The 135,660-nt window shown below is 37.8% G+C and overlaps 18 protein-coding genes, 6 long non-coding RNA genes and 2 other non-coding genes across 40 annotated transcripts; 7 read left to right on the plus strand and 19 right to left on the minus strand.

Moving 5' to 3' along the window:
* Positions 1-1,047: 1,047 nt before the first annotated feature.
* Positions 1,048-9,889, minus strand: LOC103439884 (cyclic nucleotide-gated ion channel 1-like). Of its 4 annotated transcripts, none has more exons than XM_008378518.4 (10): positions 9,691-9,889; positions 8,145-8,231; positions 7,501-7,566; positions 7,279-7,383; positions 6,386-6,884; positions 6,088-6,285; positions 2,582-2,886; positions 2,371-2,482; positions 1,972-2,250; positions 1,048-1,865 (listed from the first exon to the last, which is right to left on the minus strand). In XM_008378518.4, the coding sequence occupies exons 4-10, from the start codon at positions 7,320-7,322 to the stop codon at positions 1,359-1,361; spliced, it is 1,944 nt and encodes a 647-aa protein (XP_008376740.1). In that variant the 5' UTR covers positions 7,323-7,383; positions 7,501-7,566; positions 8,145-8,231; positions 9,691-9,889; the 3' UTR covers positions 1,048-1,358. The 4 variants fall into 4 exon arrangements, with proteins under 4 accessions (XP_008376740.1, XP_008376741.1, XP_070681106.1 ...); XM_008378519.4 differs by having other exon boundaries at positions 7,501-7,624; XM_070825005.1 differs by having other exon boundaries at positions 7,501-7,579; positions 9,691-9,882.
* A 6,049-nt stretch (positions 9,890-15,938) lies between these two features.
* LOC103439896 (protein ABIL2-like) lies at positions 15,939-19,791 on the plus strand. The gene is made up of 11 exons (XM_070825024.1): positions 15,939-16,369; positions 17,161-17,300; positions 17,525-17,607; positions 17,711-17,861; positions 18,266-18,365; positions 18,499-18,591; positions 18,697-18,739; positions 18,824-18,912; positions 19,006-19,151; positions 19,264-19,468; positions 19,693-19,791. Exons 2-10 carry the CDS (start codon positions 17,193-17,195, stop codon positions 19,432-19,434), a joined length of 984 nt encoding a protein of 327 aa, XP_070681125.1. The 5' UTR covers positions 15,939-16,369; positions 17,161-17,192; the 3' UTR covers positions 19,435-19,468; positions 19,693-19,791.
* Positions 19,349-21,742, minus strand: LOC103439895 (EKC/KEOPS complex subunit PCC1). The gene is made up of 5 exons (XM_008378536.4): positions 21,524-21,742; positions 20,447-20,519; positions 20,298-20,353; positions 20,087-20,197; positions 19,349-19,894 (listed from the first exon to the last, which is right to left on the minus strand). The coding sequence occupies exons 1-5, from the start codon at positions 21,583-21,585 to the stop codon at positions 19,822-19,824; spliced, it is 375 nt and encodes a 124-aa protein (XP_008376758.2). The 5' UTR covers positions 21,586-21,742; the 3' UTR covers positions 19,349-19,821.
* A 128-nt stretch (positions 21,743-21,870) lies between these two features.
* Positions 21,871-25,262, plus strand: LOC103439893 (uncharacterized). Its single transcript, XR_530046.4, has 3 exons — positions 21,871-22,036; positions 22,417-22,630; positions 24,580-25,262. It is a non-coding gene; the product is annotated as an uncharacterized lncRNA (long non-coding RNA).
* On the minus strand, positions 22,964-26,396 carry LOC103439894 (uncharacterized). Its single transcript, XM_008378535.4, has 10 exons — positions 26,168-26,396; positions 25,836-26,037; positions 25,054-25,136; positions 24,855-24,955; positions 24,622-24,717; positions 24,438-24,491; positions 24,162-24,310; positions 23,807-23,924; positions 23,612-23,699; positions 22,964-23,477 (listed from the first exon to the last, which is right to left on the minus strand). Exons 1-10 carry the CDS (start codon positions 26,286-26,288, stop codon positions 23,281-23,283), a joined length of 1,209 nt encoding a protein of 402 aa, XP_008376757.1. The 5' UTR covers positions 26,289-26,396; the 3' UTR covers positions 22,964-23,280.
* Positions 26,397-28,799: 2,403 nt separating this feature from the next.
* Positions 28,800-31,876, minus strand: LOC103439891 (uncharacterized). 4 transcript variants are annotated; one of them, XM_008378533.4, is made up of 3 exons: positions 31,727-31,876; positions 30,003-30,894; positions 28,800-29,422 (listed from the first exon to the last, which is right to left on the minus strand). In XM_008378533.4, exons 2-3 carry the CDS (start codon positions 30,881-30,883, stop codon positions 28,996-28,998), a joined length of 1,308 nt encoding a protein of 435 aa, XP_008376755.1. In that variant the 5' UTR covers positions 30,884-30,894; positions 31,727-31,876; the 3' UTR covers positions 28,800-28,995. The 4 variants fall into 4 exon arrangements, with proteins under 4 accessions (XP_008376755.1, XP_070681109.1, XP_008376756.1 ...); XM_070825008.1 differs by having other exon boundaries at positions 28,800-29,419; positions 31,727-31,874; XM_008378534.4 differs by having other exon boundaries at positions 28,800-29,419; positions 31,691-31,871.
* Positions 31,877-33,215: 1,339 nt separating this feature from the next.
* LOC103439890 (uncharacterized) lies at positions 33,216-42,315 on the minus strand. Of its 6 annotated transcripts, none has more exons than XM_008378530.4 (7): positions 42,155-42,315; positions 41,708-41,923; positions 41,030-41,289; positions 40,767-40,897; positions 34,136-34,271; positions 33,592-33,923; positions 33,216-33,499 (listed from the first exon to the last, which is right to left on the minus strand). In XM_008378530.4, the coding sequence occupies exons 3-6, from the start codon at positions 41,113-41,115 to the stop codon at positions 33,677-33,679; spliced, it is 600 nt and encodes a 199-aa protein (XP_008376752.1). In that variant the 5' UTR covers positions 41,116-41,289; positions 41,708-41,923; positions 42,155-42,315; the 3' UTR covers positions 33,216-33,499; positions 33,592-33,676. The 6 variants fall into 6 exon arrangements, with proteins under 6 accessions (XP_008376752.1, XP_070681129.1, XP_028962064.1 ...); XM_070825028.1 differs by having other exon boundaries at positions 33,592-33,933; XM_029106231.2 differs by having other exon boundaries at positions 40,767-41,289.
* A 746-nt stretch (positions 42,316-43,061) lies between these two features.
* On the minus strand, positions 43,062-44,990 carry LOC103439889 (uncharacterized). The gene is made up of 6 exons (XM_008378528.4): positions 44,704-44,990; positions 44,370-44,543; positions 44,143-44,277; positions 43,926-44,045; positions 43,503-43,607; positions 43,062-43,418 (listed from the first exon to the last, which is right to left on the minus strand). The coding sequence occupies exons 2-6, from the start codon at positions 44,520-44,522 to the stop codon at positions 43,254-43,256; spliced, it is 678 nt and encodes a 225-aa protein (XP_008376750.1). The 5' UTR covers positions 44,523-44,543; positions 44,704-44,990; the 3' UTR covers positions 43,062-43,253.
* A 3,110-nt stretch (positions 44,991-48,100) lies between these two features.
* On the minus strand, positions 48,101-52,885 carry LOC103439888 (RNA-binding KH domain-containing protein RCF3-like). The gene is made up of 8 exons (XM_008378527.4): positions 51,715-52,885; positions 50,722-51,198; positions 50,251-50,499; positions 49,324-49,578; positions 49,129-49,208; positions 48,838-48,946; positions 48,614-48,740; positions 48,101-48,488 (listed from the first exon to the last, which is right to left on the minus strand). Exons 1-8 carry the CDS (start codon positions 52,402-52,404, stop codon positions 48,469-48,471), a joined length of 2,007 nt encoding a protein of 668 aa, XP_008376749.2. The 5' UTR covers positions 52,405-52,885; the 3' UTR covers positions 48,101-48,468.
* A 3,431-nt stretch (positions 52,886-56,316) lies between these two features.
* Positions 56,317-56,859, plus strand: LOC139197489 (uncharacterized). The gene is made up of 3 exons (XR_011582941.1): positions 56,317-56,454; positions 56,567-56,623; positions 56,725-56,859. It is a non-coding gene; the product is annotated as an uncharacterized lncRNA (long non-coding RNA).
* Positions 56,860-58,330: 1,471 nt separating this feature from the next.
* On the plus strand, positions 58,331-61,712 carry LOC103439887 (protein phosphatase 2C 57-like). The gene is made up of 11 exons (XM_008378526.4): positions 58,331-58,787; positions 59,384-59,512; positions 59,804-59,906; positions 60,027-60,137; positions 60,249-60,328; positions 60,464-60,517; positions 60,768-60,884; positions 60,972-61,026; positions 61,137-61,169; positions 61,275-61,321; positions 61,410-61,712. The coding sequence occupies exons 1-11, from the start codon at positions 58,477-58,479 to the stop codon at positions 61,534-61,536; spliced, it is 1,167 nt and encodes a 388-aa protein (XP_008376748.2). The 5' UTR covers positions 58,331-58,476; the 3' UTR covers positions 61,537-61,712.
* Positions 61,713-65,458: 3,746 nt separating this feature from the next.
* LOC139197491 (uncharacterized) lies at positions 65,459-65,926 on the plus strand. The gene is made up of 2 exons (XR_011582942.1): positions 65,459-65,536; positions 65,624-65,926. It is a non-coding gene; the product is annotated as an uncharacterized lncRNA (long non-coding RNA).
* Positions 65,927-66,728: 802 nt separating this feature from the next.
* On the minus strand, positions 66,729-68,039 carry LOC103439886 (uncharacterized). Its single transcript, XM_008378525.4, has 3 exons — positions 67,434-68,039; positions 67,211-67,266; positions 66,729-67,084 (listed from the first exon to the last, which is right to left on the minus strand). The coding sequence occupies exons 1-3, from the start codon at positions 67,510-67,512 to the stop codon at positions 66,959-66,961; spliced, it is 261 nt and encodes an 86-aa protein (XP_008376747.1). The 5' UTR covers positions 67,513-68,039; the 3' UTR covers positions 66,729-66,958.
* Positions 68,040-72,454: 4,415 nt separating this feature from the next.
* LOC103439902 (importin subunit beta-1-like) lies at positions 72,455-77,389 on the minus strand. 2 transcript variants are annotated; one of them, XM_008378543.4, is made up of 3 exons: positions 77,080-77,389; positions 73,801-76,221; positions 72,455-73,701 (listed from the first exon to the last, which is right to left on the minus strand). In XM_008378543.4, the coding sequence occupies exons 2-3, from the start codon at positions 76,206-76,208 to the stop codon at positions 73,503-73,505; spliced, it is 2,607 nt and encodes an 868-aa protein (XP_008376765.1). In that variant the 5' UTR covers positions 76,209-76,221; positions 77,080-77,389; the 3' UTR covers positions 72,455-73,502. The 2 variants fall into 2 exon arrangements, with proteins under 2 accessions (XP_008376765.1, XP_008376766.1); XM_008378544.4 differs by having other exon boundaries at positions 77,103-77,281.
* A 2,215-nt stretch (positions 77,390-79,604) lies between these two features.
* On the minus strand, positions 79,605-81,728 carry LOC103439901 (uncharacterized). Its single transcript, XM_008378542.3, has 6 exons — positions 81,161-81,728; positions 80,751-80,853; positions 80,596-80,661; positions 80,320-80,475; positions 80,094-80,190; positions 79,605-80,006 (listed from the first exon to the last, which is right to left on the minus strand). Exons 1-6 carry the CDS (start codon positions 81,687-81,689, stop codon positions 79,878-79,880), a joined length of 1,080 nt encoding a protein of 359 aa, XP_008376764.1. The 5' UTR covers positions 81,690-81,728; the 3' UTR covers positions 79,605-79,877.
* A 433-nt stretch (positions 81,729-82,161) lies between these two features.
* On the minus strand, positions 82,162-85,352 carry LOC103439900 (acyl-CoA-binding domain-containing protein 1-like). 2 transcript variants are annotated; one of them, XM_070825010.1, is made up of 6 exons: positions 84,549-85,352; positions 84,175-84,280; positions 83,955-84,055; positions 83,733-83,824; positions 82,804-82,901; positions 82,162-82,689 (listed from the first exon to the last, which is right to left on the minus strand). In XM_070825010.1, the coding sequence occupies exons 1-6, from the start codon at positions 85,043-85,045 to the stop codon at positions 82,510-82,512; spliced, it is 1,074 nt and encodes a 357-aa protein (XP_070681111.1). In that variant the 5' UTR covers positions 85,046-85,352; the 3' UTR covers positions 82,162-82,509. The 2 variants fall into 2 exon arrangements, with proteins under 2 accessions (XP_070681111.1, XP_008376761.3); XM_008378539.4 differs by having other exon boundaries at positions 83,955-84,058.
* A 752-nt stretch (positions 85,353-86,104) lies between these two features.
* LOC103439899 (glucan endo-1,3-beta-glucosidase) lies at positions 86,105-88,330 on the minus strand. Its single transcript, XM_008378538.4, has 4 exons — positions 88,173-88,330; positions 87,033-88,009; positions 86,615-86,936; positions 86,105-86,315 (listed from the first exon to the last, which is right to left on the minus strand). The coding sequence occupies exons 1-4, from the start codon at positions 88,246-88,248 to the stop codon at positions 86,293-86,295; spliced, it is 1,398 nt and encodes a 465-aa protein (XP_008376760.1). The 5' UTR covers positions 88,249-88,330; the 3' UTR covers positions 86,105-86,292.
* A 6,879-nt stretch (positions 88,331-95,209) lies between these two features.
* Positions 95,210-97,223, minus strand: LOC139197486 (uncharacterized). Its single transcript, XR_011582928.1, has 2 exons — positions 96,227-97,223; positions 95,210-95,560 (listed from the first exon to the last, which is right to left on the minus strand). It is a non-coding gene; the product is annotated as an uncharacterized lncRNA (long non-coding RNA).
* MIR828A (microRNA MIR828a) lies at positions 96,327-96,468 on the minus strand. Its single transcript, NR_120978.1, has one exon. It is a non-coding gene; the product is annotated as a microRNA MIR828a (primary transcript).
* Positions 97,224-98,881: 1,658 nt separating the features above from the next.
* Positions 98,882-99,761, minus strand: LOC139197487 (uncharacterized). Its single transcript, XR_011582929.1, has 2 exons — positions 99,661-99,761; positions 98,882-99,399 (listed from the first exon to the last, which is right to left on the minus strand). It is a non-coding gene; the product is annotated as an uncharacterized lncRNA (long non-coding RNA).
* A 567-nt stretch (positions 99,762-100,328) lies between these two features.
* LOC103439903 (thylakoid lumenal 17.4 kDa protein, chloroplastic-like) lies at positions 100,329-102,995 on the minus strand. Its single transcript, XM_008378545.4, has 4 exons — positions 102,830-102,995; positions 102,096-102,223; positions 100,860-101,106; positions 100,329-100,766 (listed from the first exon to the last, which is right to left on the minus strand). The coding sequence occupies exons 1-4, from the start codon at positions 102,939-102,941 to the stop codon at positions 100,543-100,545; spliced, it is 711 nt and encodes a 236-aa protein (XP_008376767.1). The 5' UTR covers positions 102,942-102,995; the 3' UTR covers positions 100,329-100,542.
* A 2,100-nt stretch (positions 102,996-105,095) lies between these two features.
* On the plus strand, positions 105,096-105,982 carry LOC103439904 (uncharacterized). The gene has a single exon (XM_008378546.4). The coding sequence runs from the start codon at positions 105,300-105,302 to the stop codon at positions 105,606-105,608; it is 309 nt and encodes a 102-aa protein (XP_008376768.1). The 5' UTR covers positions 105,096-105,299; the 3' UTR covers positions 105,609-105,982.
* Positions 105,983-108,118: 2,136 nt separating this feature from the next.
* Positions 108,119-113,034, minus strand: LOC103439905 (uncharacterized). 2 transcript variants are annotated; one of them, XR_011582943.1, is made up of 10 exons: positions 112,893-113,034; positions 112,646-112,780; positions 110,988-112,263; positions 110,783-110,873; positions 110,512-110,669; positions 110,363-110,414; positions 110,092-110,171; positions 109,897-109,990; positions 108,843-109,714; positions 108,119-108,715 (listed from the first exon to the last, which is right to left on the minus strand). XR_011582943.1 is itself a non-coding variant. In XM_008378547.4 (9 exons), the coding sequence occupies exons 3-9, from the start codon at positions 112,146-112,148 to the stop codon at positions 109,179-109,181; spliced, it is 2,172 nt and encodes a 723-aa protein (XP_008376769.1). In that variant the 5' UTR covers positions 112,149-112,263; positions 112,646-112,780; positions 112,893-113,034; the 3' UTR covers positions 108,119-109,178. The 2 variants fall into 2 exon arrangements, 1 of the variants encoding a protein (XP_008376769.1); XM_008378547.4 differs by having other exon boundaries at positions 108,119-109,714.
* Positions 113,035-122,861: 9,827 nt separating this feature from the next.
* On the minus strand, positions 122,862-122,933 carry TRNAW-CCA (transfer RNA tryptophan (anticodon CCA)). The gene has a single exon. It is a non-coding gene; the product is annotated as a tRNA-Trp (tRNA).
* A 1,723-nt stretch (positions 122,934-124,656) lies between these two features.
* Positions 124,657-125,422, minus strand: LOC103439906 (uncharacterized). The gene is made up of 3 exons (XR_530048.4): positions 125,272-125,422; positions 125,052-125,200; positions 124,657-124,864 (listed from the first exon to the last, which is right to left on the minus strand). It is a non-coding gene; the product is annotated as an uncharacterized lncRNA (long non-coding RNA).
* A 2,075-nt stretch (positions 125,423-127,497) lies between these two features.
* On the plus strand, positions 127,498-130,641 carry LOC103439908 (uncharacterized). The gene is made up of 8 exons (XM_008378548.4): positions 127,498-127,987; positions 128,158-128,289; positions 128,456-128,579; positions 128,689-129,131; positions 129,238-129,314; positions 129,417-129,552; positions 130,073-130,276; positions 130,432-130,641. The coding sequence occupies exons 1-8, from the start codon at positions 127,556-127,558 to the stop codon at positions 130,489-130,491; spliced, it is 1,608 nt and encodes a 535-aa protein (XP_008376770.1). The 5' UTR covers positions 127,498-127,555; the 3' UTR covers positions 130,492-130,641.
* The last annotated feature ends 5,019 nt before the right edge of the window (positions 130,642-135,660 follow it).

Genomic DNA, 135,660 nt, shown 5'->3' on the forward strand with positions numbered 1-135,660 from the left:
AAAGAGGAACAAATTTTGAGTTTTAAAGATAAAGTAGTGATTTTTGGGTCACATGGAGCAAAATGAGATCAAAATAAAATTTCATAAGGCGTAGATAAAAAAATAGGAACTTTAACGAAAAGCTCCCGGTACCGTTCACTTTAACGAAAAACTATATTTTCACACTAAAAAGTCAATCATGATACTATTTACTTTACCCTTTATTTTGTTCTTATCATTAAAACTCAAAGTTTTCAAACCATTTTCATTAGTTTTCATAAAAATAAGCCAAAAAAATATTGAGGGATCAATTGACTTAATTTACAATCACAAAATCACAAAAGGCTTCTTGGTTTTTCCTCTTCTTTTGGGGTTGAGCTAGCTCTAGCTGTCTTTTACAATTTTAAATTAAAGCATTTATAATTCATGTTCAGTGTTCTAAAAAACGCCCTAGGCGCTGGGCGCCTAGCAACCGAGGTGTTTTTGGGCAAATCGGGCGGAAAAATCGGGTTGGGCCTAGGCGGGCTAGGCGGTCCTAGGCGGTCCTAGGAGGTTTTTTTTTTATTTATTTTTTATTAATTGTGTGTTTTTTTTTTTTTTTTTGGTTTCATGGTGGTATACTTATGGAAATGGTGTATCTAATTTGCAAATGATGGATTTACTACAAGTTCATCCAATACTTATGGAAATAGTGTACCTAATTTGCATTTTATCATTATTTTATTATCCATACAAGTATAGTTTTTTTTAGGTGTCAATATGCACTTATTTACAAGATATACAAGAAATTTACCTAAATCCGCCTAGCCGCCTAGCCGCTAGGCGTTAGCCCGCCGCCCGACTAGTGCCTAGCATTTTTTAGAACCTTGTTCATGTTGCAGTGTAGCCAAAAACATATATGAAACGAATTGACAACAGAATTACACACAACAAAATTGCGCCCATCAGAATGAAAATGATGAAACATAAACAAAACTATCGACTTTTCTACGGCATCTGAGACTATTGGATATGTACCCGATTTTAACCGCAAAATTTTTAGTTAAAAATACAAAAATTAAGATTTGATTGTTAAAAAAATTGAAATATCATATACTCTGAAGTACCATAACAAAGAATAATTTGCATGTCATTACATAACATCGATGTCGATGATGTTGATCATAAATTCGGCCAATTAAAAATTGAAAATAAAAAATTTGAAATCCTTTGGATTCTCGCAGAATATGGGATTGGGGTTTATCGACTATTTCATCGTATGAAATAGAAGAAGTCTAGGTTTTAAAAACCATCAATAAAACACTTGCAGTTGACTTGATTACTTAAACCATCTTTGACAAAACATATATCTAACATCAAGCACTCTCTGTATGTAAGGTTTAGAGCGTTCTACGACTAATGTCATCCCATATTTCAGCCGAGGACAGGGGCGGACGTCGTTGCGGCCTTCTAAAGAAACGACGAACGGTAGAGACTGCCACCTCTTCAGGATTGTTACAGTTGTGCAAGTCCCAATATGTTTTGCATCTGGAGACAACGGTTTCCAAGTCCTTGGCCATGAGCACAAATGCTTCCACTTTTGTCTGACTTTTGACATGTTTGCTGGAGACTGGAAGTTCGTTGAAACAGTCTGATGCCCAATCGAGAAGCTCTTCCCCATAAATGTAACCTTTCCCGACGCGCTTGATGGCCATTGATGAGACTCCTTGCCCAACTTGATTATCACTCGACCCGTAGGTCCACACTGTTCCTTGGATAATGAACATCATGCAATCGAGTGGATCTCCCATTCGAAAAACGAAGCTGGTCTCACCGTACGTCACTGGCTTCAGACAGTCGCACATCAACGTCAACACTTTTTCATTCATGCCTTTAAGCCTATTTACCTGCACACATGCGCGCGCATGGACATACATATATCATCAGAACAACATTGCAGTGAAAATGGATGCAATTAATAGATGGAGAGAGATGGAGTTTTGAAGAACATACTTTCTTAAGTGTACCCATGAAAAGATGGCGTTTAACAGTTCTTTTGGTTTGCCAGGGAAGAATAAGGAATGGCTTGTGGACATCAGCATCTTTGTCTTTTTTCAATATTTTTTCTATGCTATCCATGATCTCTTTCTTGACATCATCGGGGAATTTATTGTCGGATATCCACCTTCGTACATCTAGCATCCTCATCCGAATCTTCTGTTTCGTCTCCTCTTCTTCCTCCGCTTTTTGTCTCCTCTCCTCTGTTTTTGTAGCTTCCATCTGCATATAAGTCTGTCACGCCACAAATCAAACAATTACTTAATATACTCGAAGAATGATCTCCGCGGCCACAAACTCCTGAACATGAGAAATTGGTGAAAGTTGAAGTACAGCGAGATTCAGTATAACAACCTGCACGTTTCCAATGAAATATAAAAACAGAAGCAAGCCAACGACCGAAATGAGAATCGCAAACAAGTTTTCCCACACGTACGTACTTGTTGTCAGATTCGTCCCAAAATTACTACAAAATAATAGACAATGTTGCCCAATTAGATAACCCAAAATTTATATCCGTTACATATTTTTTTTAAATTGTTGATTGTCAATGGATACATCGTACCTTAGATTTCGCAAGCCCCACCAGAAAGAGTAAAATAACTTCCTTCCGAACTGTATGTGGTCTACGTTATGATTCTGAAGGGAATCTAGAAATATTCCAAAATTAAATTGGGGTAAGACACCATCTGGAGTATCTAACGGGCAATGCTCGTTTAGAAATGCTATGTTTCTTGAATTAGTAGTTTGATGCCCACAGTAGAAAGTATTCATACACCCAACAGGATCTGGACTATGTTTTGCACAGGCATTGTACCAGCATAATGTCTCTTGTTGAATAGAAAAGAAATACCAAAAAGCTCCAAGTATCTACAAAAGCAACAAATTCATAAGCAAATGATTTATCAACTAAGGAATATGTAATGTTTACGGAAAAATTGTGCAGGGCAATGCTATGAGTTTCTATGTGAACCAAATCGAACAAACAAATCTTGTAATAATTGAAGACGGAAGTAGGTTTAAGCGTACATATAATTTGAAACGCGCATACAAAATCGAACGTTAGTCAAACATTTCTAAAAGAAAGCTTCATCTGACATTAGTGAGTACATAACATTAAGCTTTGATAAAAGGAGTATGATTCTCTCCTTTTTTTTTTTTTCTTTCCTCCCCTCCTATTTGAACGTTTACGGTTAAGTCACGTCAACATCTTATATTACTTTTTTATAGAAAGAGAAAGACAAAATAGAGAATGTGAGAAAAAGGGATGGAAAGAGGAGGATAAATAATCCTAGTCCTTGATAAAAAGAACTTCTCTACACTTTTTCTTAACAAAAAACAACCTAATAACTTTGTTTAATAAAAATGGCTTGAACTTTAATGAAAAGGCAAAATTTGAGAGCTTTAATGAAAAAAGGTTTTTTCAAATTTTTTTCTTAAAGTCAATTTCAACTCATGGCCTAAAACCTATAATTCCCTTTCTATTCTCCCCCCAATCCATTCCAACCTAAGTTCTAATTTGGACCTAAAATATAAAACCTAAAAAAAAGCCAGATTTAGGCCAAGATTAGTGGTGGAGCCCGTCCCCACATGGGTGTGTCTCCCACTTGTTTGACAATAAAATTGAGCCCAACGGCTCTTTTGGTTGATTAACGGCTCACATTTCAATGTGTTGTTGGTTATCCGACGGTCCACATTTAATTTAATTAATACTTTTATTTTATATTTATAAATTTATTGAATCCAACGACTGAGATCTAATATGATCAAATCTAACGGTAAAAAAAAAGATCTAACGGCCCAAATTTAAATTCAATGGTTAAAATAATTATAAAAAAAATATTTGACTCAAAATTCACCCAAAAACTCTATAAATACCTATATATTTGTTGAAACATCCACACAAAACTCACATTTCTCCTATAATTCTTCCAATTTTTCTTTCTACCATCTTCCAAAACCATGTGTTTGCTCATGTGTCTTGTGTTTATATATCTCTATCATGTGTTTCATATTCTTCTATAGTGTTTCATGTGTCAGTTTAGTGATTTTTCAATGTTTATCAGAATTTAAATATTTTCAGATTAAAATGTTCATAAAATTAATTTAGCATAATCTACATAATTTTTTTTAAAATAGTTAATTAAAAAAAAAAGCCTAAATTCATTATTCTTCCATCACCATCATTACTCTATCTCATCTTTCACCTATCACCATCACCTCTCTCTCCTCTTTCACCTATCACCATCATCATCTCTCTCATCTTTCACCCATTACCATCATCATCTCTCTCTTTTCTTTCTCATGGCACTTCTTCCTCCTCTCCTCTCCTCTCCGGGGAATTTTTTATTTTTTTTTGTTATGTATAAAGTTTAAAAATTTATCATCTTTTGAAGACATAATAATATGAATTATTTATCACATACCAAAATTATTACCGACATATTTTTAATAAAAACACTGAATAAGTTTTATTAATAAGAAATATTGTTTTTTTTTTAAATAATAAATTTCTAGATAGAAAATAATGATCACAATCATGGTCACTATTTCTAAAAAATGATTACTATTTCTAGAAACAGTGGTTACCCTTTCTAGATAGTGGTTGTTATTTCCAGAAATGGTGTCACTATTTCTAAAAACAATCGTCACCATTTTTAGACAGCAATGCTGGGTTTGAGGGGAGCAAACTGTGTGGTCGCACAGGACCCCTAAAGGTAGACCTGGCATTCTTGTCGTTTTCGTGACATACCTGATATCTTAACAGGTCATGTCGTGTAACACTTGTTAAAGTAAAATGGTAATATAATCTGACCGAAAATCGACCCATTAATATTATTAGGTAATATGACCCGACCCGTTAAAGAAAATATATGTTAAATCAATAAATAATAAATAATAAAAAACATAATTTGACAAAAAAAAATGGAAACATAATACTAAATTAGTATATGCATAACATACTGCCACATAAATATTATTTCAAAACATGAAGAAAAAAAAAACATTTGTCTTTCAAGTATTATATACTAAAAAATAAGTCTAATGAAAAAACATTAGTACATTACTACAAAATACCAAATATTCAAAGATATGCAAAACGAAGCAAGTTGAGCTTCAAGGTTGAGGATTTAAAGTTTTGAAACATTAGTACATTACTACAAAATACCAAACATTCAATGATATTTGAAAACTGATAATTAGCATGAGTTTTAAAGTTTGTTTCACTTTTAGTTATTGCTTTCTAACATTTTGTAAAAAAAATAAAATTTGGAGGAATATCTTGAAGACCCTTTTTATAAATTTTGCACAGGACTTCCAAAATCTCAAAGACAGCTCTGCTAGACAGTGACACTATTTTTAGAAATCTTAAATTCTAAACCCTATATCCTATATAGTGACATTATTTCTGAAACCGGTGTCATTTTTTTTAGAACTAATGGTTATCATTACTGGACAGTGGCACTATTTCTATATAAAAAATTAAGAAACAGAAGAAAGAAGCATTCCAGATTCTTAAATCTGAATTGGCTGTGGATCCCGAAAAGAAGCCTCATTTTGATGCGGATGTGGGTATCAGTTAAAAAAGAAAAATTGACACCGAAGCTAATGGGTTTCGCGTTTTGAAAAGAAGGAAAATGGACGAGAGATGCTGAGCTTATAAAATTAAAGGGGGTCAACCCAATGTCCTAATCTCAATCTTTTTCAATGATGTCCTTTAACTAATAGAGAAATGCTAAGCATATTACCTCAAAAGTAAGACTTTTTATGGATTCTTTGACACCTAATATTTTTAGTGTAATGTTTTATAATGTTAGAACGAAAATTAATGTTAAACTATAAGATAATAGAAAGTATACGAAGAGTTTCACTTTGAAATAGCATTCTTAGTATTTCTTTAACTAATATGCCTGAAGAATGCTTTTATTGGTTTATTTGTCTTTTAACTAATAACAACTTTTTTTTAATATTATATTAAACTTTTGTCATTTTCATTAAATAAAGTTATAAGAAAGCTTTTGGTTAAAATTTTGAAGCCTTTAATGAAATGATAATTGAAGCGAAACTTACATGGCTGGCAAGAATGTAGAGAAAAAAATTGTATAGACCTTTAAACCAAGTTCCAACAACCTCTCGAAGCTTCTTGGACGACTGGTGAACTCGATATATCCTTGGTAGATATTGACCAAAAATGAAGGCATTCAGAAGCTTTTTATGTTCCACATATTCAGCGCCTCTCATGTTGTAAAATGTAACTACTATTAGCAGCTTTAGAAAAGAAATAAAAAGAAGTTAGAAATCCACTAATTACAGCTAGCTGGTTAAGAATAGCTACACAAAAAAAAAATTAGAGTTTAATATCTCTTACTTGTGGGACCGGAAGAAGAGCGAGAAAATCATTTATGTAGGAGAAGTATAACCATGACATCTTCTGAGCTATTTTCTTGCCAACTTTAGTCAACGCTTTTCCTTTTGATTTCCCATACAAATTTCCTTCAATTTGCTGGGTACTTGAGGCCACAGTACTTGTGGTATTTGCAGCCACATTAGCCCCAAACTTTTTGTGCATTTGAAATGTAACGCTTTTGTGAACTTTACAAATAAAAGGCACAGCGAAAATGATATCCGTGAGTGATCGCAACACAAGAATAGTAGTGCTCAGCTTTTTGTCCATTTGAAGACACTTGTTATCTTGATCAATGATTAAAATGTACAAGAACAGAGGATCTAGTGAGACGGCTAACACACAGGAAATAACCATTATCTTACTCCATATGTAAAGGAATTTCCTCCTCTGTTCACTTTTTCGCATTTTTAGGACATATAATACCTTTCTAATCAATACATTCCAATGTCCTGCATCAGATCTTGAAACGACACAAAAAGAACAAATTGCACCCATCAGAATCATGAAGAAAAATAAAAGGATAGGCATATGAGAGTTCACGAGCATTCTTTAGTGTGAAGCATACATAAGGGCAGTGTGACGATGTAGAAGGATGTGCATATGAGAGTTCATGAGGAAAATAGGCAGACAGATGAAATGCAGAAAGTTAAATGCTCAGCATTTGAAAGCATAAGGTGACATTGAATATGTGAAGGTTGTGCATGGATCATAATCACAAGTTACAGCCCTATGATCGATGAAGTATTTTGGCCAGCCAAAGGCAGTAAGGATATGAGTCCCAGTGTTTGATACAAAAATATATTTGAAAAAATTACAGACAAAAAATTGCAGTCGTAATGTAAAGAAGTACTAACCCCTCTTCTAGGCGCTCCACATCTGAAGCTCTTCCGTAAACCATAACCACTCAATTGAGTTTATGACACTCCGTGATGATCAGTAATTCAGTATTCCCTTCTAGCCTGACAGCAAAAAGAAATTGTGAGAGAGAGAGAGAGAGAGAGAGAGAGAGAGAGAGAGAGAGAGAGAGAGAGAGAGGAGGGAGAGTTTAGCTACATGGAAGCTTACAGCGATGATACCTGAATGGCTAAGTTTAGTAGCATTCTCTGCAGCAAGTGGCAGAAACCGAAGTTTGGTAGCCTTCTCTGCAGCAAATAGCTAGTTGTTTCATGCAGATGATGATGTTATCGATGTAGAAAATCCCTTTTCGAAAACAAATCAAAGTTCTTCTTATTAGCTAGTTGTGTCAAATGGATTACAAGTATTGTTTTTAAGTGTTAAAATAAAGGACTAAATGTGTTGCAAGCATTGTGTGTAGATTTCAAATGGATTACAAGTATTGTATCTAATTTCAATTTTGAACATAATGGAGAATTTACACAATTTTCTTTCAGTGTGCTCAAATGTGCAAAAAATAAATATATCAGATCATTTGAGACATGATTAAAAAAGAGAAGATTACATATGCAAAGAAGTAAAAACACCACAGTAGTTTTTCAAACATTCACATTTAAATAGACCAATTCAAATTGTCCTCAATTCGAAGCCTAGACAAAATTCAACTGAAAAGATGTCATATTGTTGGTCATGCTTCTTATTTGGTTGTCAATGTGTTGTGACAAAAACACCGAATCAAAAGAGCAAACTAAGTAATTAGGTAGTTGTTCAAGTGAATCATAAGTGCACAAAATTAAAAGTTAAAACTTTCCCAACAGTGGCATACCTCTATATGAATTTGGATTACACAATAACCAGAAGTCGAATCTCCTTTTGTATACAAACTAACAACAGTACTGATATTATTGTTTTCCTGGCAGCAGAAACAAAGGGAAGCTTTAAAATGTGTTGAATTAGAACTAGGCATTTGAGCCAAAAAAGTTATTGAGATCGGCATAACTTCTCACTTTGGTCCCTGAGATTTGAAATCGATAGAAATGGTCCTTGAGTTTTCTCACCGTCAATCATTTTGTCCTTCCGTAAAAAACCTATCTTAAATAAGAACCAAAATGACAAAAATACCCTCAGTTTAATAAACAATGGGCCAAAAGTAATAAACAACAAGGGTATTTTTGTCATTTTATCATTATTGAGAAGAGATTGTTCACAGAATGACCAAAATGGTTGACGGTGGAAGGGACCAGTTCTATCGATTTTCAATTTCAATGACCAAAGTAAAGAGTTATGTCAATTCCAAAAACTATTTTAGCTCAAAAGCTGTAGAATTACTTCAAATATATTTAAAATTGCATTAGCAGTGAAACTAGAACATCATAAATATTAGGCCTAATCGGATAAATAGTCCCCGTGGTCGTAAGGTATTCGGATGATAGCCCCTGTGGTAAAAAAATTCGGATTTAAACCCCTATGGTCTAAATCTGTTAGGATTTATGCCCTTCTGTTAAATAATGCTGACGTGGCTGCCACATATATGCCACGTGGCTGCCAAATGTCTGCCACGTGGCAAAAATAATAATTTTTAATTTTTTTTTTAAAAAACCTGAATTTTTACAACAAAAAAAAACCCAGATCTGCAAGAAGAAGAAGAAGAAGAAGGAAAAGGGAGAGGGAGGAGGGTCGCGCGGGGAGAGGGCTCCGGCGAGGGGGGGAGCTGGTCTCCGGCGGGAAGAAGAAGAAGAAGAAGAAGAAGAAGAAGAAGAAGAAGAAGAAGAAGAAGAAGAAGAAGAAGAAGAAGAAGAAGAAGAAGAAGAAGAAGAAGAAGGAAGAGGAGGGAGAGGGAGGAGTCGTGCGGGGAGACCGGCGGGAAGAAGAAGAAGAAGGAAGAAGGAGAGGAAGGAGGGTCGCGCGGGGAGAGGGCTCTGGCGGGAAGAAGAAGAAGAAGAAGTCCGGCGGGGGGGGGGGGGGGGAACGGGCAGAGGGCGGGGGGAGCTTCTGGGTTTTTTTTTTTTTTGTAAAAATTCAGGTTTTAAAAAAAAAATTAAAAATTATTATTTTTGCCACGTAGCATATATGTGGCAGCCACGTCAACATTATTTAACAGAAGGGCATAAATCCTAACAGACTTAGACCACAGGGGTTTAAATCCGAATTTTATACCACATGAGCTATCATCCGAATACTTATCCGATTAGGCCTAAATATTATATTATAGTAGACCAATGCGACAACAAAGTTTTTTTAAATGCCTCGCACTGGCATTGAGACTCAACTTCAATACTTGAAACTTCATTTAAACTTGTAAAGACAAAAACTTAATCAATTAAATACAAATATTCAAACATTGACAAATAAAACACATTGAGAGGAATTACCTTATCAATATCCCAAATCAATGATGGGTTCTGACACCTAAATGGGCAACCGAATCGGACCAAACCCTTTGTCATGTCATTAGAAATTTGAATTTAGAAGATCAAATAACAAATTGCAGAGAGTACTCCGATCATTAAAAATTGGCATGCATGAAGGATACCTCAAATTGAGAAGCTTGAATTTGATATCACGAAGAATAGAAATGCAGCTAGATATAAGTATATATACTGCATGAACCGGCCAGATTCCAATTCTAACTCCTCAAGTTTTCTAATAAAGTGAAGAAAATAATCTTTTGATACCTTGCTGCACAAAGAAATTTTTGGTTGTCAATGTGTTGTGACAATAACACATTATTAATTAAAAGAGCAAATAAGTAAGGGTAAATTACACAAAACTACCTTAATTATTGGTATCACGACACTTTCATACCTCATTTTTTAAAATTGACAATGTCATACCTCATCTTACGAATTTGTGTCAATGTCAGATCTCCGTCAGTTTTTCTGTTAAATGCTGACGTGGCCAGAGAGAGGACCCACTCACTAATCCAACTGGATTAAAAAATAATTAAATATATTTTTAATAATTAAATATTCAAAAATTAAAAAACTAAAAAACTAAAAAAAAATAAAAAATGGCCCAAGGGATCTGGCCTTCCCTTCCACTCGCAACACCAACCCTTTCCCCCACCCGCACCAACCTTCTTCTTCTCTTCGACAACCACCAAAACCCAGAAACCTTCTTCCACCCATCCCCACAACCTTCCCCAACCCACCCCCATCCCCCACCTCTTCCCTTCCCCTACTTCTTCCCGTCCTTTTCGAACCCAAACCTAACCCTAATTCCCCATTTTCAAACAGAAGCCCTCGACCCCATCGCTCTGATTCTCTCACAGAACCCTAACCCTAACCCTTAGCACCGTATTGTCACAAGTTCCTAGGCAAGCTCCATCAGCTACACTCTTTGCGATCGTGCTATGGCTAAAAGGACGCCGTTGTTGGGCGCTCCGTAGCCTAGCAAGTTGTGGAAAGGGGTTTTTGCAGTGGCTGGAATCATGACCACGCTCGTCACTTATGGCATTCTCCAGGTCCCTAATTCCCTCACATTTCTCTAATTCTTCGAATCGATCTCCGTTATCGTGGCGGAAATGTTGAATCTTTTACTTCGATTTCTTGCAGGAGAAGATCATGAGAGTGCCATACGACGACGACAAGGCGTTTTTCAAGTACTCGCTTTTCCTCGTCTTTTGCAACCGCATCATGACATCAGCGGTCTCCGCCGAAGTTTTGTGGGCCAGAAAGAAGGCTTTGGATCCTGTTGCTCCGATTTAGGGTTTGGGTTCGAAAGGGACGGGAAGAGGTAGGGGAAGGGAAAAGGTGGGGGATGAGGGTGGGTAGGGGAAGGTTGGGGGGACAGGTGGAGAAAGGTTTCTGGGTTTTGGTGGCTGTCGAAGAGAAGAAGAAGGTTGGTGCGGGTGGAGGAAAAGGTTAGTGCTGCGGGTGGAAGGGAAGGCCGGATCCCTTAGGCCATTTTTATTTTTTTTTATATTTTTATATTTTTTATTTTTAAATATTTTATTATTTTTTTAATCCAGTTGGATTAGTGAGTGGGTCCTCTCTTTGGCCACATCAGCATTTAACAGAAAAAGTAACAGAAAAACTGACGGATGTCTGACATTGGCACAAATTCGTAAGATGAGGTATGCCATTGTCAATTTTAAAAGATGAGGTATGAAAGTGTTATGACACCAATAGTTGAGTTAGTTTTGTGTAATTTACCCAATAAGTAATTATGCAGCTGTTCACGTGAATCATATGTGCACAAAATTAGAAGTTGAACTTTTCCAACAATAACATACATGTATACGAATTTGGATTACACTGTAACCAGTAATCTAATCCCCTTTTGTATACAAACCAACAACAGTATTGATATTATTGTTTTCTTGGCAGCAGAAACAAAGAGCAACTTTAAAACATGTTTTCCTGCATGCATCAAGTTTTTTTATTTACTCCATTCAAATTCAATTGGGAAAACATATCTTAATTTTAAGAATATTTAATAAATATGTCACAATACCAAATAAACAGATGATACAATCTCAATCTTAGGACTACTTTGGGGAGTTAATCAAACTTAAACAACATTTAGCGACACGTGAGACTCCAAATTATGCCTGAATAACCTTATTTTAACATAGTAGTTTAATTCAATTAACCAATAATTAAAGTTAAAGAATAAACTTAAAAATAATAAATTATTGAGGAGGCTATATTTAGCCTATTCGGTTAGAGATAGTATATGAATATGACCTGACATTGTTCATTTAAAAATAATTTTTTACAGAGCTATATTTCTGGATAAGGCTATATTTAACCCCTTCAGTTGGAGATGACCTAAACCAACCAAATTCCAATTTCAACTCCTTAAGTTTTCTAACAAAGTAAAGCTCAAGATACCAAAACTTTCTTTGGATAGCAAAGTATCAAAAGCTTCTATTCTTCACTCATAAAAGCGTTCAAATTCTCCACCAAAAAAAGGCTCAAACTTCCTTCGATTGATGTCATAATTTTAGTCTCAAGCTTTTTTTTGTTTTAAAATTTTTACCCAACATTTAGTTTATAAAGTGCATTTCCTGTAATTGAAGTTTTCACTTACTTTCACAATAATGATGGCAAATTGAAATCCCTCTATGGTCAGAGGAGGCTGAAATATCTATATGAGTCTTTTCGGCCTCCAAAAAGAGTGAATAACAGTGATTTGCCACAGTACTTCCCATTTTCTTAAAAAAAATAAAAATTTGAAATCCTCTATGACAAAGTTTTATTTAAGTTAAGCCAAAAACCAAAAACAAAAGCATTTAAAAATTAAACAAAAATGGAGATGCTGGAGGATTCAACATAGTTATTTCTCGATATCACACCCATTTTTACTTCTCACACACCCTTATAATTTTCGACCATCAAATCGGATGAAATGAAAAAGATCAATGGACAGAAATTAATAAGGGGTGTGTGAGAAGTAAAAAGGGATGTGTGGATAGCACACCCCAAAAGAAAAAAACTTCTCATTGGGAATAGAGTAATGCTAGATAAACTAAATGATGTGTCACTAATAAAAAAAATAGGGTAATGCTAAGGAGATCAAATTTTTAAGGGTAATGCTAGGGAAACTAAATTTGTAAACTAAATGAAATGGAAGTTGTTGATTGAATTATTACTTAAGCATTAATTAACACGCTCATTTCATATTAGTGACACATTATTTAGTTTCCAAATTTAGTCTCCCTAGTATTACCCAATTTTTAAACCAAATTTGCGAACTAAATGATATGTCACTAATAGGAAATAAGCACGTTAATTAACACTAAGTAATAATTTAATCATCAATAATCATGTCATATACTCTAAAAAATAAACACGTTAGTCAACATCAACACTTAAGTAATAATTCAATGATCAATTTTCATGTCACTTGTCTTACAAAATTTAGTTTTCCTAATATTACTCGGTAGAGTATAATATATCAAACTAACAAAAGTAAACACCTCATATATAGAGGCAAATGAAAATGGAGTTCACCTTCAATCCGAACCTCCCAAGCAACTGTCGACGACACACCAAGAATCCCCCTAACCGAAGCGATAGACATATTTGGCACGCGTGACATACAGAAAGAAACAGGTTTTTCAATCAACCTCTACAATGTGACCCTCGCAAATTTGTCAGTTATTGTCATGCCCTTTCTAAACTTTTCAACTTTACATCCAGCAAGAACATACAGCAGCACATGCGGCGGCAGACATAGTACCTCCTCTTCATGATCGAGGACGAGTACTTTGCCGAGACCAACCACCATATTTGTTGACTTTTGAGTGCTGCTAGGACTGGACGACTATCATTGTTTGCTTTGCTTTCGTCTTCTCACTTCATCTCGTTCAGCTCTGCATCTGTCTTTCCTTTTTCTTTTCTACGTTGGGCCCGTCGTTGTCCCTTTGAAAAAAAAGGTAACAAGCTGTTAACTTAGGGGCCTTTTTTAAAATGGGCGTAAATATAAAAGAGCCTAAACCCAAACAGTTCAAAAATGACCCCATTTTTAAAACGATCCACAATTACTTAATGGTCCAAGCCTTGCTAGATGACTAGGTTTCCACACGCACCAAAAGATGTAAGAATTGAAGAGAACTCAGAACACAAAACCTCGAGTGTAAAGATAAGACAACGGACAAGACTTTTGAGTTAGCGTTTGGGCTTAGGGTTTAAGTTTTTTTTGAGTTAACGGATAAGATTCTTGAGCTGAATGATAAATATACATATTCTTGAGCTGAATGATTAACAATCGGATGTGAAAATCCTATCCCAAAACCAAATCATGTTATGTACTTATGCTTATTTATTAGTCTTTTGATTTTGCTCAACCCACCCAACTCAATTGCCACCAATCACGCCACTGATCAGACTATAAATTATTCACCAAAAATAAAAGTATAAAGCTGAAACTACAAGTCCACAACTCCAAAAGCCCCGAAAGGTTTATGGGTTGAAAAAGAAAAAGAAAAAAAAGTAGCAAACGAGGTATTCAATAGGATCCACATAGCTATCTACTCCAAATCAATCAACACCTTTTCAACGGTGGTGGGTCACCCTGAACCTTAAGCAACAAATAAACCTGCATGCTTTGTAGGGTGAGAATTTGAACCCGTAAGAAATGCGAGGAGAGACACTTATGCGCTTTGATTAACTAACTTAACACACATATGTATAGAGTCCGAAAGTTGAAAATGATGTTATGATGGGGTCTCTGCTTCTTCTTCTACTTGTCCTCGGTGACCTTGTTTAATGAGGCATGATGAGTGCCTCCAGGTCATGTATTTGGGCTTTTACCAACAACATGTGTGCGTGGTCATTGACATGTGCTTTTCAACACCCACATTTTTTTGTCATCTTATGTTTTTGGCACAATATTTTATAATGTTAGTACGAGAATTGATGTTAAACTGTGAGATAACAAATGATCTATAAAGACTCCGGCTATTGAAAGAGTCTCCGTGGCATTTCTCATGTGTGTTATATTATATGTGTAGTAGTATAGGCACTAGTATAACTCGGGAGAACTTCTGACTGTATACCAGCAGCTTTCCTTGCCTTACAAAATCAATTACAAGGCCTTCAGCGGGCCTAGCAGCGTACCATTTCCCTCCCAATCGAGAAACTTCCCTAAAATCGAATTTTATTGGAACAATCTTTTAAGTTAATTACGCATGACTACCAATTGAGAAACTTTCTTAAAATCAGATTTTCTTGGAACGGTATTTTAAGTTTATTACGTATGCCACGCAAGAAAAATAAAATTATGCTACAATTCATTTAAAATATTGTTACAGTGACGTTTCCGTAATGTCAACAAGAAAGATTAAACCTATCAAACTTGTCTAGAAAAAGGTTAGGGTTTTTTATGGAGAAATTTCCACGAAGTCCAAAATATTCAAAGACTCAGTTTCAAATCATTTTATGACAAGAGGTGGAACCCATGAACCCCTTTCCCTCCACCATCACCACCACCACAAGTGGAAGTGGGAAACCCAACAAAATAGGCTCATCTCCTCCATCTCAAGAACAAGAAGTGGAAGAAAAAACAACACCGCAATTTCCAATTTTTGGATGTGGTCCACTGTTTGTGTTATAGAAAGTGGGCCCTCACCTTATCGATAAAAAGCTAAGGTTATATTTTTGCTCACCATTATAAATTATGATGTATGTTTACTATACACCTCATCTTCTGATACGTGTCCTTTCAATTAACTATGGTTAATTTTTTTTCAAAATTAGTGAAGGACATTTATTATTAAAGTTAATCATAGTTAGTTGAAAAGACACATATCATATGCTGAGATGTATGATGAGCATACACCATAATTAAGATGGGAGTATTTTTGCTTACCACCATTTAGTGTGGTGTATACTCACAATCCTATTAATTACCGTTAGATGAGTTTGAATTTCGAGATTCGTGTAGTGGATAAGCACAAATTTAAAAATTCAAACTCATCTAACAGTGATAAATATGATGCTGAGCAAAAATGCACTCCCAAAAGATAAATGAAAATAAAACACTAACTAACAAGAAGGTAGGACCCACAAAGTCGCTAATGAGTCAAGATAAATAAAATTTTTAGTGTATCAGAAACATAACCTGTTACACCAAACGTTATAATATAAGTAATTGAATTATTTTTAAAGTTTACAATCACTTTAGTTAAATCAGTCCAACAGCGTTCTTGCTACCAAAAGGAGAGACTTCTGCTCATTAAAAAATCAAAACTGCCTCAGAATCGCCGCCTACACAGACATGCTAGTCTTGATGGATGTCCCTCCACGCTCTCCCTCCTCTCCCCCTTTCTCTCTCTGCTGTATTTTTTAGTCTTCAAGTAGAATCTCCAAAACCATAGAGAAGAGCTGTCGTTTTCTTTTGGATTAGTCAAATCTTGTACCAAACCGAAACGGTCCACTTTCAAACGAGCTCCCTATTTATGTCCTTCTTCTTCCTCGCCATTTAGGTTTCATACACTCCACAAGTTTCAAACTTTGAATTCGAATCAGTCGGCTTCTGGATTTTTGCCTTCTGGGTAGTTCTACTTTCAGCTCCAGAAGAACTTGCACTGAAAAAAGTTACCAGGTTAGTGATTCCTTTCAAAAACTTACCCAATTGGAATTTTTGTTACTGTGTTCAAGAGACAGAAGAAAGGTGAGAACTTTCAGCTGAGATAATGCCCAACTGCACAAGTGTACTGTAATTTTTTATCATTTGCAAAATTACCTTCTGTAACAGAGAAAAGGGTGATGAATTTGACAATGTTTGATGCTTTTTAGGATCGGTAGGCCACTATTTCTATCTAATTTTCATATTCTTTTGTGTTTCAGAATTACCCATTTGAATTTAAAAACAAAATAGCCTGAAAACCCAGAATTATCTCAACAATTAAGGAGAGGGAGCTGAAATTTGACAGCTAAATGAGCTTTAAAGTGTTGTGAAATGTTTAGTATATATTGTTGTGATTTTCTTGTCTGAAATGGTTGATGAGATGAGGCAAAGCACTAAGCTTTTATGTTGTTGAATTTCTTATTCCCATTATACTTTTTATCACTGGTAGGACTATTCTCTAATTAAATTAGTTGATTGGGGTATTTTATTAATTAATTGTTTAAGGAGAGGCTCCTCTCTTTCTTGCAAAGGCACAAACCTGGTGATTTTATTTGATTCTAAAATTTTTGAAGTTGGAATGGAGTTTTCATTGGTGCATAACCTAACTCTTCCTCCCTCCCTCCTTCCCCCCCTCTCTCTCAGAGTTTCTTTCTCTTTGGAAGGATTTGGTTTAGCTTAATTTTCGATATTTGGTGGATTTCAGGGGCTGAGTTGTGCATATACCACACTGTAACTTCAAATGTTCTTATCTTGATTGTTTGCAGCATAAGGATATCTTGGTTCACTTTCAAAGCTTATGCTTGTGGGAACGATGCCTACCTCTACAATGCCCATCCCACGGGTAGCATCTAATTTTGATGAGGTTTCTATGCATCAGAGCTTGCTTTTCTCTGATAGTCTCAAGGTCTTCTTTTGCTTAAATATTACTGTTTTATGTTGTTTTTAGTTTTGCCAGTTGAGTGAAACGAAATCGTTTGGGCTTTTATTATCTTCCCAAAATACTCTTTGGTTTTCCGTATACCTCATTTATAAATATCAGAATTCGGGAGATGTTAGCTTGTTATACTGCAAAAATCCCTTGCAACTGAAGTTGTGTGATTTTCTTTGTGCATTGCATTATTTTTTCAGGATTTGAAGAATTTGAGAAGACAATTGTACTCAGCAGCAGAGTACTTTGAACTGTCATACACAAATGATGACCAGAAACAAATGCAAGTTGTTCGGGTTCCTTGCAGTCAGGGTTTTGTAATGCTAATTCTTTCTATCCTTAGTATCTTTTTTTTTTAATTATACAAAAATCCTCTTGTTGTGCAGAGTGGTAGAAACATTGAAAGATTATGCCATTAAAGCTCTCGTGAATACGGTGGATCATTTGGGTTCTGTTACATATAAGGTTAACGATCTCTTTGATGAAAAGGTGGATGAAGTTTCTGGCACAGAGTTTCGGGTATCTTGCATTGAACAGGTAAGGTAACGGTTGAATTAATGAATTTGTCAACATATGGTAGACATTTATGATTCAGGTTTAATTTTAGAAAGAAATCTTGAACAAGCTTGTCTGATATGTGGTTCTGTTTGAAATGATCGGTGGAAAATGCCTTTTGGGGTCTGTGGTATAAGATAATAAGTCTCCTATGTAGGTTCGTAGGTCAGTTTTCAAAAGTTTTACATGATAATCGTCAGTCAGGAAATCAATTTTTTCGCATCACCTTTTTAAACCATTGTTCCGTAGGTTGATTTGATGGAATTCTGGTGCTACAGAAAGAGTAGTCATTCCTTTTAGGAAAGCCTAAGTCGACTCTTTTCAATTCAATCCGTTAATTTCTAGCTATATTTTTCAGTCCCAATACTCTTTTATGTTTCTTTTAGAGGATAAGGACATGTCAAGAATACATCGATCATGAGGGTCTTTCTCAACAGTCGTCGATTATAGATACTCCTAAATACCACAAGCGGTACATCTTTCCAGGCAAGTACACACCCATCCTCTCAATTTACTTTTTCATACTATACAACACATTTTATATGACTAATTTTTTTTTTTTTTGGAAATACGGAGATATAAATGAACGAAAATTCTCACAACTTAAAATCACTTTCAGTTAGTGAGACCATGCACGGAGGCAGCAGAACTAAATCCAAATACCAAGAATGCAACCTAGATGATGAAGACGAATGGCATCAATTTCGGAATGGTAGGATGCTCTATCTCCCAATCTCCCATCTTGTTTCAGTACGTGTGACTAAGCATGAGTTTAACATATTCTGGTTCTTGTTATAATCTGATTCGATTCCTAAAGCTGTTCGCGCTACAATTAGAGAGACCCCACCATCTACTGTCAGGTAAATATTACTGCCGTATCTTTGCTTGAACCAAGGTGGTGACCCAATTTCCTTTCTCATTAACGATAGTCATGTTTTATGCAGCAAAGGGCGTTCTCCGTCTCCTTCTCCACAACCTCCCCGGCGACCTGGAGTTTTTTCGTTTACGTCTACCATGCCCAAAAAAGAATTAGGTGAGCATGAACCTTGGAATTGTGATATTGACACTGTTGTAGTGAATTGAATATTGATAATCTGGTTTTTGATGATGTTTACTATCAAATCAGACAAGCGAACAGTTTCACCTCATCGATTTCCACTTTTACGGTCTGGATCTCTTGCAAGGAGGCCAACGACCCCAAACAAAAGTCGGTCAACTACCCCGAACTCAAGTAGGCCGACAACTCCAAATCCTGCTAATGCCAGACGACGGGTGAGTGTAAGACTAGGACTACTTTTACAATGTTTACCGAGTGTCAGTTCTTCTGAAATTACGGTTCCCTTTGATGTGATAATCGTAAACTGAGATGTTTATGTATATACAGTACCCTTCGGAGCCTCGGAAGTCAGCTTCAATGCGATTACCTGCTGAAAGAGATAATGGCAGAGAGGTTGAACAATACCCCAGCAAAAGTAAACGGCTACTCAAGGCCTTGCTTAGCCGGCGAAAGTCGAAGAAAGATGACATGTTATACACTTACTTGGATGAATACTAGAAATTGCGAATGGACATTGGAAGCAGAAAATACTGCTTCCAGCTTTCGCTTTCGTACTAGTTTGGTACTGAGGTGCTTTTATAAAAAGTGGGTATAAAAAAAAGCTGAGCTCAAAAAAGTGTTTGGTAAACGCTTAAAAACAGCTTATTTTCACAGTTTTAGGTGAAAAAACTGAAAACGTGAAGCAGCAAAAATGAGTTTATTCTCACAGCACAGCAGAATCAGTTTTTTTTTCAAAGCACAGCAATACCCAACCAGCCTTTCGTTTGATTACCTTTTCCTTTCTATAAAGCAATGTGTGTTTTCATATTTATACACTGTACGGTGTATATATCAATATTACTTCCCATTTCAGAAGTTTGCTTGGCAAGAGACCATTCGAAGCTATTATGTCGAGAGGAAATACATTGTCGTTTGATTGCGCCTTCGAAAATCGCCAAATCTGTCCGAAACTTCATAATCAATCATACATTGTAGGATTTTGCAGCATAATGCATTCAATCTACGGATTGTAAATCCAACGATGCATAAATCGCATTGAAATGTTGCGTAGAGGATATCGCTGAATGCTATAGGTCGTATGCTAAGTAATCAAACTACAATTCATGCTTTGAATCCTTTCATTGAAAAACTAGCAAAGCTAACCGCTCACAGTTCCAATCCATTTCCAAATTCTTCAATTGTTTTCGTGGCGAGTGTCAACGCATCTAACAAAGCGCTGTATGATGCTCGAAGAAATCTCGCCTCAACAGCCTCAAAGTGCCTGTACATAAGAATAAAAACCACCACAGGTTCAGTTGTAGCAGATTTACTGAGTTTGATAAAAGTTCAGAAAATTAATTTTATCGAACGGAAATGCTTACACGGAAAGCTTGCAGTTGGAAACTGACATCTGCCTTTTCACCTTGTCTGGTTGCAACTGCAGTAACATATGGAATCAGATACGAAAACAATCAAACCGATATGAAGTTATGAACTGAGCAAAACATAGTTTTAACATATGAAGCATCACCTCCTTATCAACAGCTAATGTTGCATAGACAATGGAAGCACTTTCCTCGGACTCAAAATCTACCTCCAAGTCACTGCACATAGAATTTCATTTTCTTAATGACAATGTTCCTACTGTGCGGGTTAAGGAATTCGCAGAGGCAGATAGATTCCAAACGATGAAAATGAATCCATGATCTCTGCTTCCCAGAGAAACAGCCCTCGTAAAACGTTTACCAGGCTACCCAACTGTACGCACTCCCATAGTCATTGATGCATAGTTTTCCCCTTACAGTTTTCCAATTCAAGTTGTTCCAAAAAATATCTAGAGTAATCTCAAAATCCATGCACAATGTTTTTGAACAGGGTTTGCCTCAGCATATCTGGATCTACCTACCTCACCAACAGCCCTAGAACTACTCCCTAACATAGCTTAAAACCTCATCAGCTCCTATGAATAGCTCCAACCAAAATTGGAAAAACTAACACTGAAGCGAAAATATAGCAGCAATTCATCTTTTACAAAAAAATTTGAGATGTATTTCACACTCTGAATGATGAACATCGGTTATTGCATGTATTGTATATTGCAACGAACGAGATGAGTTCGGTTTTAACACGAAAGAGTAAGCTACAGCATATACACACAAGATTAAGACAACAACAAGGGGGAGCACACAGTACAGAAATCCAATGAAAATACCATAAAACCAACCATATAAGCTACACATACATAAACCCAGAAGCAAAATTATCGAAAAGAAACTAGGAACTCGAAAATCAGAGACTATAAACTGCAATTCGTTCAAACAGATTCTCAAGAAAGCAAATTCATGAGGAATATGCATAGAGATAGAGCTTTTTACAAATCGAAGCAAACCCATATAAAAAAATCAACTAAAGATCTTTACTTTTCGGTTCCTGAGGGATTGAAAGAGGAAAATAATCAAAACCCAGAAAAAATCCAGGTGAAACTGTTGACTTTAATCACAAAAGTAAACAGATTTCAACAGAAAAACATGGTGAGAAAAATAGACATTGGTATATAAGAGAGGAAGGAGGGAGAGAGAGAGAGAGAGAGAGAGAGAGAGAGAGAGACCAGCTAAACTCCCACTGGGTTTGGGCATCTGCCATTGTCATGTCAGAAGCTGCTGCAGCCATGGTTCTGTGGAGCTGAGAAGTTGGAGACGATGAGCTGGGCGTCTCACTGGGGTTTATTGGGTTCTAGTCTTCTAGACTAACAAAACGCTGCGTTTCCGGAAAAACAAAACGAAACGACGTAGAAGAGGAGGGTTTCGTTTTTAGTTTTAAACTGACGGAAGTACCCCTACTTCTTGTGGTGGGAGAAAGGTACGGAAACTGGGTTTTTGGGGTTTTAGACGCGAAAGGCATGTATTGCGTATATTCCAGCGGTATATCAGCCATGCTACCATCCAATAAACTCCCACTGCTTTAGAGATGGCATCTTATTCAGCACAACAATAGCATCTCTCTCTCTCTCCCTCTCTCTCTCTCCCTCTCTCTCTCTCTCTCCTACCTTCCTTTCACTCATTTTTGACACCTTCTCATCCAAGCAAACAACAAAATTTTCTCAGATGCATGCAAGGACAAGGTACGTTATCTCTATAACACCATCATTTGGTTTAACGACATTCAGTATTCAATTTGTAAGAGGTCTTAAATTCAAATTTATGAACGACGGTTATTGATTCTAAAGACGTATGTATCTCAGGTAAGATGATATGTTTGTTTGAGGTAAATTAACCAGCACTTGATGCTGCTGCATGTATATCCTATGAATATCATTGCTGTTATACGTATACAATGTAAGATTTTGATAAAACATAACTATTATTTCAATAGTGACCATATGAATTAAGTTGATAAGAGTTTTGTAACGATAGGTTATATGAAACATTCAAAACAATAATGTAGAGGATTTATATTGTGGGTAATTATGAGTTATTTAGAGATCTATTGTATTCCTAATAGGTGGATATGAAGAGGCCGCGATCGGAACGAACCACTTCAGGGACAGGAGCGGGATCCGGAGCTACCGGGCGACGAGGATCACAACTGCAGATGGCCCTGCTTTCCAAATTCACGCTTAAAAGTGTGCTAAGCCCCATTGAAAGCATAAGCATACAGTTTTGCGAGAGTAGAAAACTATCTTTATTTCCAGTCATCATGTCTTCTTCATTCTCAGGTACGTGTCTATTACTATTGTGTTAGTATTGACTCTAGTTAATTGTGATTCTATGTGTTAGTTGATAATTTAATTCCCCAAATTACCCTTCCGCGTGAGTATAACTTGTGTGAAACAAATTCATCGTCACGCACATTATAATTGCTTGTTCAAACTCCTTTTGATTCATTCAGTCCCGAAGTCTTGTATTTTCATCCCTTGATTTTCATTTGATTTATTCAATCCTAAAGTCGTAAGACTATAGAAAGAGGCAGGAGTGCAAAGATAAAAAAGGGGAGTGCGAAAATCTCTTCCCTTTCATTTTCTTCAAATTACTAAAAAATAAATAAAAAATAAATAAAATTGAACAGTTGAAATTATATAGTAACAGTTGAAACAATCTGTAAAGACTTGTTTGTCTTCAGTACAAATGGATCAAATTATTTTCATATGTTGCAAGTGAATTGAGGATTGGGATCTGCCTAAATATTGGCCCTTGTGATCTCTCTCCGTTCGTGCCTCCGATTGCAACATGTCTGTCATTTCTTGTTAATAAATCCCGGTTTCCGGGAAGAACACATCATACAGCATTCACCAACGCCGATAGAATGAAAAATCGATGAACCCCAGTTGAGCAAAACATGGGGGGATCTTCGATGATCAGCAGCAGCTTATGTGATGGCATGTCCAACTCTTGCTGGTTTTATGGTTCTGAAGGCTCTCCTTGCATTCTCAAATGCCAATGTAAAGAGGCCAAAGAGGTATAAGAGGAAAAGATGTAGCTTTTCGAATACACTGCACATGAACGATACAATTCTCCCTTCTCCGGTACTAGTTCTGATAAGCGAAATTCTTGTAACTATCCACGCTGCACAAGACACTATATATTAGCACGTAATCACAGATTATATTGACATCTATACAGCAGGCATGCTGCCATTTGGTCCATGGTCTTATACAAAAATAGAGAAGGAACATTTCGTTTAGGTTAAATTTGCTCACCCGAACTTTTTTCAGGCAAATTTGTCCAATCGTGTGGCTCAGTCTTTGCTTCCGTTGCCTTGATCAGCTCCATAAGAGCTTTGTTTACCTGATATGTAGTACAAATTAACATAAGATTTCCTTCCGTCAAGCTTCATTGAATCTTATAACGGATGTTTCCATATAATCTCATAACTAATGACAAGCAAAATATACCTCTTCAGTCCTCTCGTGACTCACTAGATGCCCTCCGGGAAGATCTACCATTTTCGCAACAGGATGCAGCTTCTCTGCCAGTCTCCTTGCGTAATATATTTGAGCAATGACATCATGCCTGTCAATTTAATTAATGTCATGATGGTTCTTTGAAGAAATGTGATGTAATGAGATGGAAAATCAAAATTGACAAATTTCACACAAAAACTTGATTTTCGGAGATGATTTGTTTGAGAGTCGGAAATGTACATATGAACCGGTGCCTTTCTGTAGGCACACAAATTCCATTCCTACTATATACAACACAGGAAAAAATAGGACATCTGAGATGCACTGCATAGTATGTTGACTGCACCTGCCATGGATGACTGAAACGAGAAATCCTGCTGAGCGGATCAATTCAATCTCCATTCGCATCATTTTATGCGTCCAGCATGCATTTACTTGGCCCTCAAAACCATGGTTAGACTGCATCCCGGTTGCTGATATACCTTTTACATATTCCTGGAGATAGGTTCCAGATCAGAACTTGGATGTTGTACTACAAATTGTATCAAAGCTCAACCATTGCTAGCAATAATGAAACGAAAATCAAAGTAATTCAATAAGTAGTTCCTTTCGGATTTCTTACTTGATACAAAATTTCCCTTCTCGTTTTGGATCCGACATATTCCTCAAGATATCCCTGCACATTAACACAGTGAAAGTGTGAGAGAGTTGTTCTTCTTTACACAATTCCTAACCGATTTTTCTTTCGCTGATTGTTGATGCAGAGTTAAAAGATAGCAAAACGACAGATCAAGAGCATTGTTAACCTTCGAGTAGTGAGTGTCCAAGTCTACAGCCGCCCTTTGCTCAGGAGTCTTTGCCCTTAAAAAACGGACAGCAATGGATATTGTTTGCCGGTCAAGCTGAAAAATATTGAACATATCAGTGACAACCAACTTCAACTGTAACCTGAAGTACAGTTTCTAGTTCATGGGGAGTGGGAACAACGTTAAAGGTAAATTTTATACAACAATGACATGTTATGTACAAAGCTACAAACCCTTGGTAAACATTCGAAACCTCCTCCGGTCACATTAAGCAAAGCCAACGACAGAATTCTACTGGGCACCATTGCTGCTAATTTGCAAGCTATCATAGCTCCTGTCGCCGTAGTAAAATTCAGTCAGTGCCAAAAGCAAGTATTAACTTAAAACTACTGAATTTCAACGAGCCTCAGTGAAAAGAAAGTAGTAACTCACCCATAGAATGCCCGAAGACATGGGATTCTCTCCAGCCCAAGTGATCCATCAATGCAATTGCATCCTTTGCCATTGTTCTTGTTCTGCAACAAAAAGAAAAATTGACATCATCAGTTCAGCTTCTGATTCCCATATTTTCGGGAAATACACACAAGTAAAACTTTTTACAAATCTTCAATAACAAATCGAACTTTTGCCGAAGTTGGCTAGAGCAGTGTGCCCCATCCTCTGCACCCTAATTTGAATCTCCCCTCCGTAGTTTACTAAATTTGATGTACTTAACCTATCGTTTTTCAAAAGAAAAATTAAAATAATCGAACTTTTGCCAACGTTGGCTAGAGCAGTGAGCTCCATCCTCTGCACCCTAATTTGAATCTCCCCTCCGTAGTTTACATAAACTTGATGTACTTATCCTATCTTTGTCAAAAGAAAAATTAAAATAATCGAACTTTTTTCGCTAAATTGCACTCAACAAACAACAAATGACTACTCCAATGAAAGATGTAAATTTGAGATTCCAATAAACTTTCTCTTTTTTATTGGCGGGATCCACCACCAAAGATGTAAAAGAATATATATTTAAATTTTTATTTTTATTTCTATTTTTCGGCCAAAATTTATATTTCATCTTTCAATTGAAGTATTTTCCGGCCAACTAAAAATGCAAAATACACATTTCAATATATTTTTCTGCTAAAAGTTGGCATCGGAGGATGCAAAATGCTTTGAAATTAGCTTGAGCTGAAAAAAATTGACTTTTTCAACAAGTGATGAAAACTCACGTATATTCTGATTTTTTGGTGGGGATGGAGCTCCGACCCATGCCCCGGTTATCGAAGGCGCACACCTCGATGCCAACGCCGCTAAAACCAGCCTCATTGTCGGAGCAATCGGCGGCTGCCGCCCTCTGGTCATCATTGGGGATAACGGTCCCCGTCAGGCCCTGTATCTGTGGACCCCACGAGTCGTGCGTCCCCGCCAATCCTGTGCATCCATTGCAAAATCCATCAACAACCCAGAAAATTCCGGCCAGAATCCAGTTCGTCAAAAATATTTTAAAAATTAAAATCCGATCAGAAAAAGAAAAAAAAAATGAATCTTCGAGATGAGCGACCTATGATGAGGAGGACCTTGGTAGGTCCGCGGCCGTACGTTCGGTAGAAGATTTTGATTCCGGCGTTGAGCTTGGCGTCCGCCGCGGCATTCTGCGGCGACGCGACCTCGCAAAACGGCATCGTAATGGGGACGGAAGAGCAAGATAGAATTTCAGAGAGAGAGAGAGAGAGAGAGAGAGAGAGGAGCAGTCTGCGTTTTGTTCAGCTAGCTTGTTGGATGTGGCCGCGTCCTCATAGGATGCGGTTGGCGGGAACACGTGGCGGATAATCAGCGGTTGTTTCGGTGTGTGGGGAATAGTTCGCTGTGCCGAATCGGGTCAAAATCGACAATCTCATCCAACGAGAAGAGAATGGGAAGCATCTAGCATGTAATGTAATAGTTCATTTAATTTAGCAGATTTTAACGAAAAATTTCAAGTACTGTTCATTTTAATGAAAAATCACATTTTTACATTAAAATTTTAATTTTGATACACTTTACTCTTTATTTTGTCTTTATCGTTAAAATTCAAAATTTTCAAGTCATTTTCATTATTTTTCCTTTTAATTTATGCTTAATTACACATATGCCCCTAAAACTCAATTCGTTAAACTCTCTAAACTCGAACGATAAGGAGTAAAGTGAGAAGCAATTTGAGTTATTAAAAAGTTGACGGTTAATGAGACTTGAATTGAGTTTCAAAGATTTAAGTATAATTAATCTAATTCATTAATTGTTATATTTCTTTTGGCACATAGGCATTGTTCAGATTGTTCACATTTTTTCGGTAGAGTAATAACGTTAGTGGATTACACAATTAATTGTTAGAAGAAAAATATGAGTGCGGTTCAAATTCGCAAAGCATAATTATTTTTTTCATCAATGCAGTAATGAGCTTAGGTCCAATTGTGACTTGAATCCACTTGTCAACGAATCATAATTAAATTAATATTTTTTTCGCCCACATATGATTAATTGTTGTTGTAAAGAACAATTCGTGGGGTTCGTTGTCACTTTCTTTTGACAATTTTGTTCGTCTTTTTGATGGGCTCGTTTAATCCGTCGATCTCGGTAATCAAACGTGTAATTAAACCCTAAAAATAAAAAACGTCGAGGAGCAAAAGTAATTAGCCGAATTGTCAACACACATATTCTAGAAGTTTGACTTTACTTGGTTCAGCTATTAAATGTACCCTTTTTTCAAAGGTAAATTTTGCTAACGGTCTGGGCAGGTGGTGGCAGTTCGAAGAAAACTTTGTGAGGACCTTTGAGGATCACACAATGGTATAGGAAAGATCACAATGAATGTCGATTGTGCAAATGCCAGACAACAGAAGCTTTGAACTAAGAAGAAAATATAATTTCAGACGAATATGAATACATGGAAGACCATCATGACTTTGCTACTCTTGAACCTTGGTTCAAACAAAGAAGAAAAACTTTCTCCCCATTTTTCATGTGACCGACTCCACATTCTTCTTTTTCTTTTTTGTAATTGTTGTCCAATCAAATTATGCCACCTAACATTTTAATTAATAAAGGGATAATATATAACTTCTTTTTACACCATATGTTTGACATCGTTATTTCTTTCAAAATTCACTATAAATTCATAAGACATCTTAAAAATATTTTGTAAAGTATTATGAACACATAAACACTTAAAATTTCACCTTATAACATCAAATTCACTAAAATACTAAAGCAAAAATTTGTATGTTATATGTTAAATAACCTAATTAAAATAATATACCCATATTATCAAATACAAGTATGTTTTTATTTTTATTTTTAATAAGCACTTATTTATTTGATATATAATAAATTTACTTAAACCCTCTAAGGCTCCATCTAGGCGCAAATGGGTAGGTTCCAGGCCATCGCCTGATTAGAGCCTAACATATATTGATTAGCACCACCTGATGTTAGAATCCTAAATCAGGCACTGTCGGTCTAGTCGGAGCCTTCCGTAGAGCAAAGGAACAGTGTTTGGCTTGTCTGTTTGTTTTGAATGGGTGTCATTTTTGGATAACAAGTGGTTGGATTGGATGGAAAATCATGGCAGGTTAAAAAGTAGTTGATGCAACGTTGGATGGTCAGTTTGAGCGTCGGATAGCGATAAGGTCGGCTGTCGGTCATCGTTCCTGTCCAACAAAATAATATCCCACATTTATCATGTGGAAAGGAAGATTTGGTGGTTAGTGGTTACGTGTGCGTAGTATATTGCATGCTTAAGTTCTGGATAATTACATGTTATGTACAAAAAATACATGTTCTTATACTTACAAACGGAACCTTGAATGCAAGGGAGAATGTTTTTATCGAACAATGAACTAAGCTACAAATCCCTTATTGTATTTACAAGATTATCAAATCTAAAAACAAATTGAATCGTACTTAAGACGTTCCGTATACAAACCTCTTCAAACATGACTAATTGCCATCCAATAAAGGGAAACCATGGGCCATTTTCTTCTCCAATATGAGTTTTGCTCACGTCCCGAACGAATTCAAGAACATATTTAATGAAATTCTGACCGTCAGTAGGAATGGTTGACCCATATCAATTGAATTTTAGAAAAATACTCATACAAATTACTATTTGTTTCTACCATACCATCTAGTATTGTCATTGTTACGAATAAAGTTGCATTGTAATGCGGATTAATTTAATATAGATTAATATAGATCAATCTACAATAGTATCATCATATTCCTTTTCTATACTTAATAGCATGGCGATACATTTATACAAAACTTCTCCTCCGCGCGCATGCAATGGAGACGTAGACAGTCAAGTGAAATCCAATCCACGAAATAAGAGGCAAGCAAAGCACGAAGAATAGTTTAAACGGTTGGAAACAACCACCCCATTGTCCATCCGAGGAGCAAACCCGCCCCGGCAAGACCCAATCCCACCGCGAATGCAACAACGCCCGTGTTAATTTCGTAGCTTCGTCTGCTGCCCCGTTTTCCGGCCCTGCGCTGGCCCTTCTTCATGTGCCTGCCTCTGTAAGGGGACCATGGTGGGTCTTTGTTGTCGAGCTGCAGGCAGAAGTTCTCGAGCTGCAGCAATTGCAACCACTGCTTGTAAGCAAGGAGTTGTGAGGCCTGCTTGAAAAACAGAGTGATTATGTGCTCCTTCTCTGTATAGGCTTGCTTTGCGGCTTTCTCTGCGTTCCTCGCTCGCGTTTGAGAGTGACACAAAGCTTCCAATAGCTCGGCTTTTGTTCGTTCGTCTTCTACATCGTTTTGGGTTTCAACCTCATCCCTGCTGAAACAGATTTACCAATTGAGATCACTGAATTTCCAAATGTTACTAAATGAATGAAAAGCATCATGAATGAAAAATATCAAGGCTCGCGGAGATAAATAAGGAAGGGAAGTGATTTTCGCACTCCCCTTTTCTCCCCGTGCCCTCCTCCTTTTTCTCTAGCCTTTAGATCGAATAAATCAAAGAATCAAGTAACATAAACAACGGGATGACAGCAGAAGGAGATAACGGGAGTGTGAAAACCACCACCCAGAAAGAAACATGGCATATTACTCTACTTATGGGGGAAACAGGCAGACATTTGTAATGAACCGATAATCGAGCATAATTTCGCTAAGTTAACACCTTCGTCCCTTTTCCTTCTCCTCAATCTAGAGCTTCAGTTGATGAAATCTCCACACACACAGGAAAAATATGATAACATGAAGGAAGCTAATAGACCATTTGCACGTTGATCCTCGACCTGCATGAAACTTAAGACATAAAGTTCTTTCGTTGTTTTTGAAATTTATTTTTGCTGCATGAATACCAGATGATAGTGGCCAGCTGCCAAAATAACTATAAGGTAAAAGATACAAACCTTCTAGGACTGCCTGACTCATGTGTTGAGTAAGTTGAAGTAAAGCTCGCCCATGTATAAGTGTCCATATTGGAGAAACCCATTTCAGCCATCTGATCCATAGCTGAATTAGGATCGAAAGCTGAGGGGCCCTTCCTACGATGCTTAATCTGTGGCCGCGGGAGATCACAATTCTCGATATGTTCAAGTGACTTCTGAGCAACCAAGGAAGACAACTCATCTTGACCTGCAGAGCGCCACCATGGTTCATTTTTCTGGGTTCCCACCCACTGGGATTCCAAACTGGAAGACATTTTCTTGGGTTCCCCAGAGCTCAAGCAGTTCGAAGAATCCAATTTCATGAGATGATCATCTGAGTACCTAAACTCGCCCGGGTCCTTTTTCTTAGGAACTTGTGGATCATTCCCAATTCCAGCCTTGCGCTCATGCATTCCCTTATTCTGGTCACTTCTTGTATGAGTGACACAAACCTCGAGCGGCTGCTCCACAAAAGAATTAGCACTATTCTTTATGTCATTTTGAGTACTCAAAACCCCGTTGCACTGATAATAGTCGCTTATAATGGGAGTTCTATGAACAAATCCGGAATTCAAAACTTCAAGTTCAGCTTCCAGAACTTTTAGCTGTTCGTAAGTAAACTCCTCCTGAGGCCCACAGTTGGGTTCCAGGTTCAACCACCACTTGGTGTTGGGTGCTAGTTCAGGACTTGGGTTACAAGGCATGCAATCTGGTTTGATGTTCTCAGGTGCAATATCAGATTCTGCTTTCGAGGAAGATGACGACGGGTAGGAAGAAAATCTTGGAGCGCTCCTCGCGTCTTCTTGGACAAAACAACAGTTTGCTCTACAATGGCATGCAGTCTGTGCTCCTGCTTCTGCCATACCTTGTCTATCTGTAATCAATTTTACAACGAAAAAGTACACTCGGTGAGGCAGGAATTTGAGCTTTTAATTTGTCTAACGCAGAAAGGCAGGAACATATAAAGCAGAAACAAAGACGCAAATTCAGACGATCTTACATAGAGGTGCAACAAAATTAGCAATACAACCTCATAGAGACACGGAGGACACAAATGATTGATGCTTTTGACATAATTTCAAGACTCAAACTAGTAGTACAACTACAAGTAAAACCAAAACAAACATCAAGTCAATTATATTCCGTGTTTTAACTTTTAACTGGAAATCTAAGCACTCGTGGTCGTGGGCATGGCAACATTGGCTAGAGCCTAGAGGCTATGCACCTTAATTCGAGTCCCCCTACCGCAATTTAGATTAGTTTAAAGTAGAATATCGCTCGTAAAAATTAGGAATCTAAAATCAAACCAGATGCTTTTCGTTACAGTAAACAATATCAGGAGCTTTTCGTTAAAGTTCCATTATATAATTGCATAATCTACGATAATTTAGTACACACACTGAAGACCTAATCAAAATTGACATATACCAAGCTAGTTCATGCTAATATATTCTGTAAGTGGAAATTGGTCTCGGATTCATACAGAAACGCCAATTTTTTTATAAAAAGATAGAAAATTTACACAAACAGAGCAAAACCCAACTCAAATCACTCCACAAAATTGAAAAAAAATCAAACAGCAACTAGAAAATCCCAGTAAAAAAACCACAGATTGAGCAATAAAGCATTGAACTTTCATCTGAAAACTTTGAAAACAAAGAGAAAAATACCTTAAAAAGGAGATGGGAATACAGGGTTTGACATACGTTTTCTGAGATCCGGAAAAGAAGATGCAGACGACAGAGAGACCTCCTCCACCTCCTTTCTTGCGTCCTACATCACCGTCGCTTGCTTGCTAGCTATAATATTGCAAGTCGGTAATATCCGTTTACAACTTGTGTACAAATAAATACCAGACTTTGAGACTTTGCGATTTCTTTTTGTGCTGAATGGAGTAGTACGTTGTACTGAAGAGGGTTGTACCGCGATGTGGAAAATGTACCAGGTCCTAATTTTGGTGGGAAATTACACGTTCGTTGCCTCGTTGGTGGGAAATTGACTTAGTTATCGTTATCCTTACATTTTGTGTCAATTACACAATCTCAAGTAATTAAAAATTAATATTTAATATTATATAATTAGCACGAGATGTTATGTAGTGATGCTTATACCGTCACCAACACATTCTGTGTCACTCATAATTGCTACGTAAAACCATCACTGGTGATTCAATGATTGATGACGAATTTTAGATCCGTAGTTCACACGCCACGTGTTGGTTCGATTTCTGATGCTGGTGAATAGCACGATGGTGGCCAGAGAAGATTGAAATGCTTTTGTGACTCTTCTTGGTCTTCGAAATTATAGACTGTCGTGACAAAGCCACAAGTTTGTTTTTTATTTAAAGAAAAGAATAATTGCTATGTAAAAGGAAACTAACATTTAATAGTGTATAATTGACACGAAATGATATGTAACTGTTACCAATAACATGTACGTTTCTCTGCATCCATTTCTTGAAAGTTTGGGATGTATTTTAGCAAATTGGTAATTTACACATGGGGCCAAGGTGATGTCACCAATTTTCCTTTTGCGGAAAGGGAGCGGATCTCTTTCACCTAATCCTACTCATCAAACAATTCGGGCCTTTGAAATTTGATCCAACGGTTACAAACAGGGGCTACTCTAAAAGTTATAATAACTTTAGCCGTTGGATCAAATTTCAAGGACCCAGATTGTTTGACGAGGAGGATTAGGTGAAAGGGATCCGGAGATGATCATTTTCCTCGCAGAAATAGACATGAAGAAAAGAACCCACCATCTACCGGACATGTCATTAGTAATGCGGGTTACATAAGTTGATTGAGAGTAGTGTGCTCGCCCATTGCATTTAGATTGATTCTCACTTCCCGTAGATTGGAGTATGGTTGGGTCAACTAATTAAGCATAATATAGTCACTCCTTGCAGTCAAATTCAAATAGCCCTTCTCATAAATTTGAGTATGATTAGTTGTTCTCTCAAAAGTGGGACTCTTCATGAATTGTGCCACCTCTTATTTTATACACAATATTTTATAATGTTGGTACGAAAATTGACGTTAAATTGTACTTTTAACTGAGTTTATAGAGAGTCTTACTCTCACTTCCTTTCGTAACTCACTCACTATCAACACCCAAATTATTGTTGTCTGACTTCACGAACGATGCCCGCCGGAACTATCGGTGCCAACAAAATTAAAGTTTAGATTATGAAGATTACTGAACGAATTAAGCTTAATCACAAGACGTAATTAAGTTGAATCCGCTGCTTAAATTTCAATCGAAGTGCAGACAATCTATTCTGCAGAGGGAAAACGTTGTTTTTCCTCCCTAGTTTGTTCAAATAGAATACAATTTTTTTCAAGGTGATCGTTACCTCCTCGCTCTCGGGACCGAACTCTTTCTCATGGATGCTCAAAACCCTCTTCAGGGGACCGAGTAACGATTCGTCGTCCTTCGTTAATCTGGTTTGAATGACACCAAACAGTCGAGAGCCTCCACTGTCAAATACATCATTCATAACTCATCAGACGAAGAACAAATGTGAAATGACACTCTAATTTATTTGAGCTTAAAGAAAACGACAACATACCAACGGGAAGGGAGTCCCTTTCCAAATGGTTTTTCACGAATGCGCAAAGCCTCCAGGGCAAGCTGTTCAGCTTCTTCATCCCGTTTCAAATGGTAGAGTGTAACTGCGAGGTGCAGCATTGGAAACGAGATGGATTGTTCATCAGGCCCACTGTCTTTGCCAAGATCTGCAAACTTGCCCTCAGCAAGCGCTCAGCCTCCACATAATTCTTTGAGCGTGAATGCGAAGTTGCAAGATTAATAAGGTGTGTCGCTGAGCTCGGGTCCTCTTTACCTTTATATCTTTCTGTGATCATCAGACATTCCTCCAGCAGCTCTCGGCCTTCCTTTCCTCTGCAAGCACCTGTCAAATTCATATGCTAAAAGAGAGAGAAACTGTAGGTTTTCCGATTAGAAAAAATTAAGACGCCTGCCGAGTGTACCCGTCAACATCTAGTCAGAGTAATAACTAAACAACCGCCACTATCATACAACGGCAGCACAATCTGCTTTCCAGAAACTTATGAAATTAGCTTTGAATAATCGCAATGGTCAATTAACTCTACCTTCCAACAGCATGAAGTAACCCTGCCAAATCTATCCTCATCTTATCCATTATGCTGTCATCTAAGGCCATATAATTGGAAGACATGATCACTTCGAGAGCTTTTCTATATAAAGAGATGGCTTCATTTGCATTTCCTGTAACGAATTAGAGCCTTGAAACTGAGAAGCTATTGAGAGAGAGAGAGAGAGAGAGATCAACACACACGCACACACAGACAGACAGATTGCACACTTCACACGGGCCAGGGAGCACATAGCCATTCCAACTCGTCCATCATTTTCTCCATAATTTTTTGAATATGTTCAAAACTCTGAAAAACGACAAGAGAGAATGAAAGTGATCAAACTAAACCGGCTAACAACCAGTCAGTGCACAAGGAGCAAAGAAATCCATTCTATAAAGAAGGGGAAAGCAATTAAACCTTAGAAAAGGAGTTTCTGCCTCGGTAGACTTTCATTCTTTAAGAGCAACTCCACCTTTAAAAAATGAGCTGCCCTAAAATCCATTTAATCTACCCAAATGAATAGTAATTGACTGCAATGAATAATAATTGGCCAAGTGCATCTCCACCCTTAAAACTAAATAACCCAGTCCATTTTATTAAAATATTAATTTTTTTATTATAAAATAATAATAAAATAATTATTTTATTTGTTATAAATAGGCAAAAATTAGAAAGATAACATTTACTAGGGACAGGCGAGAAGTGGGTGCAAAATATCACACTATTTAATTTCGTAACTATAACACAAAAATATTGCAGGAAAAAGAGGAAATGAGGGATACTTGTTGTAAAATTGTGAGAATGAACGCTCACAGTAGTGTAATTGTTGTTATGTGATGTTTTCAAAAGAGCAATAGTAGTGTAATTGTTGTTGTGTGAAGTTTTAAAAAAGAGCAATCATTTCACTTTTGGTTTGTTACAGATGTGACTCTATATAAAGAGCACTCCATGTGTGATTACAATACACAACAAAGAAAAGAAGTGAAAGCAATAATATCAGTATCACTCCCTTCCTCTTTTTCCTGCAATCTTTTTGTATTATTGTTACGAAACTAAATAATGTGATATTTTGTACCTGCTTCTATCATGTCCCCAGCAAAGGTTATCTCTCTAACTTTTACCTATTTATAACACGTTATCAGCACGATTATCTAACATTAACCAATTCTCATCTCCTTTCGCTGAAAAATGCTTCCTTCAAGGATTTTACTATTCTTCTTCCTTCTTTGCCTCACTGGCTTGATGTACCCTCGCCAAGATTTGCTAGCACCATGCATGCTCCTAGTTCTCAATATAACAATTACTTATATTTTTATTTCTTGTTTGGTGTAACTCTTGACTACTAACCCAGTGTTTATGTTAATTTTACTGCGATCAACGATGGTGCAGTACAATCGCCCATCTTGAACTGCAAATTTAATTTTACTGCAATTTTAGGTGGTGCGATATAATCGTCCACCCTGCATTGCAAATTTAAATTTTCCTACTGCTTGATTGGTGCGGTATAATCGCTCATCCTATGCTATATTGTTTCAATGAGAATGGTGCAGTACAATTGCTCTTCTCATTAATCATGTAAATCTCGAGAATGAAGTTTGAGTGCTTATCATTTTGACCTGAAGATCAAAATGAAAAATTTGTAAGAACTAGAAGTTCTAACACTACATTTCTCCTTAATACATATTATTGCAAGTTCTTACAAATCTCATTTTTCTTTCAGAAAAGAAAATTGCGAACTTGGCAAAACTTTATTTTGTTGCCCTGGATATTACTCGGAATAACTACCTTACCTGGGTAGTGGATACCAAGATCTATCTAGAGGCAGGAAATCTTGGAGAAACTATCAAGGAGGAAAACAATGCATTCTCTCAAGATCGGGCAAATACCATGATCTTTATCCGTCGCCACCTTGATGAAGGATTGAAGAACACGTACCTAACGGTTGAAGATCCATTAGCCTTCTGAAAGGCATTGAGAAATAGATACAATCACCAGAAAACGGTGATTCTTCCAATGACTCGTTATAAATGGACACACCTAAGGATCCAAGATTTCAAGTCAGTTGCTGAGTACAACTCTGCAATATTCATTATTAGCTCATAGATGAAGCTTTATAGGGAGACCATCACTAAGGAAGATATGTTGGAAAAGACTTTCAGCACCCTTCATGCCTCCAACGTGCTCCTGCAGCAGCACTATAGAAATCAATGCTTTACTGAGTACAACCAGCTAATATCGATGCTCTTTGTGGCTGAACAAAACAATGAGCTCCTGATGAAAAATCATCAGTCCCGACCTACTGGATTGGCGTCATTCCCAGAAATGAATGTTGCTTCCCTTGAAGTGAATACCACATCCTCTCGTGGCAATAATTACAAACGAGAATGTGGCCACATGCAAGGCCGATGGAATGGAAAAGGCAAGAATCATGTTGTCCAGTTTTACAACTAGGGTCCAAGGCATAATTTAGGCCTGAGCTTCAAAAATGTAAATCGCCACAAAGGTAAAGCTCATATGAATAACACTCCTAGAAATCCTAAAGGAGTTTTGCCATAGGTGTGGTGGCAATGGGCATTGGGCACGTACATGTCATACCCCAAAACATCTAGTAGACCTGTATCAAGCCTCCCTCAAGGAGAATGGTGTCAAAACCAATTTCCTTGACCAGCCTAAACCAATGGATATACCTGATCCAGTGTGCAATTTATTAGGGCAACTGAACACAACCTACCTGGATGTCTCAGACTTCATTGTGGAAAGAGGGAATGAAATGTATCGGTTTTATTGAATCATTTATGTTTGATGTACTCTTATTATCTGAAGAATAAGAGATGATATCTAGCCCTGCTTTGTTGATGAATGCAAACAGAGACAAGATTAGCCTAAGTGGAAAGATGCAATCCAAACAGAATTAAATTCCTTAGAAAGATGAAGTGTTTTTAGACCGGTAATCCAAATCCCGATTGGTGTGAACCCTGTGGATTACAAATGGATATTCACAAGAAAGCGCAATGAAAAAAATGAAATTGCAAGATATAAAGCATGACTTGTTGCACAAGGTTTTTCACAAAGACCTGGAATTGATTATGAAGAGACATACTCTCCTGTAATGGATGCAATTACGTTCTGTTACTTAATAAGATTGGTGGTTTCAGAAAAACTTGACATGCAACTTATGGATGTCATCACCGCGTATCTATATGGAGAATTATATACTGACATATATATGAAGGTCCCAGAAGGACTTAAGTTGCCTGAAACGACTAATAAATCATAAGGTATGCTCTCAATCAAATTAAGGCGATCGTTATATAGGCTGAAACAATCTGGATGAATGTGGTAGAATCGTCTCAGTGAGTATTTGATCAAAGAGGATATACCAACAATGTCATTTGCCCTTATGTGTTCATTAAGAAATCAAATTCTGGATTTGCTGTAGTGGTAGTATATGTCGACGACAAGAATTTAGTTGGAATCCTTGAAAAGCTGAATATTGAAAAGCAATTTTGAAATGAAATACCTTGTTGTGTGAAGTTTTCAAAAAGAGCAATCATTTTACTTTTGATTTGTCACGGATGTGACTCTATATAAAGAGCATTCCGTGTGTGATTACAATACACATCAAAGAAAAAAAATGAAAGCAATAATATGAGTACATCAAATAGAAATGATTCAATCGAATCACTACACTTCATTCATTCTTTCCACAATGAAGTTTGAGATATCGAGGTGGGTTATGTACAATTGCCCTGATAAATCGCACACTGGATCAAGTACATCCATTGGTTTAGCCTAGTCAAGGAAATTGGTTTTAACACCCTTCTCCTTGAGGGAGGCTTGATACAAGTCCACCAGATGTTTTGGGGTACGACAAATATGCGTCTAATGCTCATTGTCACCATACCTATGGCAGACTCCTTCAGAATTTCTAGGAGTGTTATTCATATGAGTTTTAACTTTGTAACGATTTACATTTTTGAAATTCGAACCTGAATTATGACTTAGACTTTGGTACTAAAACTGGACACCATGATTATTACCTTTCTCGTTCCACCAGCTTCGTCTATGGCCACGTCGTCGTTTGTAATTATTGCCACGAAAGGATGTGATATTCACTTCAAGGGAAGCATCATTCACTTTTAGGAATAACATCGATCCAGTAGGTCGAGATTGATGATTTTTCATCAGAAGCTCATTGTTTTGTTCAGTCACGAAGAGCATCGATATCAGCTGGTTTACTCAAAAGTCTCGCTCCCTATATTGCTGTTGCAGGAGCACGTTGGAGGCATGAAAGGTGCTGAAAGTCTTTTCCAGCATATATTTCTCAGTAATGGTCTCCATGCAAAGCTTCATCTGGGAGCTAATTTTGAACATTGCAAAGTTGTACTCAGCAACCGACTTGAAATCCTGATATTTAGGTGTGTCCACTCATAACGAGCCCTTGGAAGAATCACTATTTTCTGGTGATTGTATCTATTTCTCAATGCCTTCCAGAGGGCAAATAGATCTTCAACCGTTAGGTAATCGCTTTTCAATCCTTCATCAAGGTGGGGACAAATAAAGATTATGGTCTTTGCCCGATCTTGAGAAGATGTACTATATTCCTCCTTGATAGTTTCTTCAAGATTCCCTGCCTCCAGATGAATCTTGGTATCCACTACCCAGGTAAGGTAGTTTTTCCCAGCAATATCCAAGGCAACAAAATAAAACTTTACCAAGTTCGCCATTTTCTTTTCTGAAAGAAAAATGATATGAGAAAGAACTTGCAATAATGTATTATGGAGGAATGTAGTGTTAAAACTTCTAGTTCTTACAAATTTTTCATTTTGATCTTCAGTGCAAAATAATAAGCACTCGAAACTTCAGGCTCGAGATTTACATGATTAATAAGGAAGCAATTGTACCGCACCGCTCTCATTGAAACAATATAACATCAGGTGGGCGATTATACCGCACCACTGAAGCAGTAGGAAAATTTAAATATGCAGTGCAAGGTGGACGATTATACTGCACCACCTCAAATTGCAGTAAAATTAAATCTGCAGTTCAAGATGGGCGATTGTACCGCACCATATTTGATCACAGTAAAATTAACATAAATAAACACTGGGTTAGTAGTCATGAGCTACACCAAACAAGAAATAAAAAATATAAGTAATTGTTATATTGAGAACTAGGAGCAATCATAGTGCTAGCAGATCTTGGCAAGGGTACATCAAGCAGGTGCGGCAAAGGAGGAAGAAGAACAATAAAATCCTTAGAGGAAGCATTTTTCGGTGAAGGGAGATGAGAACTGGTTAAGGTTAGAGAGTCGTGCTGATAACATGTTATAAATAGGCAAAAATTATAAATATAACCTTATCTAAGGACAGAGAGAAGGGATGCAAAATATCACACTGTTTAGTTTTGTAATGTTAACACAAAAAAAATTTAGGAAAAAGAGGAATGGATGGATACTGATATTATTGCTTTCACTTCTTTTCTTTGTTGTGTATTGTAGTCACACATGAAATGCTCTTTATATAGAGCCACATTCGTGACAAACCAAAAGTGCAATGATTGCTCTTTTTTAAAACTTCCCACAACAACACATTATCGTTCTTTTGAAAATATTACATAACAACAATTACACTACTATGGGCATTCATTCTCACAATTTTACAACATTATTTTTATTTTAATTTTTGGCATTTTCTTTATTTATAAAAAAAATATCATTAATTTCTGACATTTTATCTTCTTTTGTTAAGTTTTTTTGCCAAAATCTAGACCGTTGATCTGAAAATCAAACGGTCCAGATTGTGCCGTGTCACTAACCGTTGGGTTTGAATTTCAAATTTTTTTGACCATTGGAAATCCAACAGCCAAGGCTTAGCCACGTGGCCCATGTCCTGCGTCCCTTTAGTGTGCCTGCAACGCAGGCCCGGCGCTTGTCACCTTGTCAGGGATGCGCGCCCACACGCCTAACGCAAAAAAAATTTATGTTGTCCACTGACGTCATGCTATGACGTCAGATAGGCCGGTTCCTACCTCAACCCATTTTGGGCCGGCTTACAACCTAACTTGGACTTTGGGCTGGCCTATTTTTAGGGTTGGAGGGGTTTTTTTGGGTGCCAGCCTATTTTTTTAGGCTTTGGGCCCGTCTCTAAAGGAGGGGTGGACTTGCTCAAGATTGCCGAGGCCAAATAAAGGTACGACCAAATCTCTGCTTGATTCTAGAAGAGTTATTGCACAATTGTAGGATTCTACTGCTTTTGAAGTTCTTCTGATGGAGCTGAGAACTTTTGCCATGCCCAAAATTGGCATGGTAAGAAAAACACTATTTTTCCCTGAAGAAAAGATGGCAATAACCACTCAACAAACACACAAAAAAAACCCCAATCTTGCAGGCAGCAATCAGTGAAGCCACAATGGAATCGTGCAAAGTCACATACATCATGACTTCATTTTGTGTTAGATTATGCCCACTAAATAATACTCATGCACAACATTATTGTAATGCATTTTAAGGAGATCGAGTAATTTGACCACCAAGTATCATTCACCAAAGAAGACGTATAACCCAATTCGGAACAGCCAACTGAGTTACGAGTAGTAAAAGCTCCAAATTGACAAGAGAGCTTACCGTATCTGTTCTCCATGTTACTGACAGCCCTCCTGTACGCAGACATTGATTTCTCAAACTTCCCCAGAGTTGAATACATGCTCCCCATGTGCACGAGGACTGAATCCAGAAGCGGTTCACCATCCTTCACACTGTCAACAACTTCATTCAACTGGTCGTCCATTAAAATGCACCAACAAAAAGGAGAGCAATTACAGCTTACAGAGGGCAATGGGAGAGAAAAACTATACATGCTTTCCCTAGAGAAGGAAAAAAGAAATTACTATAGCCAGTAGCCAATAGCCATGTATCCTAGAGCTGTGATGTCAATGGTGGCAGCTTTTTCAATGCCTCTAACGCCGGCATTCATCCTTTCCTTCACAGAATCACAGCCTCATAATTGGCTTGAAGTAGGTCTATACCATCATTTTTGTTCCCCATCATAATCAACCTTTTGACTTCATCAAGTAACTCTTGCAACTCTCTCTCAAAACTTTTCATCCCATCCAATCTATTACTTGATTGCTTAAAAGAAGTTCTGAACCTGCTAATCATTAAAACTGGTTTAGGGTCATTGACTCATCATTTTGAGATGAAACTAAGCGCTCATTCGGTGCCTAGGATTGGATTTGATTGGATAACTCACTAGATTCAATGTATGTCATCGAAGAAATGAATATTTTTTTCTGAGTTGAAGGTAGAAGATGGATTACTCGTGAAGTAATCTTACCACTTTGAGTTCTCACAAAATGGTAGGATATCAACACCTCATAACTTATCCCCTCCAATTCCTACACAATGAAAAACCTTTCATTTCTTACTTCGAAATACATGGTAATTCTTACGAGTTATTCAATCGAATTCATTCCTAAGCATCAAACGAGCCCTTAATATTTTAGAAACTGCAGTTAGCAAAATCAATAGAAAAGAAACCAAATCAAAAGAACTGCAAAGTTTTTCACCCTTGAAAGTGCTTTTCTTGGGCTGCCAGGTTTCTATCCAATGAGCCAACAGAAGCAAAAGTTCTGCTGGAGGTCCAGCAGAGGGCAAAGGCTCTAACAGGTACCATGAAAAGCTTGATGCTGCAATTCTCTTTCGGGAGGCAAACAGAGAAGGCGTTGCTGCCTTTTTACAAATGGGCAGACTGCATCATGTGATGCAAGCACACTTTGCTCATCCTGGATTGTTCAAAGCAAAATCATTAGTGTGTAAGAGCCCACTACTTGTATTGTATGAACAACTCAAACCCCAACAAATTCAAATATGTAAAAACCATTCTTTTCAAATATTTTGGAAATTTTTTTGCCAAAAATCCAACCTTCGGTAAATCAAACCAGCGAATCATAAATCAATACAAATTAAAACTGAAATATATGGAAATTCTGAAGAGCGAGAGAGAGAGAGAGTACCCATTTTTTTGGAGAAGGGAGGAGAGAGAAGAAGGTCAGCTGCCATTAGTGGTGGTGGAGGACGAGTTGCAGAAGAGGGTGAGAGCGGAAAGCTGGCCGAGCTGTCCAAAGCGGTTAAAGATAACGAGAATGGTGGACGCTGAAGTGAGCGAGTTCGGGTTGGTTTGGGTCGGGTGACTCGGCTCGTCAGCCCATATTATTTATTTGTGAAAAAAAAAAAACGAAACCCATATCCCTGACCGGGCCCTTTTCTTTTGGGCCCTCACTCTAAGTAGTCCATTCGTAAAACCTTATTTTTATGGTAACCCCTATCAAAATTGGGAGGGTTTTCTTGTCAAAATGGTCTTTGAGATTGACATAACTCCTCATTTGGTTTCTAACAAAGAAAATAGAGGAAGTGGTTCATGAGTTTGTCACTGTAAATCATTTTGGTCATTCTGTAAACATTTTGTCAATATCCTCTTGAAGTGGAGGGATGAGTTTGACAAAAATACATTTAAAAAGATGATCACGTAGTCGTTTACGTAACAATTTAACAAGGATATTAATTTTCACGTAATGACCTAAATAATTTACGGTGGACTAACTAGGGAATTACTTCTCTCGATTTTCATTGTCACAGACCAAAAAGAGGATTTATGTCAATCTCAGAAAGTGGCTAAAAGGCCAATTGAGAGCTATGTCTAGGCACGATGGTAATAAACGTATAACAAAATTGCAAAACACAATGATTTACATAAAACAGGTTCACCAACCACTAATACAACGTCACATGTTAGACTGCCTTTGTATAGTGACCCAAGACACCACAACGACGGTAAACCTATTCTATATAAAGTCGATTGTCGTATATATCATGTCCATATAATCTGGAGGACGGAGGAACCATCTGTTAATTGAAAAGTGGTTTTGGCATCAAAACTGTATGACATAGAAACAAGCATTTCCACCAGGGTTACTACAAGTCTAATACTACAGATAGAATGTCTTCAATTTTACCAAAAACATCAGAAAATACAACAATTATCCCACAAAAAACATAACGTTGAGCCCCACGAAGTTCTGAGAGGCCGGAATTGAAAGGAACGGTGTGCAGTGTTTATGCAGCTCGGATTTTAACTTTAAGAGTCCATTGAACCTTCCCCGGCGGCAAAGGGATGGACTTAGGAAGGCGCAGTGTCACCTCATACTCTCCCACAGTCAACAAAGGAGATGGGAGATGGACGTTTTCGGGTAGGATTTGCACGGAAAGCTGCCTTGCCACCTAAACCAAAATACACTGTATCAGCTAAAAGGAAAGAGAGAAAATTTGAAGGAAGCTTGAATCCATAAAGAACAAGCCATATACCTCGGTCACTATATCCTCGGTTGTCACGGGGGATTTCAATTCTATAGGGTCCTCTTTTGTTGCACGCGAACGGAACTTTTTAAGATCGATGGGCCTCCGCAATACCTGTAAAAGTTTGTAAAGTTCAGATCACCCCTATATGTAAAGCTAAAGGTTTAAGTTCTTGTATGCATCAGAGATTCAACCAGCTTTCGAAATTATAGTTTCACATCCCACTTTAAGAAAAGAGCTTAACTACATTAAGAAATCGAGATCAACGACAAATTTGAACGAATTCCAGTTCATACTTCTAACAAGCATTGTATACTATATCAAGCATTCTATTAGACTATAAAAAACAACCACATTAGTGAACATGAGCCGGCATATGCGTCCCTCTATGCTTCAATCAACAATTAAAATATATAGAAAGAGGTTACGAACCAGACGAGCATTATCCAGGATTTTCGCAGCCTTTTGATATGCTTTCTGCTTAGCTTCCTCAGACACCGCAGCAACTACTTTAACCTCCTCAACCTCTTCCTCTACTTCAAGCAGGGAGTTCTGAAAAACATCCGCGACAAGCGTTACAAAATCAAACGAAACAATGGCAACAGACGAACATTTATAACACAATCCATCCAAGAACAAAGTAAAGAACCTTGCGATGCTCTTTGATGAGATACGCATACTTGTCAATGTTTGGGACAGCAAGCAATTTCGGCATCAAGTGGTTGCGAAAATACCCCGGCGCAACCTTCACCGTCTCACCGGCTTTACCGAGCTTATCCACGCTCTAAATTCATCAAATTAATCCCACTAATCAAATTTAATCATTCACTAAACAAAATCCACCACTAATTACTGAGTTTATGGAGAAATGCGCACCGTCGTTAGGATAACCTCCAAATGTCGGAATCGAACTCCTTGAGAAGCATATATCAGCGGATTCATCATCCGATCCGAACCGCCGGAGCTGTGGATATTGGTGTCTTTAACGATTTGACGGAGGACATTTCTGCCATTTCGCAAATACGCCATTCCCAAGCTTCTTCTTCCAACCTAATTCAAAGCATTTAATCGGAAACCGTACAGAAGAGAAAATCAATTTTGAAATTATTTTCCTTCGGTTTCTCGGAAACCAAACTGCGATGCGTAATTAATTTCACGGTGATGAAAAGAAAAACAATGATAATTAGTATTTCGAGAGAAGAGTACGTACCGGCTACGGCGTTCGAGTAGCGAGATGCGGCGGCAACGACGGTGGCGAGTGGGAAGGGAGAGAGGGGTTTAGGGTTTTGGTGCGACGGGGTTGAAAGTCACAGTGGAAGAGTGAAAATTGAAAGAAAGGGCCGAAGGGGGAGAGGGATTCAGAATCAGGGGTTTAAAGCCAATTGTCTAAAACACCCCTGAAAATGAAACGAATTTGCACTCTCACAAAGGAAGCATCCAAAGGTCATCTCCAACCGACCCAGCCAAAGTGCCATAGAGCTAAAAATAGCTTGGAATTACACAAAAACCGTCTCCAATTGAGGGCTAAGCCAAAGGGCTTGTGGGCTCCATCGGGCCCAAACCCCCAAATCAGTCCAACGGGCTGGCCATTTCCAACCAGCCAGCCAGCCATTTGCCCAGCTCTCCAACGCCATAATGTCAAGCTTGACATTTTGCCAACCCTCCAGCTCCAGAATATCAAGCTTGACATTTTGCCAGCCGTCAAGCTTTAAACTTAACATTTTGCCGGCCTTCAAGCTTTAAACTTAAAATTTTGCCACCCAGCTAACCAAGCCTCTAGCTCCAGAATGTCAAGCTTGACATTTTGCCAACTCTCAAGCTCCAGAATGTCAAGCTTGACATTTTCCAACCGTCCAACTCAGCCCATTTGAATGTCAACGGCTACTTGGCATCAGAATGATGCTAGCTAGCAATAGCTAGCTAACGTTATGTTGCCGTCAAGTTACCATTCGAATTTGATTTTTTTTTTTTTACGAATTTAAAATTTTCACATTCAATTACATCTCGACATGTGGCACTCGAAATTCTATCTGAAAAATTATTAAGATTACATAAAGATAAGAAATATGGAGAGTTACTCACTTTAGCGACACGTATCACTCGAAATCCAATCCAAAAAATTATTGAGATTATATAAAGATAAGAAATCTGGAGGCTTATTCATTTGGCAACAAGTGACACTCAAAATATGTCTGAAAATATTATTTTAATATGGTAGTTTAATTTAATTAACCATATTAATATAACTAAAGGGGTGTGATATCCGCACACCCCTTTTTACTTCTTCTATACCTTTTTGGTTTTCGACCGTCGGATCGGATGAATTGAAGAAGATCAACATACATAAATTAACAAAGGGTGTGTGAGAAGTAAAAAGGGGTGTGTGGATAGCACACCCCTTAACTAAAATAATAAATTATGTTTGGCTATGTCCTTTTGGCCCCTTCGGTTGGAGATGGTTTTTTGTCAAAGGGTTATGTTTGGCCTATGACCTTTTCACCCCTTCGGTTGGAGATGATATAAAATAAGGAAAACTAATGAAAATGACTTGAAAAGTTTGAGTTTTAACGAAAATGAAAAAATAAAGGGTAAAGTGAATAGTATCAAGATTGACTTTTTAGTGTAAAAATGTGGTTTTTCATTAAAGTAAACAATACCGGAAGCTTTTCGTTAAAGTTTCCTATAAAATATGGCCTAGTATTGTTCATTAAAATATAATTTCTTGCAAAGCTATAGGGCTAAAAGGAGCCTTTTGGCCCTTCGATTGGAGATGGCCTAACTCTGAAAAATTTACACAGATGTTGCTCTTATCACATTTTTCATACCACAGTTGTACCGGCATCCTAATAAAAGTAGAACCCACATGTGTTGGCAGACTTTACATTTTTTCAATACTGTAGTTAAGCATTGCATAAAACTTTAAAATTTTAACAATGTTTTTTTTTTCTCTAATAAAAGCTTATGAGCATAAGTGCTTACGATTCTTTTGTGTATTCCTCTAAGGGCACGTTTGTTTGACAGGATTAAGAAGGATTGGACTGGACTAGACTATAGTCCTTTGTTTGGTGTGCATCCGGATTAGCTTTAATGAGCTTAACCCGGACTCGCTTGGATTAACTACCTCCTTAGCCGTTCTTAACGAGCAACCCCAATTTCGGCCGGATTCGTAAGCCCTCTTCTGATAAAGAGAAAATCGCGAGAGTCAGTCGTCCAAGACCCAACGTCGCTCGTCCTGCTCGTCGCACATTGTTCCCTCTTTGCCCTGCTCCATCTTCTTCCTCGCTTCCACAACCATTTGCAAACCCACATCCCGCAAAATTCAAAACAAAAATAAAATATGCAGTTGTTCCATTTTTCAAATTCAGATCCAACCTACAAGCTTAAATCGAACCCAAAAAAAAAAATCGAACCCAGAAACCATAAAACACAAAATTAAATCGAACCCACAAGCTTAAATCGAACCCAGAAACCATAAAACACAAAAATCTACAAGCTTAAATCGAACTCAGAAACCATAAAACACAAAAAAAAAAAAAAAAAAAAAAATCTGCAGTGGGTATAAGCTTAAATCGACGATGGGATTGACTGAAGGCAAACCGAACCCAGAAAACATGAAACTCCTTGATTGCAGACCTTCTCCATCTCCCACTTTCGAGCCAATCGCACATGCAACCCAATCCCATCTCCTAAATTTTCTATCTCTTTCTTGCTTCGTCCCTCTCTTTCTTGCATTGTCGTTTGAACGGAGAACAAAAGAAGAAGATGGAGATGAAGAGGAAGAGGGACGAAGAAAAAAAGGGAGAGGAACGAAGTAAGATTAGGAAGAAAACAGAGGGAGAGGGGCGGAGAAAAGGCAGAAAGAGAGGATGAATGGAATTGGGATGGAAGAGGGGCGGAGATAAGGCAGAGTTAATAATAAAATATTACAAAATATTTATTAAATAATGTAAAATATTAATAAATATGAATTAAATAATATAATATTAAAATTTGTTATTAGTCTGTTTTTTAGTACTGACACTGCACCAAACGTTTCATTAAACTAGTCCAGCTTAGTCTAGTCTAAGCCAGTCCAGTTTAGTCCCTGCAGCTAGTCCAGTCCGAGACAGTCCGGTGCAACAAACGCACCCTAAAAGACCACTCTAGACGGAGATACTCAAAAATTTGATGTAAAGAGATAGACACATTACTCTAACCAATCGGCCTTACTCATTTCTACAATAGAAATGTTTTGTATTTTTAGCTTATTAGCATTATAGAAAGATTCGAACTTGAGACCATAAACCCGAAGCAAGTCCAACAAGAACCAAAATCAATGGGTACGATGATGTATAAGCAATAGTGGACTAATAGGACCATTCACAAGGTCTACTTGGTGTTTAAAGGACAATGAGATTTGGTGGCCAAGTCACGGCAATCCACCCTTCCAATCTCTAGGCATACTAAATGAAGCATTTCATCCTTCCCTTGTCACTACCATGTAATTTACCAACACCAGAAATCGAACCCAAAACGAGTTGTGTTGAATATGGACCTGAAATTTGCTCCAACGACTGGGATACCCCCCTAGCGGTCAAGGACAATGAGAATTTGCAGTACACCAATAGTAGCAAAGATTATTTCAAAAGTGAGATACAGCTTAATTTGATTTGCAACACTTGAATATGCAAAAGTACAGCACCAGAAGCGTGATCATCGATCATCAACGCGAAACATACTACACACAAAGAAAAAAAATTGTGTTCCCACGTCTCAGATTCGTGCAGGAAAATCGAAATGTTGAGGAGAACGAGATCTAAAAACATTTTAAGATTACATTTACAGTGGATACATTCATATAAAACCGATGTGTGCCCAAACTATGGAGCAAAAAACTCCCTGCCTTGCAGGACAATACATCCAGAAGTGATCTGAATAGCAAAATATCCCGGCAGGACCGGCTCAAAATTTTAGCACCGATGTTGCTCCTGCTCGTCTAAGGGCCGTCTTCTTGTGCTGATGAAAAAGGAGGGTTTATGAGTCAAATTGTAGGGCGGGCGACCATCAGAAATGCAAGAACGAACGTAGGCAGACAGACAACATACACTTGGAGAGAGAGAGAGAGAGAGAGAGAGACTTACTGCTTAAAATAAAGCCCTGAAGCAAGCTCTGAGCTCTCTCGGCCTGCTCTGGAGTACCTGAAATTCGAATGATCTTCTGTGTTTCCTCCGGTCTATCCTCTACCAGGGTCACATTTGCTCCTGATAACTGTTCAGGTCGAAATAAAAGTCACAAAATACAGTTAATCATAGCTAAAGTCGGAAAACAAAGGCAGCAAATGACTAAAAGAGTTCATCAGGCTGACCTCACTGATCTGAGCAAGCTTGTTTCTTGATTTCGTTATGAGCTTTGAAACTGCCTGCTCTGGTATTACAACTTCAAGTATACTCCTAGTGACAAGCGTCACAGGCATTCTAACAGAAGATATAGAAAACATCAATAATATGAATTACTCAACATTGATTGGTAACAAATATAAAAAGAAAAATGTGTAGAAAGAGAGAGAGAGAGAGAGAGAGAGAGAGAGAGAGAGAGAGGTAGAGAGACTATGATTAATAAGAGGCCTAAATAGTTAAGCGGAGTAGAAATTAGCTACCTATTCAAAGAGCTCGGAGCATCTTCACGCCGTTCACTTTCGTATGGCTTTACTGTTTCATTGGCAATCCCTCCAGCATCCTACAATAGCAGTGAATGAAATAAGGATAGACTCAAGTACAACCATATAATGATTACTGAAGAGAACCAAAAATCTAAGGCGAAAAGAAACAGCTTAATGGATAGAGAAAGCAACCTTTGATGGCTGTGCAATTCCCCCAGTTTGCACATTCTGATACATTTTCATGGGAGGATCATTTCCAGTATGAGCTTCACGAACTGGAAATGTGTTATTCGGAGATGGGTCTATTGTGAAAGCACTACCTGCAGGGCCTGGTGCAAAAGCAGGTGGTGGTGTATCCTTTCGAAACAACTCTCTATATAAGTAACTCCGTATTCTTGATGTCATCTCAACAAGAGCATGTCGAGCTGCTTTTATTTCCCCTACAATCTGTATATGACAAGCAGGAGATATTCAGAATTGGCTAAATTGTAATTGATCCTCTCCGCCAGGTAGTCCGAGCCTTTATAACCTCGGGGATTTATTTTTCTTGACCATTTATTTTATTTTAGTGTTAGAAACAGTTCACCTGATAAATGACACTAAAAAATGTAGACGCCACATTCAAACACACACAGATATTGGATAGAAGCAAGCATTCACAAGATATTCTAGGCATTCACAAGATATTCTAGTCAAACATGATAGATTCATAATTGGATATGACCAGACCCTTTATCTCCTCCAGTAAAATTTTCACATATCACGGTTGACGATCACCCTATATCTAACTATATAAGGCCCGCTTAAAAAGGAGCCAATCATGTGATGTTTCAAAAGTACGAACTCGTCTTTAGTTTGCAAGTCCACTAAGATGGTATTCAGCCGAAAAGGTCGTAAAAGGTCGTACCCAGTGCACAAGGCTCCCGCTTTACGCAGGGTCTGGGAGAGGTGAATGTCGGCTAGTCTTACCCCCATTTATGGAGAGGCTGCTCCCAATAAGATGGTATTCAGCCAAACAAACAAAAAAGGTCTGCCAATGAAGCTTCTCAGATAACGAGAAGAAAGGCGCATAACAATAAATCTGGCATTTCCATGAAATTAGCAAGTAAAATGACAAACCTGTACAAGTACATCGTCCCCTGATACACACGTGGGAAGATCATCTATGGGAAGAATTTGTATATCTGCACCGGTAAGTCGCCTCATATCCATTAACAACCCTTCTCTTCCCTCCAACCATCCAATATCACTTGTTGGGACAAGTAGCCTAGTAGTTATAGTGTTCTCTTTGTCTGGACTAAGATCGACAATGCGAGTTTGAATATGCAACAAAGCTTCCTGAGCTGGAAACAGCTCGTCATCAGGACCCTATATACGCACATAAAACGGTCAACACCTTTCCACAAAAAAGATACAACAAAGGAGAGGGCGGGGGAGGATAAGCATGTCAAAAAGCCAACCATTACGATTAACATGTCCAGATTAGTTAGCAGTGTCACCAGCAACCAAGAGTGTATCATCACTTCAAATTAACACACAACAGAAGAAAATGCACCCTTACAAGATAAACAATAGAAAATTATGAAGTACCTCCTCAGAAGAGATTATGATTATCTGTTCATCTTCACCAACCACAGGGTTAGTAGCCTTGACATCCACACCAATTTCATTTTGAAGCAGTTCTATAATTCCGGTTGAATCTCCAACTATAAGATAAACTTTGTCAACTGGACAAAGTATTCGAAACACAAGGTCTTCACAAAAGGGCTGTGTATTATCAGCCATGGGAGCAGACCCATGTTCAATTGGATAACCCGATGAACGAGGGGCATAGTTGTTGTTTCTGATACTGGGGTTAGATAATCGTGGTCCAAAGGGAGCCCCATCCATGGGTGTCTTCCGTCCTGCATTGTTCATATGAGGAACATAATCATCATCAGGAGGAAAGAACCGTTCAGGTGAATGCATTCGCCCCTGGAAATGACTGCGATCCCGATGCTGACTCTCCCTCAAGCGTGATGAAATAATTGCCACAGCACTCTTTACATTATTCGGATCGCCTACTACCTGCAGCAGAAATGCAACATATGCTCAGAGGCATGCTAACTTAAAAGAGTTGCGTAAAGCCATTCGAGTCTCTTGCTAAAATGCAGCGACTACTAAAATCAATGGTTTACACTAAACAAACTTCAATATAACTAAATATCGAAAGAGGTGTTCAAATACGCTCAATGCTCTTCCGTCCAACAAGATGCAACTAAAATCTCAATATTTTTTCACAAAAACACTACCAATTAGAACTACAGACACCCAAGAAAATTCCATGGACACGAAAATACTCCGTCTTTCAACCTAATTTACTCGTAGTGCGAGTCATTTACTACATCATTAAGCTTCCAACAATCCAACAATCGTTTTTATGTCCGGTCTGATGGTTTTCGCAGTTTCTAATAAGCTTAACCGGAAACAGAAGTTTCCAAACATCACATTCATTAATAAAAATGGAATGCAGCTGAAAAGTTCATCAATCCGTGATATGCAACACATGAATCAGAATGCAGGTAAAGCTGTAAGTTCCGAAACCTGAACAATCTCCTCCGACATCGAAACGCATCGAGGCAGATTATGATCTCTAGGCAACACCCTAATCTGGGTCTTAGTCTCCATCCTCATCTGCTCAATTATCTTCCCTCCCTTCCCCAGCAAACATCCCACATGCATTCTCGACACAACCAACCGCGTCGCTACTCGATTCCCACCGCCACCGCCGCCGCCTCTAACCCCACCACCATACTCATCCTCCTCCTCACCGCCAAACCCAGCAACATCACTCTCCAGAATCCTCTCATGGATCAAAAAAAGAGCCTCCTGAGCCGGCGAGAAGGACGGCATTCGCCCCTCCGGGTCCCGCCGCCGCGTGTCGGTAATCTCAATAATCCGCTCCTCATCTCCCGGAATCAGTTCATGTACGTTGATCCATGCGCCGGTGTGCTGCCGAATCGACTTAATGATGCTACCGGACTTCCCAATCACCCCTCCGGCCCTCATATCGTGACAGAGAATACGGTATGTCGTAGTTACCGTAACCGACGGATCCTGCTGAGGAGGCTTAGATGGTCTTCCACCACCACCGCCGCCGCCGCTTCCACCTCCGCGGTGGCGGTGGTTGTTGTTGTTCGCGTAGTGGTGATTGTACCGAGGCCTGGTCCTACCCACAGTCTCCGTATCGTAGTCCTGTTCATAGTAGTACCGTTTAGATCTAGACCTCTCCATCTCCCAAAACCGCCTCGCTCAAAAAACCTAGGGTTTTTAACTTTCCGGGAAAATAAACAACTTTCCGGGAATCGGAGGTCTAGGGGTTCAGATTGTCTTCGTCCTGGAGTTGAAGAAGCAAAGGGTACAGGGTCACTCCTGAGTTCTGAACTCGGTCATTTTCCTAGTGTCCTTTGTCCTCCTCTGTTTGTTCTGTTTTCCATTTTCTTTCCTTCCTTATTTTCTGTTTGGTTCGTCGGAAAGCGTGAGAAAATTGTTCAAATTTGAAAACCCTAGAAGATTTGGAGAATCTAGAGAGAGAGAGAGAGAGGGAGGAGAGAGACAGAGAGAAGGAGTCCAATTTGCAGAGTCTGTGAGGAGAGCTGCCAGATTTAGCAGTTCAGTCCGGTTTACTTTACCTTCCCCAAACCCCAACTGTGAGGTAATAATAATGATAAATAATAAATAATAAATAATAATTGTTTTACTTTTAGTCTCTTTCACATGAAGATGACGAAACGACGACGGTTTAACGGTTCTTGGACTCTTGACTTGAGCGTAGATAACGTACGACAGAAGTTGTGAGGTGGAAGATACACGGTTTGCATAATGGTACGCATTGTCTTCTATCTACCCTAGATTAGGGAAATGGAAATCGAACTCGGGTGCAAGGGAGCAGACACGTTGTCATAATAACAAGAGATATTTTAAACAACTTTAATTTACAGGAATAAAAATCAAACTCGTAAGCAAGTGAACAAACGAAAAACGGACAGAGTGAGCTAATTTTCTTTTACTATTCGAGTAAGGCTAATATTACTAAGAAGGTCGGGTTAGTTTTGAATTGGACAACTTCCGCTTAGAAAACTACATGCTGTTTTTTTTTTTTTAATTCTGAAATTTACCCTAGGCTAAGGCCACGTTAGCCTCAAGAAACAAACACACTATTCTGATCAGATCAGCTAATATAATTCTCATGTGTCATATAATAAAACAGGATCCTCTCCGAATACTTTTCATCTAGATCCTTTAATCATGTCCGTCCAACTAAGAATTCAACGGCCACGAATTAATTTGATGTTCACCTTCTCCTATTCATCTTCTTCCATCTTCACCTCTTGTTTATCTTCTTCCATGTTCATCTTCTTCCCTCTTCTACTGGCATTAAAGGATCCAGAGGATCCGGATGGAATGGATTCAAAGAGAATCCTAGTGCTCCTATATTACACATAGTTTAAAGACCTAAACTTGAAAAGATATTTTTATAAATAAATTTGTATTTGCTTTTGGTACAAGGAATCTAAACACCTTGCTTGCAACTTTTGCATTTGATTTACAACTTGATTAAATTAATGGCAAAGTGAGCTTCTTGTTGTCGTATCCGTACTTAATTTCTTCGAATCATATTCCTTGCAGACAAGAAAATCAATCAAAAGTGAATATGCTTCACAAGATTAGTACACCTTTAATTTCACCATGTGTTACATTTCCTTTAATATTAGAAGAAATATGATTAGACGTGCATGAATGGTAAAGGAAATGTTCGTTTAAACCAATTTATTAATTACAACAAAAGAGATTTTAACCGTCTTTAATTTGATACATCTTTGTTATTGCAAATTCATATTATTATTCAGTTTTTTAGCTAAAATAGTCTTCATAAATTTTTACTTTGGTTCCTGACAATGAAAAATGATAGAAGTGGTTACTGAATTTATACATCGTAAATCATTTTGATAAAAATATGTCAATATTCTTGTGTAAGTGGAGGGTTGGTTTAACAAAAATATCCTTACATAGGTGACCGCATGGTCGTTCACATGACAATTTAACAAAGATATTGACAAATTTTCTACGAAATTACCAAATCAATTTACGGTGAACAAACTAATAAACTGCTTACATCATTTTTCATTGTCAAAGTCCAATCTCCACCCCTAGTGTTGCCATCCAAATTTATATGTCGGATGTTAACTTGTGAGGAGATAATTACACGTATAATCTCACTTTTGACATAGTTCATGTGTTAATTGAAGGAAGATGAAGTTTTACCATAAATTAATAGGAAAACTAATGAAAATGACTTGAAAATTTTGATATTTAATGAAAATGATAAAATAAAGGGTGAAATAAATAGTACCAAGATTGACTTTTTAGTGTAAAAATGTGGTTTTTCGTCAAAATGAATAGTACCAGGAGCTTTTCGTTAAAGTTCCCTAAATTAATTGGCAATATGGAAAATAGTCTAACCATTTATATGTATATGCAAAGTCTCTCATCTTATCAATACAAGATTCATTCGCAACATGCACTCTAATGTGTGGTGAAATTTCAAGCCTAACACGTTGTTTGGACCCGATCTTACACTATCGGCCCGAGCAATCGAGAACGTTAAATAAATGGTTTCTAGACCGTTGGATTTCATATTTTTCTAGATATTACTATTGAATTTTCGTAGTAATTATCTTATGAAATATATTTGTGGAAGCAAAGGAGGTCAATTCCAGTTCGAATATGACTAGTTTGAAAGCGAACGTGGTAGGTTATCTCGATAATGATGGTATCTGATGAATACCGAAAGATAAGGACTGGCGATGTGTGTGATCAGATGAGTTTTGAAGATGAAAGAATATTCCTTTTGTTTTTCTATCTGATCAAAACAACAATTTGCATGCAAATTGAATGTTTGTCAGATAAGATAATAAGGAAAATAATGATGAGAATGAATAGTCAAATGATGATGCGATTTCATTGGTGCATGAGTCTCCAGGAAAGCTTTGAAGCTTTAATCACGTGGAAGGCTTTACAGTTCTGAAGTTTTCAACATTATCTTTAAGAAATTGAGAGATATGATGCAGAACTTGAGATAAAGTTTGAATACAGGATGATGTTCCCTATTGTTAGATTATTAATTGGACTCTACAAACACCATCAGGCCGTGCCAAGCAAATATCCAACCTTATAAATACAAGACTCGGTGCAATAGAAGAAAGTACGTCCAATTCAACACACAAAACTGCCCTGCGCAAACCCTCTCAACAACTTTGAGATTTTTTTATTTTCTTTTTCGCCGACACATCTTCAGTTGGCATAAACAGCATTGTGGAGGCAACCGGTGATATCTTCAGTTAGCATAAACATCACTGTCGCCGTAGAATCAGCCAATCTCGCAGCATCTTCAGTTGGCATAAACAGCACTGCGTTGAGGTCGCCTGGTTACCTATCCAAGTCTTGGTCGAGAAGGATTTCCGAATCCTTGTTGGTTGAGGTCATCTCATCAGCCTTCTCGGCGAAGTGAGGTGTTACAAGTTACTACATTCGGCACATTGGAAGCCGAATTTAATTTGAACTTCGCTAAGTTAGCAGCCTTGTCTTCAGGCTCTAGAACCCGAAAGCCGAGACAAGTTCCTTCCTCAGCCGCAGTTGCAAGATCAAGAAGTCAGCAGCGCACCTAACGCGACATCAACATATTTTACTCCTCGGCCAAGCTCGGCCGAAGAGTTGGCACGCCCCGCACACAACCGAATGACATAGTTAGCTTACTAATTACTCGGTCTGTGCGCCACATAGGCTTGGTAATTTTTAGGGTCAACACATGTGGACAACACAAGATGATGTGGGCCTCGTGTAGCCATTGAACTTCACACGTGGCTCTGATACTATGAAAAAGTTGAGGTTCCACCATAAACCCAATTGATGATAAAGGAAGTAGTCCGACTACTTATAAATACATATAAATTCTCTCATCTTATTAGTGTGAGATTCATTTTCAACGTTAATCACATGCATATTACGCACTAAATGATCTTATGCATGAACAACCAAATATCATTCTCATTTACGAGTTTTTTCAACTTCTAAGTAAGTAAACAAGTCATTCATTTGGTTGTGCTCTTGACGGTTGCACCAAATGCAATGGCACATATGTAAATTCAGATTAACGCGAGGACATGTTTGCCGCGAAACGCATTAAGCATGAACCTAAAGACGGTCGAAGGCGGAGGAGGGGATAACACAACGGCCAACGCTTCCGCCACAATCCCCTTCTTCACTCTCTCACCTCCTTCCCCTGTAACTCTCTCTCTCTCTAAAATAATTTGGACAAAAATAAAATTCAGTATCCGCGAATTTCCGGTTCTTAATTTCTTACTTATTACGTTCACTTTTATTTTATCCACTACAGAAGGTGCAGCTGAGAGTGGAAAGTTCGATGCTTTCGAGCTGTTCCCTGAGGCCGAAGGTGACAGATTGTTTCCATTTCTGACTGTTTTGTTGGGTTTGTTCTCAATTTTGTTTTCTATGAAATTATTTTTTCAATTTTTTGAAGTGAAATTTTTGCAGGTGGTTTCCCGAATGCAGAAAGATGGCGGAGGGCGGCGAGTGTGGCGGCGAAGAAAATTGGTACAAAAGAAAAATACCCAATTGAATTATCCTTAATTTTCCTTGTTAATTGTATAGAAAGTTGAGTATGATGGTTGTGAATTGTATATAATTGAGCACTAAAGGGACTCGTTTGGTGTCTATGATTGGATTGAATTGAATTGGACAACTCGCTACGTTGAACAAAGAAACGGATGACAATTTTCAAATTTTGTGGGATAAGTTTTTATCGTGACAAATGCATCTCCTAGCTTTAACTCGGGACAAAATTTGGAAGTTGTCATCCATTTCTTGCTTAAAATAAGTTGAAATGGTGAGTTATCTAATCCAGCTCAATCATAGATACTAAACGAGGCCTTAGTAATGGGTTTATAGAGTTCTTGGCAAGCTTTAAGCAATCCAATTGGTACGGTTTCGTACCGGGATGGTACCGAAACCAAACCCGTAGCAAAATTTTGGTATGGTATGAATGGTTGTACCAACTTAGTACCGAACTTAATAAGTTCGGTTTGGTCCAAGTATAGGTTCGGTTCTATTCTGGACCTTTAAGGAACAAGACCTGTTTTTCAGTTTTTGTAAAAATAAAATAAAAAAACGCCCAAATCAGTTTTTGGCCCAAAATTAACAAAGTTCACACAGAACTTGGACGGTATTTTGAGGAGCAGCAATTTAGTCTAGATTTGAATGTTCATGTAAGCGAATGCTTATCAAAAGGATACGGTCCATGTTGATGATTCTGCAATTTGGTTTGGTTTGGTTTAGTGTGTATGTAATCCGAAAACACAGATTTTTGGTAGTTATATTATGTTATGGAAACAACCCATTACTCGTTATCCATTGAGAATTTGAGCAACCGAGTGAATGATGCTGGGTTTTTTAGACCAGAGGCATATGAAGAATCTGACCCCTTCAAGCCAGGGCCTTCTTACTTGAAAGTAAATTAGTTACACCATTGATACATGTTGTAATTGTTGATTTTTAATCCCCTTAGTTGATCTTGTTTATCAATAATCTCTGATGTTAAGTAAATTTGTAAGGTGATGATAAGCGATATGAGTCAATTGTTAATGTAAACTTGCTCGATGGATTATGATGACCTAACGAGTGTTGTGCTATGGTGTTTGTATCAAGTACATGATAGTAGGTGTTCTTATTGGGTTTGTGACGCTTAAAAGTGTTCATATTGAGTACTGTTAGCAAATCTCAAAAAAAAAAAAACAAGGCTTAGATGGACCGAGTACACGGTGACAATACCATCTAGGTTCATTAAGTGGCTCTCGCAAAAGAGGTTCACTCATGTCACTAAATTATCACGTGACAATCGTTCATTGTACATGTAATAAATTTTTTAACACATAACAAACGTTTATTGAACAATCACAGTATTGAGATTAAAACCTAGTTCTCTTACAGAATCTCTCCACACCTGCTGACAATATTGAATCTTAGTCAGCATCTTTAGGACCCCACCTTAAAGTGGGCCACATATGACGTGGCAAACCTGTGGTGAAAGGTCAAAGTGTCAAATGAATGTAAAGGGGTCCCACGTTCCTACCCAATCTGTTAATCCAGTTAGAGGTGCAGCTTCATTCACTCTTTATCCTTCACAACAACAATTCCACCTCCACCACCATTCCTCCTAGTTCCGAACTAACTCGTCCCAACTCACCGACTCAACTCAGTACCAGTAGTGCTACTACTGCTGGTGATAAAATGACTTTGACAAGCCCACAGCTGCAGAGGTTCGTCCTAACCAAATACCACGGCGGCTTATACAAGACTGCCGCCGCAAAAAGCAGCTTTAACATAAGAGCAAGAAGCAGAAGCTGCTCGGCGATTGCCATCGACACGCCGGGTTCTTCCCTTACCGACGTTGCTGGAATCCGATGGGGTTCGACTAGTCTGCAGGGTGCCCGGGAGGAGATGGAAGACGCCGTCGTTGTCCGGTCTGAAGGCCTTGATGAGTTCTCATTTGCCGCCGTTTTTGACGGCCATGCAGGGTTCAACTCGGTCAAGTTCCTCAGGTTGGACCATCACTAATTCCATTTAATTAAAATTTTAATAATTGGATTGTGGACATATTTATACTGGTACACAAAAACTAGGCTTAAATGTCAAAATTGTCTCTGTGTTATAGCTATATGGTCAATTTAATCTCCGTGTTTTCGATTTGGCTAATTTAGTCATCATGTTTATCTCTTTCAATTTTTAGTTTTATTTCATTTTTAAATATTATAAATCAAATAAATAATTTTATAAATAAGTTTATAATAGTTTATAATTTTTTTTTTTATATAGAAATTAGATGGAAATGTCCTTAATTGGTTAACGGAAATAAACACAAGATCAAATTGGCCAAATTGAAAACATAGGGACTAAATTAACCCAATGACTAAAACGCATGGACCATTTTAATATTTAAGCCCAAAAACTAAGCTAAGTCGATGTCTTTAATTTTGCTTGACGTTGTTGAGATTCAAAGGGCGAGAGATAAAATACTTAGACTCGACGATTATATGTGACACATATACTAGTCTGAGAAAATTAGACTTGCACACTTTGCGTTTTGTTAGGTATTGCCAATTTTTGTAGTAAGGATTAAAATGGTTTTTTGTAACAGAGATGAGCTCTACAAGGAGTGTTGTGCGGCTTTGCAGGGTGGGCTGCTACTACGTGGAAACGACTTCAAGGCCATTAGAGAGGCATTGCTGGAGACGTTCGAAAAAGTTGACTCTAAATTGTTAAATTGGTAAGTTGGTTTGGACTGTTTGGTAGGAAGGACTTAAGCTCGTAAGCACTTATGTTAGAAGTGTTTTTATTATAAACATGTATAACTTATAGAAGTCTTTATGCCAAACGAAAGAAGCGCCTTTGGTTATCAGAAAACACTTTTAGTTATTCCAGAAGTCGTACCAAAAGAACCCTTAAATTCATTTTGGTCTAATTTGCATCAAATGTGTAAACCATGTTGCCTCAAATATGTTTTGTATACATGTATATAATTGGGTTGAAGGTTTAGATGGTGTTTGATTGTGTAAAGGCTCGAAAGCAATGGGGAGAAAGACGAATCTGGTTCGACAGCTACCCTTATGTTCGTTGGAAACGATACGCTGGTTATTTCACATGTTGGTGATTCTTGTGTGGTATGTACCTCGTTTCAGCATTTGTATTTCACGCAGAACTTCATTTGTCAAATACCGGAAAGTGATACGAATGTAGGAATGTTAAGGTTGCTGCATTTATCAGCTGACTGGCTGGTGCAGGTTCAATCTTGTTCTGGAAAGGCAGAGGTTCTTACGCATCCTCATAGACCGTACGGGAGCAACAAGGCTTCTCTTCAAGAAATCAAAAGAATCAGAGAAGAAGGTGGATGGGTGTGTTTTTCTATTCTTTGTTTATGATTGTGAGATTTCTTCTGTATAAAATATAAGACATTGATAATCTATAGCTTGGATGTTATGACAACTTGCATATGGCGTCTACAGATCAGCAATGGAAGAATTTGTGGCGACATTGCTGTTTCTCGTGCGTTTGGTGACATGCGGTTCAAGACAAAGAAAAACGAGTAGAGTCTCTTAACTTTCTGCTCATCTTTCCAAAACATACAGATCACTTATTATCAGCTTTTTCATGGGAGCTTTGGCATATAGATAATCAAATATGCATATACTGATGGCTTTGTGCATTTTATAATGGAAAGGATGCTGAAAAAAGGAGTTGAAGAAAGGAGATGGACAGAAAAATTTGCTTCTCGGTAGGTCATCCTTATGTTCTTGACGATCAGTTTCATCTATATTGTTTGCTCCTTGTAGTTTAGGACGCTTTTGTATCGGTTCACTGCTAGCCAGTATGTTGTAGAACGCTTTCAAAAGCATTTACTTTGTGCACTAATGTAGAGTAGCGGAGTAAGTAGCGTAAATTAGATGGTTCTTTCTCTGTATTTTAGAATGTCGTTGTGCCTATCTAAGAATACTTCGATTCAAACTCCTTTTATGTTACGCCAGAGTACAATTCAACGGAGACCTAGTTACTGCATCTCCAGACGTTTTTCAAGTAACTTTCGGGACAGATTCAGAATTTGTTCTGTTAGCATCAGATGGCTTATGGGACTACATAAACAGGTCTGTTGGACTTAACACTCTTAGTAAACGAATGCCATGTTTTCTCATGAAATTGATCGCTCACGTAAAATTTGGTCACTCTTTCAGCTCAGATGCGGTGACTTTTGTAAGGAATCAGCTTCGAAAACACGGAGACGTTCAGGTTTAGCTACTGCCTTCATTTAAATGCGTCAATCTGCTTTAACGATGTAATAAAAATGGCGATCTAGTGCTTAACTACACCGCCTGTTTTTTCCTATCTTTTTTTTTCAGCTAGCTTGCGACGCGCTTGCTGAAGCTGCTCTGGTAACAAATTAAATAGAGTATTTGTTTTACTCTACACACATTAGTTAAATCGTTTTCTTCGGTAGTTAGTTATCTAATGACCTGATATTTTCACATATCGAACAGGATCAACGCTCGCAAGATAACATCAGCATTGTTATTGCAGATTTAGGGTATGTATCTGTCAGTTCTGCAATCTGGCTTTTCACCTTCCTTGTTAATTTTCCGAGTTGTCTGATCTAGTTTTTGGTTCATCCGCAGGCGGACAGACTGGCAAGGTTTGCCATTTCAACAACAAAATGTTGTATATGAATTCGGCCAAGCTTTTGCTACGGTTGGGATTGTGTCGCTTGGAATTTGGATCTCAACATCCTTGCTTTCGACATGAACGTGAGACATCCCGGAGTCCCAAGAATCTCTATAACGGAATGATGGAAATCATCAACATGGATTTTCACACGTTACGTTTGTAAAATCTGAATTGTACGTGCCTCACACCTTGATACCTTTGGATGTAGGTCTCAGTAGTAAATAAGAACTCACGTGATCGATGATTTAGCTGGATTGCTAGTTTTGTGATTGACATTTCTTGCAAATTCAAAATATATGTACATGCATAAACCCTTCACATATCATTCTTCAAGACAACAACCATCGAACACAAGGCCAGAAAGTAAAATTGCTTCTGAATGTTGTTCGAGAGTTCACCGCCGAAAATTATGAAAAGTTACGGCAGAACACCGCCGAACCTCACCATAATTTAATACAATTTTCATCGGTGTTCTTAACTTTTTACACTTCTCGTACATATTGGGGGTAGGCACCCAATGTCCAACAGTGTAGAACAGTTGGCCGAGTGGATTGAAGAGGAAATGGACTGTCGGAAGATAAAAGAACGTAGTGGGAATTTGCAGATTTTGTGCCATAGCTTCGATTTGGACCCATGTTACATTTCTGGAAAGGGAACGACGCCGCAGTTCCTACACTCCATTCTGCTGTGATATAAGATGGATTTTAGATGTCCGAGACCGTTTCAGCCTCCAAAATTATGTTTTAATTTCTGTAACAAAAATCAAACCTTCGATTTCCGTCCGACTAATGTTGTTTGCTTTTGTTCTTAATTACCTTGCTACAGGGAGTTGTAATTTGTTTATTTAAGCCATTAGCTGCTTCATTGTAATCATCCATTCAATTTTTAATAAAAAATAAAAAAACCCTTTCGGAATTCTCTCATATTACTGCGGATTTAAACTTTAGTTCTTCTCGGATTTACGTTTATAATCATTTTGCTTTATGCCGTGTCACCTAACCACAGCATAGCAAAAGTACTTATTTTACACCTCATACATGTAAGACGATCGATTAGCAGCGATGTATATAGCCACAGGAAATATATGATACAAAGATATATGTATTCCTATGGCCACACAAACACACACAAAATAGTTTATACATACATACATACATATGTATGTATGTATGTATCGATGAAGAAACTCGTTCGGATTGCTATATTAGGTCTGCTTATACGTGATCAAAACCTCGGATTGCTATATTAAGGCAGTCTCATGGGTTCCTGCCAATGCCAGGTCTCCTAGGGTCGTGCCTATGGTTGTATCTTGCATCGTCGTAGTCCTGCATTGTTGCAGCGAGCCTCCGAAGCTTCCTCGAAATGATTTCGACGCCATTCTGCAAAACATGCAGAATTTGCTGTTAGCAAGATAAATTAAGCATGATTTGGCAAATTAATGTAATTTATGTCCCATTAGTTTATCATGGGAACTTGTAGAACAAACAATAGTAGATATTCTACCTTGTGAAGCAAGTTAATGGGATCCATGCCGTCCTTGAAGCCCTTAGTAACAATGCCTACAAAGAGTACTTATGTCAGCTTACTAGGCTAACCTAAACATTTATATGCAAATAGAAATGGGAGTTAAATTAAGCACCTGAGTTCGTATTCCCCTCCTGACAGTTTAGATTACTTTAAGGTGAAATATCATTTGTATCAACAAAACTAAGTACGCTGCAATATGCTCACCTGAAGATAAAGGAGTTATGAGAAGTGCTGAGAGGTAAAGCACTTGTAGAAGAAGAAACCCATTGATTCTAAAAGCCATAGCTTATTTTCTTCTTCTCCCCTCAGTTAGTTAAAATGGTGATGAATCTTAGCAAGGAGAGGTGAGAGAGGATGGGCTTTTATGCTCATTTGGCGTCGGTTGGGGAGTGAGTGGAAGCATATACGCTATGAGAGAGAGAGAGATGTTGGTAATTCAACTGTGTGCAGTTCTTCTCCACCATCCAATAACAACAGAAAAAAAAAAAAAAAACCATCACAAGCCAATAAGGCTCCACACTTTACGAGGGTTGGGAGGGGAGGGAGGAGAGGAAGAACATCTATTGTACGCAGTCTTACCTTACTTTACAAAGAAACTGTTTTCATGATTGAACCCGTGGCCTTCGGTCACAATAAAACAACCGTTTTATTGCGCCAAAACTCTTCCTCCCAACAGCAACAGATTGATGATCAAATATTGGTGTAGGGTTTTAGCTGGCTAGCCCACAACACATAAGTCAACTGCACCATTTCTTTCTTGCTATTTCCCTTCTTTTGTCATCTTCTTTCTTATGCATGTGGACACGAGCAAACAATATTCTTACATTGCATGGCTCGAATTCCAGCCATTTTCTGCCTACTTTTTGGGTTTTTATCACTTTTTAATACATCAATATGCTTCCCTTTTTCCTGTGTTCACTATTATATTATCTACCGACACTGCATAGTACATATATAGTGAGAGGAGAGTAGTAAGGCCATTTTATTTAGATATGCTCCCATATTTTCAATGGTTGCCATATGTACATTCCAAGTGCATGCCCATTGTTTCAGTAAAATTTAATGAACTAAGTAGATTTGTCTGGCTCGTGATCTGCAGAGAATTTGTGTGAATCATGACATGAGATGAATACTGCAAAAACCCTAGACTTTTCTCTTCCTAAAATACAAATTTAGGTAGGACGCCATGATTACGTGGCTGATTAGGTTAGCTACTTTCATAAAGGTATATAGGTCTTCTGTATGTGTGTATCATCCGACTCTAGTTTGATGGAGTCTTTTCTTGGAAAAGTATCTAATCAGTAACGTGATCAAGCTGTCCTACTGAAGTCTTTCTTCTCTAAAGAGATACAAAAAAGTATTGACATCCTTTTATTTAGTATTGACATCATTTTATTTGATAAGGTCAATTACGTTCCCTCATCTATAAGTGAATTTCGTAATGGAACCTTGCTTTTTAAGACATCATTTTCTATAGGACTTTCCAAACCCTTTCTTTCTCATGGGTTTCATTTTCCGTGGTACCAAAGATATCAAACACCATGAGTGAAATGTGGTTAATTTAGGTCCTCATATACTTTCTGGTTAGCCAATGGATGAAGACAAGCAAACATAGACCTAGAGTGGACTACATGTACATGAAAATCCAATGTGAAGAAAGAAGAGGGTAGGAGGGTTGAACTTGAATATGTTGGTGACGCATCGTCACTAATGGAAGGGAGAGCACTAACATCATAGTGTGAGGGGAACGAGTCAAAATTTTTGAACTACTACCAACACCAACATAGTCCAATATCATATAATCCAACAAATTAAACTCCAATAATTTTAAGACAACAAACAAAAGTTTCACTCATCTGCCGAGAGAGTTTATGTTGGTAATGATGGTGGTTGCGGGATGGTGATCCACAAATTAAGCTCCGCATTTGGCAACGGTTCTAGGTTGTCAGGGAACAATACTATATTGAAAATGGTTTTGTGTTTGCAGGGTCTTAGCATAATCCCTCAGCTTGTATCTTTTTCGTTTACTTTCATTTGTTATTAATAAATTTGGTGGAGGAGGGTCAGGAGTGGGGTTTCAAGCTGTAATATCACCCCTTTGAGGAAAAGTAGGTGTTTCTCACACGACTATTGCCGAAGAACTAATCTTGCCTAATCTTTTTCCATTTTGAAATCAAACAATAAAAAATCATGCAACAAGAACGCCCATGATTATATCACAAGTGTGGAAGTTAAAACGCATGTTAATTAGCACATTATTAACTTAAAATATATCTCGTGTAGGTAAATATCTCTCATTTACCAAGAATGACTTCCATGCAACAGAGTGGGAATGAAAGTAGAAAATCCAATTTGAAGTCAAGCAAGAAGATTTTAGTCCATAGTCCATATAGCATGGATGAGAGAGAAGCATAGAGTATTTGTTTTACTCTACACACATTAGTTAAATCGTTTGCTTCGGTAGTTAGTTATCCAGTGACCTGACATTTGCACATATCGAACAGGATCAACGCTCGCAAGATAACATCAGCAATGTTATTGCAGATTTAGGGTATGTATCTGTCAGCTCTGCAATCTGGCTCTCACCTTCCCCGTTAATTTTCGGGGTTTTCTGATCTAGTTTTTTATTCATCCGCAGGTCGACAGACTGGCAAGGTTTGCCATTTCAACAACAAAATGTTGTATATGAATTCGGCCAAGCTTTTGCTACGGTTGGGATTGTGTCGCTCGGAATTTGGATCTCGACATCTTTGCTTTCGACATGAACGTGAGACATCCCGGAGTCCCAAGAACGTATATAACGGAATCATGGAAATCATCAACATGGATTTTCACACGTTACGTTTGTATAATCTGAATTGTACATGCCTCACACCTTGATACTTTTGGATGCAGGTCTCAGTAGTAAATAAGAACTCACATGATCGATGATTTAGTTAGATTGCTAGTTTTGTGATTGACATTTCTTGAAATTTCAAAATAAATGTACATGCCTAAACCCTTCGCATATCATCCTTCAAGAAAACAACCATCGAACGCAAGGCCAGAAAGTAAAATTGCTTCTGAATGTTGTTCGGGAGTTCACGGCCCAAAATTGTGAAAAGTTATGGGAGAACACAGCCGAACCTCACCATAGTTTAATACAATTTTCAGCGGTGTTCTGCCGTAACTTTTTACACTTCTCTTACACATTGGGGCGCCTCTATTGGGGTATGCACCCTATGCCCACCCCTGTAAAAAAGCTGGCCGAGTGAATTGGAGATGAAGTGGACTGTTGGAAGAGAAAAGGACGTAGCAGAAATTTGCAGATTTGGTGTCACAGCTCCGATTTGGATATAAGATGGATTTTAGCTATCCGAGGCTATTTCAGCCTCCAAAGCTGTGTTTTAATTTCTGTAGTAAAAATCGGACATTTCGATTTCCGTCCGATAATGTCGTTGGTTTTTGTTTTAATTACCTAAGCCCTTTGAGTTGTCCCAAGGAGTTGTAATCTGTTTATTTAAGCCATTGGGGCTGCTTCATTATAATCATCAATTTAATCTGTAATAAAGAAAAACCTTTCAGAATTTCTCTCAAACAACTGGTGGATTCCAAACTCTGATTCTTCAAGGATTTATGTTTGTAATCATTTTGCTTCGTGCCGCGTCACCTAACCAAAGCAATAGCAAGAGTATATATTTTACACTCTCATACATAAAGACGATCGATTAGCAGCAATGTCTATAGCCACAGGAAGAAGAATATGGTACAAAGATATTTGTATTCCTATGTCCACAAACACACAAACTAGTTTATACAGACATACGTACATACATACATACAATGCATTCTTACATACGTGCATACGTGCATTCATACATACATACATACATATACATACATACATATGTATCGATGAAGAACCTCGTTCGGATTCCTATATTAGGTCTGCTTATACGTGACCAAAACCTCGGATTGCTATATTACGGCAGTCTCATGGGTTCCTGCCATTGCCGGTCCTCTTTCTAGGGTCGTGCCTAGGGTTGGATCCTGTATCGTCGTAGTCCTGCATTGTTGCATGGAGCCTCCGAAGCTTCCTCGAAATGATTTCGACGTCATTCTTCAAAAACATACAGAATTTGCTGTTAGCAAGATAAATTAAGCATGATTTGTAAAATTCATGTTAATTTATATCCCATTAGTTTATGATAAAAACTACTAGAACAAACAATAGCAGATATTCTACCTTGTGAAACAAATTAATGGGATCCATGCCATCCTTGAAGCCTTCAGTAACAATGCCTACAAAGAGTACTTATGTCAGTTTACTAAGCTCCCCTAAGGGATTTAACGTAGAACAGATGTACTCCTCTATGCCCCTGAGTTTGAATTCCCCTCCCAACAATTTAGATTAGTTTAAGGTAACATATCGCTTGTACACAAAACTAAGTACGCTGCAATACGCTCACCTGAAGATAAGGGAATTATGAGAAGTGCTGAGAGGTATAGCACTTGTAGAAGAAGAAACCCATTGATTCTAAAAGCCATTGCTTATTTTCTTCTTCTTTTGTTTCTCTTCTTCTCCTCTCAATAAGTTAAAATGGTGATGAATCTTAGCAAGGGGAGGTGAGAGAGGGTGGGCTTTTATGCTCATTTTGAGTCAGAGTTGGGGAGTGAGTGGAAGCATATACGCTATGAGAGAGAGAGAGATGTTGGTAATTCAACTGTGTGCACTTCTCCTTCTCCACCATCCAATAGCAACAGAATATAAAATAAATAAATAAAAGGCGATCACAAGCAAACAAGGCTTCATATTTTACGAAGATTGGGGACGGAAGGGGGGACCTTACTTTGCAAAAATGATGTTTCCACGATAGAACCTGTGACCTTTCTATCACATAAAAACAACAGTTCCATTAATGTGCCAAAAACGCGATCTCCCAACAGGAACAGACTGATGATCAAATATTGGCGTAGGGTTTTAGCTAGCTAGCCCACAACACATAAGTCAACTGCACTACTATTTCTTTCTTGCTATTTCCTTTCTTTTGTCATCTTCTTTCTTAAGCATATGGACACAAGAGCAAACAATATTCTTTGCATTGCATGGCTCAAATTCTAGCCATTTTCTGCCTACTTTTTGAGTTTTTATCACTCTTTAATATGTTAATTTGCTTCCTTCTTTTCCTGTCTTCACTATTATATTATCTGCCGACACTGACACATATATATATATATTGCATATATAGTGAGAGGAGAGCAGTCGAGGCTATTTTATTAAGATATGCTCCTATTGTTTCAATGGTTGCCATATGTACTTTCCAATTGCATGTCCATTGTTCCAGTAAAAATAATAAACTAAGTAGAATTGTCTGGCTCATGGTCTGCAGAGAAATTGTGTGATGAATAACGCAAAAATTCTAGACTTTTCTTTTTTAAAATTATAAATTTCGGTAGGGCACTATGATCACATGGCTGATTAGGTTAGCTATTTTCATAAAGGTACAGGTCTTTCGTACATATGTACCATCCAACTCTAGTTTGATTTAACTCCCAAAAGTATAGAGTCTTATTTTGTAAGAGTATCTGATCAGTAACGTGATCAGACAATTCTATTGAAGTCTTTATTCTCTAAAGAGATACAGAAAAGTATTGACATCCTTTTATTTGAGAAGGTCAATTACGTTCCTCATCTGTAAGTGAATTTCGTAATGGAACTTTGCTTTTTAAGACATCATTTTCTATAGGACTTTCCAAACCCTTTCTTTCTCATGGGTTTCATTTTCCGTGGTACCAAAGAAACCAAACACCATGAGTGAAGTGTGGTTAATTTAGGTCCTCATATACTTTCTGGTTAGTCAATGGATGAAGACAAGCAGACATAGACCTAGAGTGGAGTACAACATGAAAATCCAATGGGAAGAAAGAAGAGGGTAGGAGGGTTGAACTTTAATATGTTGGTGATCCACTAGTGGGAGGGAGAGCACTAACATCATAGTGTGAGGGGAACAAGTCAAAATTTTTGCAGTACCACCAACATCAACATGGTCCAATATTATATAATCCAACAAATTAAACCATTTAAGACAACAAAGAAAAGTTTCACTAATTAATCATCTCCCAAGAGAGTTTATGTTGGTATTGATGCTGTTTGCAGGCTGGTGATTCACAAATTAAACTCCGTATTTGGCACGGTTCTAGGTTGTCGGGGAAAAATACTATATAAAAATGGTTTAGTTTTTGCGGGTCTTAGCATAATCCCTCAACTTGTATCTTTTTCGTTTACTTTCATTTATTATCAATAAATTTGGTGGAGGAGGGTCGACTGTGGGGTTTTTGGGTGTAATGGTCCTCACGCCTTCGAAGGAGAGTAAGTGTCTCGCAAGTGATCATTGCCGAAAAACTAATCTCGCGTAATCTTTTTCCATTTGGAAAACAAACAAAAAAAAAGTCATGCAACAAGAACGCTCATGGTCATATCAAGTGCGGAAGTAAAAACGCATGTTAATTAGCACATATTGACTTAAAATATATCATTCTCAGTTGAATATCTCTTGTGTAAGTAAATACTCTCATTTACCAAGAAGGACTTCCATGCGACAGAATGGGAATGGAAGTAGGAAATAGATTTTGAAGTCAAGCAAGAAGATTTTAGTCCATAGTCCATAGCATGGATGAGAGAGAAGTCTAGTGCTTTCTCTACAGAATTTGGTGTCACCACATGACTGCTTGAACGGAAAGTGGTATTTTCTATTCATTTTGGATTGCTTATTGTCATATGATGTCATGCCCTTTGTACCATTTTTTATTAGGGACAAGGATTGTCTGTCCTCCTTGTTCACGTGCTCTCCTATTTTGTGTGGTCACGGTTAAGCCACGTCAATATTTTATATTGTTTTTTTTATAGAGATAATAAGACAAAAATGAATAGTAATATAAAATATTGACGTGGCTTATCCATGACCACACAAACATGAGGGCATGGGAGGACATAGGAATAAGGAGGGCAGATAATCATTGTCCTTTTTTAGGACTCGTTTAGTATGGAAGATTGAATTGAAAATGATAACTTTATAATATCAAAGCATATCAAAGACTAAAGTGAGTGATTTGGATTCTGGGATGGACACAAAAAAAACTCACCTTCTAATCTATCATTTTGGAGAGGATATCAAAATGTATAAGTTTACTTTACACGTAATTTATGTTCCACCCTTTAGTTGCATATAATTTTTTTTCATTTCTACATACCTTGAAATTAAAGAGTTACCTATTCCTATTCGATCTTCTGTACAAAAGAGACCGTGCTATTTAATAACATCAAATCCACTTCTTTTGATTTTGGTTGTATGAGAACTCGGTCACGACTCACGACTGACCTCACATGGTGTGGCGAGGGGATACCAGTACCAGAGTATGTAAAAGTGATTGTATTGTATTGTTGCCAGTCATATCTCAAAAGCTCACACCACTTTCTTTGAAATTTTGAATAGCCTTCAAAGTTGAAAGTTGAAAACCTGCCTTTTTTTTTTGGAGGCATATTGTTAGCCCTCCTGTTTGGGTGCTTTTTCCATCATCTTCTATTTTGTACGGTCACGGTTAAGCCATGTCAACATTTTATATTGATTTTTTTATAGAGATAATAAGACAAAAAGCAATAAGAATATAAAATGTTGACGTAGCTTAACCGTGATCGCACAAATAAGAAGGGATGGGAAGGGCACCCAAACAGGAGGGCTGACAATCTGCCTCATTTTCTTTTTGCATTTGGAAACTTACATGAATTAATTTCACGTTTACTTATTTGGAACGAGGAGAGATGAATCGAAAAAGTACAAGAATTGAGAATGGAATCCATAAAAAAACTAGCCTCCCTAATCGATCTGATTCTTGAACTTTCAAATACGTACCGTAAACATAGAAAAACCAAAAATCAAAATCATTTTAATTCTCATTTTATGTAAAGTTTGTTTAAAATTTAGGGTTTAGGGTTTAGCCCATCCCCTTCTATTTGTGCGATTACGGTTAAGCTATGTCAACATTTTATATTCTTATTGCTTTTTGTCTTATTATCTTTATAAAAAAAATCAATATAAAATGTTGTCGTAGCTTAACCGTGATCGCACAAATAAGAAGGGATAGGAATGACACCCAAACAGGAGGGCTGACAATCTGCCTCATTTTCTTTTTGTATTTGGAAACTTACATGAATTAATTTCACGTTTACTTATTTGGAACGAGGAGAGATGAATCGAAAAAGTACAAGAATTGAGAATGGAATCCATAAACAAACTAGCCTCCCTAATCGATCTGATTCTTGAACTTTCAAATACATACCGTAAACATAGAAAAACCAAAAATCAAAATCATTTTAATTCTCATTTTATGTAAAGTTTGTTTAAAATTTAGGGTTTAGGGTTTAGCCCATCCCCTTCTATTTGTGCGATTACGGTTAAGCTATGTCAACATTTTATATTCTTATTGCTTTTTGTCTTATTATCTCTATAAAAAAAATCAATATAAAATGTTGACGTAGCTTAAAATTGACCGCACAAAATAGGAAGGGATAGGAATGGCACCCACACAGAAGGGCAGTCAGTCTGCCTCCAAAAGAAAATGGCAGGTTTTCAACTTTCAACTTTGAAGGCTATTCAAAATTTCAAAGAAGGTGGTGTGAGCTTTTGTGATATGACTGCCACCAATACAATACAATCACTTTTACATACTCAGCATCGTTTATGGCAGTGGTACCGGTATCCCCCCGCCACACCATGTGAGGTCAGTCGTGACCGAGTCCTCATACAACCAAAACCAAAAGAAGTGGATTTGATGTTATTAAATTGAACGGTCTCGTTTGTACGTAAGATCGAATCAGAATGGATAACTCTTTAATTTCAAAGTATGTAGAAATGAAAAATGAAAAAAATTATGTGCAACTAAAGGATGGAACATAAATTATGTGTAAAGTAAACTTATACATTTCGATATCCTCACCAAAATGATAAATTAGAAGGCGAGAGTTTTTTTTGTGTCCATCCCAGCATCCAAATCACTCACTTTAGTCGTTAATATGCTTTGATATTATAAAGTTATCATTTTCAATTCAATCTTTCATACTAAACGAGTCCTTAAAAAAAATGAAAACTAATGAAAAATGTTTGAAAACTTTGAAGGTTAACAATAAGGACAAAATAAAGGGTAAAGTGAATAGTACTATAATTGATTTTTTAGTGTAAAAATGTGGTTTTTCGTTAAAATGAACAGTACCGAGAACTTTTCGTGAAAGCTCGCTAAAAAAAATGGTACAAAGGGCATGACATCATATGACAATAAGCAATCCAAAATGAATAGAAGATACCACTTTCTGTTTAAGCAGTCGTGGTGACAACAAATCCTGTGGAGAAAGCACTAGAATTCTCTCTCATCCATGCTATCGACTATGGACTAAACGATTATCAGCACTCAAAAAAAGTCATCATAACGTCCAAGCTTAAATAATTCAATCAAACTATATATAGCTTATGCATCAAATTCTGGAAAATGACCAGTTATAAACAACACATGACCTGAGGCCGATAAGCAAATACAATGCCTCTCCCAAACTTCCCAACAAAATAATCCTCGCTATGGCATCACAATTCGCGGCGTTTAATCGTAAAAAACTTCGAAAACGCGGACATGACCCGAAAAAAATACGATTACATGTTCCCCAAGCAAAAGAAGAAGAAAAATATCGTCTGTCTTTCAAAAAGCGACGTAACAATGATTTAACGAATGCATATGGTATGCGACATATAGCTAACTTGACCTTCTAGCAATGATCAATATGAAAATGAATGATGCAATGCAGGATTTGTGTTTCCACGAGTTCATGGTGACGCTCAAACCTTGGGCGAACCGGAGGTAGTTTCGCTTGCTAAGGAAATACTCTGGAATATGAACTAAGACAAGCAAAAATATGATGAGATGCAAACAAGATAACCGAAGGGGATGGAATTCAGGAATGAAGACCTGCTATGGAGGATTTCAGGAATACGGCACTTGGGTTAGTGATAAGGCGCCAGCACCCGAATAAAATTGGGCAATTTTCGTCCATTCTGACCCCAATCTCGTTGGAGGAAATCATCAGGGGTGGTGGTATGGATTAACAAGATCTTGTTTGGCGTTCGGAGCGCAATTCACCTCAGTGACACAGAAATATGGCCTTCATGAATGTCACTTACCTTCCCCTCCGATGTCACATAATCTGTGATCCACAGAATTTTGTTAGTTTTGATTGCAGGCCTTAACCCACTTCTGCGACACTCACTACCCCAACTCTTCCTCCTTGACAAAACCAGGACCCAAGCCCTCGGCGCTGATGCAATTGTTAGTCACAACTTTTGGAGATGATGCAAGTTAGTGACAACTTGAAGATGGACAGCTTCGGTTGTCTGAAAATGGCGATGCTTGACACATGCAATCCTATGACCCGACTCAAACACACCCAAATGCATGTGGGGACTTCCAAACAAATAGAATATACAGTGGCAATAGCTTCAAACTGAAATGGCACGACTGATGGCCATCTTGGCCCATTCTGCAGATTCTTTAATCAAATTGTCTTCGGAAGACAAGCACTCATTTAAAAAGTCTCTGCACGATTGAGATTGCTGTATCAAAGAACCTGCATTACTTCCCAGTGTATCTGCTAGATCTCCAAGGACACCAATGGCTGTTTTCATCACCACTTCATCCCTGCACGCAATGCAAGTAAATTAAAACAAAAAAAATGTCAGAAAAACATAACAAAAAATTGTAATTTTGTAGTAACAACGAAACAGTAGATCAACTCACATGTCTTTCCTCCTGTATATGCTATCCAAGAACTGCAGGATGTGCGGAGCATAAGATATCAAAACCTGCGTTTTCGGGGAGTTCTTGAAACCTTGGAAAATCCCAGAATATGCCTCCAAGATTCCGTTCCTAAGAGAATTGGTGTACTCTGTCATTTCATCATCAGCACCTGCTGTGTGGGCAGACATCTCTGCAGCACTCTGAATCATTGGCATGACGTACATCAAGTACTTGTCAAAGTTCTCTCCTATTGCAAGAGCTATATCACCAAAGCAGGAGAATATAGGAGGCTTTACAGAGCGGTGCAACTGGTTGCTTGACAGATCCTTGAGAAGTTGGGTCATAATTCCATCACAATAAGGCAGAATCTTATCTTCCACTGCTCTACAAATATCCCCTACAACACCAACCGTGATAGCACAGATTTGGTACTCCTCAAAATTTTGAAGCCCCATTTCAAGATACTTGTAAAACTCTGGCAAGTATTTTGCAAAATCCGGGCCACTTGTATATGCAAGGGCCCCAATGGCAAGCATGGCTTCCTCATGGACAGTAGCACTTCTACAAGCAAATACCCTCAAGAAAAGTCCCATTATCTGATCTGCGTATTGCATGAACACATATTTCGTGGGCTCTGAGGAACCTAGTTTCTGAATAATGACCTGTAAGCACCCACAAAGAAGTCCTTGTAATTCACTCTGCCTCTCTTTCTCATCAGATGCAAGCTGCTGGCCCTCAAGAGTCTGATGCAGTTCAATCATGATAACAGGAACAAGTTGCAACACCATGGGGGCAGTTTCATCAGTCGAACACCTGACTACTTCATTCAACGCTTCATATGCAGCAGTCCTTAATCGTGATTCCCCAGCATCTGGTCTGTGAGTAACAGTGAGTAGAGCCTGTACAATTTCGTGGAAAAAAGGGGCAATGGGCGATGATGGGCCAAAATCCTCATAACCCTGGGCCAGAAAATAGAGAGCACCGCATGCCTTCTCAGCAACATTTGGAACATCTTTCATACTCTGAAGAAGAACTGTGATGATCTGTTGGCAGTTTGCTGGGGTAATTATGGGTGTATCCATAGTTGAACCATGAAGGAATTCAAAAATTCTCCCCAATGTCCAAGCAGTAGTGTCCTTCACATGGTTGTTTGGGTCCTTTGTTAAAGCACTGAGCATGAACGTCAAAGCAACATTTACAATAGGCGTTAGCTTGTTTGCCGAAGGACCCTCCAAGATGGAACCAAATGCATAAGTAGCTGCTTCTCTTTGCCTCCAATCTGGTTTTGTTATGTTTTCTTCGATGAAGGGCATAACAAGTGGAACAATATCATCTCCCACTGTCCGAGCAACCAACCCAAGGCATGTCCCCCCAGCCATAGCAATATTCCAAGCCCCATCTTCCTCCTGATCATCTTCCTGCTTAAGAAGCGTCTCCAAAAGCATAGGGACGAGGGCAGGGATTGCCTGCTTGATAAAGTAAAAGCAAGGAATATCAGAATCCCCGCTAAATTCACCCACATAATTTTCCAATATATCGATCTCCTCATCACAAATCGAACTCCAGAATTCAATGGCTTGAAGAGCAACAGGTTCCTGGTCTTCCCTTACAGCTTTTGCTGTGATGCTAAATATGTCCTGAATGTAAGGAGCTAATTTCTCGTAGTAAGATGAAGAAATGGAGACTATACACTCAAAAGCTGCCTGTCGAATCTTCACTTCAGGGGACAGAGTTGCCTCACAGACAACTCTCATAATATAATCACGCTCCATATCATTGCTAAAATTGGCCTGAGCAAAACCCAAAGCATTGTACAGTGCTCGGGTAGCAGCAAGCCTAACATCATTGCTCCCTTCAGATGCGTTCATACCCTGAACTACAGCTGTCAGTATTTTATTAACCTGATCTTGATCCACGACATCAGAAGAGATTTCCTCACACAAATACCCAAGAGTCTCTAAAGTAGCTTGCTTTACATGTGCTGGTAACTGATGAATATTCGACAATAGTGATCCAATCAGTTCCGGCCACTGTTTCATGGGCAACTCAATGCCCGCAACTTTTGCAATAACTTGAGAGGTAGTTGAACGAGCATCAGCTACAGGGGAAGCGAGGGTCTGTAACAAGAACATCTTAATCTGCGCTTTTGCAGAAGTTTCCAATGCAAGCCATCTTTGAATAAGCTCCAACTTTCTAGGTTGTTCTTTAGCATCCAGGGCATTCTTCAGTATCAGACCTGCTAATTTACGGCTTTCAACAGGCTTTTCTTCATTTGCTAGCTCTCTAGAAAGAGACAACAAGAACGTTGGAGGATCTTGCTCCTGAAACTGTTTCAAACTCTCTTCAGCTTGATTCCGTACAGTTCCATCTATAGATTGAGCATTCAGCAGCACCTGGGTAACTTCCATCGATGTATAGTATCTGCGAGTGCAAATTTTAATTGTTTAGACATATTGGAGAAATACAAGATAGGAGACAATTAAATCATAGCATTTTACAGAGACCGAAAAACTGTCGAAAATCAGATTCAGAAAATATTAACATCACGCAAGAATAGAAAACTATTACGCCAGAAAATCTTTTTCGTTCCACCAATTTGGTTTACAGAAAGATGTCTAACTGAAACAGCAAACCCCCGACTTTGCCCAGAAAACCATTCACCAATGCACTGCAAAGTTTAATGATGCATCCATTTAACAATCTAAATCAGTACGCAATACACACACAAACTTGGCAGGAAACAACATTTACTGGAACTCCGCAAATCATCAGGAAACCAAATTTTCAACATAAAAGAAATTTACTACCCATACAAGATGGCGTGCGTATACATATATACATATACAACAACAGCCAAGACTTATCCAACTAAATTGGGTCGGCCATATGAATCTTATAGAGCTCGGTTTTGCCAAGCAACAAAAAAACCCTACTCCATCTAATCACCAAAAACCCTACTTATGCACACACAAATCCACAACCGAACATGTCCCCCGCCAAGAAATCCAAAACATAACCAAACACAAACAATTTCATGGATCGAATGAAATTTCATACAAAATTGCATACATCTCCAACAAACCTTAACAAAAACAAAACTAAAATTCACAAAACGCAATCCTAGGCCATCAAATTACTCGAAATTTTAACGCATCAAATTCAAATTCAGCGAATCGAACCGGAACAATCAGGATCAGACAACAACACGACAGTACGCACAAACGTAGTTACCACTGAAACAAAATCGAGGTTTCCGAAACAGGACAGCGATAAAATTACCTGAAAATCAAAAATAAAATAACCTTAAAGTGGTCGTACGGTCGTGGATCGGGAGCAGAAAGCCTTCCTCGGAGACAGCGACAGAGACAGACGCAGAGGACAGAGAAGCAAATTGCTTCGATGGACTCGGATTGCAGAAAGCTATCAACTTTTTCTTTTATCTCTCTCTCTTTTTTCAAAAAAATATTGGCTGCAATAATACAGAAAGCTCTTTCCGATTCATTCCTTTTAATCTATCAAATCAAGAGATCATTAAAATTTAAAATTTGATTAAATAATTGAAGTTATTATAACTTTTAAAATGAATTCTTATTTTTATCCGTTTGATCAAATTTTAATCACACGGATTATCTGATTTAATGGATTAGAAAGAATGGATCCTCTCTCACTTTCCCAATAATTTTGTTTTGTGGGGCCTATAATCGTACGCCTTTCCCGGAAATTGGTTTTCGTTTGAATTGACTGAGAATCGAAAGTTATGGACCCTTCTTTTGGAGAATAGCTTGGGCTTCTCATTAGTTTAAATTTTTCTTCTGGGCCAAGTAACTGATTTGTATTTACAGTTAATTGCTGACGTGAATTTAGTTAATTGGTCAGTATATAAGTTTTACTTTGGAGTGTGACTCTTCTCTCGACGCATGCAAACTATTGAAGTTACAATGAAGTTTGAATCATTGTGTTGTCCTCATTCTCAGTTAATCATATTTAATGTAAAAAGGGTGTAAATTGTATTTATACTCTGGTTGAAAAACGTTTCTAAATCATAGTATAGATAGCAAAGAGTTTGTAGTTCAAGTTGTTAAGAACCCATGCGCTCACAATCTTGTGTTCGGATCCTCAACCCTAATATTTGCTTGGTTGACAAGCCATGGTAAGTTCATTCTTTTTTTGGTGAAATTTGGAAATGCATTTCTCCGGACCATCCTGCTTCAAAATTCATCGTGATAATCTTCGTTGACACCAACATCACAGACTATGCTATAGAAACATCAGCATCTCCTCTGCTGTTAATTTTCCATCTTTGTTATCATCCGCCTGAATCGAACAATGCCACACATTTGAATTCTTATATTTATCTCATCATGTCTCATAGATAGGAGTATATGAATTGAACCAGAACTTGGACAATTCTCCTGGGTGAATGTAATGCAGCATTGGTTTCAATTCTTCCACTTCCAAGTGCCTGTCAAACATTTTTTTCGAAAGATATTGGTACATTTTTCTTACCATATTATTGGCAGCAAAGGAAGAAGATAAAAACGAAATGATTCTAATCAAGAAGATGCATTCATTCTATAAATAGCTTGTCTGTACATTTTTATAAACTTGTAATTAGTTGGAACTTTGCATTTCTTTTTGCTGTAGACTGCTGGCAGTGTAGATGCAGCTACATACACACACGAGCAGGTGAGGGCTCCGGTGTATAGAGAGGACCTCATTGTTTAAGAAGTAACCATAGAAACGATGTAACCCACTATATCCATTTATATTTACTACTTTTATGTGTTTTTGATACCTAATATCACTACAATTTTTTTCTAGGCATTTCACCTAGAAAAAAAAAAGAACAAAAAACAAAAAGAAGGGTGGTTATTGGATCATTTACCAACCCGAGTCTGATAGACCCTATAAGTAATTTATTTGATATTTACGTAAGGTAAAAACGAATTGTTCGGGGAGTTGGTAAGCTAATTCCTGTGGATATCTATTTGCCGGGCTGTCCACCTAAACCGGAGGCCGTTATAGATGCTATAACAAAACTTCGTAAGAAAAATTCTCGAGAAATCTATGAGGATCGAATTAGATCTCAATAGGAAAATCGGTTGTAAAACCAAGTCTCACTAGCCTTTTGTTTGTAAGATTTTTCACTTCTACGCTGTGTTTGTGAGGCCTACTGTTCGAGCATTAGACATATGTCGTTTTAGGCACATACACTGTTCTTGTCCTCCGGAAACGTCAGGCTCCATTTTATCAAACTAAAAATATATGACCTAAGATGATACTATTTCGCTAGACTTATTACAAGACGTACGAACGTACTGCACATGCTGTCCTAGGAACATAAAGAATGTTCTCTTGCTCTGATCATACGAATGAATGTTAATTCTAATTTGATCGATGTCAGGGTCGACAGCATCCGGAGTCTGAAGCAGTGACAATTTATGTACCCAAGTGGATTTGCTAATTTTAAATGCATGTCATGCCATTGCTAGTTTGTACAGAAACAGTTTTCTACTGAAAATTTGCAGCATGATGAGGCGTCGTACGAGGTGGAACATGAGAGGATGAGGCGGGAAAGAGTGAGGAAGTTTGGTAGCTAGAGCTGGTAAGTACTGAAAACTTGCAGTATGATGAGGACTTGTATGAACCGGAACAGGAGATGATGAGACAGGGAAGAGTGTGGAGGTTTGGCACGTTGTTTGTTTAAAAATTCGATGCAAAGAGACAGACACGTTACGCTTCTTTTATCTCTTAGGAGAAAATAACAGTCCAGCGATTCTACAAAAAGCAGTTCTGAGAGAATATGAAGAGGAAACTAACTGAATTGTTCATGTAATTTCCTTCTATTTGCTTCCAACAAAAACATTCCTAATTAGTAAAACCCTTTTATACGACGCTCTATTTTCTATCCTAAGTATATACCAGTTACGCACCACTACTTTTTGAGTCCATGCTCAACCTAATGAAAGCAAAATATTTTATTTTGCTGTATTTTTCAAATGACAAAATAAATACACAATTAGGTTACGCTTCCGCCAAAACGAATCGAAAGATCCATTTCTCGGGAGCATCAAGCTTCAGAATTCGTCGTGAAAATCCCCATCAAAATCTTCGTTCATGCCGTCATCATATACTGTGCTGTAGAAAACATAGTCATGATCGAGCATCTCCTCGAGCGTTAGTTTTCCATCTTTGTTATCATCCGCCTGAATCGAACAATGTCACGCATTTCATTTCAAATTCATCTCAACATGTCTCATAGATAGGAGTACACAAATTGAAACATTACTAACCTCCGACATCAGAAAGGTTGCATAATATTTAGCATAGGAAAATTCTCCCGGGTGAATGTAATGCAGCATTGGTTTCAATTCTTCCACTTCCAAGAGTCTGTCAAACATTTTTCGATTTCGAAAGAGATTAGTAAAGTCCTCTAAACTATAATCTTGGCCAGCAAAGGAAGAAAAAAATTAGGTCAAAAACTGTGTTAGCTTTTAAGTTCAAGGCATGCATGCTTACTTGTTCTTGTTCACATCAAGTTCTGCAAATTTCTCTTCTGGTGTGGGTACATTTTTCCCGCCCCTTTCAAATTCAACGTAAGTCTTGTAATTATCATAAGCGTTGTGTAAAAACTCCTCGAAATTCAGTTTGCCATCGTTATCCTGATCCATCCGCCTGTAAATTATAAGCAGACATTTCGTCATTCCGTTCCTTTGCATCAAATTATTCAGAAAATATATAAGGACATTAATATGTTTAGTGTGAAAGACAGAGAAGATATGTGAGAAAATGTACTTCATTTTTTCTGTCAACAGCCATTTGTGTATTTCTTCGTTGTTACTGTCTTCTGGGTGCAACAAACTGCAACAAAAAATGGAGATTTCTGTTGAACCAGAACTCGCAAATCGTATATTTTTTGCCACAGCAGTATGGGAATGAGGGGAATTTACTCTTTAAATTCATTGAAGTTAAGTAATCCATTCTTATCAGCATCTGCATTATCAAATTGCTGCTTCCACCATCCAGCTTCTCCGTGCTCCATTCCGTTTTCCTCTGTTTCACCAGAATTCGATACTTAAAACCTAAACTGTTCAAAGCTCTAAAACAAATGTCTTTTCTACGTATCTCCACACCCCCCACGTGATCAAAGTTGAAGAAAATTGAATAGAAGTTTTTCCAACACGTCATGTCTTTCCTAAAGACAATACGTACGTCCTGCAGAAAGAATCTCTACGTATATTCACACACAGACACACATAAACATATAAAGAAATAAGTACGTCCTGCAGAAAGAATCTCTACGTATATTCACACACAGACACACATAAACTTATAAAGAAATAAGTACGTAGTTAAATACCTAGATCCTTAGTCGAAAACTTGGGCAGATACTCCATGAAAGAAATTGTTCCATCACCATCTTTGTCATACGATTCCATTTCTTTCTGCGTCCTATAATTCAACCTCTCCACGGTTTGTTTCATGACCCAATCCTCGAGCTCATTAGAGTTAATCAACCCGTCTTTTGGCGCCTGGTCTATCAACGGGAACAAAGTATTCAGCCTCAACGTGAGGTTCAACTTTCCCTCATCGCCGAGATATTCATGCACTTCTTCCACCTCACTCGCATTCATCACGGGATTGTTGTTGTGTTCCGACAACCCCACGCGACTATTCGTTTCCCCTCTGAATCCACCACTTTCCTTGGCGTACCACTCCATCTTGGCTGCCAGAGGGTCAAAAATGGGGGATTGACCCATGTAGCCAAGACGTCGGTTGAGGCCAAGGTGGGGGTGGGGGTGGTTGGGGCCACGGTGTTTGGAGGGAAGCATGACGAGAAGAAAGATAAAGGCGGTGGCAAGTAGCGCGTAGACCACTGCCTTCGCCATTGTTTGGCATCAAAGAAGAAGAAGCAGCCAAATGCATGGGGGAAAAGGTGGTGATGATAAGCAGCCTACGACCAACTGAATAATTTGGGTGGTGCAGAAACGGTTAGTGACGGTTACAATTGGGAGGTACATATGATATAATGTAGCACCTTTGCTTTTATTGTTAGAGATCGGGTGGGGGGGGGGACATCTTTAATTGTTCCTATTTAGCAAAACCTCGGGCGGCTGTCTGTCTCTCTGTCCAGGTTTATTTAAGGTTTTCATGTTTGTAGTAACTAAAGGATGCACCTCTTCGAGAAATTATTAGATTGTACTGGACTGCCGTGTGGACTATTTTGTCACAGTTGGACTTACAGCAATTAAATTCGTAACCTCGTAGCATTGAGTGATACGGAAATCAAATAGCTGAAACTAAAAATATAAAATCCGATAATTTCGGAAATCAAATCTAACAATTAAAAAACCCGTAGTATTAATAGCTACGTAGCATTGCAGCGATTTTATTGTGCTATATAAAGAACATAAAAGGGTTTTTACACAGTAATTAGGACAGCCATTCATAAAAAAATAAAAACATTAGACCGATGGCAAAATGTAGGCCTTTGATATGCATTATATTGTGCCAGTTAACCCAGTGAGTTCAACCTTTCTTTGCACTTCCACGATAGGGAAACGAGTAACCCAACGAAAGAATGTTACACAACGACGAGGTAGAAACTACGTACATACACAACATACTGCTCTACTTTCAAATCGCTTTAAAAGACGAACAGATTAGGAATATACATCCCCCGTGAACTTTCAAATAAACGACGGTCGGTCAGTGACTCTTCTCCTTTGCACCCTGAAACCAAGGCCAGTTTGACTCACAGACATCACAGGGAGAGTTGCCATCGTTGTCCTTTGCACTTGTGTCTGCATTTTGCTTCACAAGAAATTCAGCAATGCCTTCTCTGTCACACAAAACAGCGTAATGCAATGCGGTTTGCCTCTCATTGTCCTTCCAAGACCAAAAGAACAGAATTTTAGGATGGCATGACAGGGGGATGGGATGGGATTCGGAAAAGCTTAACAAATTTTGCTACCGTAAGTAAATGTTTATCTTTTAATCTACCTTTTCATTAACATTGGCATTCTTGCTAACTAGCAGCTCTGTCATGTTCAGGTGACCACGATCCACAGCCCAATGCAATGGGGTCCTTCCCTCACTATCTGCAATCAGTGCACGTAAATTGTTTTAGGGCAATAGCGGCATCATACGAGCACATAAAAAGTTTGAGCAAAAGTTCCCTTCAACATCCTAATATAAAATAAAGGGTAGCATGATAGACCACCAATAAAAATAGACCAAACACTTTTCTGTGTGAGGAGAGAATACATGCCACAAAAAAAAAAAAAAAATTAAGGCATGTACATGTATCCAACGAAAGAAACATGCGGTGTGCTATTTATGTGAGGAACAAGCAATAAAAGCTAGGTTAATAGAGATATGCACCCGGCTCAGTATGAATTCAAACTTGGGGTACCATAGCTTTTTGGCCTAGCCTTTTCAAACTATTACAATTTCTGTGCTGATTTCCAAACATATATAAGCAAGTTAACAACAATACTGAAATTGGAGGCTTCCTCGTTTCCACATGCCTTAATGATGTTAGTTTGAACTTTATCCTACGTGTTATCAAAGTTTATACTTAAGTATGTTGACCATAGCATAAAACGTATTTACCTATCTTAAATGATCACAATCCTAAAGGGTCCAATCCACTGTTGTTCAACTTTGTTTTATGCATCCAAACTTGGATATTAAGCTTGAATTGTAGCTCATTTATCAAGGAAATAACTTCTAAAAAGCTGAGATTTAACAAGGAAAGGAGCTTCTATGAAGCTGGGCCTGGTTTATGAGCAGCCTTACTCTGTTAACAACCCAGAAAGAAAGTATACATGACTTCATAGTTATGGAAGTATTAATGGAATACAACAATTACGATAACATCAGTTGAAACGTAATGAACCTATTAAAGAGGCAGATGGAAGAAAAGAGACCTTTCTGATCCACTGAAACGCCACTTTCAATGCATTTAAGCAAATTATCCACTTCTCCTTCTCTGGCAAAGGCATGAATAGCATCCATCTTTCTGAACAATAAAAACAAGCACACCTTACATTAGCATTACATTTTTTTATTTCCAAGAAATGGTATTCTACTAATCGACAGAAATGTGTAAATATTAACCCTCCCATGCTTAGTAGTCCTAAGAAGCTTACAAATCCTTTTCAGATTCTTCCTCGTAAACAAAGGTGCTGAAAACCGGTCCCATTGGTCCATTAGAATCATTACCAGATGCACTACCTTCTCCACCTCTGCTCTTCTAGTAATCATATGTCAATAGACAAAAAGAAACCAGCAGAGAAAACCCAACAGAAAGTAAGTATTGATGTCTGGCAGGGCTAAAATAAAGTCGAAAACAAAAGAATCAAGACTCACCACAGTCAAACCTGCTGCCCAATTAGGATAAAGCTCTGTGACAATATCAATGTACTTCTCCATAGCATCTTCAGGAGGCATAGCACCCAATTTCTGCCAAGCTTGCCTATAAGAAATCACCGAGCGAACAGATTCAAAAACACAGCAAGCCACCTTCTATAGTAAGATACAAAGTTTAATCAACCCTAATTCACCAATTACCCAGTAAAAACATTACAATTAGGGCAAAATTTCATCTACCTAATCTTGATATTAACCAAAATCAATCCAAGAAACACATTCCCCATCCTTATCAAGCTGAAAATAAGATGCACATAAATACACCCAAATCTTGCAAGTAAATTTTCGGTATAAAGTAATGGCAGAGAAAATACCATTTGGCGCGAGCAGTCATTTTCAAAGCAGATGGCTGCGGGGCGCTGCAGGGTCCCTCAGTAGCAATCTTGTAAAGCCCATAAAGCTTCAACTGCGCATCACTCGACACCTTCTGCCGATCCACCGCAGCCGCCGCGACAAACGCCGTCGCCGCGCTGAACAGCTCGTCCAATTCCGTACTCTCCACGCCTTCCCAGTCATCGTCACTGTCAGCTTCGCTGCTCTCGTTCCTGACGCTGCCGTGCTCGGCGACGACCGATTCGGCCTCGATTGCCGCGGAGCTCAAATCGGCGGAGCGAAGCTGGTCGTCGCGGGGCTCGGGTTTGAGCGGCGGCGGATTGGTGTCGGCGGGGGCGGGGGCGGCAGCTCGAGCGCGAGTGAGGCTGAGATTGTCTTCCTTGAAGGAGATGACTATGGCGATGAGCTTGGCGAGGAGGTAGGAGAAAATGAGGCCGAGGATTATCGATTGGAGGAGCTGCTGCCACTCTCCGCCCATTGTTTCTTCTCTGCGTAAAATCCTAAACCCTAACCCTAGGAGAATTGAAATGGATTGAAACGACAAGCCAAAACCCTAGAAATCGGGGAAGTAGAGAGAGAAAGAGACAGAAAAAGATTGGATTTTTAGAGAGAGAGAGGGTGAGATGGCGTTTTACTCCCCGGAGATCAGAGCGCACCGCATAGGAGACAATCATCGGGTCCTCCGCGGACAAATACAGTTAAGTGCGAGCTCACTCATTAAATTTTAGTTTAATTAATAATTAATTTACTTATACCCAACTTAGCTGAATTTTTGTTGTATATCAATGTATATGAGTTACATTTGATAAATATTAATAAAAAATAAATAAATACACGTGTTATAAACAAGTGAAATAATATATCACGTTGAAAGTGTTTTGACCGCAGCTAAAAACTACTTAAATTTATTGAGCAATGTAGTCCCAATCTAATCTCTACACTTAAGTTCATATCTTCTAACACAACATGTCTCATTAACAATAAATTTGTTACAATCTATTTTTTAGCCCAAAAGATATCAACACTCTTTTATAAGAACCACAATCACATGCTAAAACTTATGTTGCACAAACACGGATGTGATGACATGCGACATGGTAAATCTCAAAAAATAAAGACACGAACATGGATAGAACACGGCGACTAATATATAAATTAAAAAAAAAAAAAACTGGCCAAAGCTTATAAATTTTAGGTTTTATAAGTTTTGATATTTACAAAATTGCCCCAAAATGTTTTTATATTTACAAAATTGCCCTAAAATATTTTTACATTTACATAAAAGGCCCTTGCCGTGTTCATACCGTTAACCATGTCCAAACTGTGTCCGGGCGTGTTGGCGCGTCCAGGTGCCCAACACTCCAATAGTTCGAAGTTTTAAAGTATCTGCGCAGCATAGGCTAAAACACATGCAACTTGTTCAACGACCAACAAAATAAAGTTAGGCAAAGGTTACCATTATAATAAAATTTCAATTCACGTGACATATTATTTTAATTTTAATTTTAGGTTTATGTGAAATTTGACGAACAAAGCATGAAAATTCAGATAACATTCGTATAATTCACTTAATATTACACATTGTAGATGCTACCTTAGGAATTCACGAATTTTTTTTTTTTTTGGGTCTAAATAATCACTAATATCTTTTTATGTCAAAAAAGAAAGGATTGGTAACAGTTTATAATCTATGGGTCTTCTCCTCCATTGCAACATTCTTCATCATCAATACTTGCACTTTCCATAGCCTGCCAACCAAAAAATGTTTAATTAGTAATCAAACAATGATCAATAAGCTAATTACTATTATATACGGAACAAAGATCATTTTTGAATCTCGTTGTCCGGAGCATAAAGACTAGGCGATCCAGATCACTTAAATGAATCTGACGGCCCCCATTAACTTATTTCGTTGGACCATCTCACAAACAAAAAACTCCGATCTATCTTTTACACAAACCAAAATCCTTAGGCTTCGGACAGTAAAGTCTGGATAGGATCCAAATTGTTATTGACAAAAACAAAGAAGGGTTTGCATGAAACTAACTTGGATCGACGGCAGTGGTGGCGCCAGTCTGTTCAAAATCACAATCAGAATCCTTCCTTCCCATTGCTTGAAAGTAGACATTCATGGCATACGCGGCATGGGCTCTAACTGTGTTGGGCATAAAGCACAGCCCACCTTGTTTGATTGGCCCACAATTCAATCCCAGCCCACAAACATAATCAATATTCTTCTGCAGTGCCTCCGGGTCGGCCCCTTTCTTGGGCAAGCACCATAATTTACCGCCGCGTGATTGCGGCGGGCTCGCCGGTGCCAACACTGGGACTGGGCCTGGGCCTGAGTTCTTAGGTGTAGTCGAACTAGCCTGTCAAATCCAAGTCCACAAACCAATCAAGCACATACATAATAATGATAACAAGAAGGGGAATGTTTTAGGGTGATTATTTGCGGCGGCAGCTACCGTGTGCCGAAGGACTCCGACGTTGTAGGTCGGCGTCATGTCGGGTCGAAAAAGCCCAAAATTCCTCTCTGGTGTTGGGCCGGGCTTGAGATTTTCATTGAACAAGGAAAATACGAAAGTCTCAAAAGTTCGGTTTGGCATTAACGGGGTGCCATAACCTGATGTCACGTGTTGAATGAGATTTCGATTGTAATCCTCAGCACTCTGTGCGTCAACCCCAACTTGGGCCGGATCACCCTGAGAGGGCCAACCTGTTTCGGCAATAACAATCTCAAGGTCCTCAAAGCCCACAAGTTTCATAGCTGAAAAAACAGCATCTAATTGTGCATCCAACATGTTGGTGTATAGCATTTTAGTATTCCCATCAAGCACACCGGGATTTGGCCGGAAAAGCGCGAAATCAAGCGTTTCGGGGGAGTATCCGAAATACGGATACGGGTTCACCATGAAAGGAGAATTGGTGGATTGCAAGAAAGTGAGCAAAGGTTTAAGGACATGGATGTCGTAGCCTTGTCTAAATTTGCCGGAGGAAGGTGGGGTTGAGCTGGAGAGAATGCCTAGAGAGTGTGGGGTAGAGACCTTAATTTGGCGGTCCCAGGACGCATCTACTAGGGCATTGTGGAGGGCTTGCATGGCAGGGACAAGGCCAGTAATGAACAACTTGTTCGTGGTGGATAATACTTCGTTGCCTACTAAAATTCGGACAATGTTGGTGGCTGGGATATGAGGCTGGACGTTGGTTTTAAGCCACTGTTGGGCGGAGCGTATCTTGGTGAGGTGGGGGATTTGGTCATTTGGGATGGTAATTGTGACGGCGATGCCGGTGTGAGCAAAGGCTCGGAGTATGTCGGGGTTGGTGTCAAAGAGCCTAACACGGTTGATAATGGTGGATTCCAGAAGGAAGTGGGCGACTTTGGCCGGCGGAGGAAGGTCACTCGCCATCGTGCCATAGTTCACTCCTATAGATCCTTCCCCTCCTATCAACAAAAAAGCAAAGAAAAGAAAAACAAGACTTTTATTAGCGTAAGCGATAATAAGGGAAAAGTTATACTAGAACACATGACCTCGCATGCACAGAGTAAACGCTCTTAACCACTTCACCTTCTGATAGACGCTATGAGGGTTGGAGATTATGCGTACCTTGAACGAAGATTGAGACGAGAAGGAGCAAAATGCATCTTCTAGACGATGCAAAATTGAGAGCAAAATTTCCCATGAGTAAGAGTAGTGATGTGTTTTGGAGTGCTGTTGTGCATATTGATGCAAGGGTGCTGCGCTGGTGTGCCGGTTTTGAAGAAGTCACTTTTGGATTCTTTGCTTTGGAGTCGGGACTTGGGAGAGTACGGTTTCTTGCTGCCGAGGTTAAGTGTACATGTCTCGAGAGAGCTTTTACCTTTTTGAGCCTACTTTTACAAACACCGCCCGCAACTAGATAATTTGATTGGAATGAGATTCAACTCTAGATTTTTGTGTCCGGAGTCCACGTATCGAGAGATCAGAACTGTTCAAGAGAGAGAAAGAGATCTGAATCGTTCAAATCTTTGAATTTTTGTGGAATGGTCGAGTGAGATGGCCTAATAAGAGCAGTATGATTGAAATTGAGTGGTCTGAATTTCTCGATCTGTGGAGTCGGACGCAAAGATCAAGATTGGATCTCAATTCAATTTGATTCTCTGTTTCATCATTTCTTTTTCTTATTTTATATAGATTGCAAATCAGGAATATTTTTTGTTTAATTTTTTGTTAAACTCGGTGTTAATTAAGTAATTACCACTCAAACAAAGTGATAAAAGATGTGAATATATGCTGATATGAAAGTAATAAGCAAGGGATTGATATCTGAAATTCAAGCTTTTGCTAATAGCTAAAGTTGATTAAGTACTGCTTATGAGTAGATCTTAATTTAATTTGAGTGGATAATCGCTTGGGGGAATTTACCTTTACTTGTCATGATGAACAACTGAACGATGCTTGCAGTCCCAAACAAATTAATTAATTAATTAATTCGAAGTGTAATATATTTTTTTCACAAACGATGGAATACTTGCATTAAGCTAATCAATCTAAACTACGAGACATGAAACTCAAACTTGGGTGCAGAGGTTGAAGCATACTAGCACATTGCTTTAGCCAATTTAGCGAAACACAGATATGCAAAGTGTAATGTTAAAAACTTAGATGAAATAGTAGCTTTGGTAAAAATTACTAGAACGCGACTAAAACATCGATCGATCTTAAGGATCATGGTTAAGTTAGCTAGCAGCTTAATTAATGAGCACATCTGGCATAGAAATTTTGTTTGCACCGGTAAAATTTGGGAGGGAATGACCAGTGCATACACATGATCAGATTGCCGATTGAGGAAAATGTACGTGCTCCAAATCAAATGGTGTTTCACGTACAATTAGACGGGATCGGATAACCCTTTTTCCTTTTTTGTCTATGTTATTGGTATTCTCTAACTAATTACTAAGGGTAGTGATTTCACATTCTCGTTTTCTCCCTTTGCATGTAACTTTACTATTCTCGTTTTCTCCCTCTGCATGTAACTCTAGTATTCTCTAACGAATTACTAAGGGTAGTGATTTCACATTCTCGGTTGCTAGGTGTGTATATGGGTCATGTTGTGCTAGGATAGCACCAAACCTTATGGAACCAACTCAAGCTAACCCACATGAAATATATCAAATGGAATGCAAGAACAAAATATAGAAAATACCAAGATTTTAACGAGGTTCCTCAACAGTCAGTGTAACTGGAGTACGTCCTCGGAGCAGTAGGAGCTCACCCAATAATCCACTATTAACCAAATGGAAGTTTACAAAGTGTTGGCAATCTCACAACCCAAATAACCCAATACACCCAATAACTCTCACACACCAAAGAAACAAATAGAGAAAGAAATATAATGAATAATTTCTTCTCTATACATATAGCACAAAGCTATTACAACAACAACTACTTTGGTAGATGATTACTAACCAAATGAAGCAGCAACTTCTTCTTTGTTTTGGGCTCTCTACAACTCTCCTTGCTCTCGGCAGAAAATGAGCTCTCTTACTGACAATGAGCTCTCCCTTCCTTATTTCTTCTATCCGGAAAAAAACCCACAATTATGGCTTTTAAAAAAAGCCACAAAACAAGCCACAAAACAAGGAAACATAATCATGTTGTCCTTTTTTTCTTTTGATTTGTTTAATAGCTAAAAGGTGATGTTGAGTTGCCACTTGGCCACAATTCAACAATCTCCACCTTGACCAAGTTCCGAAAAACGCCATGATAAGCCAACCAACACAATTAACACACAACATCACTCCCAAACACTAGCAAGAGAACAACTCATGCCGAGCCAAATGCTCCAAAACTCCTACTGCTCAACGCCTTCTTTATATAGGCAAAATGTGAGCCAAGTTCAAGCAATGAACAAACTTGGCTACACCAACAACCTTAGTCAACATATCAGCGGGGTTGTCTTTAGTTGGAATCTTCTGGAGAATGATTTCCCCTTCACCAACAATTTCACGAACAAAGTGATAACACACATCCATGTGCTTGGTCCTCGCATGATGAACTTGATACTTAGCCAAATAAATGGCACTCTGACTATCACAATGTATTTCCACCTACTTCTGATCAACTCCCAAATCTCTAATCAGCCCATGTATCCAAATGGCCTCCTTTATAGCTTCAGCAACTGCCATATATTCAGCCTCTGTAGTAGACAAGGCAACAAACGACTACAAAATGGACCTCCAACAAATTGGCCCTTTAGCCATAGTAAACACATAGCCTGTAGTAGACTTTCTTCCATCCAGATCACCTGCATAATCTGAATCAACATAACCAACTGCAAAATGACCAATACCAGAGTCATCTCTCTCAAAGCATAAACCAACGTCTCGAGTACCATGGAGATACCTCAATATCCACTTAGCTGCTTGCCAATGCTCTTTACCTGGATTATGCATATATCGACTCACCATGCCAACTGCATGAGCAATATCCGGTCTAGAGCATACCATTGCAGACATCAAACTACCAACCAAATTTGCATATGGTATATTTTTCATTTGCAGCTTCTCTTTATCAGTTTTAGGACACTGTAAAGAACTCAATTTAAAATGAGGAGCCAAAGAGGTACTAACCGGTTTGGTTGAATCATGAACTCCAAATTTCCGAATCAACTTTTCAAGATATTGTCTTTGATTCAAACTGACCAAACCCTTCTCTCTATCTCTAGTGATCTCCATGCCAAGGATCTTCTTCGCTTCACCAAGATCCTTCATCTCAAACTCATTCTTTATTTGCTTCTTCAATTTTTCAATCTCTTCAACATTCTTTGAGGCAATCAACATATCATCAACATATATCAACAAATAAATGAAAGACTCATCTTGCAACTTCTTGAAGTACACACAATGATCATATTGACTTCTAGAATAACTTTGGCCTCTCATAAATTTATCAAACCTCAAATACCATTGTCTTGGAGATTGCTTCAAGCCATAAAGTGATTTCTTCAATTTGCAAAACAAATTCTCCTTCCCTTTCACTATATACCCATATGGTTAACACATATAGATCTCTTCATTCGAATCACCATGTAGGAAAGCCGTCTTCACATCGAGTTGCACAAGCTCAAGATCATATTGTGCAACAAGAGTTAACATAATACGAATTGAGAAGTGCTTCACAACCGGAGAAAATATTTCATTGTAGTCAATGCCCTCCTTTTGTGCATACCCTTTAGCAACTAATCTTGCTTTAAATCTCACATTGCTTTTCTCATCAGCATCTTCCTTCTTGGCATACACCCATTTGCAACCGATAGCTTTCTTGCCCTTAGGCAATTTAGCTAACTCCCAAGTCTTATTCTTCAAGAGAGAATTCATCTCATCACCCATGACATTGCACCACCTCTTCTTCTCCTCACTCTCAATGGCTTCCTCAAAATTGGATGGAATATCATCAATGATAATAGGAAGAGCAAAAGCAACATAGTCACTATACCGAGCTGGCTTGGTAATTTGTCTCTTTCCTTTGTTCTTTGCAATAGACTCTTGAGGTGAAACTTGCTCTTCAACTTGAATAGAATCTTCAAGTTCAACTTCTTCAACATCCTCATGGTCTCCAACTTCTTCACTTGTAGTGGCTTTGACATCAGCGGAAATAAGATTTGAAGTACCAGAGGCAACTTTCTCAAGCTCCACCTGTTGGACATCTTTCACATTCTTCTCAGAGTCTTTGTACATACTTTCTTCATCAAATGTCACATCTCTGTTGATTACAAGTTTCTTCATCTTTGGGCACCACAACCGGTAACCTTTGACACCACTACTAAAACCAAGAAAGATAGCCTTTTTGGCTCTAGGATCAAGTTTATTTTCAGTCACATGAAAATAAGCAGGTGAACCAAAAATACGGATATAGTCATAATCAGAAGAAGGTTTTCCAGTCCATACCTCCATTGGTGTCTTACCCTGAACAGCAGCTGAGGGTAACCGGTTGATGATGTGACATGCATAATTAACTGCCTCTGCCCAAAATGACTTGCTTAAACCCGACTGGGACAACATACATCTAACCTTTTCAAGCAAGGTTCGATTCAATCTTTCTGCAACTCCATTTTGTTGTGGAGTTCCCCGAACACTGAAATGTCTCACAATTCCTTCCTCTTTGCAAACTTTAAAGAAATGATCGGATTTGTATTCACCACCATTATCCGATCTCAAAATTTTAATCTTTCTCCTAGTATGGTTCTCAACCATTTTCTTCCAACCCAAGAAAATGCTTAACATCTCACTCTTGTGCTTCATAGTGTAGACCCAAGACCTTCTTGAATAATCATCAACAAAGGTCACGAACCAATGTCTACCACTCAAAGAGGGAGTCTTTGTAGGACCTCAAACATCCGAATGCACATAATCAAGAATGTCCTTCATATGATGTACAGCAGACCAAACTTTACTCTAGTTTGCTTCCCCAAGACACAATGCTCGCAGAAATCAAGCTTACAAGTCGTGGCACCTTTTAAAATACCTTTTTTCACAACCCCTTGTAGAGCTTTCTCACCGGCATGGCCTAATCTCATATGCCACAGTCTAGTAGTATCTGAATCAGATGTGCCCATATTTTCAGAGACTACAGATGCTTCATCTGTCACAGTGCTTCCCTGCAATAAATACAAATGGCCACATCGAGGAGCTTTCATCACAACAAGTGCACCATAAGTAACTTTCAATGTCTGTCCATCTGAATGAAACCTGAAGCCCTTGGATTCCAAAGTACCCAAAGAAATAAGATTTTTCTTCAAATTCGATACATACCGAACACCTGTCAACTCTTTAACCATGCCATCATACAACTTTAAACGAACTGTACCAATCCATTTTGTTGTGCAAGGATTGTCATCTCCCATGAACACAACGCCACCATCAAACTCTTTCAAGCTTGAAAACCAATCCTTGTGAGGAGTCATATGATGAGTACAACCTGTATCCAACACTCATTTAGTGGCACAATTAAATGATGAGGAAGTGGTTAAAGCAAAATCAACAAAATCTGTTTCAACCTCAGCAACATTGGCTTCAGAACTTTCTTTTCCTTTGGCCTTCAACTTAGGACAATCTTTCTTCCAATGGCCCTTATTACGACAAAAGGCACATTCATCCCTTTCCAAAGGTTTTCTACCTTTAGAGTTTCCTCTAGGTCGAGAGTGTGATTTTTTCCTACTAGTAGAGGACCTCCTCTCCGATGATCTACCTCTAACAAATAAAGCTTTAGAGGTACTATCATGATTTTTGTCTCTATGCCTCATTTCAGAATTCATCAAGGCATTTGATACATCTTCAAATTTCATAGTTTCTTTACCATGCATAATAGTGGTAACAAAATGCTCATAAGAGTCCGGCAAAGAATTCAACAATATTAAGGCCTTGTCTTCATCCTTAATATCCTCATCTAAATTTAACAAGTCGGCAATCAACTTATTAAAAGCATCAAGGTGTCTAATCATTTTTGTACCTTCTTTGTATTGGAAGCGGTAGAGTTTTTTCTTCAAGTGTAGCCGGTTCTTTGCACTCTTTGTCATATACTTGTCTTCCAATTTTTGCCACAACACACTTGCTACCGTCTCCCGCATCACAAAATACTTATGAGTTTTTGTAAGGCACAACCGAATTGAAGAGCAAGCCCACAAATTTAATCTCTCCCATTCCGGCTTCGACATAGCTTCCGGCTTCTCTCCCAAAGCAGCAAGTAGATCTTGTTGAGCCAACACATCTTTGACCTCACATTGCCACATCCCGAAGTTGTTTGTGCCATCAAACTTTTCCACTTCGAACTTTGCATTTTGCACCGTAGTTCTTGCAAACTCGGAGCTGCTTCCAAAAGGATTCTCATCTTGCCCGTATGACATCTTTGGCAACTAGACAGTACCCAAGAGCAACCAGTGCTCTGATACCAATTGTTGTGCTAGGATAGCACCAAACCTTATGGAACCAACTCAAGCTAACCCACAGGCCCACAGGAAATATATCAAATGGAATGCAAGAACAAAATATAGAAAATACCAAGATTTTAACGAGGTTCCTCAACAGTCAGTGTAACTGGAGTACGTCCTCGGAGCAGTAGGAGCTCACCCAATAATCCACTATTAACCAAATTGAAGTTTACAAAGTGTTGGCAATCTCACAACCCAAATAACCCAATACACCCAATAACTCTCACACACCAAAGAAACAAATAGAGAAAGAAATATAATGAATAATTTCTTCTCTATACATATAGCACAAAGCTATTACAACAACAACTACTTTGGTAGATGATTACTAACCAAATGAAGCAGCAACTTCTTCTTTGTTTTGGGCTCTCTACAACTCCCCTTGCTCTCGGCAAAAAATGAGCTCTCTTACTGACAATGAGCTCTCCCTTCCTTATTTCTTCTATCCGGAAAAAAACCCACAATTATGGCTTTTAAAAAAAGCCACAAAACAAGCCACAAAACAAGGAAACATAATCATGTTGTCCTTTTTTTCTTTTGATTTGTTTAATAGCTAAAAAGTGATGTTGAGTTGCCACTTGGCCACAATTCAACATGTCATATGTCCGCGAAATTATGTAAGGCTAGGTAGCCCATCTTACTAAGATAGGGTTTGCTGGTGTTCAAGAGGGTTAAATTCTTGGATCAGTACGTACTTTCATTCATTCATTAGAGAGAAGATATACAGAGTAAAGAACAATAGGGTAGATGGGCTGGCACTGGCGCTGCACATCGATCACCTGTCCTTATCAATCTCTCTTCTTTCTTAATTAATTTTCCTTGAGGAGCTTTAAGTACAAAAGCAAATAAATATGGGCTAGAGATCCTCTTCGGATTTCACTGTCCGAAGGCCAAGGACGAGACTACTCAAATTGAATCCGACCATCTCCATTAACTTTCGTTGGCTCACCTTGCACAAACCAAAGGCTTCGATTTCTCATTCACACAAACCAAGGCCCCGATTTACCTAGTCATTATTCTCCGAACACTAAGGTCCGGAGAGGATTCAAATTCAGAAATATGAACATTACAACAAGGTTAATCTATAATGGAACAATATTCCGGTAAATTAGAGTCAATTATTAAAAAAAAAAAAAAGTTATTTACAAATTAAGTTATTTGAACGAGATCTATGATATAACTTTGCTGGCGATTTGAATTACAAAAAGGAACACCGCCTTCTATTAACCACAATTTGAAAGCTAATATACGCAGGAAATTAACGTACATATAATCGATGTAATTCTATATCAGTGTTTCCGCATATCGTGCTGAATACAAAGAATTGATTCAAGTTCTATATTGGTAGTTTGTATACGAACAATATTATTAAGGGAATTATTATTAGCACTCCAAAAATCTCATTCTACACTTCTCACAAATGTATTTTTCTTTCTAATTATAGAAAGTTTGGAGTGCCAAATGAGATTTTTTGAGTGCTAATAACAATTCTCTACTATTAATTAAGAAATTAAGATCCACCAGGCAAGATAATTAAGTTCATCTATGTTCTTCCAAACATTACTTCTTAGCTAATCTATTATTAAGCTAGCTAAGTGATCTTAATATGATCTAAATGAGAAAATTAAGAGATAATATATGCGTGTTAATTAATTAACCAGCAAGAGAAAATGGAAAATTAGTCATACTTAACTGTATATAATTAAGATTGATGAACTAGCTAGCTAGCAATCAGGGCCTCCTTTTGGTGCTGAAACGGCAGTTTTACTTTGACGTTCATACTGCAAAAATATTCCTCTTGTAACGCTGCTTGCTCAAATGAGCATCTCAGAATTGCAGAAGCACCAGCGCTATATATATATATATATATATATGCAAGCTGCAGGCAAACTGTGGCTGGAATACTCATTTGAGCAAGAAACATTACAAAGAGGATTAATCCCATTAAACTCTCTCTCTCTCTCTCTCTCTCTCTCTCTCTCTCTCTCTCTCTCTCTCTCTCTCTCTCTCTCTCTCTCACACACACACACAGAGACAACTGTCACTCAACTGAATAAGCAAGCATATGGTTCTTGTAATATCCCTTCAATGCAGGGCTGTTCTATATATAGAAGGTCATAACTTATAAGTATGGGAAGTGATTTGGTGGGAGTCAAATCACAGTAATACTGTACTCTATAGTTACAGTAGTTTAATCAGGAGTCAGGATCCATCCCACTACATGCATACAACTAGAACTCAAATCGAGGAAAGAGACTTCTATGAATCGGGTTAACATTTATTGTGGTGTTCTCAATAACTAATAAAATACGATGTGTAAGACTCTCTTCACATAGAAGTGGTCTAAGACCCATGTTGATGATGAACTCGTTCTACCTAAATTCTCCCGATCAAGTGAAAGCTATCTCCCGATCTCTTGTCATCTTGATGGTATGGTACTATTAATTAATTTGGAGCCGTTGTTCATGACTAGCTTAATTAATTAGTTGTTGCTGAGTTAGGGTTTAGGCTAATGGAATCGGTTTGTTGGCAAGCATATGATCATGGAGGAAGGAAATGCGGTGGGCACTTGGGGAGCATGTGTTTGTCGTTTTAATTCAATTTGACAGTCCGTTAAAGGGGTGGTGCTGCTGCTGTTGCATGGATGCGACATGCAGCTAGCTAGCTAGAGAGGAGGAATTGTAGATGGCAGGTTTTGGAATGGTTGGTACGTACTTCTCACTAGATCTCTGCATGCGACGTAAAGGGAATGGTTGCTAATAATTCAATTCAAACTAGTACTGCTCCAAACCCCAACCACCAAAACTTAATTATTATGATGTTACACTTTTAAGAATTAGGATTCTCTCTAGATCCTTTTGTGAGGATCCGGAGATCCTTCAACTACATATGTTCATCGTATATCATGCGATCACTTTTCATTAACTACTATTTATATTCAATTTTTAATAAAAAAAATTTACATGATTTATGATCGTACGATATACGATGAACAGACGTGATTAGATGATTCTTGGGATCCTCACAAAAAGGATCAGAAGAGAATCCTCATTCCACTTTTAAATTCTTCAAAATGCAGACGTCATTCCGAATGACTTTCACATTAATGGGATGAGAGATTTTGTATATAGTCTAATAAGTAAGTTGAATTACTCCCCATATTACCAATATATTTTATGCTGGAATCAACTTTCTTCATGGTATCAAAACAGGTTGTCCTATGTGTGAACCCGAACAGCCACACGTGATTTACATCATCCCATTTTTGTTGTCCACGTATTAGGCGTGAAAATTCACCATACGTGAGGGATCGTGTTAAGAATGAACCTCACATAGATAGAAGGGTATTAAATAAGTTGAGCTACTTTTCATATTGTCAATTAATTTTACGGTAAAACTTCAACTTCCTTCAAATGTGACACTATTGTTTGGAATGAATCTACTTACCTTGTGCATCCAAGTGATTGTACTCATTTTATGCATATATACAAGTTCGAGTTCTCTTGCTCAATCTCCACACTTCAGATTACTTTTCCGATAGGACAAGGACTGACTACCCTTCCATGCCTTCCTGTTTTGTATGGTCACGGTTAAGCCACGTCAACATTTTATATTTTTTTTATATAGATAATAAGACAAAAATGAATAGTAATATAAAATGTTGACGTGACTTAACCGTGATCACACAAAATAGGAGGGCAGACAATCCTTGTCCTTTCCGATAATATGTTATATAATAATTATTATGATTAAAACAACTAAGCATGCAGCTAATACATCTAGCCTACTAGCTAGCCAGCTATTACGAGGACTTCAAATTAGAGAAAGGTCAAGAACAAAACACACTTTTAGGTCACCAGTAGCTACCATTATATAATATATAAATACATGAACTATTATTAGCACTTCAAAATTTTCATTATACATTTCTCGTAAGTGTATTTTTCTTTCTAATTATATAAATTTGGAGTGTCAAATGAAACTTTTGGAGTGTTAATAACAATTCTCTAAATATAATATTATAATATATATATATATACACTCATGTGATTCACGCTATATGATTTTGTCATAATGGTATTTTATGCTGGTGCCAATTTTCCTAATCAGACTAATTGATGAAAGCTCAAGAACTCTGATTTGAACGATTGGTATCAATCGCCATCGTTCATATTTATTCTTTGTTTTTTTTTCACTTAAAAATTATGAGGTTAAATTACAAATAACTACCTCAATTATTGAATCAATCACAGTTTCATATCTCATTTTTAAAATGTTTCAATTCCATACTTCTATGAAACAAGTTAACCGTTACTGTGGTGTTCTCAATAACTAATAAAATATCATATGTAAAACTCTCTTCACATAGAAGTGATCCAAGATGAGATGGCTTCCAAAAAGAAGAGAATATGAATAAAAGAGATCGGGTTACAATGGTAGGGAGACGAGTTTTATGCAATATGCAAAAAGTTGGCTTTTCGGACCACTCAATGGTAGGTATCATAGATGATGACAAATTAGAATAGAAGATCGAAATGACCCTCGAAAGAGAAAGTTATTAAATTGGAACGTGGACTTGTTGCCCTCCTCTAACTTGACCTAATTCTTGCTGGGTCACTGTCCCATTTTATTAAGTACCAGACGATCTGGCCGAGCAGCGAGTGGAGTCATTCTGCATGATCCAAATGACCCTCGAAAGAGAAAGTTATTAAATTGGAACGTGGACTTGTTGCCTTCCTCTAACTTGACCTAATTCTTGCTGGGTCACTGTCCCATTTTATTAAGTACCAGACGATCTGGCCGAGCAGCGAGTGGAGTCATTCTGCATGATCCAAATCTTGCAGAGCTCAACGAAACCCAGCGGGCCTAGACTCAAAGATTTTAGGCAATGATCAGGAAAACAAAGTAATAATTGAGTTTAGGCTAAGTGGTGAGATAACAAGTTACGATTAGGAAAAGATTCCGAACATTCGTTTTTTAATTCTGCACTCTTATGTTTGTTTTCTTCCGTCTCTTAATTTGTCATTAATTTATTCAACCTAACAGTTAAAAGAGACGAGCTTAAAATAAGAAAAATATGTAGAACGAGAAAAATAGAGTGCAGACATCATAATTAGTAATTAGTACCTTTTGAATGAATGCCAAGCCTTCAAAGTCAAGGGCGAAGAAATGTAAAAGGAGTGCTGGTGGGAGCTGGGAAGTGAGGAGCACGATCCCCGGGTTTGATTAATATTTTAAAAAGCTGGTTGGTGAGTTGTGAATTTCAATTTCAACTGAAGTACTGAGCAAGTGAGTAGCATCTGATTTTGGTATGTTGCACACGTGCATTGCGATCTAACTACCCATATCATAATATGCTAGGAATATTTTTGCTCACGTACCACCCATTGTATGAGTTTAAATTTCGAGATTTGTATAATGGATGGATACAAATCTCAAAATTTGAACTCATTCAATTGTAATAGGGAAGGCAGTGAGCACCACCACCACTCGGGTGTGTTGAGTGAAAAATGCACCCTAATATGCCCCTTCCTCACATTTCCTTATGAAAAATGATATCTGCACTCATTTTCTTCTTTTGCATACCTTGCTTATTTGTGTCCTTGATTTTCCTTTAATTTATGCAAACCTAAACAATGTGTATGTAAGAAGAAAAAGAGTGCGGATATCATTTTCCTTCGTTTTCTATCTTTGTTTTTTTTTACTTAAATTGCATAGGCCATCTGATGAGTAGTGTTTTTCATGTCATTTGACAGAAGAAAAGATGAATATTTCAAACTGAAAGCCATAACAAAGAAACAAAGGAGAAAATCTCCTGTCTCCACCAAACAAATACTACAACAAAACTGTCTTCGGATGATCGGTACTCATACACAGATGCAGGATACCATATATAGGGGCTATACAGTTAAAAGTGCCTAGAAATGAACTCGAAATACAGAAGGAAAACGTAGTTAGCACCGTGTGCTTGTGTGGCTGCTTCTTACATTGAAACAGACGAACCTTGAATTATCGACACCCTAGGGTAGCTCTTCCTTCCTCATTGATGGTTGTATTTCTACAAATTTTCTGAAGATCAATGTACCCTATAATGGTATCCTCGAAAAATACACCGTCAAGGTTTGCTTCGTTGAAGGTGGAACCTGATAAGACAGTGTTAATAAACAAAGCTCCTTGCAGATTCGCTTTCTCAAAGTTAACCCGGTCTAGAACTGCGTTTGAGAAGTTTGTACCTGAAAAAGAGAAAGAAAAAAATTGATAATCACCTCTTTCATTCCATATTACGATCTTGTGCATTTGATATCAAGGATGATCCGCAAGCTTACCCTTGAAGCTAGCTCCTGCAGCATAAGCCTTTGACATCACAACTTCTGTCATGTCTGCGCCATCAAATTTGGCTCCGGACATGAGTGCTGCTGCAAGACTCTTCCCCTTAAGATTGGACTTCTCGTTTGTGTAATCACAGAAGCGGAGATCAATTGCCTTGTCGTAAACTCCATTTGCCTGACCTATCGTGTTTCCAACAAATGCAACCTCACACCGCTTTGGATCAGTAGACAATGGAGGCAACCTCTGTTGGACACAGAAGAGGTCAATTTAGCAACTTTTCACAGTCACAGCTATAAGAAGTTAGAACTGGTAACTTATAATTTGGATAGTGACATTTTGGCTCCTGCTTATTTAATGAACATGTGGCGTTTCAAAAGAGATGAAAGAAAACATAACAAGGGAAAACGGGGCATTCAGAAAGGATTCGGTAATAAGAGATCGATACTAGAAGTGGCAAAGTAACGAAAAATCTTATAAAGTATCTTGAATCTCTGCTCATGCCATAAATGGATTTTCTTAAATTTTTTGATACTTAGAATGCTATTGGAGGCAAGCATTGTACAAGCGGATTGGTACAGACTTGTCTGGTTCTCTACGGCGATTCTAAAACAGGGTTCATTTCTTGGTAGCTTATTCGTTCCAACTAAGGCTAGACAAATTTCCTGAGCCTAGACAACCAACTCTCAACACAATCTTTGTCGTGATGAGTTTAATTGGATAAAATCGCAGTAAAGGAACGAGTTCAATATTTCCGATTATCACATTTGGTGTAAAGGCATCCCCCGATTCATGAATAAAGCTTTGTGATCTGAAGCTATGTTGAGGACCTCAAGGATTATTAATAGAGAAATTTGTAACTTGTGGATTTTTGGCGTGAGTTTGTCACCGCTTAGCTGGTTGTATGTCCTACTTTTGCTTTGTTCTCGATTGTCCTACAAGCTGATGTTGTGTTCCTCATTTTTGTATACATGATCTTGTTTCATGATACAAAACATTAAGACATTCGGAAGTAAGAAAAGCGAGAGAAAGGAATGACATTCAGTTCAACATGGGGATGAATCTCCCATGAACATTCCATTAGTCCATTGTGTATAACATCTCAACTACATCTTTTGCATGATATCTATATGCTTCCATTTTAAACAGACGATGAAGACAACAAAATCGTAAGGCAACGGCACCAAAAGCAAGTCAAGTGAAAAATAAATATACGGAATGAGAGCGTTTCAAACCTGACCAGCAGCAATTACAGGTGAGGCAGCGGTACTCAAGGCCCAAACAGCAAGAACCCCACAAGCTACATTCTTAACTTGCTTCCACTGACTCAAATCTTCCTTTGTTTCATGACCATCCCTAGAAGCTGCACCCGCCCAATTAAACCAAAACATAAATCCACATCTCCCATTTTAATGCAGGATACTAAACTAGGCAGAAAAAGGGGCGATCCCAAGCCAACAAGGCTTCCTCGCTTTGCGAGGTCGGGATGAACGTCTATCGTATGCAGTCTTACCCTTATTTTGCAAAAAGGTTGTTTCCCTGACTCGAACTCCAAAACTATGCAGAAATATGCTTATAAATCTACTAAAATAGAAGTTTCCAACTTTTTTACAAGACGATATTCTACGAAGGGTCTTCGAACTTCGGTGTAACCTTGCAAGGGGCAACGTTGGGCCTAGCCAAATCTCCTAATCTATATATGCAAGTTGCCATTTGAGACTGCATCTTAGAAAGCACTTTTGTTTATTAACAATTTTACTACAAGTGATTTTATTAGAAACGAGTTGAAATATTTATTAAAGAAACTTCCTAAGAAGCATTTGGAAGACGTTTCTCCAAGTGCTTCTATGAAAGTACTTGTAAGTGAAGCAGAACTTGAAGTTGTTATTTATAAGCAAAAAAAAAAAATCAATCTTCATAAACATTAATTCACCAAACAACCTAGAAGCAATCATTGAGAAAGGCTTACCGGAGCAAAATACGCGCGTCGGCGAGTGGAATTGCGGGCGTTTCGTCTGGGAGAATTGGAGAGAAACGCCGTTTCGAGACAGAAGAATCGATGAAGAAAGTGAAGCAGCCATTTTTCAGAAGACAATGGCAGAACTGAGACAATGGTCTTCTCATTCTCTTATCCTTGTTCTTCTTTACCGTTGGTATCCGCGGATCAAGATGACGTGGCTTGACACGTGGGATCGTGTCTGACGCCAATAAAAATCTCTGGAATTGGACCATCGCCTGATCCCTGGGGATTCTAGGGATCAACGCACACGGACTGTTGATAAAAAATCATACGGTCATAATTTTTTTCTTTTTTATATTTTTCTTGCAAAATGAGGCTATTTTACTTTTACAAATATTTAATTAGAACCGTACGATTTTTTATCAACGATCTGTGTGCGTTAATCCCTAAGACTCCCAAGGAAGGGATCCGGCGAGGATTCAAACCTCTTCTTTTGCTCTTATTAGCCTTATCCCCGTGGGTCACCACTGAATTGTCAATCTACGGTCACAGTTGCACTACCCATCGATGGAAGCGACATGTCGTAGGAGTTCAAAGTCAAACTTAGGAATGAATGAGGAGATATTTTTTTAGGAAAGGGGTTCTCTTCGAATCATTTCCTTCTAATTCTTCAAGTTCGGAGATCCGAACTATTAAAATTTGATCAAACAACTACAAACAGGGGTTCATATTAAAAGTTATAATAACTTTAACCGTTTGATTAAATTTTAATGGTCCTGATTTCCGGACTTGGTGGATTAAGAGGAAGGGATCCGAAGATGATTCTTTTCCATTTTTTTAACGTGTCTAAAATACGAAGCAATACAACATAAATATATATATATATATAATGACGCATAGCGTATGTGAATCTCTCCACTACGAGACAATGTTAATTTTAGAGTAAATTACATAGTAGCCCCTCAGGTTTGAGGTTTATTACAATCTCATACAACATCTTTAAAACATTTCACTTTCATACCTCACGTACTATTTTATTTCAAAATAATACATCCGTTACATTTTCCATCCATTGATCCGTTATGTGCTGACGTGGTTGCCACGTGACTGCCAAATGTGTGCCACGTGGCATAATTTTATTAAAAAAATAAAAGATAAAAAAAAAACCCTAAAGAACGCAGAACCCACCCCCACATCCCCCGCAACCCCTCCCCACCCCTTTAATCCCTAACCCATCACCCTTCCTCCCCGACACCTCCTTCCCTTACCTAACCTCCACTCCTGCCAACAGCCGCCAACCCACACCTCTACCTAGATCAAACAAAAAGGAAGGGAAAGAAAGAAAGAAAATTTATCGCATAGGTCCAATCCATTTTTCTGCAACATCAAATGGGTGCAGACTGCAGAGAGAGAAGAGAAAGAGAATGAACCAGCCGGCGACATAGATGAAGGCGAAGGTGGCGAACATGGAGACCAAGAGCATCGGGATCCGAGACCCGAAAACGGTGCAGGAGAGACGAGCACTGGATCATCTGCTCTGCATCTTCTCTCTCATTGCTGGTTCTGAAATCCTAACCAATCCGTTCCGATAGAACCGTGGCGTGTGCAGATTGCCGAGTGAGCTCGGAGAAGACGATGGATTGTGGGGGGTGGACTATTACCAATACATTGTCCGGAAGAAACAGATCTCGAATTTGATTGGAGTCGAGATTTTAAAGTTGTGTAGGCTGTGGCAGAGGTGTAGGCTGTGGATGAAGGGTGGGGGGTTGCGGGGATGGGGTTCTGGGAAGAGGTGTGGGTTGGCAGCGGTTGGCAGAAGTAGAGGTTAGGTTGGGGAAGGAGATGTCGAGGAGGAAGGGTGCTGGGTTAGGGATTGAAGGGGTGAGGAGGGTTGCTGGGGAGGTGGGGGTGGGTTTTGCGCTTTCAGGTTTATTTTTTTATTTTTTTTTATTTATAAATAAAATTATGCCACGTGGCACACATTTGGCAGTCACGTGGCAACCACGTCAGCACTTAACGGATCAATGGATGGAAAATGTAACGGAGGTATTATTTTGAAATAAAATAGTACGTGAGGTATGAAAGTGAAATGTTTTAAAGATGTTGTATGAGGTTGTAATAGACCTCAAACCTGAGGGGCTACTATGTAATTTACCCTTAATTTTATTTGAAGATATATTTTTTAATATGTCTGAAATACGAAGCGAAATGACAGCATAACGTATGTGTCCGAAAAATCTCTTTACAACGAGACAATGTTAGCTTAACTTGAGTCTAGTCAGTTGGCTACACGTAAATAGTAAATTTTGGTAAAAGCGAACTCCTAAGGTTAAGGAACAACAAACAACAAAAGGAAAAGGGCGGAGAAACGGTCGGAGGAATCGACGTTTGACTTTCTTGGGATATTTGAGGAATCTGTCTCCACTGTTTCTCTTTCTCCGACTGCGCACTGTCAAAAAACAAAGAATCTGTTCCGACAATGGGGAGCCAGAGCCAGAGCTCGTGCCTGTCGTACGAGAAGATCAACGGCGTCGCCAGTTGGCTTGGGACCCACGTGGCCTCCGCCTTCTTCGCCTCCCTTGAGCGCTGCTCCTGCATCAACCTCTCCACCTCCGACGACCACGAAACCAACCCCGAGGAGGCCCACGACCGCCCCCTCATGCTCTTCGCCTCCCGCTCCGTCAACCTCAGCGACCACCGCCCTCACTACGTTTCTTCCACTTCCTCCGCCTCCGCCTCCTCCTCCTCCGCCCCTCCACCGAACGACGTCGTCAACCTCCCCGTCTGAATGGGTGAATCGGATTAATTGGGTCGTTTTGTTTCTTCTCTCTCTAGGTTGTTTTCTGCATCTTGAATTTTTGTGGGTTTCATTGCGTCCTTTTCAGGTTGTGAAGTTTGAGGTTGGATCGGGAAAATTGGGGTTGGATTTGTTGTTTGTGTGATTAAAAATTAAAATGCTTTTTTTTTTATCTCAGTGTTGTTTGTTGCTTCTCTTCCAAGTGATATGCAGTTGGTATCGATGTGAAGGAAAATAGAAAGTTTTTCTGGGAATTTTATGGGTTTGATTTGATTTCTTTTTGTGATCATTCTAAAGAGAATAATTTGTGTTTTGGAATGTGAAATTGTGAATTGATTACTGAAGAATATCTAGCAATTTGGTCAGTTGGTCGTGCTAAAAGGATTACAAGCATACTTCCTCGAAGAACGAAGTTTTTTGGAATCTCCTATATATTGGGATTAAACTGAAAGGTTGTTTGATTATTTTTAAATTTGATTGAAAGATGATTACAATGGAAACAGCCAATGGCTTAAATAGTCGTATTACAATTCCTAGGACAACACAAAGGTCTTAAGTAATCAAACGATATTAATCAAACGAGAATCGAAAAATCCGACTTTTATTACAGAATTCTGACACCACGATTCTCTATAAAAAAAGACGTTGTATGCCTAATTCTGACACCAAAATATTTATTGTTGCCCTTTATGTCACCATATCAAATGAATTCAACATTTTTCAACTTTAATTCTTTTTTTTCAGAATTTGAAACATTTTATTTTATTTTAATTTTTTTGTTGGACTTGTCTCATATGTGTCCTACATCAAGATGACATATGTGGTTAGATAGGCAAGTTGGTCAAGGCATAGTAGTTTGCTCACCTCTTTTTCTCTAGGGTTTGAATCCCTATCTCGTAGAATGACGAAAGATAACATGTGGTGGGTTAAGCCAATTAGCCACGACATGGTAGTGTACCCGCCCCTGACAACTCTAGTTCGAATCCCCCATATCATAAAAATATCAAAAATTGACATGTTTAGACCATTTGTCTAGGGCATTGTCGATGTAGCTCTTTGAAAAGTTCGAATCTTCCATATCCAAAGATGAGGGATGTTCTAGATTTAGCAATTGGATCACTCATTTTGGGCCTATGGAGAGGCCTTCTTGCGGGCTTAGGGCAACTCTAACCCTAAAAGCCTCTTGGGCTATAAGCAACTCAATTCCCTTTAGTGAACAGTAACTGTCTTTAGTGAACAATAAATGTCCTATTGCATTTTCACCCCTAAACTGAATAGCTCAGGCTATTGGTATTAAAATTTTAAAATATAAAATAAAAGATAATTTTATTTTTAAATTCAGATAATGATAAAAGATTGGTTGAAAGTATTGAAATGTAGTGTAAGGTGGAAGAGCATGACTAGATATTTATAGAAAAAAAAATTATAATTTTTTTTATTGTAGTTGATGCCACTATGATGTAAGCATGATGTCACACCACTCAGGCTCTGAGCCAGACGATTTGGGCCTAGTGTGGATGTCGGGCTCCCTTGGACCCCAATGGATTGCTTAGAGAGGAGAAGCAGATTTTGGAGAGAAGAAGATTTGGTTGCCTATCCCTTTGGTTGCCTATCCCCTAGGAGATTTGAATGGGCTAGAGTTGCACTTAGGTTGGATATATGGGCTACTTATCCCCCAATATTTGCAACAAAGCAACAAATATCCATGAACATGCTAATCCGGCTTCCCCTTTTCTTAAAAAGGTTGTTTTCCTTTCTTAAACTCCAAACAAAATAAACTTTTGGGTTACAAAACCAATTAATCTAACTTCTAATCTGAATTATGATATTCTGTCATGCCCAAAAGAAGATGGAGGAGTGACAATTATCGTATGTCGGTTTGTCGGAGATTCGGCTTTAGACCCGATAAGTAAGTTTTGTCAAGCTAATCACGCTCATAATTCCTCATGTGACATCCCAACTTTTCTCTGTTTTTTTTTTATGGGTTCGTTGAATGTTGTCACCTTGTACAATTGTCCTTGAATAATGCAGGCTTGTTGGCCAAAAGTAGAAGATGAACAGTTCAATAATTGATGTTAATTTGTTTTGTGCTCCTTCCTTTTCACTTTATAATTCCCACTAATACATGTCTCATGTCCCCCTCTTCATAATTAGTCATATGCTTTTTTCTCCTTGTCTCCTAATTGAATCTTTGATACTTTGATTATCTCCACTAAATTGAAAATCGCTTTAACGAGAGAAACTTACCTGTAGCGAGCATGTCACTGTGAAGGTATTCCAGACTAATAATGCACTTGGACGATAGTTGGAGTCGACGGCTCTCCTAGGGTTCCCTCATCTCGGAGGATCAATTTCGCCCTTGCAACATCATAGGCAAGTCATGTCAAAAGTTAAAACACTTGACAATGATTTTAGGTTTGGGAAACAGAAGAGCGATAAAATGACGTCCCGATGCAGAGAAGTACTGTTGAGTCCATTTTACTTTTAGGAAGACACATCAGTTGTGTAATTGTATACTTTTTCTACCGTAGTATTGCCATTTCGTTTAGAGCATGAACATGCAGGAAAAAACTACATGAATATTTCATTTACACATCAGAAAGTAAAACTGCATTTGACATTACATAAAAATCTCGAAGGGACTTCCTGTTAAGTTAACAAAATCGCTAACGATGCAAGGCTAGACTAAGCTGATGTTAGACTAAATTGACAGTGTAAATATACAAAGGTCTGCGACGACGAAAACCCGGTTAGGAGTGCTCATCCATGGACACATGAGCTGCCGCAATCAATATCCCGTTAGACATGTCTTCCCCGAAAGACTGGATGGTCTTTGAGTTTCCAGCCCCAGGCTGAGGCAGTGAGCAACTTCAGACGAAATGGATTCCTGCACATCCCCACTGCCAACCAAAGCTCGCCGACCCTACCATGAGAGAGACCAGAAATGGCAGACAACAATTCAATCATTCTGACCGGCGAGCACGATGGAATGGTGGAGTTCCCCACCATCTTTTCCCCAAACGAATTCCAGCCACCAGCCCTTGAATCCCTATCCATCATCTTGGAGAACAAAGATGTTCTACAAGGCCCACAGGCACCTGAATTATATAGATATAATATCTCATTGGCTCTCCCTTAACAAATGACTTCACATCTAAAATTTGAGAACCGGCAGACCAAAAACATCCCACATTGGTTATAATTATACTATCTGGACAAGCTAACCTCGGCCACTGGCTGATTCCGGATTGGATTACATCACAACCATGGAATTTCAGCCACCTGTCAGGACATAAAATGGTCACCGTCACTTCGGAAATCTGACAAGGGGCCCATCGGAGAACCAAATTCTCAAGGTCGTCGATCGTGCACATGCCTGCTAGAGTTGTCAACCTGACCCTGCTGTGGTCATTGATGCTGCCAAAGGTAATGTCACTCATCAATCCATTAGATTTGCATCCAGTAATGAACCAAAGCAGGCACTACGCGATAAGTTTACTGCAGAGGGGATAGCTACAACTCTATGAAAACCATGCCAAAGAGTCAAAGACCACAATAGTATCAAACGGTTACTGGTAAACCATAATTGTGGAATGATCTGATCCGTCCATCCCATCCTGCAGTAACAATAACCATACCCCATGCATGTGAACTGGATGTGTTCTGGCAAGAAGTTTTAAGAAACTTGTACTCGGATTTGTGCATAGTAGATTGCTTTGCCAGTGGGCTCGAAGTTGGAAGCTTCTCCTCTGGCCAAGTCGCAGATCCCTTGGGAATAGACTGAAGGAAAGAATCTTGGCTGAGAGAAAAACACGCAGGTGAGGAAAAAGGAAGTCTCTCCGGTAAATTCTCATCGACAGCCTGAAATTGCCTCTCATTTTCTACGGTCCCACATTTAAATCCAGACCAAGGTATTGCCACAGAAACATTCGTGGAAAAGCGCTCACAAGATCTTATCTTTTTTGCTTGAGAGAGAACTCGTTCTTCATGATTATTGCAGTTCCATACATATACACTAGAATCCTCATTAACCGAGACTATATGTTTCCCATCTGAAGTGATAGTAGCAGATGTCTGGTTTCCTGCATTTCGTTGTCCTGAAAGAGACGAGAGACAAGGTTTAGAAAAGAGACAACAACAACAACAACAACAACAACAAAGCCTTTTCCCACTAGAAAATCAGTGATATGCACAATGAACTGCCTCTAGAAAATCAGAGTGGTGGAAACCAATAAAAAAAGAAACAATTACAACTAAAAGTACCAAGTTATGCAACTACCAGCATACTTGCCGACCACAGATAGACCATGAAGAATTCTGACTTTTGAATCGGCACAAGTGACCATCACTTTGCTAGAGTCTTGTGGGAAAAACTGTATAAAATAACAAAAATTACTGAACTTCAGATCCCCTATTGAATAGGTAAAGTGATGTGTAAACAAAACAGAAAACAAAGCAGTCAGTAAGTAACTACCTGGAAGCCTGTAATCTTTCTGCACGGGGACTTCTTTTTACTTTGCAAGCATAATTGAGCATCCAATTGCAAATGATTATCTGTTCCAAGATACACATAACTACTTCATCAGTACAAACTCAAAATTGAAACGTCACATTAGTTATGATAAAATTAATAAACCAGCGTCATAAACTCAAAGTGAGCAGGGGCATCTACTCAGTTTCTAGGCAAAGGACGTGAATAAAACGGAGGAGGGTGAGGAATGCAGGTCTAGAGTGTCAAAGCATACCTGATATATTATAAAAGCGGCAACTGCCTGTCATTGAGCCAACAATTCCTCCCTGCACAAGAAATCAACGGTGTTTGAATAAGCATTACTTCATATGTGAGGATACATATACATTTCTACATAATTGAAGGGCAAGAAAATCACCAAACCTGCCCATCAGGGCGATAGCACACCGCAGTAACTATATCTCTTATATCACTCCAATCAACAACTTGGCAGCAAGAAATTCCCCAAATACGTACTTTGCCATCTATTGAACCACTGATGAAGTAATTCTCATCCACTGGATTAAATTGAACACTGGTCACTGCATTATCAATAATAAACGAAAAATGGTAAGAGGTCAATCCAATACATTATAAGATAAGAGACCAGGATCTTCCTGTATTATATAATCATAGACAATAGACAGAAGCTCACCATAATTACTATGGGAAAAGACTTTGAGGCAACTACCGCATCCCACTTGCCAAAGACGAACAGTTTTGTCAACCGAAGATGACAGAAGATACTGCATTCAGAACAAATTAAAACAAAACAAGTTAAACATTCTGCCATGTATCAGTAAATGATAAATATTTTCCAGATTACTAGAAACTTAACTGCAATAAAAATAATCACTTACATTACTCCTTGACCAAGAGAGATCCAAGATATCACCACCATGCCCGTGAAATTCATGCAACGGTTTCTCCAATATCCGGAAGACTTTTGGGGGGAAAATAACACAAGCTGAATCTGATGTTTTCCTAAGGCTACTTGATTTGCCTATTGTATCCTTTTCCGAAAATAGTGGATTTAGTTCAGAGAGATGATTCACTGTGAAGTAAATGCAGGATGGATCTATTTCCGGAATGTCATGTTCATTAGATCTCTCATCCTCCACCACTTGCCAGACACGCACAATCCCATCTTCACCAGCACTTGCCAAGTATTGTCCATCAGGACTGAATTTCATTGCCAAAATTGCGCCCTCATGTGCCTGGATATCTTGCCCCATGTAAAGTGCTGAAAGTTCCTTCAACCGCTTCCCGCACTGGCGAACCTTAACTCTTTGCGCCCTGAACCCCATGATTGCAGCATTGTCATCGTGTGCCAATTCATCACCCTCCCCTTGTCTATCAACAAGGCATGCGATGGACCGCAACCTACTCAACCACCCCTTCTTAGCTCTCTTCAGTATCCCAGCTCTATTGCTTGCCTCCTCCATTCGATTATCCGTCAATTGTAGAGACAATGAAGATGAAGAACAAGAATTGCGCTCGGACTCTTCGGTCACTTCTTGACCTTCTAGTACCTTCCCATCCAGCCTCACTTCATCTACATTACACTCCAATGGCTTCCCTAAATTCCCATCTCTACATGCAGAATCATCCTTCCAATCCAACTCAATTGAGGAATAAATGGAGTAGTCATTACGCCGACATGACACAAATGACCGACTTAAACAATACTCATCCTCAACACATGAGGTGGTTCTCAACACAGCCCCACTACTCTCTCTAACTCTCTCAACCTCCCCTGCTACATCACTTGCTATTTCCACTGAAGTCTCTCGATCCGTACTCAGTCCCATCCACTCCAGAAACTTAACCCGCCGCTCCTTCACACTTCCCGGGGTTCTATTCCACACATCATACGGACAACCAGCTGGAACCCAATTGGTGAAGGAAGAATTGGAATCAAATATCTCAACGGTTTCAGACCCTGCATCGGATGTTGATGCAATTTCCTCTTGTGCATCAAAAAATCCACAATCTTCTTCCTCTTCACTAAAGCTACCCATTATTCTTTGAGTTCAACCCATCAGATTCCCCATCAAGAAACCAGCATTATAACGCCAGGCAACGTGCCAAAATCCAATCCCCCTCCACACAAGCAACCCAATGGAGTAAGGGTAACTACACAAAATTCAAATATAAAAAACACAATTAACACAGAAACCAAGAGCAGTTCAACACAAAATACTTGTTAAATTAAACAAAAATGGTAATTAAAGCAATAAAACAAAAACCAAGAGATCCAACATGGATCCCAATCCACACCCATTGAACCTGGTCTTCCACTACAATATATAAAAAAATCACAATAAAATATGCACAAAAACCCCAAATAAAAAATAAAAACAACACAAATTATAAATAAAAAAAGAGCACTTTTGAGCACAGAGAAAACCCATTTGCAGAATTTGATGTTCATATGATTACAAATTTACAATCCAATAAACGAGCCAGAAAAAGGAAATTAGATACTGGATTAAGCAAAAGCGTGAAATTTGATTACATGGGTTTGGCTCTATGAGATTGGTATGCAACTGGGGAGGGCATAGATCGAAGCAACCATGTGTAAATTTTGGAGCTTTCGGTTACTCGCTCGCTCGCTCGCTCGCTCTCTCGAGGAAGCAATGAAGCACGCTCTCTGCACAAAAATGAGAAACAAAAAATAATAAGGAAATAAAGTATTTATTTTAGTAAATTAAAAAGAAAAAAAAAGGAAGAGAAATAGGCAGGGGCAAAACAGGAAAACGGACGATTATTCTTGATATTCACGATCGATGGCCCGAGAAGCGAGATTTCGAGAGTAGAAGGATGTGCTTCTGCCTTCTGCTTGTGTTTTGTGTTTATGTGTTTTGTGTTTATGTTTTTGCTTTCTCTCTCTCTCTAGACTCCGTTCTCTCTCTAGAAAATAAATGGTAATTTCACTTTTTTTCCCTTTTTTTTCACTCCAATCAAATTAAATGTGTCGATTACTTTTTTCTTTGTGTGTTAAATTGCCAAAAAGAGAACTAACAAACTTGGTATAAAAAATAATTATAACCAAAATAAGAGTGGAGCTTTTGCGATGCTTCTAGGCTTCTAGCTAGGGAGAGTAAAACAAAATGGATCAAGTATAAATAGTTTGTTTACGTAGGTGAATATATCAGTTGATCAAACCAGCGTGCTCGCAGCAGTATGTTACGTTATCAAAATTTCAACAATATTTTTTCCTGATTAAATCAAAATATAGCGTGCTCGCGACATTATATGTCTTGATTTGAATTTCTTTCGTGGTTAAGAATATAACGTCATGCTATCAAAACAGAAACAAATTTTTATTTCTTAATTAAACAAATGAAATATGAAACATGACATTTATCGTAGAAAAATAAATGCTCTCGCTATTAATATTACAATCATACACTAACACTACATGGCTCGAACACCAAGGTTAAAATAGTCCATCAAATCCCTTTATGGCAATGAAATATTTTTTTTTTAATTTATTAACATGCACAATTTTAAATTAAAGTTCATTAATAAATATTTGATATTGAAAAACATGCGCAACCAAACATTATTTTATGATTTGCAACCCTATGATCTTTTTATATGTTAAATTTTATGCTCTGAAATCTAAATACAAATGAATAAGTTTTTAATTTTAATTATTCAGATACGTGCATTTGTGATTGATTTTTCAACCGGACTTGTTGCCTTTTTTTTTCCGCAACTAAACATGACTCTTTTAAGCACGTCTTTTTATTTTCTATAGTTTAATTTAATCTTACAAAATATTTGCTGAATAATCAAACGACTCTCAACCCTTTTTATGAGCATTGATATTGATACGATTTTATGCAGAACTTTTGCCATTTATCGTGGAGGAACCAAATATTGTCACTTTCAACCCTCTTTACCCCGAAATATTTTGCTTTTGATTCTCTTTTATAAAATCAAAATGCGATTAGATTGACTTGATTTTAATGGGTTTTTTTGTTTGGGAAAGAGAAGGGGGGGGGGGGGAGGACGAGTGTTTCTTTTTTTTAGTAATTATATAATTGTAGCATATATATTAGGTGGGTGTGGTGGCATGAATTTGGTAGGTCACTTTCCACTCCAAGCGGTGGTCAATGCCAAAATTTGTTGACTTGGAATTCCAATTTAGAATAATTGGATGACTTTACTTTATTAAAAAAGCAAAATATATAAAAATGTGAAATATTAAATATCGAATGGGAAAAGTTGACCATCTAATGAAAGATTGCATGTTATGTTGTAGTTTTTAGTAAAATCATTCCCATATAGCCATATATAAAATTTTGGGTTAGGGTTTAGACCTAAATCGAGATTATATACTAATGCTAGATTTTTGTTTTGTTTTAAAATGCTAGTTGAAAGTCAAATCATGTTTAACAACAAAAGCATAGGAACAAATGTAAATCTAAATCTAAATTGTAAATTATACATATACTAAAACTCAATTCAAAATAAATTAACAGTAAAATGGCTAAAATGCCCTGGGTTTCTTTCCTATTCCCGCTCTCTCGCCTCGTTTTCCCTAATTGTTAGGTTAGATGGTCAAGTAATGAATAAGCTCTCTTTGTAAGAAACTGACTACAATACTTACAAGTATTTAACTACAACCATTATTTAACGTAATTTATGTGAATATAAATATTTAATACATGTAAGTGCAGTAACTAAATCTCTGTTTGTAATGAAATCCGTCAATAAAAATTAGAGTAGAGGATACCACTTTGTCAAAAGAAAAAACAATCAAGCTTTCCCACAGAGCCATATATAATTTAGTGGCAGATCAATGTCACACAACATTGATATTTGTTACCCACCCATTTGCCTAACTCAAATTTACTTTATCTTTTAGTCTATATTTCAAGGTGAAATTACCATTTCACCATAGCAGGGCATGGGCAATGCTTATGATGCCTCCAGCCATATAGCCAAACCGGCCCAGACTGACAGTTCAAACTGGGATATCCTGGAGGATGTCACCTGTGAGAATAGGGCATGGGTTATGCATGGGTTCCATGCAATGCGTCCAACGAATTCAATGATTCTGTCTCTGCGGATTTTCATCGATTTCATGTGATTACAATAGTAATTATTCGGATTTAATTACAGAGTAGGATTATCTCGTCTCCAAATTCTTTTCTTTTACTGTAACTTCCTATTTGAACGGTCACGATGAATCTACGTCAACATCTTCTATCGACTTCTTTATAAATAGAAAAAAAAGACAAATAGACAAGTGAGAGAGAGGAGGGAGAGAAGGGGAGACGATTTGGAGATGAGAGAATTCTCCGATAATTACTGTATAAAAAAATTAAATGAAAACATGTACATTTAGGAAAATGATTTATTCTTTATTGCATGCACGTTCTGAGATTATGTAAATTGGTTCCAATTGATTACTGCAGATTTGCAGTGTACAGCATGATCATTTAAAAAGGAAAAAGAAATAGGATTAGTACTAATTAGGTGGCTTTGCATTAGGTTTATGTCACCATTAAGGCCATACAAACTCTTAAAAGTCCAAAAAGTAAAAGTCGGTTTGTTTCCGCTAAACCGGGCAGTTTACTTAAAAAACGATTTCATGTGTTTCAGTTTCTGGCTAAACAAACCCTGGTAGTAGTCGGCAGGTAGCTCAGCCTTTTGATTTCTTTCTTAAACTCCTTGATCATATCCTAATTAATGTGCAAGAGAAGAGGTTTGTTTTATAAATTAACCTGCAAAGTAAACGAGTAGAATTAACGGATTGAGATTCATTCTGGTTCTCTATATTCGGAGCGGCGAGTAGAAAAATTCAAATCATTTATTTTCAATTTTATTGGCCTACTTCACAAATATAAACAAACTTGAATGACATGAATCTCTTTTTCTCTCTCTTGAACAGTTCAAATCTCTCTATCAGCGAGCTCCAGATAAATAGATACAAAGGGGACTAAATTAGTTGTTCTTAATCATATGTAACCATTAAAAAATAAAGAATACTGTCTTGACTAGTTATAAATTAACAAAACCTAAGGTCTCAATTTCAATTTTTTCGAAAGACGAATTTGAATTAAATTATTATGACTACTTAATTGTGAAATTGACACTTCCTCACTTTTTAGAATAGATAAAATCGAATGTATTAAAAAAATATATATAAATGTTCATTCTTTTCTTTGATGGTGATTTGTAAAAGTCACACTAGACACTCTTGTTTTTATGCATAATAAAGTGAAACATTTACACTTATGATTTACCTTTAGCTTCCACGACTTTAATTGGTGCCAATTGAGCAACATCCCCTTTCATCTTTTTGGATTAAAGTTTAGGGTATAAAATTACCATTATATCATACTGGTGATTTGTATAGGGAAATAATTTTCACACACCATTTTTAATGTCTTACACACTCATCATTCTTTTTATTTATTAAATTAAATAAATAAAACGAAATTTACGATCGTGATTAAACAAAGATATGTGAGAGGCTAAATACGACATGTGTTTGCATATATATATACACACACACACACACATCTTATCAACATTGATCATGCAATTGGGGACTTGTTAATTATATAGTTTAATCTTTCTTGATGCGAGGATCAAGAAAAGGGTACTTAAACGTTCATGAATTAGAGTTGATCATACCAAGCAATATGCATCATGCATGAGCAAATATTTGCCTCGACATGACGCTATATATAATGGAAAGGGCTCCGGATCCCTTTCACCAAATTCATCCAATCAATCAATTCAGACCCTTAAAATTTGATTTAACGGCTATAAACAGGGGACCCTTTAAAAACTATAATAATTTTAACCTCTGAATCAAATTTCAAGCTCCTGAATTAGATGATTTGGTGAATTTAGTAGAAAGGATTCATTTCCATATATAATATGTATTATCCTAAACTATGATTGAGAATAAGCATAAATTCATCAAATTAAAGTGTTTAATTTATATTCCAAAACATTCCTCCTCGCATATATGCAGGGCATATGCATACGGCAAATTTGCTGTTCATGCCTTGGTATGTGACAGTATGCGTCTGCCATCACATGCATGGAACCAAACAAAATGCCACGTGGCATGCAATGCACGTATCAAAAGTTGGTGCACCAACAAATAATACGACAATCGAAATACTTAGGGTTTCATCAATGGGTAGCCAACATTACAACTCCAATTGGTTAGCTAGCCTGCAATTTTATGAGTTGTAACATGTAAACTTGTAAATGCAAGAGCCATAGAAGAGGTACATTACTTGAACGTAGCCGATCGATACACTCTACTCTTTGGGGAGCAGGATACATATATAGCATAGTACTATCGTAGTGTTCGTACACTGACCAAGTATGGACCACGTTATCAATAGTTTCATGTTTTTGCCCTTGTTTGGCTCTATATAATGTAGTAGGATTCTCTACTCTCTTATTCTCATCCGCTTCTATCATTTCCTCTCACGCATTGTTTTTTGTCTTATTATCTTTATAAAAAAATCGATATAAAATGTTGACATGACTTAACCATGATCGTTCAAATAGAAGGAGATGAAAGGGTAGAGAGATTAGGAGGGTAGAGAATCATACTCCATATAATGGGTGTTATATAAATGATACATGGTTAGAAAAATTCGAGTCTTTTATCAACCTTGTATCTAAATAGTGAAGCGGAATCCCTCTTATTAAGAATGAACTTGTATGTATAATATATATTTTAAATTTGATACATGCATGGTATTGGGGTCTGCCTGTTTGCTTAAGCAGCAAATTAATCCTTAATTTCCATCGAGAAAGATCCCCATGGCCACCAAGATTTAATTCTCGTATTTTAGTCCATGGGTTTGCATGGCTGTTTGTTCTTGTGATTCTCTTAACGGTTGACCCATACCTTGATTTTTTTTATTATTATTTTGGTAAACTGTTTAATTAAAACTTTCGCATTGCATGCATGGATCAATATTTGGAGGGAACTTGTCAATCTCTCCGGCTGGGTGCGTGTACGTACTTAACGATAGAATTTTCAATGTGCTGATAACACAGTTTGGTACACGAAGTGTAAAAATACACTTAATTAAAAACTTGAGAATTTTTGTTCTCACTTTATTGTAAATCTCGATATATTGATCGTGTTTCTGACACACTAAAACCTTTTGTACTTATCATTGGAAAGGCCTCCTCTTTCCTCTCTTCTAGCTAGCTAGCTAGCCTAGCTTGCCACATGCATGGTGCCTTGTATTACTCCAGGAATTGGCTGCCGACATTGATCTAAATATAATATAATTGTGTATTTGGTTTGTTGGTAGAGAAAATTATGTATGTAATAATTATCTCTACAAGTGTACATGTATAGTTTTATGTTTCTTTTCTCCTTGCATCGATGCGTCCGGGCCGACAATTGATAAACTAACCTTTAAGTAATGGCTTCATACTACGTACAATCACCATTTAAATTATAGATGAGGGGTTGTGTATGTTAGCCATAACGATGTATTTTTTTAATACTCAAGTTCGAATTAGTCTTTTTATAAATTTGAAGAATAATGTGTGTAAAATGGTATAGTGATGTGCAGACTTAGTTTTAGCTCAATTAGTTAGAATAGTGTGCTTCGTCATTTGAGTTTGAATCTTTATCCTTATAATTTAAATAAAATTAGTATTATCATATCATTTGTTTTTAAAAATGGTATAATAAGATAAATTAAGATCAATTAAAGGTTTAGTTTTTCCTCTAATGTAATAAAATAAAGAAGCGCTAATGTGGGAACTTAAAGTATTGTGACTAATAGACGCCACGTGTATAACTTATCAAATATGACTACTTCGACTTTGACGAAATGCACATTTCGTTTAGTCAAATCCTAACGAGCTGAAGGACCACATTCTCTACGAAGGCCTTAGAAGCACACAACCAATAACTCTCTCCACACTCTTATTACTTCCTACAATGTTTTTGAATTAGGCATCGAAGACCTTTGGCTAACCCCACACCGGTGTTGGTCTAACTCCGTTTATCTCTTTTCTTTTCTATGTAAATTTTCGTCAATTCAATTTGAGGCAGAAATTTGCTCCCAAAGTTAAAATTATGCATTTTATCTACAAACTTAAGTTTCTATTGATTAATCTACCTAGATATAGAGAGATACGTCAACAATCCACTACTAAATACATCAATTTTATCTTCAACTAACCACATGCTCAACTTAATAAGTGTGATATTTTATCACAAAAGCTCGTATAATAAGGTTATAAATTAGGGGTTTTTTTTTTTTTTTTTTTTGGGACATGGATCCTCTTCTGATCCAATGGTCCTAATCCACCAAGTCCAATCATCCGGGCCATTGAAATTTATTTAAACGGCTAAAGTTATTATAACTTTTAAAGTGGACTTCTGTTTGTAGCCGTTTGATTAAATTTCAACGGCCCGGATAATTGGACTTGGTGGATTAGGACCACTGGATCCAGAGATGATCCATGTCCTTTTACTTTTTACTATCAAGGTTAATGCTTCATGCATCATGGATGACCTACACATGCACTAACAAAGGCAGATGCATGGATTACAACTGAACGTGATGAAAAAAGGTTGGCATTGGTACAATGTTAGATCAAACAGTTGACTTTTGATATAAAGACACAAAAAATCTAACAATATCCATATCGAGAGAAGTATCTCGTAAAACCCTACTAATCTATGATTAAACACTTTTAGCACGAGATGCAAATTAGAGATGCACGAACCAAATTATAAGCCTTTCAAATCTTATGACTCTTATCTTTCAAGAAATGAGAAAAAAGCACGGGAAAAGTGAAGTGAAAACTACACGTCCTGCAACAAGTCACAAGTGGGATATTGTAAGATTATGATGATAAGGTATTTGATATGTTTGGGGTTGGGGTGATGACCCTGACCAGCTTGTCATATAGTTCCATGGCTATTGGTCCTTCCTTAGATACATTTGAGTAGCTAAAACTTGAGAGTTCCGAGGTGTGGCAACAAGTTGTGCTCAGGTTTAATTCGTAAATCAAATTTGATCAACTCGCAAAACGAGAGAAAATTTGTTAGTGTTAGATATGTATTTTTTGTAAAACAATTTTCTACAATACTTAGGGCTGGTTTGGTATTGCTGTGTTTTGAAAAAAAAAACTGTTTTTGCTGTGCTGTAAGAATAAGCAACTGTGAAATAAAGCAGCAGAGTGTTTGGTAAACATTTTTTGTAAAAGTGCTTTTGAAAAAAAAAAGCAGTATTATAGTGCTTGGTAAACTTTTATGTAAAACAAATGTGAAAAAAAACCGGTTTTTCAAAGCTGGGTTTTGCAGCTTTGTGTTTTTGACTCTTTTTTACCCAAAACTGTGGGAAAAAAAAACTGAAGCTGAATGTTTACTAAACACAAAAAAGCTCCCAACTTTTTTTGATACTCACTTTTTTCAGAATCACCTCAGTACCAAACCAGACCTTAAATTTACGAAGATAACTCAAATTCGGATATGAGAGAGAGAGAGATAGAGAGAGAGAGAGAGAGAGAGAGAGAGAGAGAGAGATATAGCAATTTAGTATTATTATCGAAAGGTTACGAGTTCGATATTATTATAATAAATTAAGAAATTGAGAATTTTGAATTTGAGACGCATGAGAACACTCTGCCCACTAAGATATTAGACCACATGTGTACTAGTCGTTTACACATCCTGTGTTATGCTTAAGAACTTTTTGAATCGAGTAGTGTCCCAAGTTGTAACCCTTATCTTTGTAGATAGAAGAAGAAGCATGTCGTGGCCTGTGGTGTAGATTAAGTGTTAGACAGTTTCCACCAAACAGGCTGATTGGATTGTACGATTGGGTCCATTTCTTTGCAATGTTGTATTGTATTGTTAATTTAGTAGAATGGATACCCCACTGCCCATTTTGTCTTTAGGCAATGAAATTCTCAATGGAATTGATGTCTTATCGTAAAATCGATTGACACTAACAATACCTTAACTCTTTATAAGCACGCGTAATGTTTCTTGATTTTCAATTCGAGGTTTATACTCTCAACTTTCATATCGTTAGTAAAGTAATCCAATTATAGGCTTACTTGAAAATGCTTCTATAAACATTAGAAGCACTTCTCAAAATTTAAAAACCGTTTTTGAAAATTTCGACATGAATAATTTAAAGTGTTTCTATATTAGAAAACTATTTTTTTAGTGCTTTATGAAAAAAAATATGTAATAAATTACTTTCTAGTTTTTTTTTTAAGAAAGCAGAAATTTTTGTTAATTAATATTTTGAAGTATAAAAGGTTTAAACCCTTTATTTTAGACGAACGTTTTAATGGCGTTATCATAATGGACTATTGCTCTATAATATGATGCGTTCAGGGACCAATACTCACTGAATTTTCTAAACTCGTACATAATACCGTTGTAACTTCCATCTAATACAAAAGGGTTTAAATAGGTAAATACGAGGTACAAGATTTAACAGAGTTACCCAAAATGAAACTTCGTCCACACCAGTCCAAGTTTATGGACCAAAACGACATTTATTCAATTAATCAAGCCTTCATTGGGATTGGAGATCTGATGAAAAATCTGTGGTAACAGATACACTACCTGTTGGCTGTAGCTTCCAAGCACCAAGTACAAGTACACAAAATCCAGTTCATATTTTCTGAAACAGGACCACAGTTACATGCAGTGACACTAATTATTTGGGTAGCAAGAAATTAGTGTGGTTGGTGGGACCACAATGTGGGGGAGCGTCTGATCAAGATCTGACGGCTACAGATGCTTTTGCCAGTTGATCAGCTACTACTGCGGTTTGCTAGCTCCTGGTTTTGGACCACTCTGAGCTTAGCTATGGCTACAACTGTTTTTTACTGGACACATAAAGACTAAAGTGGTCCTGAACTTGATGATAATTTACAAGTACGCCAGATGAGTCATCGTGCTGGATATTTGAACTAATTTAGATCTTGAATTTCTTCACTCTCAAACTCAACCACCGTAATCATTTGAGTACATTGGTGGTGCCAAAGCCATTTCAACTTTTCAGATCTTGTTCGAATGGACCGTTATATGACGAAATAACATCACTCGATCTTTTTTAGCATACAATAATGTACGACTTATAATGTATAACAACGATATAATTTAGCTTGATAATGACATGTCAAGAAACTCTTATTGAAGAACTTTTTTAGGCATTTCATCGATCACGGATTCACATTACCTCTCATTTTAAATAAGGCTTAAATATTAGCGTTGAACAAATGTATCATAATTCAAGCTTATTGAAATATATTACAAGTTATTGAGGTTTTCCGATTACAATGACCTTAGTGTGATCTCGCCACTTTATGTATCATTCTATATCTTAGGAGATAAAACTCAAATGGTTGCATTGCACGAAATTTTTTTATTAGCCAAGTTTTTGTAAATGTGTTTTCGAAATTCATATTATAGAAAAAGTTTCGCTAATCTACAAACGCATTTCATTCCTTGCAAGCAAGCATTTATTATCAGATAAAAACCTAGCGAATTGATCTATATCCAGAGATGCACATTGATGGAATCTTCACAAAATAAAGAAAAGAAGGAAAAAAAATCCAAATGTTGGTAAAAACATTTATTATCAGATCAAAACCTCACGAATTGATCTATATCCAGAGATGCACATTGATGGAATCTTCACAAAATAAAGAAAAGAAGGAAAAAAAATCCAAATGTCGGTAAAAAATGAACCTGACGTGAATCGAACACGCAACCTTCTGATCTGGAGTCAGACGCGCTACCATTGCGCCACAGATCCGTTGATATGGTTGTCAAGGGAGAGTTATTTAGGCTTTACGGAATGGGTTTTATGGTATTTTAAACAACTAATGGGCTTACGCTCAGCTTTTAGATATGGGCTGCAGTTGTACATTAGGATGGGCCTAGGCCTAAACTACCGAAGCCCAAATCCCGGCTTTACCCAAGTTCATTTTCGTACAAAGAAAATAAAACCTCAAATACAAAAGTAAATGCTCTTAATCAAATGAACTATAATTTTGGCCAATTTAAGTGGAGAAACTCAAATTTTCATTCCCAGTTTCTTCAATTCACAACTCTGAATTGAAACCATCAAATCATTGTGGTCGAATGCAAATGAGGATTCAGCTAGTTGGCCAAGACGGCGTTCCCCGTCTTTTTAGCCGAGTTTGAGCCTTACCCCCATAAAATTATTGATTCCGTTGATGAAGCGGGCAGTGTTACCATGCTTGTAGGGACAAATGTGAAAAAGGTAAATGGGTAAACGGGTATTAAACGATTACGATTAAATAGGTATGCGGATATTAAACTCTTAAAGTGTTTTCTGGAAGAAGCACATGCACTTCAAATGCTTTTGGAACCAAATTTTTTATTTTTTTTTAAAAGCGTTTTCAGTCATTTTGAAAACACATCTAAACGAACCAAAAACGTTTCAATATCTTCTTTCGACATAACCTGGAGGGCAACAACATCAGAGATGTACAGTTTCGACATTTGCAGCTTATGGATATGTGAAAGTGAGAGACAACAATCGAACATGCTTTTTTCGACATTTGCAGAAACTCATGGACAAATGCTGCTAATGTACATTGTCCTCGACGATTTGAACGGGAGAGGGAGGCTTCGGGGCTTGCGTTCTTCTACTCAACGCCACCATTTTTCTTCCGGGTTCGGGGCTAGCGAGGGTGTTTGCGTTGTGCTATTTAACCAATGGGGAGATTTCGCACGCTAATTTGGATTCGCGGGATATAAGGTTTCGAGCAGAGAAATTTTTAATTATAACGGAAATACAACGTGTTTTAATAGGAGTGGTGAAAAATTTATTTTTTAAGTTGTTTAACTTTTTAGCACGCATATCCCACCATTTGTATAATGACACGGTACATGAGGTACCATCCCATGTACCAATCATATTGAAAAATCTCTTTTGGAGCGAGCATGGGCTCGTTTCTTTATTATTTGGCGCCACTGTTTCCTATTGGACTGAGCCTGGGCTAAAAAATAGTTGAGCCCATAAAGTTGCGTTTTGGACCTTATTCCACCGTACTTCTGAACTCTTAATTTGGTCTTGAGCTTCTTTAGACTTTTAATTCAAGATAATATTCTTGATTGTCAATTCTGTCACAGTTTTCTGCTAATTATATCACGTGACTTTTATGACACATACGTCAATAAAATGCTAGATTCACAATGAAAATTAGCAACTACTTTGAATTTTGCTGAACAATTGATTGAATAAAAAATAAAGGAGTCATAACAAAATTGATAGTTTATTTTCGATGTAAAGTTTGTTTTTTTCCTCTAAATTTTCAACAAATCGCCTCGTTTGGTAAATCAGACTGTACTGATTATTTTTGTCGGATATGATAAATAGCCATCGGATAGTGCTGACTAAATTAGTTGGACGTTTAGTGCGGTATCGGACTAATAACCGTATTATTTATATTATGTTTGGTACTAATCCGGATAAGAAAAAGGAAGAAAAAAATTTTTGACAAAGAAGGTTCACGAAGAAACTGCTCAATTATCAGTACAAAGTTTTCATCTGTTCTTCAAATTAAACATTTTTTTATTGCTTAAAGTGCAAAAATAAATCAGTAAATAAATCAAATTAATTTAAATTGTTGGAATGCAATTTGGTATAAGCTGATTACCCTTGCAATGGAGCTGAATTATTGTACTTGCTAGAGTAGAACTCGATCAGTGTCAGTTCTGTAATGCACACCAACAATCGGAGTCAAATTCGGACAAGTTAAAATCGAAGAAAGCATCGACAATCGAGTTCTAGGCTTGGAGGCTGTTTGGCTGCCGAGAAAATGCAGGAAAAAAAAACAGAAATAGTAGAAAAAAACAGTATCTTACTAGGGAGATTTTAAAGAGAGGGAGAGAAAGAGAGTACCGGAATTAGAGGCTCGAACGACGTCGTTGTAGAACAATCTGTCGTTGAGATCGGGCCACAGCAATCCAAACGTCTGAGGCTGACATGCTCGCGAGGAGCTATATCTGGGAAGAAGAATAATATTTTCCAAGAACAGAGGGAGGGCGGATCTGGGAAGAAGAAGAAAAATGAAAAGACGAACTGGGATTCAAACGAAGAAGAAGAATTTGAGAAGACGAACCTGGGATTCAGACGAGAGAGCAAGAGTGCGTCTGGAGAGGAAGAGAGAACGTCTGGAGACCGAGAGGAGAGAGCGAGGGATTTCAGCCCGACTAAATTGTACCGTGGTTTTCAACGGTAGAAGCAAGCGGGTAAAGACCGGATAAAAAAGGTAGGCCCGATTATTTAATCAGGGGGTTATTTAATTCAAATAGACACCAAACATCGTACTTTGTATTATTAGTACTATCCCGTGCCGTGCCTTATACGGTATGCCAAACAGGGCCCTAAATGTTAGAATGTCTATAACTTTCGGTTTTTAATTCTAAGTGCAAATCGACATAGTTAAGCTATTTGTATTATATTTACTCACCACTCTTCTATAGAGGTGGGCGCGGTGCGGTTTCGAGTGAAACCGCAACCGAAACTTTTTGCGGTGCGGTTTGGTGCGATTTTGAAGCCAAAATCGAAATGAAACCAACCCGTTTGGTTTGGTGCAGTGCGGTCTCAAACGGTTTCGGTTCGGTTTTTGAGAAAAAAATGTACAATTTAAAATATACACCCATTTAAACATAAGACGATCTTATTTTCCTCATATATTAATTAATAAACATGCAGCAAAAACAACAACAACAATGCAGCAAAACTGCAAAAAAAAAACTGCAGAAAAATTGCACCAAAACTGTAGAAATAACTTAGCACCATTACGAGGTAAACCATACAACACATTTATCAATTATAATGGTAATAAGGATTGAAATTTTTCAATGAAATGCTTTGTCAAATTGTCAAGAGCCTGAATGTCAACCAGATGTTATCACTTTTAACGTACTTTTCGATGCTATCTGCAAGCAGAGTAATATCTCCCTTGCCATTGGCATATTTCAGTTTCTGTCCATTATTTTGGAGAAGGAAACCATCTATTGGAAATAATGAGGCTAACTTTTGGTTAAAGTATTAATGATATATGTGATCCAGCCTTTCTTAGGTACTTAAAATTACTACCATTGGCATTATCAATTATACCACACACATAGTAGGTTTCAGATAGCACAATGTATACCACACACATAGCAACACAAACGATTGAAAGAATGGTAGTAAGGATCCACATTGAAAATGCCAAATACTAGCAAGGATACATGCATACAAACCCACACAACATAACATCACAACTAGTAGGATATATGGAGCGGTTTCGGTTCGGTGCGGTTTTGAAAACCCAAAACCGAAACCAAACCGTTTTCGTTGATGCGGTTCTGTTTCGAAACCGCAACCGTTTCAAACCGTAAAACCAAACCGTTCGATGCCGTCCGATTCGATTCGTGTTTCGGTTTCGATTTTCGGTTCCAAAGGGCCAAAGGTATGGTTTGGTATACAGACGGGACATAACGGAATAGAATGGGACGGGACGGGACGGGACGAGACAAGACGGGACGGAATAGAGAGGGAGCAAAGATGCCCTCAGATGGAAACAAGGAGGAAGAAGAAGGAGACAGATAGATTATAATTTTGTATTCCACGGATATGGAACGAGTCGTTTCAGGGGGGTGAGGTGGAACGAAAATTCATCCAAAACTCATCCCGTGGAATAACGTGTTCCACCCGTTTTAAGCGCACCAAACGTGGGACGGAATGCCTCGTCCCACTCAATTCCGTCCCGTCCCACGTACGTAACGGTACCAAAGGGACTCAGACTAAATGATTTAGGATAAGTTGGCCCTAGGGTATGCTAAGTTGGGTGATGTATTAAATACTTACTTGAATTATATCTAACTGCCTGATGCTAATTGTATCAAATACATATTAATATTGTAGTCAGTAGTACTAAAGGTGATAAATGGATCATTTAGGTGCATTAGGATATTAACATTAGTAAATTGTCGTCTGACCCCTTAAATTATAACCCCAATTGAATTGACGCTCTGAATTATTTTTTTCGTTAAATTAACCATTTGAACTATTTAAACTTTGCTAATTAACCTCTCACTGTTTAATTCGATAAAATTTTATTGACTTTGGGTCAAATAATGGTACGTGATCAAAACGTACTTCATTCTTGAGGGTAAAGTTATGTCGTGACTAGTCCGTGATTCACTTTTGAGAGCAAAGCTGTGCCAGTATTTGACGGCATAATGGATGAAATTTCATCCAATATGACAGTGATTGGTAAGTTTCAAATAGATCAAGGTTTTAATTTATCAAAAAAATAATTTAGGAGGTGGCTTTCAATTGGGCTAATAGTTGAAAGGGTCAAGCGCAATTTACATTTGACCCATGAAAAAACCCAAAACCCTCATCGAATTATGAGGAATGAAACTAGTGTCACTTTTTCCATGGATCCACAAAGGCCCCTCAATGTCCAACTAGTTTCATCCACCGACTCGCCCGAGTTCACTTACTTAACTCGGTCTCTGACTCGCTGCAGAATCATTGCGCTCGATGCCGAGTGGAAGCCCATCCGCACCCGCACCCCCCAGTCGTCTTTCCCAACCGTCCTCCTCCTCCAACTCGCCTGTCAACTAGGTTCCCGACTCGGCGGAGACTCGGACGAGTCGGACGACTCAGTCGTCTTCCTGCTCGACCTGTCAACCATTCACCTGCCGTCGATCTGGGAGTTGCTGAGGGACGCATTCGTTTCCCCCGATATTCTGAAACTGGGTTTTCGATTTAAGCAGGATTTGATATACTTGTCCTCCACCTTCAGCTCCAATGGCTGCGAACCTGGGTTCGACAGGGTAAGAAAGTTTCATATTTTGCAGAAACTGTAGCGAAAGTTTAGATTTTGGGATTTGGGTTGTCTTAAATTTTGCAATCTAATCCAACCCTTCAGCGAAAATCAAGAAACATTTTTTTTTTTCATCTTCCTCTGTTTTGATCATTGTTCGGTTGATATTTTGGTAAACAGGTGGAGCCATTTATGGATATTACGAGCATATACAATCACCTGCAAGACAAGCAACATGGAAGGAAGGCCTCCAAGCAAATCAAGAGTTTAGCAAGTATTTGCAAAGAAGTCCTTGGAATTTCTCTTTCAAAGGTTTGGTTTTAGAAAGGTTTTCGATTTTCCGTAATTCAAAGTTTCTGTGTTACTCTGCATCGAAAGTTTTAGACTTTTAACCACATGATGGAATGTTGATGGAATAAAGGGATGGGAATTTTTGGTTCCTATAAAGATTTGTTGATGTAAAATATGTCTTGTTTAGGAACTCCAATGTAGTGATTGGTCATGTCGTCCTCTTACAGAAGAGCAGAAAACATATGCAGCAATGGACGCACACTGCTTGATTGAGATATTCAATGTCTTCCAAGCCAAAGTCATCAAGGAAGGTCAGTCATGCTAGATATATATTTTTATACTCGTGTTTATGCGTTTGTTGCACATTTTCTTGCGTTATATTTGTGTTGATAAAGGAAAATGATTGGTTTCTCATTGCAGGGAAACTAGTTCGCCATCCCACTGAACCGCATCCCCCAACCGTGACTCTTGGGTTGAAAGTGGTTTTTGAGAAGCTTGATATATATAGTAAGATTGTAAGGATGAAAGTTCATGAAGCTATAGATATAGCCCGAGCTACTGCTTCTTATGTTTCTCCTAATATAGTTACGGAAGAGGGAATGACATTGAGGATAGGGCATAGGAATACCCTTCCCATGGATGAATACCTCTTGAAGGTTGTAAACGAATTTGGGGAGAAAATTTTGTTGAAAGAATCTGACAAAACGGCCAAAACTTCTAAAAGAAAAGCAAAAGGACGGTCATCAGAGGGTTTGATTTGTAATGAAAAGCAAGGACAGAGTTTTGAAGATTGGCAAGGTCCCCCACCATGGGATTTGGCCTTGGGGGGTGATGGACAACCGAAGTTTCTATGCGACGTGATGGTAAGTTTTTATATCCACTTTCCTTGAAGATTGGCAAGGTCCCCCGCCAAAGGGTGTCCGTGGCTGAAATGTCACATGCTACTTGCTTGCTCATGCTTATTTTCAGGTCGAAGGCTTAGCTAAACATTTAAGATGTGTAGGGATCAATGCTGCAATCTCGTATTCAAAAAAGCCTGAACCCAGGTATTCTCATGATCATGCTCTTGTATGTTAAATGTTGTAGATTTTGAATATGTTTTAAACATTTTTTTTAATGAATTATTAATTTGGTTTCAATTTGTGCAGGCAGTTAATAGATCAAGCAAATAAAGAGAAGAGAGTGCTGTTGACGCGGGATGCCAAGCTGCTGAGACATGATTATCTAATAAACAATCATATCTATAGAGTGAAGAGTCTTCTCAAGAACGAACAGCTACTTGAGGTATGCCCGTCTTCATTTTGAAATTTCGGCGCCTTCTGTGAAAATCAGATGTGCATTTGTACATGCATTCTGCTTGGACAATTTTACTGTATATATATATATATATATATATATATTGCAAGTGGTTCATGGTCTTTTAGGTTAGCTTATATAAAGTCTCACCACCTTGAGTCAGGCTTTGGATTTAATGCGGCTTTATTTGAAAAAAGAAAATAATAATAATCATGTCAACTTATTACGATCAATGTAAATTTGTTTATAATAGTTGAAATTTGTATTTGGTGCTTGAGATTTTATCTTAAAAAGTTTAAATTATAAATGATAAAGAAACTTAAGAATTTTTGGATCACTTAGGTATTTGACGAAGTTGGGAAGGATATGTTGAGTCTTCCAACCGAGACACTTGGTTCTCCTTTAATTTTTGAAGTGCATTGCTAATACAATGTTCCTATTCGAAGAAGCTCTTTGAAGGATTGAAGCGTTGTTACACGATAAATCTGATTCTGAAGTCTTCTTGCAGATAATCGAAACTTTCCAACTGAAAATTAGTGAGGATCAACTAATGTCAAGATGCACCAAATGCAATGGTAGGTTTATTCAAAAGCCCTTGACGACTGAAGAGGCTGTTGAAGCTGCGAAAGGTTTCCAAAGAATTCCTAACTGCTTGTTTAACAAGAATCTCGAGTTTTGGCAGTGCATGGACTGCAACCAACTTTACTGGGAGGTATGTTTATCAAATCGTACGCTAAGCAACTTATACATGATTAAAGATGTCGTCGTGTATTATTGATACTGCGAGGATTTTTGGTATAATATGATAATCCATCATCCGATATTGATACTAAGCTGTCATTAATCCAACGCGTGTGCTGGTTACAGGGAACTCAATACCACAATGCAGTCCAGAAGTTCATTGATGTCTGCAAGTTGAATGAGTAAATTGAATGTGATAAACGTTGTGCACTAGGGTTTCATTGGCCCCATATGTTGCCACTCATACTATTTTTATGCCTTCTTTTAATATTTGTTTTATTTTTCGCTAAAATATTCATGCTGAACTGTTTCAAGTAATGTATTTTGTCATCCACATCCCACTCTGTTTTGGTGATTGATACGTTGTACCTTTCATTTTGTGGCCGAAACCCGTTCTGCCAAAAACGGAGAATATCCTGTCTACAACGTTCATCACATGCGGTGACATGACCTCTTGTCTTTATATCACTTATCGCGTGCCTTTCACGTTCAAATATGTTTATTTTCGGATCATATTCACTTTGTTGTTTTCGGCCTTCTCTTCCCTCCCTGTAGTATCAATTTTTCACTTCCTGCCATATATTTCCTGATGTCCCACAAGACATAGAAGTCAGCTTGATCAAGACATGTAGCGTTAATTTATGGTTTTGTTGGATGCTCAAGTGAAATTAGGGGACAAATTATGCTTAGTTAACGGCGGCTTTAACGCGCGAAAATCTTTTCAATTTTCAAAAGGGGAATGTTACAAGCTTTGCAAAATTTTCAAATTTCTTGTGATGTGTTATAAAATAGGTGTAATGTGAAAGAAACGCTGGCCTTATAACTTGTTAAGGTATGCTATGTTAATTAATTATCTTGTTTAGGTCCTCAAGTAATCTGTTAAATAAGGATTAATGTAACTTTTGCGTTGGGTAAACCAAGGCACCAAGAGTTGTTATAAAAAGTTGTGGATTTTTTAGTGATCTATAAACACTTACATTTTGTTACTTTTTCTCTAATATAATAAAACGCATGCTTATTTTTTTTTATTAATGTATCTCTAAAGAGATTTGTTAAGTAGGATTCTTTCAAAAGTATGCCGTCTCTTGCTTCTATTTTATAATGTTGAGTCACAAGAATTTATATTAAAATGTAGGGTTAATCTCAATTTATTATTTTTAAGTTTTGTGGTTTTCAATATTTGGCACATAAAATTTTTTTCGTCTCAGAGTTATACTTAAAGGGTTAATTTTGGGACAGTCTCATACATATGTTAGTCTGGCTGTTAATTCTCTAGTTAACTGATGACATGGCGCCCATGTAGATAATGACTAGACGTCACGTGGAAATTAAAAAATAAAAAAAAATTCAAAATTTAAGAATTCAAAAAAAAAAAAAAATCAAAATCCCAAACCCTATTGCCTTACCACCATCGCCCAAATCCAAGCCTCTCCTCCTCCTAACTTGGCCCGAGTCTCACCCCTCCTTCCCCAGTGCTCCCTCCTCCTCAACTCCCACCTCAACTCCGTCTCCGCCAAGCCCGACAAGTGGACGTATTCCTCGACCTCTTCATCTTCTTCGTTGATCAACAGTCAGATGATTCCGCGCTCCTGCCCTCAGCCTCCTCGTTCTACAACTTGGGAGGTGGACTCGGGTCCCGATCCATGACGCCAAGTCATGGCCGCTCCAATTCAATGCAGTACAGTTCGGGGGTTACAATGCTCACTCGCCGGCCAAGTTCGAAATTCTTGGCACTAAGAAAAAATTAGAACAAAACCTTTTTTCTCCATCTGGAGTTAGAGAAGAACCCTCATTTTTTTGTCCCTTTTGTGATTTTCTCTTCTGGTATTGAAAATTGTTGAATTTTCCATCTGGGTTTTGGAGAAAAGCCTGTGTTTTTTTTTTTTTTTGCTCCATATGTGCTTCATTGATGCTTCATCCTTTGAGGTTATTTTGTAGAGGGGAAGGGCCTGGGTTTTAGGGCCATCTTCAATTGAAGGGTTCAAAGGTCAGAGAGTCGAAAATAGTCTAAAAACTGTCTTCAATCGAGGGCTAGGCTAGAGGGCTACAAAATATGAAAGGACCAAAGGACAGCTGATCGCATGCAGCAAGCTAGCCAGCCCGGGCTGGCCAGAAAATTAGAGCAATCCTGTTATAACCGACATGAATGCTTAAATAAAAATTTGAATCCAACAACTAGTTGACTAGTTGTTGTATTCAAAATTTTTTTTTTAATGAATTTAAACCTTTTTTTTCCCTATAAATACCTTAAGTTATTCCTACACAATTTTTCACATAATTTTCACCATTCTGTACAATCTCACTTCATTCTATTTTTTTTCCTATAACTTCTATTTTACAAAATTTGTTTTATATATTTTTTTTAAATTCCAATTTTTTCCTATAGCTTCTATTTTACAAAATTTGTTTCATATATATTTTTTTAAATTCCATTTTTTTCCTATAACCTCTATTTTACAAAATTTGTTTCATATTTTTTTACCTATAACTTCTATTTTACAAAATTTGTTTCATATTTGTTTGAAATTCTATTTTTTTCCTATAACTTCCTAAGCCATCATACAACATTAAATTAAATTAAGTAACATGAAAGAACATTAAACAATATGAAACAACATTAAATAAAAAATTATGTTTGGCCCTCAGTCAGAGATGATTTTTTGTGACAGGGCTAAAAAGAGCTCTATGGCCCTTTGACCCTCGGTTGGAGATGGTTTTTTGTGACAGGGTTAAAAAGAGCCCTATGGCCCTTTTGCCCTTAGTTGGAGATGAAGGCAAATATGGCCATGTACTGTTCATTAAAATATTAATTTCTTGAAGGGCCAGATGGCTAAAACGAGCCATCTGACCAGTCATCGGTTGGAGATGGCCTTAGGGATGGAGAATAAGCTTGGTGGCGGGGTGAGTATCAGGGAAGAGGAAGGTTAGGGTGGGTGAGTGGCGGGATAGATAGTCCAAAAATTTGGGCGAGAAATTTTTTTTTGAAATTTTAATTTCCACGTGTACCCTTAATGACACGTGACGCTCAATCATTGTCCACATGAGCGCCATGACATCAGTTAACGAAAGACTTAACAGCCAGATTAACAGATGTATGAGACTGTCCCAAAATTAACACTTTAGGTATGACTCTGGGACGAAAAAAAACTTCTTGTACCAAATGTTGAAAACTACGAAACTTGATGATAGTAAACTGAGATTAACCCTAAAATGTAAGGAATCAGAAAGTTCATGGAGAGTTTTACTTTTAAGCGAGTATCCTTAGTATTTCTCAACTCCAAAACAAAATGTATAAACTACATCACTCAATTATATCATAACACGTGAAAATGATACATTATAGAACAAGTATTCTAGAGACACATAAAAATTCTTTCAAAGTAGGTGGTAGGAAGCAATCCAAAAGTAGGTGTTAGAAAGCAAAGCATGATGTAGATGAACATGTGGAAAAATCTTACAAGAAGAAAAACAATAATTTTGGTCACGAATCCAAAGGTGGGGAGGAAGCTTCAGTTGCTCTTCATAGCTCTAATGTATAGGCTCGTGGTTTGAATTTTTGAATGTTTATTGGGCCCCACGCGTTTGTTTTGCTTTTGTAAGTGGGTCCACCTAAGTTGGACCAGGCCAGAGAGAGTGAGGTTATTTCTTGTAAAGATGGTTAGGTCCAAAAATGGAATGCTGGTATTTGGCTTCCAAATTTTCGCTTAATTAGGAATGCCCTTTCTTTCTTTGTCGCATGTGTATGTGACCGTAGCCATTGTTGTAAGGCGGTGTTGTTCACACTTTTTTTATCTTCATATATTTTTTAAATAATTAACCATCATTTCGTGACTAATGAGAAGAATTAACATGAAAGGAGAATGCCACAATGGAGGCATTAATATTAGAAAGTTTTAACGAAACGTTCATGGTATTGTTCATTTTTAACAAAAAAATACATTTTTACATTTTTATGATACTATTCACTGTATTTTTATTTATCATTTTCTATTAAAATTAAAAAAATTTCATTAGTTTTCTTTTAATATTATTATGATGAGATTCAAACACATGTTATGAAGAGATGACTAATTGTACTGAAAAAGTTAAAATGCATGTCGACGTCTGTATTCGGTTGGATTAGGTACCGCTTGCTGCAGTGGAAACCCTAAATTTCTCTCGTGACGTACAAAGGTTTGACTGAAGTCTTATGCTGGTCAGATAGTCGTACGACGGTAAGCAGAAGGAAAGGGACTTGGATTGTCTACCCTCTCATTTCGGTGTTCTTCTCGTGCCTTTTTGTTTGTGTGGTCACGGTTAAGTCACGTCAATATTTTATATTACTATTTCTTTTTATTTTATTATTTTTATAAAAAAACAATACAAAATGTTGACATGGCTTAACCATGATCACACAAAATAAGAGGGCACGAAAAAGACATCGAAATAGGAGGGCAGACAATCCAAGTCCGAAGGAAAGACACCGCCACATGCGCGCGCACCTTCCCCATTTGCTTTTCAGTTGCTGATTGTGTTTTTTACTTATTCATTTTTTAATTGGTTCGATGGGATGGAGGTTTGGATAAAGTTGGAAGCACCAGCGCAAAACCCTATACATTCTCTCTCCTTCTTCATCATCGTCGACACGTTTCGCCACCGTATGAGCTCTCCCCTGGTGGGATCGTCGGAGCTCGTACCGCGTGTCCACCGCCCCTACTCTCATCTGCAGTCGCCTTGGCGCCGTCACCATATTTCAGAATCCCAGCGTCAGCTACCGCACCAGTTTCCTTGACATGTTTGGATTAGTATTGTGATAAGATTTTTAAACCTTAATTGACTAAATCATGTCGTGTCGTTGAGGGGCAAATTACATGCAACTAGAACGTAAAGTTGTGGTGTTCTAAGCTTGTCTTCTAAGTTTTTCTAGTTCGTATTTTAGTTGGCATCTTTGATCTCATCAATTCTCACTATAGAAACACACTTACAAATATATAACAGAATATAATGTTCTAAACTTATCACGTAGTGTTACGTATGTTGGAATTCCAATTGTACGTAAATTTTTTGAGATTATCCTTTTTATTCTTTTTGTTTTATATTTTTTAAGCTTTATAATTTGCTAAACCTACTAGACCTTAATAGTACTAGCCATATTTATGTAACTAGAGTAGTATCAAAACTTAATATATGGCTCTGGAGTGAAACATTCGTGATTTCTTTGGTCACTATCTGCTTTGGATTTTTCTCCCAAATAGGACACAGGAATTAGACTAAAAATCTGTCCAAAATCAATATTCATCTTAGCAATGATTTTAGAAGTTCATAATCAGAGAACAAATATAATAATATAATATATATACATATATACATACATAC

The sequence above is a fragment of the Malus domestica genome, chromosome 07 (assembly GCF_042453785.1).
Source record: "Malus domestica chromosome 07, GDT2T_hap1".
In the NCBI taxonomy this organism is placed as follows: Eukaryota; Viridiplantae; Streptophyta; class Magnoliopsida; order Rosales; family Rosaceae; genus Malus; species Malus domestica.

What these genes read in the sequence shown, in the direction of transcription:
- LOC103439884 (XM_008378518.4), bottom strand. Translation starts at nt 7,322, where the DNA reads ATGGTTTACGGAAGAGCTTCAGATGTGGAGCGCCTAGAAGAGGG. An exon ending in GTGGAGCGCCTAGAAGAGGG is followed by an intron (nt 6,885 to 7,278) that starts GTTAGTACTTCT and finishes TGTCGTTTCAAG; the next exon opens with ATCTGATGCAGGACATTGGA. An exon ending in TCATGGGTACACTTAAGAAA is followed by an intron (nt 1,866 to 1,971) that starts GTATGTTCTTCA and finishes GCATGTGTGCAG; the next exon opens with GTAAATAGGCTTAAAGGCAT.
- LOC103439896 (XM_070825024.1), top strand. Translation starts at nt 17,193, where the DNA reads ATGCTTGTGGGAACGATGCCTACCTCTACAATGCCCATCCCACGGGTA. An exon ending in CAAGCGGTACATCTTTCCAG is followed by an intron (nt 18,366 to 18,498) that starts GCAAGTACACAC and finishes AATCACTTTCAG; the next exon opens with TTAGTGAGACCATGCACGGA. An exon ending in ATGGCATCAATTTCGGAATG is followed by an intron (nt 18,592 to 18,696) that starts GTAGGATGCTCT and finishes CGATTCCTAAAG; the next exon opens with CTGTTCGCGCTACAATTAGA.
- LOC103439895 (XM_008378536.4), bottom strand. Translation starts at nt 21,585, where the DNA reads ATGGCTGCAGCAGCTTCTGACATGACAATGGCAGATGCCCAAACCCAG. An exon ending in CATTAGCTGTTGATAAGGAG is followed by an intron (nt 20,354 to 20,446) that starts GTGATGCTTCAT and finishes ATGTTACTGCAG; the next exon opens with TTGCAACCAGACAAGGTGAA. An exon ending in TCCAACTGCAAGCTTTCCGT is followed by an intron (nt 20,198 to 20,297) that starts GTAAGCATTTCC and finishes TCTTATGTACAG; the next exon opens with GCACTTTGAGGCTGTTGAGG.
- LOC103439894 (XM_008378535.4), bottom strand. Translation starts at nt 26,288, where the DNA reads ATGCCGTTTTGCGAGGTCGCGTCGCCGCAGAATGCCGCGGCGGACGCC. An exon ending in CAAGGTCCTCCTCATCATAG is followed by an intron (nt 26,038 to 26,167) that starts GTCGCTCATCTC and finishes ATGGATGCACAG; the next exon opens with GATTGGCGGGGACGCACGAC. An exon ending in TGTCTTCGGGCATTCTATGG is followed by an intron (nt 24,956 to 25,053) that starts GTGAGTTACTAC and finishes CTACGGCGACAG; the next exon opens with GAGCTATGATAGCTTGCAAA.
- LOC103439891 (XM_008378533.4), bottom strand. Translation starts at nt 30,883, where the DNA reads ATGGCAGAAGCAGGAGCACAGACTGCATGCCATTGTAGAGCAAACTGT. An exon ending in GAGTCAGGCAGTCCTAGAAG is followed by an intron (nt 29,423 to 30,002) that starts GTTTGTATCTTT and finishes AATCTGTTTCAG; the next exon opens with CAGGGATGAGGTTGAAACCC.
- LOC103439890 (XM_029106231.2), bottom strand. Translation starts at nt 40,998, where the DNA reads ATGTATAGTTTTTCTCTCCCATTGCCCTCTGTAAGCTGTAATTGCTCT. An exon ending in TAACATGGAGAACAGATACG is followed by an intron (nt 34,272 to 40,766) that starts GTAAGCTCTCTT and finishes AATTCGTTACAG; the next exon opens with GAAATGCAAATGAAGCCATC. An exon ending in TTACTTCATGCTGTTGGAAG is followed by an intron (nt 33,924 to 34,135) that starts GTAGAGTTAATT and finishes AGGTGCTTGCAG; the next exon opens with AGGAAAGGAAGGCCGAGAGC.
- LOC103439889 (XM_008378528.4), bottom strand. Translation starts at nt 44,522, where the DNA reads ATGGCGTATTTGCGAAATGGCAGAAATGTCCTCCGTCAAATCGTTAAA. An exon ending in TGGAGGTTATCCTAACGACG is followed by an intron (nt 44,278 to 44,369) that starts GTGCGCATTTCT and finishes TGATGAATTTAG; the next exon opens with AGCGTGGATAAGCTCGGTAA. An exon ending in TCCTGGATAATGCTCGTCTG is followed by an intron (nt 43,608 to 43,925) that starts GTTCGTAACCTC and finishes AAACTTTTACAG; the next exon opens with GTATTGCGGAGGCCCATCGA.
- LOC103439888 (XM_008378527.4), bottom strand. Translation starts at nt 52,404, where the DNA reads ATGGAGAGGTCTAGATCTAAACGGTACTACTATGAACAGGACTACGAT. An exon ending in TGTCGGAGGAGATTGTTCAG is followed by an intron (nt 51,199 to 51,714) that starts GTTTCGGAACTT and finishes TTTCTGCTGCAG; the next exon opens with GTAGTAGGCGATCCGAATAA. An exon ending in GGGACGATGTACTTGTACAG is followed by an intron (nt 49,579 to 50,250) that starts GTTTGTCATTTT and finishes TGTCATATACAG; the next exon opens with ATTGTAGGGGAAATAAAAGC.
- LOC103439887 (XM_008378526.4), top strand. Translation starts at nt 58,477, where the DNA reads ATGACTTTGACAAGCCCACAGCTGCAGAGGTTCGTCCTAACCAAATAC. An exon ending in AACTCGGTCAAGTTCCTCAG is followed by an intron (nt 58,788 to 59,383) that starts GTTGGACCATCA and finishes TTTTTGTAACAG; the next exon opens with AGATGAGCTCTACAAGGAGT. An exon ending in ATTGTTATTGCAGATTTAGG is followed by an intron (nt 61,322 to 61,409) that starts GTATGTATCTGT and finishes GTTCATCCGCAG; the next exon opens with GCGGACAGACTGGCAAGGTT.
- LOC103439886 (XM_008378525.4), bottom strand. Translation starts at nt 67,512, where the DNA reads ATGGCTTTTAGAATCAATGGGTTTCTTCTTCTACAAGTGCTATACCTC. An exon ending in CATAATTCCCTTATCTTCAG is followed by an intron (nt 67,267 to 67,433) that starts GTGAGCGTATTG and finishes TACTCTTTGTAG; the next exon opens with GCATTGTTACTGAAGGCTTC. An exon ending in CCATTAATTTGTTTCACAAG is followed by an intron (nt 67,085 to 67,210) that starts GTAGAATATCTG and finishes ATGTTTTTGAAG; the next exon opens with AATGACGTCGAAATCATTTC.
- LOC103439902 (XM_008378543.4), bottom strand. Translation starts at nt 76,208, where the DNA reads ATGGAAGTTACCCAGGTGCTGCTGAATGCTCAATCTATAGATGGAACT. An exon ending in ATATACAGGAGGAAAGACAT is followed by an intron (nt 73,702 to 73,800) that starts GTGAGTTGATCT and finishes CATTGCGTGCAG; the next exon opens with GGATGAAGTGGTGATGAAAA.
- LOC103439901 (XM_008378542.3), bottom strand. Translation starts at nt 81,689, where the DNA reads ATGGCGAAGGCAGTGGTCTACGCGCTACTTGCCACCGCCTTTATCTTT. An exon ending in CTGTTGACAGAAAAAATGAA is followed by an intron (nt 80,476 to 80,595) that starts GTACATTTTCTC and finishes TATAATTTACAG; the next exon opens with GCGGATGGATCAGGATAACG. An exon ending in CAACCTTTCTGATGTCGGAG is followed by an intron (nt 80,007 to 80,093) that starts GTTAGTAATGTT and finishes TGTTCGATTCAG; the next exon opens with GCGGATGATAACAAAGATGG.
- LOC103439900 (XM_008378539.4), bottom strand. Translation starts at nt 85,045, where the DNA reads ATGGGCGGAGAGTGGCAGCAGCTCCTCCAATCGATAATCCTCGGCCTC. An exon ending in GAAGAATCTGAAAAGGATTT is followed by an intron (nt 83,825 to 83,954) that starts GTAAGCTTCTTA and finishes TTTATTGTTCAG; the next exon opens with AAAGATGGATGCTATTCATG. An exon ending in CGTTTCAGTGGATCAGAAAG is followed by an intron (nt 82,902 to 83,732) that starts GTCTCTTTTCTT and finishes CACTGATTGCAG; the next exon opens with ATAGTGAGGGAAGGACCCCA.
- LOC103439899 (XM_008378538.4), bottom strand. Translation starts at nt 88,248, where the DNA reads ATGGGAAATTTTGCTCTCAATTTTGCATCGTCTAGAAGATGCATTTTG. An exon ending in CGTCTCAATCTTCGTTCAAG is followed by an intron (nt 88,010 to 88,172) that starts GTACGCATAATC and finishes TTTTGTTGATAG; the next exon opens with GAGGGGAAGGATCTATAGGA. An exon ending in TCGGAGTCCTTCGGCACACG is followed by an intron (nt 86,937 to 87,032) that starts GTAGCTGCCGCC and finishes TGGATTTGACAG; the next exon opens with GCTAGTTCGACTACACCTAA.
- LOC103439903 (XM_008378545.4), bottom strand. Translation starts at nt 102,941, where the DNA reads ATGGCTGCTTCACTTTCTTCATCGATTCTTCTGTCTCGAAACGGCGTT. An exon ending in CTGTAATTGCTGCTGGTCAG is followed by an intron (nt 101,107 to 102,095) that starts GTTTGAAACGCT and finishes TGTGTCCAACAG; the next exon opens with AGGTTGCCTCCATTGTCTAC. An exon ending in TGCAGGAGCTAGCTTCAAGG is followed by an intron (nt 100,767 to 100,859) that starts GTAAGCTTGCGG and finishes TCTCTTTTTCAG; the next exon opens with GTACAAACTTCTCAAACGCA.
- LOC103439904 (XM_008378546.4), top strand. Translation starts at nt 105,300, where the DNA reads ATGGGGAGCCAGAGCCAGAGCTCGTGCCTGTCGTACGAGAAGATCAAC.
- LOC103439905 (XM_008378547.4), bottom strand. Translation starts at nt 112,148, where the DNA reads ATGGGTAGCTTTAGTGAAGAGGAAGAAGATTGTGGATTTTTTGATGCA. An exon ending in TCTCTTGGTCAAGGAGTAAT is followed by an intron (nt 110,874 to 110,987) that starts GTAAGTGATTAT and finishes TTCTGAATGCAG; the next exon opens with TATCTTCTGTCATCTTCGGT. An exon ending in GAAAGATTACAGGCTTCCAG is followed by an intron (nt 109,991 to 110,091) that starts GTAGTTACTTAC and finishes TATTTTATACAG; the next exon opens with TTTTTCCCACAAGACTCTAG.
- LOC103439908 (XM_008378548.4), top strand. Translation starts at nt 127,556, where the DNA reads ATGAGGAATGAAACTAGTGTCACTTTTTCCATGGATCCACAAAGGCCC. An exon ending in TTGGAATTTCTCTTTCAAAG is followed by an intron (nt 128,290 to 128,455) that starts GTTTGGTTTTAG and finishes TGTCTTGTTTAG; the next exon opens with GAACTCCAATGTAGTGATTG. An exon ending in AGTTTCTATGCGACGTGATG is followed by an intron (nt 129,132 to 129,237) that starts GTAAGTTTTTAT and finishes GCTTATTTTCAG; the next exon opens with GTCGAAGGCTTAGCTAAACA.